Below are 142,234 nucleotides of genomic sequence, written 5' to 3' on the forward strand. Positions count from 1 at the left end.
GCAGTTCGAAAGCACGTCAAAGTGCAAGTAGATAAGTAGGCATCTCTCCAGCGGGAAGGTAAATGGCGTTTCTGTGCGCTGCTCTGTTTCACCAGAATCGGCTTAGGCATGCTGGGCGCATGGCCCAGAAGCTGTACGCCGGCTCCCTTGGCCAATAAAGCGAGATGAGCACCGCAACCCCAGAGTCGGCCACGACTGGACCAAATGGTCAGGGGTCCCTTTACCTTTACTCACTGGTACAAAGTCAAGTCCCCTCTTTTTCTTCCGCAAATGGCAGCCATTTTGTATTGGCACCCATAGTATTTATCTCCATTCGTTATAGACGAGCACCAAAACAACAACAGAAAGGACTTGAGCGATTTACTACGCGTTTTTGGAAAGCAGCACGCTTGGACATCTCTTAAAATGCCACCACCAAACCTGGCGAGAGGCGGGGGAACGGACGGCAGTTCTCATCGATGTTTGGATGGGTTGACAGCTGCCGTTTCAAATCAAGGTGGTCACCCAAAACATGTCTTGGATGCGACTTGCGTTTGATTTTTGGCACAACGGGTCCAAATTGCGCCCATTTCGAACTCTGCAGGAGGCTTCCTCGTGGAATTTGTGTTGACGTTGGTCCAGGGGCCGCCATTTTGAATCAAGATGGTGGACCAAAACCTGGGCTTGGGTGTGAATTTCACATGTTCTTGGCATGACAGGCCCCAACTGTGCCAACATGTAGGCCTCTAAAGATATCCCCGCACATTTTGACATCACCCCACCCATTTTAGGTCCAAACTGCGGCGATTTGGAGGATTCTGAAGGCATGGTTTGCCCAGTTTGACACGATGGGTCGCAATCGTGTCGTTTTTGGATGCTTCCTAAGATATTGTTGCCCACGTCGCCACAACGGTTCCCAAGATGGAGGCAATGGTTTTTGTCTTTGGATGCCATTTTGAATCAAGATGGTGGACCTAGACATGACTTTGGCCCAGCTTGGCGTGACAAGCTATTTGTGTTCTGCCCTGTAGCATAGAAGTTCTCTGGTTGGCTTAAGGGAAGTAAAGCTATTTAAATAGCCAATTAAAAACTCTCCACACTCACAATGCAGCAAACGTTTCATTTTTTTAAAAAAGGCCCTAACAACTTACCGTATTTTTCGCTCTATAAGACGCACCAGACCACAAGACGCACCTAGTTTTTGGAGGAGGAAAGCAAGAAAAAAAATATTCTGAATCTCAGAAGCCAGAACAGCAAGAGGGATCGCTGCGCAGTGAAAGCAGCAATCCCTCTTGCTGTTCTGGCTTCTGGGATAGCTGCGCAGCCTGCATTCGCTCCATAAGACGCACACACATTTCCCCTTACTTTTTAGGAGGGAAATAGTGAGTCTTATAGAGCAAAAAAGTCCAAGGTGTTTGCCTACTAAGAAGCAGTATCCTTTAAAACCGGAGAACACACACCAAGGAGCAGTATTATTTAGGAGAAGAACGAAAGGGAAAAACAAAGGCCAAGACTTGAGATATTCAGAAATTTTATTAAACGCTCATTCCAACAGGGCAGGAGAGGTGTACATAAACCTTGGCTCATAGCAAACATTGTCTTTTTTTGAGGGGGTACAAAAGGACCCTCTGCCGCCCCGCTAATTTAACCCCAATACATTCAATTGCAAACATGATTTAACCACAACACCAACTACCCAGTGCCATTTACATTCCGGAAGTATTTTCTTTGGACGTCAACAGCTCCTCGCTTTATCCCCAAATACCTCCCTCTATCCCTGCACGGGCAAAACTCTCTCTCTAAAAAAACGAAACAAAACAAAACCCAAACACCCTACAACAATACCCCCATAGGCTATTATTTCTCAACTCTGCAGCACACCAGAACATATTGTGTCTCTCCAAGACGAGGTTTAACAGCTTCAGCATAAACAAGAGGCATTGGGGAGCAAATATCTCCCCGAATTATTTTGCTGTGGGTAGGGTCTTACATCTGTATTCAAGGTAGCAAGTACAGGCAAAAAGGAGAAGGGAGGAAAATTATAAAATAACAGGAACCAGCCCCAGAAAGCTACACGGATGTTCAACCTGGCAACGCTTGTGGCATGATTGAATGGGCACAACTTTCAGATAAGAGTTCGAGAGTCTCTTCTTGCATGCCAGGGTGTCCCATGTGCTCATTTCCCCCGGAGGGCAAAAAGCATGTTCACAGGCAAGGATTTTCCAAGAGCCCACCACCTTCCAACGTTTTCCTTGGTGGCACAGGAGGAACCGCTAAAATCTGGTTGCCAGGAGGACAGGGGGAACATTCGTAAGAGTCGCTGCCGCCTGTGTTTCTGCGGAAAAGGCTCCACGCGAACGGGTGCTACAGCCGAGCCTCACCAAGTGAACAGACTCCAAAATATAAATAATAATAAGGATTTTCGTGAGTGCACCGGATTTCCTTTTATCCACACGTGAAAGACATCTGTGGTTGTTTCTCGGTGGGTCGTGGGTCTCTGTGGGAGAGGGTGGGGGAAAACTCACACAAATTATAAAGTTGTGCCGCGTTTCACCAACGAAGAAAGGAAGTCGGTTCAGTGGGGAGATGGTTTCACTGCCAGCCGCTTGCTAGAATAGAATTCTGTTTAGACCGTGGGGACAGGCGATGCTGCCGTTATCTGCACGTCTAAACCGCAGGGTTTCTCCCCCCCTGCAAGGCACAGTTAGGGGACGAAAACCACACTTTCTGTACATTCAATTTCAAGAAAGGGCGAGGGTGGGTTGTGAAAGACACAGAGGTGGCACAGAAAAGGCGAGGGACGTTGCCCGGGTGCAAAGCCACAAGAGCAGGCTGGAGCCCTGTGCCAAAATGGGGTTCCAAAACAAAGCCCGGGGGGCGGGGAGAGAGAAAGAAAGGCAGCAAAGGTCACTGGTGTTTTGCAGCCGAAATACTTGGCTTTGGAAGGGGTGGGTGGGACGGGGAACAACTGGCGAGGAGAGAAACCAAGCTGAATTTGGGGGGCTGCCTTTATTGAAACCTCGTTTCTCAATAAGGGTAGAGGAAAGAGGAGCGAGAGACGGTGGCACCTCTCTTTCCATATGAAGACGGTCCGTGCAGCGAAGATTGGACTTCTGATAGAGGCAGACAGGCCGGCGGGTATGCAGTCCTCCGGCGATCGTTAGGTGCTCGTTTAGTTCGCGTAAAGCTGGTCTATTTGCTGTTTGTACATCTTGGCAACCACGGGCCTCTTTAGTTTCATCGTGGGGCCTGGAAACAAGAGAAAGAGTGTTAGGATATGTCGAGGAAGGCTGGAGAAAACACGAGGCTTCCCTGCAGGAAATCCAGGTTTGATTCCTGGCACCGTCTCCAAGGAGCTTCCTGGATAGCGCAGGTGGTTCAAATTGTTGCTGATAAGGCCAAAGGGACACGGATGGCACTGTGGGTTAAACCACAGAGCCTAGGACTTTCCGATCAGAAGGTCGGCGGTTCGAATCCCCGCAATGACAGGGTGAGCTCCCGTTGCTTGGTCCCTGCTCCTGCCAACCTAGCAGCTCAAAAGCACGTCAAAGTGCAAGTAGATAAATAGGTACCGCTCTGGCGGGAAGGTAAACGGCGTTTCCGTGCGCTGCTCTGGTTCGCCAGAAGCGGTGTAGTCCTGCTGGCCACATGACCCGGAAGCTGTACGCCCGCTCCCTCGGCCAATAAAGTGAGATGAGCGCCGCAACCCCAGAGTCAGCCACGACTAGACCTAATGGTCAGGGGTCCCTCTACCTTTTTTAAGGCCAAGGTTGCAGGTTCGATCCCCGGAAGGGACAAGCTTGCATATTTATGGGGGTTGGACTGGATGATCCTGAGGGTCCCGTTTTAAACCCTGGGCAGCGGCTGCTACTCAGTGCAGACCAGGGGCTGCAAACCCCCCTCCACTGAAAAAACTACTACCATTCCTTCATTTACCCATTGCAGAATTTTTAACCTTCTGTATGGTTTTTTTTCATAGTATCACGGCACTGGGAACCCCGAGGGTAATCCAATCCAGCCCGTTGCAAAGCAAAATGGCAACTAAAAATTTATTTACGCATGCAACGACAGCAGCCAGAACCCTGCAGAACTGGAAAGAAGAGAAAACACCAACAAAAGAAGAATGGATTTTAAAGCAAAAACTAAGAGCATAAAAATGGACGCGGGTGGCGCTGTGGTTTAAACCACAGAGCCTAGGACTTGCCGATCAGAAGGTTGGCGGTTTGAATCCCCGCAATGACGGGGTGAGCTCCCATTGCTAGGTCCCTGCTCCTGCCAACCTAGCAGTTCGAAAGCACGTCAAAGTGCAAGTAGATTAATAGGTACCGCTCCGGCGGGAAGGTAAACGGCGTTTCCGTGCGCTGCTCTGGTTCGCCAGAAGTGGCTTAGTCATGCTGGCCACATGACCCGGAAGCTGTACAGCGGCTCCCTTGGCCAATAAAGCGAGATGAGCGCCGCAACCCCAGAGTCAGCCACGACTAGACCTAATGGTCAGGGGTCCCTTTACCTTTAAGAAAACTACAGAGCATAAATAAGAAACCAACATGATGGACTACGCATGGAAGAATGAAAGCCCCTTTTGGAATATCTGAAAAAATGCCGTAATCAGATGAAATCACGAGCAGGATTTGAAATACTGATAACATATGAAATAGAGGGATAAACATTAGGAAGAACTTCCTGACAGGAAGAGCTGTTGGACAGTGGAATTTGCTGCCAAGGAGTGTGGTGGAGTCTCCTTCTTTGGAGGTCTTTAAAGCAGAGGCTTGACAACCATATGTCAGGAGTGCTCTGATGGTGTTTCCTGCTTGGCAGGGAGTTGGACTCGATGGCCCTTGTGGTCTCTTCCAACTCTATGATTCTATGATTCTTGGGGGAAATGTTTACAAGAAGGCAGGATGTAAATGGGTTGAGAGGTAAAAGGTAAAGGACCCCGGATGGTTAAGTCCAGTCCAAGGCGACTCTGGGGTTGTGGTGCTCATCTCACTTTCAGGCCGAGGGAGCCGGCGTTTGTTCACAGACAGCTTTCCGGGTCATGTGGCCAGCAGGACTAAACCACTTCTGGTGCAACGGGACACCAGGACGGAAACCAGAGCAGCGCATGGAAACGCCGTTTACCTTCCTGTCACAGCGGTACCTATTTATCTACTTGCACTGGCGCGCTTTCAAACTGCTCAGGGCTCAGCAAACTTTTTCAGCAGGGGGCCAGTCCACTGTCCCTCAGACCTTGTGGGGGGCCGGACTATATTTTTTGGGGGGAAATGAACAAATTCCTATGCCCCACAAATAACCCAGAGATGCATTTTAAATAAAAACCACACATTCTACTCATGTAAAAACACCAGGCAGGCCCCACAAATAACCCAGAGAGGCATTTTAGATCAAAGGACACATTCTACTCATGTAAAAACACGCTGATTCCCGGACCATCTGCGGGCCGGATTCAGAAGGCTATTGGGCCAGATCCGGCCCCCAGGCCTTAGTTTGCCTACCCCTGTGCTAGGTTGGCAGGAGCTAGAACAGAGTAATGGGAGCTCTCTCCGTTGCGGGGACTCGAACCACCGACCTTCTGATCGGCAAGCCCAAGAGGCTCGGTGGTTTAGACCACAGCGCCACCTGTGTCAGGGATGGGAAGTAAGAACAGCCTGGAATGCTGTTCTTAAGTTTAAATAGAAACATATAACAATTTTGGAATCTGGAATACGTATGGTAAGATTTTAGAGTTCAATAAAAACACGACTACTGAAGGAAAAAGATACCAGTTTCACCCACTCACCCAGTTCTCCGCCTGCGATGGAAAAATCCTTGTCTAGAAGCACCCACTTTTGGATTTTCTGAGCGTTCGAAGTGGCTCGGTCGTTGACGGACGTGACCCCTTTCTGAATGGCGCTGTACACCGCCGGGTCTTTGCTGTTCACAATGTCGGACACTTTGGTGGCCTTGCTGCCCAGTTTATGGCAAAACTCGATGGCTTGAGGCGTCAGCGCATCTTCCGGCTCTCCGGTTTCTAGGTTCACCATGCACTGGAACGGGATAATTCAAAAGGAGGGGCGCAGGTGCGTCAGCCAACACAGGAGGCCGCAACGTGGACCAAGATCCTTTCCACACATCTTTCCAACCCAAAAAGGGGTAAAGGGTACCCCTGCCCGTACGGGCCAGTCTTGACAGACTCTAGGGTTGTGCGCCCATCTCACTCAAGAGGCCGGGGGCCAGCGCTGTCCGCAGACACTTCCGTGTCATGTGGCCAGCGTGACATTGCTGCTCTAGCGAGCCAGAGCTGCACACGGAAACGCCGTTTACCTTCCCGCTAGTAAGCGGCCCCTATTTATCTACTTGCACCCGGGAGTGCTTTCGAACTGCTAGGTTGGCAGGCGCTGGGACCGAACAACGGGAGCGCACCCCGCCACGGGGATTTGAACCGCCGACCTTTCGATCGGCAAGCCCTAGGCGCTGAGGCTTTTACCCACAGCGCCACCCGTGTCCATTTCCAACCCAAGTTCTGCTGAATTACTGGACTGAAGAAGTTAGGCCACATTCGCCCCCTCTCAGAGGGAGAAGACAAGGGAGAAGAATGAGGAGGAGGAAAGAGCGACAGGGCTTTGGGAGAAGGGAGAGTCTGTGCCAGAGAGCAGTGCAGAAATCAGGTTGGAGGAAAGGGAAGACAGGAGACAAGAGATGAAAGCCCGGCTGGCAAAGGAGCCAGGTGGTCTCCCCCTCCTGCTAGTCTCCCAGAACCAGAAGAGGTGTGAAGAGGGTGTAGGACAGACAGACACGCTGGCAGAATCTCAGATCGCTTGGGAAGGACCCAGGAAAAGCACAGCCAGTTGTGGGAAGACACAGTCCCTGCAATTTGTTAGGATTCCTGCTCTATGATTGCAGTCATGGGATTGTTGTCTTTCACATGACGGTGTGTGTTTTGACTCCACAGCGTGGGAAGTGACGGAGACAGGATGTTTGTGTTCCTGTGTTCCGTGAAGCGGGACTCTTGTCCTTTGTCCTTTTTCTCTTTGCTGTCTGATGCTAGAGAGAGAGGGAGCCATGTTGCAGTGCTCCGTGTGTGTTGATATGTAAATAAAGTAGATTAGCCAAAATGCTGAGTTGCTGAGGTCTGTTACGCAAACTCTGCGGATCTCTAAGTGTGCCGGTGTCGGTTGGCATCGGTCGCTGTGATGTTCGGGCTGAAGAAAGCTTATGAACCTCCTGAACGATCGACCAGGAGGGAGAGAACATGCCAGTCGGGCACGTGTCTCTGCCAGGGTCCTACTCGAGTGTAGGCTGAACTCCTGACACAACGGCTTTGGGGAGAGGAGAGGCACGATCTACAGGAAAGAGTTGCTGTGCTCTCTATGTCTGCGCTGTGCTGAATAAAGAGTCAACTTCATGAACAGCTTGCTCTAAGAATTTTAAGGTCTCAAATATAGAATAAGTATTCATAAATGCACACACATATCTAAATATATGAACCATGTGTCTGAAATAGTACAGGAGAGCCATCCTGAAGCCATTTTGACTCTCCCACTGACCTCAAAAATTCCTCTGCAGAAAGGGAGGCAAATGGGGAAAGCCTTCCCATTGCCTTTTTGCTTGCAAATCCTGTCTTAAGGGCATATTTCTGTAAGAATAGGGTGAGCTTGTGACCTGGACTCAGGAGCCAAAAAAAGAATGGCCGGGCTGCCCAGTTAATGCCATCAGTGACCATTATCAGGTATCCTGGCAGGCAGGATTTCTGTAGACCGCTCCCTTCTGTGATGTATGTATGATGTGTGTGTTTTCTTGGGGGGTGGTCTTGGGTGAACAATTTCAAGAGTCTATATAAGGGCTTGCGCACCATTGTTCTGAGTTCCTCCTCCCTCCTGCGTGTGGTGAGTGGGGACCTTATTGCAAAAGCTTTAATAAAGATCAGGCTTACTAGCTGCTTTGCTTCTCAATATTCTCTGGTTGGCCTCTGTTATTTCCTCCTACTGATAGGGAATCCACTTGCGGACTCTATACGGGCTCCGGAATACCCCGTAAGGCAGACATGTCCAAAGTCAGTTTCGGGGGCCTGATCTGGCCCACCGGTCAGTTTAATCTGGCCATAATAATAATAATAATAATAATAATAATAATAATAATAATAATTTATTATTTATACTCCGCCCATCTGGCTGAGTTTCCCCAGCCACTCTGGGCAGCTCCCAATCAAGTATTAAACAGTACAGTGTTAAATATTAACTTCCCTGAACAGGGCTGCCTTCAGATGTCTTTTAAAGATAGGATAGCTGCTTATTTCCTTCACATCTGAAGGGAGGGTGTTCCACAGGGAGGGCGCCACTACCAAGAAGGCCCTCTGTCTGGTTCCCTGTAACCTCACTTCTCGCAATGAGGGAACCGCCAGAAGGCCCTCGGAGCTGGATCTCAGTGGCTGAACGATGGGGATGGAGACGCTCCTTCAGGTATACTGGAGCAGGACTTACCTTCAGAGTCATGAGCATGGCAAGGAATTTGGCCTTGTCCCCTATCAACATAACGTTGCTGAGGATGGGGATGGCCTCTTTGATGGCGTCCTCGATAGGGACCGGAGGGATGTTTTCGCCACCGGCTGTGATGATTAGCTCTGGAAGGAGACGACACGGCATAAGCCATCAGGAACCTAAACACACACACTCTTCAACATACATTTAATAGTACAGTGGTACCTCGAGTTAGGGACGTGGGTGGCGCTGTGGGTTAAACCACGGAGCCTAGGACTTGCCGATCGGAAGGTCGGCGGTTCGAATCCCCGCAACGGGGTGAGCTCCTGTTGCTCGGTCCCTGCTCCTGCCAACCTAGCAGTTTGAAAGCACGTCAAAGAGCAAGTAGATAAATAGGTACAGCTCTGGCAGGAAGGTAAACAGGGTTTCCGTGTGCTGCTCTGGTTTGCCAGAAGCGGCTTAGTCCTGCTGGCCACATGACCCGGAAGCTGTACGCCGGCTCCCTCGGCCAGTAAAGCGAGATGAGCGCCGCAACCCCAGAGTTGGTCATGACTGGACCTAATGGTCAAGGGTCCCTTTACCTTTTACCTCGAGTTAAGTACTTACAGTGGTACCTCAGGTTACAGACTCCACTAACCCAGAAATACCTTGGGTTAAGAACTTTGCTTCAGGAGGAGAACAGAAATCGTGCTCCGGCGGCAGCAGGAGGCCCCATTAGCTAAAGTGGTGCTTCAGGTTAAGAACAGTTTCAGGTTAAGAACGAACCTCTGGAATGCATTAAGTTCTTAACCCGAGGTACCACTGTACTTAGAACCAAAGGGTCTTTAGTTTGTGGGTGGGATTTAGGTTGTTTTCAATTAATTTTGTTTATTTGTTATAGTAGTTCTGTTTATATTTGTTTACTGACTGAGGGAAGCATAATTATATCTCCTTACTTCCAACGATAACTCACTCTGCTTTATGTATTTGAAAACCTAATGAAAAATATTTAATCGTAACAATATAAATGTATTATTATTGCTAATTGCTAGGAATTAAGTACTTAACCCGAGGTACCACTGTAATTCGTTCCGGAGGTCCGTTCTTAACCTGAAACTGTTCTTAACCTGAAGCACCACTCCTGCTGCTGCCACGCTGCCGCGTGATTTCTGTTCTCATCCTGAAGCAAAGTTCTTAAGCTGAAGCACTATTTCTGGGTTAGCGGAGTCTGTAACCTGAAGCACCTGTAACCTGAAGCGTATGTAACCTGAGGTACCACTGTATATAAAATTTGTATATAATTTTTGTATACATGTTGGAAATTATATTAGAGTAAGTCCTGTAATGTAATATGACAACGTTTACCGATGTAATATAAGAATGTGAACAAATAAATAAAATCCAAATATATATATATATATATATATATATATATATATATATATATATAGATATAGATGTTGATGGGAAGATAAGGTTAAAATGAAGCAGTGAAAGATGGAAAGAATTTGCTGACTTAATTATTAACTGGAATACAAAAAAGGGAGGTGGGAGGAAGTCGAGGAAATAAGTCATTGAAGGATAGAATTGTGAAAAAATGGAAGGGTTTTAAAATGTTTTTGTTCTTTTTCTAGTGGGGTGGAGGTGTTGTATGTATTTTTTAATTTTTTTATTTTTTCTCTTTTTTATTGTACCTATTCTCTTCTTTCTTTCTTCTGTAACTATTAAACTTTTAATAAATATTATTTTTTAGATTAGGACTGGGATAAATTGTGTTCACTGAGCCAGTATTTTATACAGTCTATATATATGATGTTTGTATGTTAATGTGCGGTGTGCTATGCCTAATAAAGGATTTTGAATTGAATTGAATAAATATTTTTTTTTTTAAAAAAAGGATTCTGGTTCTTCCAAGGACCGTGAGAAGGGGGCCTTTTTTACCTTTGATTCTTCCCGTGATATAGAGGAACCCATCTGCGTCGTGTTTCCCAAGGTCTCCCGAATGAAGCCAGCCCTCATCATCTATGGCCTCTTTGGTCTTTTCTTCCATGTTCAGGTAACCCATAAAGACATGGCGCCCAGCGAAGCAAATTTCGCCGACGCCGTCGACGTCCGGCTTGAAGAGCATCGTTCTGCAGCCCGTGATCTCTTTGCCGGAACTGGGGGAAATGCAGAAAAAGCGGCTTGTGAGCAGTCGAGACTTTCCCCTTTCCCCAAAGGAAAACAGCTCGCATAGAATCCTAGAGTTGGAAGAGACCACAAGGGCCATCGAGTCCAACCCCCTGCCAAGCAGGAAACACCATCAGAGCACTCCTGACATATGGTTGTCAAGCCTCTGCTTAAAGACCTCCAAAGAAGGAGACTCCACCACACTCCTTGGCAGCAAATTCCACTGTCAAACAGCTCTTACTGTCAGGAAGTTCTTCCTAATGTTTAGGTGGAATCTTCTTTCTTGTAGTTTGGATCCATTGCTCCGTGTCCGCTTCTCTGGAGCAGCAGAAAACAACCTTTCTCCCTCCTCTATGTGACATCCTTTTATATATTTGAACATGGCTATCATATCACCCCTTAACCTCCTCTTCTCCAGGCTAAACATGCCCAGCTCCCTTAGCCGTTCCTCAGAAGGCATCGTTTCCAGGCCTTTGACCATTTTGGTTGCCCTCCTCTGGACACGTTCCAGTTTGTCAGTGTCCTTCTTGAACTGTGGTGCCCAGAACTGGACACAGTACTCCAGGTGAGGTCTGACCAGAGCAGAAGACAGTGGCACTATTACTTCCCTTGATCTAGATGCTATACTCCTATTGATGCAGCCCAGAATTGGATTGGCTTTTTTAGCTGCCACGCCACACTGTTGGCTCCTAGATCCTTTTCACATGTACTGCTCTCAAGCCAGGTGTCACCCATCTTGTATTTGTGCCTCTCATTTTTTTTGCCCAAGTGCAATACTTTACATTTCTCTCTGTTATGTCCCCATTTTCCAGGGACAGTCCCGGAATCACAGGAGCCGTCCTGGTTTCTGATTTCATCTCCCCAGCGCCCCAAGCCAGGTGACAGAAAAGGCGGCAAGGTTCTTAGCTGGGGCAATGAGAATAACACCCACTATTTGACTATTGATTCCAACAAAGGTTGCAGCATCACCCCCTCTCCCAAAATAAATACAAATTACGCCCCTACCTTCCCAGTTTGTACGAACTCGGGAACGAAGCCGTGTGAGGTCCAGAGCTCTCGCTCATGCCGTATAGCTCATATATACAAATGTCGAGGCTCAGGAAATATTCCAGCGTGTCTCTTGTGATGGGAGCGGCCCCTGTGTAGCATTTGGTGCAGCGGTCTAGGCCCAACTGTTTACGCACTTTCTTGAAGACAAAGCTCCTGGCCAGGCGGAAATTCAGGGGGAGCTCGTCGGACCTACGGAAATTAGACAGACAGCAATTTACAGAAAAGAACCTACGTTCAGTCCATGGCTAGCACTCTCAGTGTCAACAATTCATTCTGCTTGCTTGGTTGTGTCGCGCCGGTTGAGACTTTTGATCTCAGGGTCTAGGGTTCGAGCCCCACATCGGGTAAAAATATTCCTGCATTGCAGGTAGTTGGACTTAAGATGCCCCACAGAGCCTAGGAACTGCCGATCAGAAGGTCGGCGGTTCGAATCCCCGCAATGACGGGGTGAGCTCCCGTTGCTCGGTCCCTGCTCCTGCCCACCTAGCAGTTCGAAAGCACGTCAGAGTGCAAGTAGATAAATAGGTACCACTCCGGCGGGAAGGTAAACGGCGTTTCCGTGCACTGCTCTGGTTCGCCAGAAGTAACTTAATCATGCTGGCCACATGACTGGGAAAAGCTGTCTGCGGACAAACACCGGCTCCCTCGGCCAGTAAAGCGAGATGAGCGCTGCAACCCCAGAGTCGGCCATGACTGGACCTAATGGTCAGGGGTCCCTTTACCTTTTACCAATGCTACAATTATATGATGGGAGATCAACCGCTCCCATTATATTATTACTGTTTCATTTATTTTTTATGGGGTTTTTTGAACAACATTTCAGATTTAGCAATCCATCATTCCACCTACGACTCCCCCTTCCATGGTTCCCTCAAAATTTCAGTTTCTGCTGCATATTAGAGTTACGCTATGCCTTCACCTAATCTCACAGGAAAAACAAAGATTTCACTCCCCGCTGCTGCTCTCACTTCAAATCCGATTTGAGCCCTAACATTTTGACACTGAGTTTTTAAGTAAGGGTTGCAAAATGTTCGGAGTTTCCCAAGACATAGCTGGGATTTGGCTGTCAGGGAGGAAATCACTAATATAATCGCTTGGGTGGGGGGGGAACCAAACCAATATCCTGCAAACAATTTCTTCTTTAAAATCAGTATTTATTTCAATTGTTGAGTTTGTCTCTTGTGCCCTTCCTCCCAGACTACACCAGGGCAGCAACCAGCAAGTAGTGGAATAATCAGAAGAATTTGATCGTTGCAGGTTCGATCGACAACTGTACAGTCCAGCATTGCAGGGGGTTGGACTAGATGATTTTCAGGGTCCCCTTTCCAACTCTATTCTATGATTCTATATTAAAAACAGTTACAGCCTTTTACAGCAGGGCTTCAAACTCCTGTCGATAAAGAGGCACAACCACAACAAAACTGGGGTGTGTGTTTGTGTGCTTCTCAACAGTGCAGGTTTAACCGTACAAACTTATTTAAAGTTATACCTGTCTTCTTCCCTTGAGCGTTGTGAGCCTCCAGTTTTAAGTCTGAATGGGGGGAAGAGAGAAGAAAAGGCCCCCTCATCTTAATAGGAGTTTCACAAGTTTGTGAAGCTCTTGAGTTTTGCAGGGTCCAAGCGGAACGCTGCCATACTATAATAATAATGGTAGCTGCTATACTATAATAATAATAATGGTAATAATGGTAATGGTAATGGATAATGATAATAATCTATTTATACCCCGCCCATCTGGCTGGTGGCTTCCAAAAAAAGATTAAAAATACATTAAAACATCAGTCATTAAAAACTTCCCTAAACAGGGCTGCCTTCAGGTGTCTTCTAAACATCAGATAGTTGTTTATTTCTTTGACATCTGATGGGAGGGCGTTCCACAGGGTGGGCGCCACCACCGAGAAGGCCCCCTGCCTGGTTCCCTGTAACCTCACTTCTCGCAGGGGAAGACTGGTGACTGGGATCAGCCGCTGAGACCACCCTATCTGCATTACCTAACAATTCTGAAATATAGAAGTGCCTGGACTAAAATTGTCTATCAAAAACTTCACTCTTGTGGCTTATCACCATGGCAGCTACTGAGTTTGTGTTTTAGCAAAGAAAACAGACTAATCTGTCAGCTCCTAAATGATATCGAGCGTCGGAACAACTTGGCCACAATAAGGAGGTTTTGCCCACGGCATGTCTATTTTCCACCTTCCCATTTCGACTCTCTGGCACCCTATCTGCATAACCTAGCAATTCTAAAATGTAGACACGCTTTTACTCTTGTAAGATTGAATATCTTGCCCTCAGCTGGACTTGAGGGACGATTCCAACAGATTCCACACGAAAAGCGTTTATGTCCCTGTGGAGATGGCAGCACCGAATCGGTGGCACATGCCCTTCTGGCTTGCCCTCTTTATAAAGACTTGAGGAATGAGATTATCACCCCTCTTTTATTGTCCATTCCGGGTCGCCCAACCACTGCCCCAGTGTCCTTTCTCTTGGCAGATCAAGATGAGCAGGCGACAGCAAAGGTAGCAAGGTTTTTCGCTGGGGCAATCAGAATCAGATCCACTATTTGACTATTGATTCAAAACCCTAAAATTTATATAATTGACTTTTTATTTCTATTCTTTGTATATCGTATTGTTGTTTTATTGCTATGACCAATGGCTGACGCAAATAAAGATTCATTCATTCATTCAGCAATGATACGTGGAGGAGGAGGAGGAGAAGTTTGGACTTGATACTCACCCTAAGGAGTCTCAAAGTAGCCAACATTCTCCTTTCCCTTCCTCCCCCACAACAAACACTCTGTGAGGTGAGTGAGGCTGAGAGACTTCAGAGAAGTCTGACTAGTCCAAGGTCACCCAGCAGCTGCAGGTGGAGGAGCAGGGAAGCGAACCCGGTTCACCAGATTACGAGTCCACCGCTCTTAACCACTACACCACGCTATAGGTCATAATACTGAAATGGCAGCTTGGGAGAAATTATGGATCACAGATATGAAATTTAAAGCACGCTATACATTAGATCATGGGACGTGGGTGGCGCTGTGGGTTAAACCACAGAGCCTAGGACTTGCCGATTAGAAGGTCGGTGGTTCGAATCCCCACGACAGGGTGAGCTCCCGTTGCTCGCTCCCTGCTCCTGCCAACCTAGTAGTTCAAAAGCACGTCAAAGTGCAAGTAGATAAATAGGTACCACTCCGGCGGGAAGGTAAACGGCGTTTCCGTGCGCTGCTCTGGTTCGCCAGAAGCGGCTTAGTCCTGCTGGACACATGACTCGGAAGCTGTACGCCGGCTCCCTCGGCCAGTAAAGCGAGATGAGCGCCGCAACCCCAGAGTCGGCCACGACTGGACCTAATGGTCAGGGGTCCCTTTACGTTTATACATTAGGTCCCTGCTGTTCTACCCCCAGGACCCAATACACCACCACCACGTTCTTCCTACCCATTGATTCGTCTCAGGTTGGTCTCCAGCCCGACGACTTTTGCCCAGGCAGCGATCCGCTTCTTCAGGGCGGAGAACTTCATCCCGGCGGCTTTCATCCTCTCCTGCATCTTCTCCCAGACGCGAGGGACCCCCAGGAACGCCGTGGGCCGCACTTCCTTCAGGGTCTCCACCAAAGTGCCCTGGCGGGAGATAAAATTTCGAGAGAGGGAGTCGAAGGTCAGGTGGGAGGAAAGGGTTACCAGGTTCATTCCGCAGGGGGAGACCTGGAGTTTAGATGAGTAAAAATGTATGTGCTGTAAACAGGACGCGGGTGGCGCTGTGGGTTAAACCACAGAGCCTAGGGCTTGCCGATCAGAAGGTCAGCGGTTCGAATCCCCGCAATGACGGGGTGAGCTCCCGTTGCTCGGTCCCTGCTCCTGCCATCCTAGCAGTTCGAAAGCATGTCAAAGTGCAAGTAGATAAATAGGTACCCACTCCAGCGGGAAGGTAAACGGCATTTCCGTGCGCTGCTAACGCTCCTGTTAACTGCTAACGCGTTGGTCCGCAGACAGCTTCCGGGTCATGTGGCCAGCATGACTAAGCCGCTTCTGGCGAACCAGAGCAGCGCACAGAAACGCCGTTTACCTTCCCACTGGAGCGGTACCTATTTATCTACTTGCACTTTGAGGTGCTTTCGAACTGCTAGGTTGGCAGGAGCAGGGACCGAGCAACGGGAGCTCACCCCGTCGCAGGGATTCAAACTGCCGACCTTCTGATCAGCAAGACCTAGGCTCTGTGGTTTAACCCACAGCGCCACCCGCGTCCCTTCGTGTATAGGTTAAGAATGTGTAAAAAGCACAGTAAGATGATTCGGAAGTCAAAAGTGTGTGTGAAGTTAGAAGATTTGTTGTTAGTGTGTGTGCAGTTGTTACTGATGAACTGTTGTTTTATGTAAATTGTTCTGCAATAAAAAATTATTTAAAAAAGAAGAAGAAACTGTGTGTGTGTGTTTTAAAAAAGAAGTTGTGTATGATGATTAATTTTTTGGGAATCTTTTTGGAGATTTAATAAAAATGACATGAGGAATGGGAAAAAAACACTCAAGTGCTTCTGTGTGTTCTTGCAGGGCTGTGGGTTCTGGGTTTGTTTTTAAATTTTCCCGAATGTCACCTTCAAAGCATCCGGTTGCGCAAAGCAGATGTGGACTCCAAAAGTGATTGGCAGCCAGATGTCAATCATCTGCGCAGCCACGTGGCTGAGAGGCAGGTAGCTGACCACCACCTCCTGACGCTCCGTCGCTTTGCTCAAGCCGACGTAGTTGCCTCCTGCCCGGGCAGTCCAGGTGATCTGCAAAGGCACAACACTTCAGCGACAACTCAACACACACACATTATTATTATTATTTATTATTCATACCCCGCCCATCTGGCTGGGTTTCCCCAGGCAGTCCGGGCGCCTTCCAGCAAAATATTGCGTTGGATACCTGTGCCCCTGAAGGACCAGGAGCGCAGCCTGGGAGTCATTTTGGACTCACAGCTGTCCATGGAGGCGCAGGTCAATTCTGTGTCCAGGGCAGCTGTCTACCAGCTCCATCTGGTATGCAGGATGAGACCCTCCCTGTCCGCAGACTGTCTGGCCAGAGTGGTGCATGCTCTGTTTATCTCCCGCTTGGACTACTGAAGGTGACCCGGAAACTGCAATTAATCCAGAGTGAGGCAGCTAGACTGGGGACTGGGGCGGCCGCCGGGACCACATAACACCGGTCCTGAGAGATCTGCATTGGCTCCCAGTACGTTTCTGAGCACAATTCAAAGTGTAGGTGCTGACCTTTAAAACCCTAAACGGCCTCGGTCCTGTATACCTGAAGGAGCGTCTCCACCCCCATTGTTCTGCCTAGACGCTGAGGTCCAGCGCCGAGAGGTTCCCTCACTGTGAGATGCAAAGCTACAGGGAACCAGGCAGAGGGCCTTCTCGGTGGTGGTGCCTGGCCTGTGGAACGCCCTCCCATCAGATGTCAAAGAGATAAACAACTACCTGACATTTAGGAGACATCTGAAGGCAGACATGTTTAGGGAAGCTTTTGATGACTGATGTTTTAATGTATTTTTAATCTTGTTGGAAGCTGCCCACAGTGGCTGGGGAAACCCAGCCAGATAGGCGGGGTACAAACAAACTATTAATTATTATTATTATTATTATTATTATTATTATTATTATTATTATTATTATTATTTTGCCCTAGAATCATAGAATCATAGAGTTGGAAGAGACCACAAGGGCCATCGAGTCCAACCCCCTGCCAAGCAGGAAACACCATCAGAGCACGCCTGACATATGGTTGTCAAGCCTCTGCTTAAAGACCTCCAAAGAAGGAGACTCCACCACATTCCTTGGCAGCAAATTCCACTGTCGAACAGCTCTTACTGTCAGGAAGTTCTTCCTAATGTTTAGGTGGAATCTTCTTTCTTGTAGTTTGGATCCATTGCTCCATGTCCGCTTCTCTGGAGCAGCAGAAAACAACCTTTCTCCCTCTTCTATGCGACATCCTTTTATATATTTGAACATGGCTATCATATCCCCCCTTAACCTCCTCTTCTCCAGACTAAACATGCCCAGCTCCCTTAGCCGTTCCTCATAAGGCATCGTTTCCAGGCCTTTGACCATTTGGGTTGCCCTCCTCTGGACACGTTCCAGTTTGTCAGTGTCCTTCTTGAACTGTGGTGCCCAGAACTGGACACAGTATTCCAGGTGAGGTCTGACCAGAGCAGAATACAGTGGCCCTTCCCCACCAGAGGCACCCATATGCCCCCAGTTTCAAAATGGGCTTAATTATAACTGCATTCCTCCTTTTTCACCCATGGCGATTTCTTGCACAACTCAAGTGGCCGGTATCTGATACGGGAGACCAGTTTGAGAGAGATAAGATTTCATCCCCAGGGCTGCGACTCTCCTGAAAGCTTCCCAAAGCGGCGAATCTCACTCACGTTGTCGTGGCTCAACATGACTCCTTTGGGCTGACCCGTCGTCCCCGAGGTATAGATCAGGGTGCAACATTGGTTGGGCTTCTGGGACGCAATGATTTTGTCAAGCTGGTCATCTGAGACGCTGGCCCCAAGCGCCATGAACTCGCTCCACTGCATGAACGAAAGAGACACAAGGGTAAAGGTAAAGGACTCCTGGACGGTTCAGTCCAGTCCAAGGCGACTATGGGGTTGCGACACTCATCTCACTTTCAGGCCGAGGGAGCCAGTGTTTGTCCACAGACAGCTTTCCGGGTCATGTGGCCAACAGGACTAAACCGCTTCTGGCGCAACGGGACACCGTGACGGAAACCAGAGCGCACAGAAACGCTGTTTACCTTCCCGTCACAGTGGTACCTATTTATCTGCTTGCGCCTGTGTGCTTTCGATCTGCTAGGTTGGCAAGAGCTGGGACAGAGCAACGGGAGCTCATTCCCTTGTGGAGATTCGAACCACCGACCTTCCGATCGGCAAGCCCAAGAGGCTCGGTGGTTTAGACCACAGCACTACCCATCCCCTTTCCTTTACCAAAAGAAGAACTTGGTTAAGTAGGGTCTACATTTCTATTTATTCTATTTATTTAAACAAGATTTAAACAAGGTAACACCAATTCCAGCCGAACTGTACTGGCTGCCAGCGAGTTTCTGGGTCCAGTCCGAAGTGCTGGTGTTGACCCCATAAAGTCTTACACGGCTCAGGACCCCATGAGGGCTGGGTGATATATTGATATATCATCCCATACCAGTTTGAAGTCCATAACATGATCTTGGTTTCTTAATTTTTGACCTGGCAGTATACCATATTGGCCTGAATATAAGCCTCACTTTTTTTTCTTCCAAATTCCAACCGTGAAAGGTTAAAAGCGTTGCTTAAATTCACGACCTGACAAAAATTGGCTTTTTTGTGATCACTGCAACGCAGGGGATTGGGGTCCCTTCCAACTCAAACTCAATGAAGCATTCAGGGGAGGTTTAGAGAAGGTGGAATGGAAGGAAAAGAGGAGACACTCACCGTGTACAGATTTGGCCTTTTCTCCTTGAGCTCTTCGCCATACTGGATGATTGCCTTCACAAGAGGCAGCTGGCTCTTAACCTAGAGCAAGAAAGACCACAGAACTGAGTGGGGGAACCTCAGAGGTCATCCATCCCAGCCCCCTAACTCCCACAGCTTTGCAGTCATTTCCACGAGGAAATCCCTGTGCTCTGATGGCTTAATACACTACAGTGGTACCTTGGTTCTCAAACGCCTTGGTTCTCAAACGCCAAAAACCAGGAAGTAAGTGTTCCGGTTTTCAAACGTTTTTCGGAAGCCGAACATCCGATGCGGCTGTGGGCTATTGTTTCTGGGGTGCCAGCGGCAATCAGAAGCCGCACCTTGGTTTTTGAACATTTTGGAAGTCAAACGGACTTCCGGAAAGGATTAAGTTGGGCGGTTTTGTTTCTGATATTTTGCGTTTTTGAGGCTTTTTCGCTTCATTTGTTTTTGTGACCGTGTGGAACCCAGTTCAGCTAATGATTGTGCGACTGTGGAAATGGATAAAAGCCCCCCCATCGAAACCATGACTATCATCAGCGCAGGTAAGAAAAAAAATAATTTTTATTTTTATCATCTACAATACTGCCTTATTTATTTTATAATACAGGACATTGATTATTGCTTTCATTTTATGGATCAATGGTCTCGTTAGATAGCAAAATTCATGTTAAATTGCAATTTTAGGGGTGGTTTTCTAAAGTCTGGAACGGATCAATCAGTTTTGCATTGCTTTCTATGGGAAAGCGCGCCTTGGTTTTGGAACGGACTTCCGGAACAGATTAAGTTCAAGAACCAAGGTACCACTACAAATGCAACTTAATGTTGTGATCGCAGTTTCCTTTTGACACAGTAGGGTCCTAGGAGTCTGATTTCGGGCAAATGATAGATTTTTGCAAGCTTGCCCGATAATAAATGCTGGAAATGTAATCAGACTGAAGGTACATTCTTTCACCTTTGGTGGACGTGCCCAAGGATTAAGAACTTCTGGGAGATGATTTATAATGAAATGAAAAAGGTATTTAAATATACCTTCTTGAAGAAACCAGAGGCCTTTCTCCTGGGCATGGTCGGCCAATTGGTGCCAAAGAAGGACAGAACTTTTTTTATGTATGCCACAACAGCAGCAAGAATACTCATCGCAAAGAATTGGAAGACACAAGATCTACCCACCCGGGAAGAATGGCAGATGAAGCTGATGGACTACATGGAAATGGCGGAAATGACTGGCAGAATCCGAGACCAGGGAGAAGAGTCGGTGGAAGAAGATTGGAAAAAAATCAAAGTATATTTACAGAAATATTGCAAAATTAATGAATGTTAGAAGAATGCTGGAATGAAGTTAGATGGTTTTAGCAGAAATGTTATAAAGAATTAAGCAAAAACTGATTGTTAATGGGCCAAAGTGGAAAATTTAAAGTTACATTGTGTTAAGATAAATTATAGAACAACAAATTGAGAAAGATGGAAAGGATTTGCTGGAATAGCTAAATGAACTAGAATACAAAAAAGGGAGGTGTGAGGAGATCGATGAAACAAGGAAATGAAAGGTAAAGATTTGGAAATATTGGATGTGTTTTAAAATGTTTTTGTTTTTCTTGTTGTTTTGATGTATTGTTCCCCCCCCCCTTTGTTTTACTTTTTATTTTTGAGGTATTGTTTGTTAAATTTTTTCCTTTTTTCCTGTAATTATTAAACTTTTAATAAATATTATTTTAAAAAAAAGGAGTCTGATTTCAACCTGGATTACCGAATCTGGGTTTTGCGCCCCCTTTACAGCCCTAAAAGTCAGTGGCGTAGCGTGGGTTGTCAGCACCCGGGGCAAGGCAAGTAATTTGCACCCCCCCCCGCTGCACTGTCCCTCCCCCAGATAGTCCCTCGCTCTCTCTCCGCACCGCACGCCTGGCACCCTCCCCTCCACAGTGGGCGGCGACCCGGCGGCTCGGATCGGATTCGCACAGCCAGCACTGCAGTGAGAGAGAGAGAGAGTGAGCCAGGTAGGGGCAGAGAGCTGCGAGTGCGAGCGCCCCCCCCCCCAGATGTTGCGCCCGGTGCGGCCGGCCCCCCCTGCACCCCCCACGCTACGCCACTGCTAAAAGTATAATTCCGCAAGCTAGCGTATACCCGAACACTCAAATGCCCGCAGGATTGCAGCAAGGCCAAGCATGCCCAAGCTACAGCCCACGACCCCACCTCACCTCCAAGATTTTCTGAAGTTGCCGGTCGTTCTCCACCACGATGATATTGGCTCCGCAATTCTCTGCGACGTACTGGCAGGCCTCCGGGGAGTTGGTTGTGTAAATGCCAACAGCAAAACCTCTGCGTGTGTGGGGAAAAAAAGAGAGATCCTGTAATCCGGGAGCAACAGACATCTGAGATGTGGTTTGAACACAGAGGAACCAGGCTGCAAACTTTGCCACAGACCAAAGCCCTCCCAGCCCTCCAAATGACGAGCAACAGGCGGTTTTGAACATTTTTGGGGGTGCACAATTCAAAAGCTCCCTTCTGAGGTTGTTCTGGAGTGCTGCAAGCAGTGCTGAATTTACGCATAAGCTAAACAAGCTATGTGGGATGCGGGTGGCGCTGTGGGTTAAACCACAGAGCCTAGGACTTGCCGATCAAAAGGTCGGTGGTTCGAATCCCAGTGACGGGGTGAGCTCCCGTTGCTCGGTCCCTGCTCCTGCCAACCTAGCAGTTCGAAAGCACGTCAAAGTGCAAGTAGATAAATAGGTACCGCTCCGGCGGGAAGGTAAATGGCGTTTCCGTGCGCTGCTCTGGTTTGCCAGAAGCGGCTTAGTCCTGCTGGCCACAGGACCCGGAAGCTGTACGCCGGCTCCCTCGGCCAATAAAGCAAGATGAGCTCCGCAACCCCAGAGTCGTCCGCGACTGGACCTAATGGTCAGGGGTCCCTTTACCTTTACTTCAAACAAGCTATAGCTTAGGGCCCCCCAAAAATGTAAAGGGGGGGAAACTGGATGTATGTTTCCAAAATGTAAGATAAAAAACAATTATCATTTCATGTTATTGCAAGTTTCTAGACTGAGACTAGACTATGAGTCTTTGTAAATTGTGTTTCTAAAGGAACTTTTCTTATTGCCAAATGCCAATGCGTTTGCATTATTAAGTTTGTTACGAATAAAAAATCATTTAAAGTTAGAGCTTAATTATTTCACTATTCATGTACTACTTAAATGTATTTCATTATTAATATACTTCTTAATTGTGTTTCAGTTCAACAATTCCTTTGATTAAATACATATTCTGTTATGTGCAAATGGCTCTAGATATTATTAGGTCCATAAATTGTTGTTGTTGTTTTGTCGTTTAGTTGTGTCCGACTCTTCGTGACCCCCTGGACCACAGAGCGCCAGGCACTCCTGTCTTCCACTGCCTCCCGCAGTTTGGTCAGACTCATGCTGGTAGCTTCGAGAACACTGTCCCACCATCTCGTCCTCCGTCGTCCCCTTCTCCTTGTGCCCTCCATCTTTCCCAACATCAGGGTCTTTTCCAGGGAGTCTTCTCTTCTCATGAGGTGGCCAAAGTCTTGGAGCCTCAGCTTCAGGGTCTGTCCTTCCAGTGAGCACTCAGGGCTGATTTCCTTCAGAATGGAGAGCTTTGATCTTCTTGCAGTCCATGGGACTCTCAAGAGTCTCCTCCAGCACCATAATTCAAAAGCATCCATTCTTCGGCGACCAGAATAGAGACTTTGTGAGGATTTAAATGGAGACTCCTGCTTTGCACGCAGGTGCCAGGTTCAATTTCAGATGCCTCCAGGTAAGGCTGGAAAAGGCATTGATCCTTCCTTACTCTGAAACCCCCAGAGCACTGCTGCAAGTCGGAGTAGGCAGCAATGATGGACAGGGGGACCACTGTGGTCTGGGCTCAGCGCAAGGCTTGTTATTTCAGTGAACTGCCCTGAAATCTGGCCTTCCCAAAGGGAATGCTACAAATTTAGTTGCGCATCCCAAGTGGCCCATCTTAAGGCAGCGGGCATCCTTCGACAGGCCAAGGGATTAGAAGTGAGCAAGTTTCTCAAGTTGATGGGACCATGCCATCAAATGGCAACAATGACCGGACAAATCAGAAATCAGGAAGACCCAAACTTTAATAAGGAATGGGGGGGGGGATTATAATCCAGGCATAGGCAAACTCGGTTGTCCAGATGTTTTGGGACTACAACTCCCATCATCCCTGACCACTGGTCCAGTTAGCTAGGGATGATGGGAGTTGTAGTCCCAAAACATCTGGAGGGCCGAATTTGCCTGTGCCTGTCTTAAAAACCACTGTAAACAGCTAAAACCGTTCATAGGATTGGAATAGGTTTAATGGTGAATTTTGGGTATCATGGAGATGTAAAAGATTTGGATTGTATTATAAGAGGTCCGTATACTTCAAGCTATGGTTTTCCCAGTAGTGATGTATGGAAGTGAGAGCTGGACCATAAAGAAGGCTGATCGCCGAAGAATGGATGCTTTTGAATTCTGGTGCTGGAGGAGACTCTTGAGAGTCCCATGGACTGCAAGAAGATCCAACCTCTCCATTCTGAAGGAAATCAGCCCTGAGTGCTCACTGGAAGGACAGATCCTGAAGCTGAGGCTCCAAGAGTTTGGCCTCCTCGTGAGAAGAGAAGACTCCCTGGAAAAGACCCTGATGTTGGGAAAGATGGAGGGCACAAGGAGAAGGGGACGACGGAGGACGAGATGGTGGGACAGTGTTCTCGAAGCGACCAGCATGAGTTTGACCAAACTGCGGGAGGCAGTGGAAGACAGGAGGGCCTGGCGTGCTCTGGTCGAGGGGGTCACGAAGAGGCGGACACGACTAAACGACTAAACAACAACAACGAAAGACGCAGGAGGAAGTGATTAACAACAGGACCCACAAAGGGGAAGAGGGAAGCCCTGGAGATTCTATGGTACCTTGTTTTTTTATTGTATGTTGATACGTGACTTTCATAGTTTAATTTGAAAAACCAAATACAGTGGTACCTCGGGTTAAGTACTGAATTCGTTCTGGAGGTCTGTTCTTAACCTGAAACTGTTCTTAACCTGAAGCACCACTTTAGCTCATGGGGCCTCCTGCTGCCGCCGCTGCACAATTTCTGTTCTCATCCTGAAGCAAAGTTTTCAACCCAAGGCAGTGGCGTAGCGTGGGTTGTCAGCACCCGGGGCAAGGCAAGTAATTTGCGCCCCCTAACCCTAACCCCCAGATGTTGTGCCCGGTGCGGCCGGCCCCCCCTGCACCCCCCACGCTCCGCACTGACCCAAGGTAATATTTCTGGGTTAGCGGAGTCTGTAACCTGAAGTGTATGTAACCTGAGGTACCACTGTAAATAAATTTACAACAAAAGAAAAGAAACTGTCAGTGGGTTCCGGTCCCGTTCAGAGTCACGCTTCCTTTTTCGGAACGGTTAAACTCACCCAGCCAGAATCGCTCCGATGTCCGCTATGAACCATTCGGCAGAATTGAATCCCAGGATGCCAACTCCGTGAAAGCGTTCCAAGCCCAACTGCAACACAAAGAGGAGAGACTTGGGTACGAATGCAAAATGCACCCATTTTGGGGGCAAAGATGTTTAGGAAGGAAAATAACAGTTGCTGGAGATGTAAGGAAAAGGAAGGAACATTTTATCATGTGTGGTGGGAATGCAAACGCATTAAAAAACCTTGGGAAATGATATACAATGAATTGAAAAAAATGTTTAAAATGAATTTTGTTAAACAGCCTGAAGCCTTTTTGTTAGGTATCTCAAATCAAGAGTTACCAAAATGAAAACGGACATTATTTATGTTGCAACAGCGGCAAGACTCTTGATTGCACAATACTGGAAGACGGAAGAAATACCATCAAAGGAACAATGGGAAGAAAAATAGATGAACTATGCAGAACTGGCTAAGCTAACAAACTACGAGAGAAGGACAAAAACGACTAAACAACAACAACAACAATAGTCCAAAGGCTATTCATCAGGAAATAAGGATTTGTTTTAAGTTTTCATGTGTGCTAAAACTCAGTCTAAGGTTTTTTGTTTTTTTAAAACCGCATCAAACGTTAACATTTGGACTATAATGTTTTCCCCAACAAATCCGAGACTGGGAAGCTCTCGGTCCCGAATTCCCAGAGAGTTGGGCAAGCCGGGGGACCAAGTATCTATCTATCTCTTGGCCAGGCCTACTTCGCAGGGTCCCTGTGAAGGTAAGGGGAAGAAGATGGGGGTCAAAAAAGAGATGCCTTGCCCCCACAAACCCCCGAACCTTTAGAAAGCTCTTGGCGGCTGCCCGGCACTCCTGGTAGTACTCCTTGAAGGTGAGTTTGGTCCACCTGCCGTCTTTCTTGGAGGACAGCGCCGGATAGTCGCCGAATTGACTGACGGAGTTGAGGAGAAGTTCGTGAACGGTGATGGGGGGCTCACTCCCAATTCCGCTTTCATCCATCCTCAGTAAGACCTCCCCATCCCTCTTCGAGGTCCATAGTCCTACAGAAGGGGGAGCTGGGGGGTCCATGGGAGAGAGAAGAAGGGGCCATGAAAAAGTCTTAAACAGGCAGCCTAAATAAGTCCTTCAAGCATTAAAACGGGCATCGTAGGAATACCGGCCAACGGATCATCAACTGTTCTCACTTGCGGATTTTTATATACAGTGGTACCTCGGTTCTCAAACTTACCGTATTTTTTGCTCTGTAAGACTCACTTTTCCCTTCCTAAAAAGTAAGGGGAAATGTGTGGGCGTGCTATGGAACGAATGAAGGCTGCGCAGCTATCCCAGAAGCCAGAACAGCAAGAGGGATCGCTGCTTTCGCTGCACAGCGATCCCTCTTGTTGTTCAGGCTTCTGAAATTCAGAATATATTTTTTCTTGTTCTCCTCCTCCAAAAACTAGGTGCGTCTTGCGGTCTGGTGCGTCTTATAGAGCGAAAAATACGGTAGTCCGTCCGGAAGTCCGCTCCAAAATCAAAGCCTTCGAAAACAGAGGCACGCTTTCCCATAGAAAGGAATGCAAAACGGATTAATCCGTGCCAGACTTTTAAAAAGAACCCCTAAAGTAGCAATTTGACATGAATTTTGCTATCTAACGAGACCACTGATCCCTAAAATGAAAGCAATAAACAATGTGCTGCAGCCACACAATCAGTCAGTAGCTGAACTGGGTTCCACACAGTCACAAAGAGAGAGCGCTGCAAAAACAAAAACGCAAAATAAATAGCAAAAACAGACAGACGTCAGCATGACACTCAAAGCAGAGCATGTTCGGCTTCTGAAAAACATTTGCAAACCGGAACACTTACTTCCGGGTTTGCAGTGTTTGGGTTCCAAGTTGTTGAGTACCAAGGCATTTGAGAACCAAGGTAAAAAGGTAAAGGTAAAGGGACCCCTGACTATTAGGTCCAGTCGTGACCGACTCTGGGGTTGCGGCGCTCATCTCGCTTTACTGACCGAGGGACAGCTTCCGGGTCATGTGGCCAGCAGGACTAAGCCGCTTCTGGCGAACCAGAGCAGCACACGGAAACACCGTTTACCTTCCCGCCAGAGCGGTACCTATTTATCTACTTGCACTTTGACGTGCCTTCGAACTGCTAGGTGGGCAGGAGCAGGGACCGAGCAACGGGAGCTCACCCAGTCGTGGGGATTCGAACCGCCAACCTTCTGATTGGCAAGTCCTAGGCTCTGTGGTTTAACCCACAGCGCCACCCGTGTCCAAGGTACCCCTGTATTATTATTATTATTATTATTATTATTATCAATTTCATTTCTATGCCACTTTGTTTTTTAGGTGGAAAAAAAAATCTCAAAGCGGTTTGCATCCTACAGGAAGAGATCAAATGAAACATTCCGAAATAAAACATGACAGGAGGAAACCAGGTATACTACGCAAAGCGACGTAACCAACAGGAAACTATCAAGGTGTTATCTTAAAGGTTTCAAAACGAATCATTACTAAAGGAGGTCAAATACGGAGCGTGCATTTTACAGGCCTAGTTCTGGAGTTGCTTCTTATTACCTGTTTCATTATTTTGGAAATGTTCCTGGAGCACTGATTCGCAACGGTCCCAAATATTACAGGACAAATCTCAAAGACCCCACGCGCCTTCTGAAAGGGCTACCGCCACCCCTGGGTTAAGTGTTGGGCTTCTTCAACGTCTTGTTGCTCAGGGACCTCAAGGACGCCAGTGCGAATCCTGACGGTGTGAGGATTTGCCCTTTCAGATCTCTCTCTCTCTCTCACTCACACATCAGTGACGTAGCGAGGGTTGCTGGTGCCCGGGGAGGGGAAAGGGTTTCGGTCCCCTGGTGGACTGGGCAGCTGGGCTGGAGCTGCACGCTGGGGGGCGGGGGCATGTAGCATGTACAACATGGCGGGTGTGGGGGACTCCCTGGTCCTGAATGGGGTAACTGTCCCCCTGAAGGACCAGGTGCGCAGCCTGGGAGTCATTTTGGACTCACAGCTGTCAATGGAGGCGCAGGTTAATTCTGTGTCCAGGGCGGCTGTCTACCAGCTCCATCTGGTATGCAGGATGAGACCCTCCCTGCCCGCAGACTGCCTCACCAGAGTGGTGCATCCTCTAGTTATCTCCCGCTTGGACTGCTGCAATGCGCTCTACGTGGGGCTACCTTTGAAGGTGACCTGGAAACTGCAATTAATCCAGAATGTGGCAGGTAGACTGGTGACTGGGAGCAGCTGCTGGGACCACATAACTCCAATCCTGAGAGATCTGCATTGGCTCCCAGGACGTTTCCGAGCACAATTCAAAGTGTTGGTGCTGACTTTTAAAGCCCTAAACGGCCTCGGTCCTGTATACCCGAAGGAGCATCTCCACCCCCATCGTTCAGCCCGGACACTGAGATTCAGCTCCAAGGGCCTTCTGGCGGTTCCCTCATTGCGAGAAGTGAGGTTACAGGGAACCAGGCATAGGGCCTTCTCGGTGGTGGCACCCGCCCTGTGGAACACTCTCCCTTCAGATGTGAAGGAAATAAGCAGTTATTCTATCTTTAAAAGACATCTGAAAGCAGCCCTGTTCAGGGAAGTTTTTAATATTTAATGCTGTACTGTTTTTCACATTTGATTGGGAGCTGCCCAGAGTGGCTGGAGAGACTCAGCCGGATGGGCGGGGTATAAATAATAAATTATTATTATTATTATGGTGCTTGAATGTCCCCCTGGATGCCGGAACTCAGCCCCGCAGCCTCGATAAGGGAGCCTGTTATGGGGGTGCCTGGGGGTGCCCCTCTCAGAATTCTGCACCCACGTCACTGTCTCAAACGCCCCCCTCAAAATATGCAAGAGACACACCAGAAACGTTTGCTTACCTTTGGACCGGAACATCTCTGCCGCCGGCGAATCTGCTTCTTCCGCTGGCTCTGGGTGGTGGTTTTCAACGCTGCGGAGGGGACGAAACAAGACAGATCACTGCAGCAATGCGACCTAAAGCAGATTACTGCTTGAGAGCAGTACATGTGAAAAGGATCTAGGAGTCTTGGTTGACCACAAACTTGACATGAGCCAACAGTGTGACGCGGCAGCTAAAAAAGCCAATGCAATTCTGGGCTGCATCAATAGGAGTATAACATCTAGATCAAGGGAAGTAATAGTGCCACTGTATTCTGCTCTGGTCAGACCTCACCTGGAGTACTGTGTCCAGTTCTGGGCACCACAGTTCAAGAAGGACACTGACAAACTGGAACGTGTCCAGAGGAGGGCAACCAAAATGGTCAAAGGCCTGGAAACGATGCCTTATGAGGAACGGCTAAGGGAGCTGGGCATGTTTAGCCTGGAGAAGAGGAGGTTAAGGGGTGATACGATAGCCATGTTCAAATATATAAAAGGATGTCACATAGAGGAGGGAGAAAGGTTGTTTTCTGCTGCTCCAGACAAGCGGACACGGAGCAATGGATCCAAACAACAAGAAAGAAGATTCCACCTAAACATTAGGAAGAACTTCCTGACAGTAAGAGCTGCTCGACAGTGGAATTTGCTGCCAGGGAGTGTGGTGGAGTCTCCTTCTCTGGAGGTCTTTAAGCAGAGGCTTGACAACCATGTCAGGAGTGCTCTGATGGTGTTTCCTGCTTGGCAGGGGGTTGGACTCGATGGTCCTTGTGGTCTCTTCCAACTCTATGATTCTAAGTTGTTTTTCACCACAACCCCCGGATGGTATCCCCCCCCCCCAACCAACCCCAGGGCACTCTATTTAATCTTTTGCGGAAGAAGGATTTCAGGCACTGTCCTCTGTGTCGGAGGGTGCCTTTCTGCAAAAAAATGCAAAGCAGAGAGATTTGATCTAATTCACTGATAGGGAGCAGGATCCACAACCTAGTTTCTAGAAGCAAAACAGCAATATAAACAAGCCTGGCAAATCTTCAATAAGGTGTGTGTGTTTTTTTAAGTCAAAGGAACCAATACATTTCCTTTAATACTGTTTGGTTTTTTTAAAAGCCAGGCTGCATCCAAGAGGCTGCATCCCCCAACCGCCTTCAACATTAAAATAATAATAATAATAATAATAATAAATTTATTGGTTGCCATTAATTTGATTTAAACTGATTTTATAATGAATTGATTTTAGAATGCTGTATTATTTTATTGTTGTTAGCCGCTCTGAGCTGGGCTTCGGCTAGGGAGGGCAGGATCTAAATAAATTATTAATTATTATTATTATTATTATTATTATTATTTATTATTAATACCCTACCGCTGGGCGGCTTCCAACAAAATATTAAAATACAATAGTCTATTAAACATTAAAAGCTTCCCTAAACAGGGCTGCCTTCAGATGTCTTCTAAAAGTCTGGTAGTTGTTGTTCTCTTTGACATCTGGCGGGAGGGCGTTCCACAGGGCGGGCGCCACTACCGAGAAGGCCCTCTGCCTAGTAACTTGGCCTCTCGCAGTGAGGGAACCGCCAGAAGGCCCTTGGAGCTGGACCTCAGTGTCCGGGCAGAACGATGGAGGTGGAGACGCTCCTCCAGGTAAATTAAATAAATAAGTAGATTAAATAAATAATAAAAATAAAATAAAAATAAAAATATTATTTTATCTGGCTAGGCCTCCCCAGCCACTCTGGGCGGCTTCCAACAGGTTATTAGTAAAGGTAAAGGGATCCCTGACAATTAGGTCCAGTCGTGGCCGACTCTGGGGTTGTGGCGCTCATCTCGCTTTATTGGCCGAGGGAGCCGGCGTCCAGCTTCCAGGTCATGTGGCCAGCATGACTAAGCCGCTTCTGGCAAACCAGAGCAGCACACAGAAATGCCATTTACCTTCCCGCCAGTGCAGTACCTATTTATCTACGTGCACTTCGACGTGCTTTCGAACTGCTAGGTAGGCAGGAGCAGGGACCGAGCAACGGGAGCTCACCCCGTCATTGCGGGGATTCAAACCGCCAACCTTCTGATCGGCAAGAAGAACAAGAGTTTGGATTTGATACCCCGCCTTTCACTCCCCTTCAGGAGTCTCAAAGCGGCTAACATTCTCCTTTCCCTTCTTCCCCCACAACATACACTCTGTGAGGTGAGTGGGGCTGAGAGACTTCAGAGAAGTGTGACTGGCCCAAGGTCACCCAGCAGCTGCATGTGGAGGAGCGGAGACGCGAACCCGGTTCCCCAGATTACGAGACTACCGCTCTTCATCACAAGGCCCTAGGCTTTGTGGTTTAACCCACAGCGCCACCTGCGTCCCCTAAACACACAATAGACCATCATTAAAAACACAATAAAACATCATTTGCATACATTGCAAAGCTACAGCGAATGGCCGCCACGCAGCTCAGGTTTTGCAAAGCCACCCCTTTTGCATGACCTGAGGCGCACGTGTTGCAAAAGAAAAGCATCTTGCACAGACAATGATGCCTCAAACTGTGCAAGCAAAAGAAACCGGGGCGGGGGGAGACAGAGAGAGACTGAGCACCCCGGTGTTTAGCCACAGACGTACCCTGCCTCTTCGCTGCTCCCGAGTCTCCAAAATGGAAGCTGGGCGATGTTCTGCCTTCAAGCGCCTTCTTCCCATGTCAATGTGGCATTTTAATTTTTTCTCTTTCAGGCTACGGGGAGGGAACAAGTGCCGCAGGGATATTTCCTCCCTCTGTTCTGTCCCGGCACCGGCCTTTGCAAAACTTGTCCCCTCCCCCTGCCCGCTACCCCCAGGGTGTTTCTCCGGCAGAGGTCTTCCTGCCACTGGAGGCCAAAGGGGAGACCCCCCCCCTCCTTCTAGAACGCCGCGCTTGTGATGTCGCCGCCACAAACTACATGCGCGTCCCAGCATTCCAGACTTCGCGGGTCCTGCGGCAAAGGCGACCTAGCGGCGTGGTCCGAAGCCGCAAGGCGACGCATTCGAGAGCAGGGACCGATCGGCGAAACGGGAGCATTCATCGCCGGAGAGAAGATACCAGAAAACGTAAGGTAGTCGTGTCCTGACATAGCTCACGTCGGTAAAGCACAAGCCTGTTATGTACTGAAGTTCTCACCCTGGGCCAGCAGGGGGATACTGTAGATAGTTATGCAAATAAGGGATTGAAAGCGACGTTCAGTGATTGGATAGTTTTAGAAAATTGTTACAGTTACGTTGTACTGGAGCTCTATATAAGCAGGCTGGCTGAACCCTTCAGTTCAGTTCTGTCCTGGCCTATGAATAAACAAGAGCTGTTGAAGAATCGCTTGTCGTCTCTGATATGTTCACCCACAACTTAACAGAGCCACCCTCTGTCCGGGGCGAGGGTTCAAGACCCACGTTGTGCGAGTGTCTGAAGGTGGTTGGGGGATGGATGGTGGCTAACAGATTGAGGTTGAATCCTGTCAAGACCAGGGGCCAGCAACCTTTTCAGCCCTGTGCCGGTCCACCGTCCCTCAGACCACGTGGGGGCCCAGACTATATTTTGGGGGTGGGGGAAATGAACAAATTCCTATGCCCCACAAATAACCCAGAGATGCATTTTAAATGAAATTCTACTCTTGTAAAAACACGCTGATTCCCAGACCGTCTGCGGGCCGGATTCAGAAGGCGAATGGGCCGGATCTGGCCCCCAGGCCTTAGGTTGCCTACCCCTGGTCAAGACTGAAGTATAGCGGATGCTTGAGTTGTGAACATGATGCACACGCATGGGTTGCGATTCGGTTCTTCTGCGCATGTGCAAAGCATGATTTAGTGCTTCTGCCGAAGCCAAAACCCAGAAGTAACCTTTTCCAGTACTTCCGGGTTTTAGAATCATAGAATCATAGAGCTGGAAGAGACCACAAGGGCCATCGAGTCCAACCCCCTGCCAAGCAGGAAACACCATCAGAGCACTCCTGACATATGGTTGTCAAGCCTCTGCTTAAAGACCTCCAAAGAAGGAGACTCCACCACACTCCTTGGCAGCAAATTCCACTGTCAAACAGCTCTTACTGTCAGGAAGTTCTTCCTAATGTTTAGGTGGAATTTTCTTTCTTGTAGTTTGGATCCATTGCTCCGTGTCCGCTTCTCTGGAGCAGCAGAAAACAACCTTTCTCCCTCCTCTATGTGACATCCTTTGATATATTTCAACATGGCTATCATATCACCCCTTAACCTCCTCGTCTCCAGGCTAAACATGCCCAGCTCCCTTAGCCGTTCCTCAGAAGGCATCGTTTCCAGGCCTTTGAGCATTTTGGTTGCCCTCCTCTGGACACGTTCCAGTTTGTCAGTGTCCTTCTTGAACTGTGGTGCCCAGAACTGGACACAGTACTCCAGGTGAGGTCTGACCAGAGCAGAATACAGTGGCACTATTACTTCCCTTGATCTAGATGCTATACTCCTATTGATGCAGCCCAGAATTTGGTGGTCCGTAACCTGCAAAACCGCAACCTGAAGCATCTGTAACCCGAGGTATGACTGTACTGTTTTTGGGGGTTGGAGTGGGCAGGTGGAGGGGACTCCCTGGTCCTGAATGGGGTAACCGTGCCCCTGAAGGACCAGGTGCGCAGCCTGGGGGTAATTCTGGACTCACAGCTGTCTACGGAGGCGCAGGTCAATTCTGCATCCAGGGCAGCTGTCTACCAGCTCCATCTGGTACGCAGGATGAGACCCTCCCTGCCTGCGTACTGCCTGGCCAGATTGGTGCATGCTCTGGTTATCTCCCGCTTGGACTACTGCAATGCACTCTACGTGGGGCTACCTTTGAAGGTGACTTGGAAATGACAACGAATCCAGAATGCGGCAGTAGTCCCAGGAAGAATGTATACAAAAACGTACGGAATATGCAGAAATGGCGAAACGTACCGGAAGAATAAGAAATCAATGTAAACTTTTTATAAAAGAATGGAAATGTTTTTTTTTTTGAGTATTTAGAGATAAATTGTAAGCAGATGAGAACATTGGCAGATTCACTGCAATAGCCTGCAGTTTCATAAGAGTATATATTTAAAGAAGATGAATAAAGGAGCAAATTAAGGTAACCTGGATATGCAGAAGATATTGAAAATAAACTTAAGGAACCGCAGAAAGAGGGGGAAGGACGTCAATTTTGAAATGTCAAAACGATTGTAGAATTAGTGAAACGTATAAACCAGAAAATCAAAAAATTATACATGTAAAAAAAGCGCTGGAGAATCAAGTTTGGGAAAATGGCTTGACGTTCCACAAAGCAGCCTTCCTGTGTTCTGAAGTAAAACCATTATTTCCACCCACCCACCCATTCTGTGCCTTTCCACCGTCATCTGACAAATCGACCCGGTCCCACAAATAGCTCAAAGCCACAAAAATGTCGCTGAAGGTTTTCAAGTAGGACAAGATTCCTTTGTTGCCTTCATCAGCCCCTCAGATCTCAAGAGAAGGGAACATTGAGAAATTGAGCGGATTTATGATGCGTTGAAGAGAAGAAAAGCTGGCCAACTTTTTCCAAGATGGCGCAGACACCAAGAGCACGCAAGCTTCCTGGAAAACGTTGATTGAACCCTAGCGGCACAAGAACGCGGTTAAGTCTTGCTTCTTGGGATTGAAAGAATAATCTCTCTTCTTAAAAAGATGAATGGACCGTGTCACCATTAAGAAAAAGAGATCGGAACAGGCCAGTATGTCCTTCGATCAAGGGACTTTTCTTCTTTAAGTTTTCAAAGCTCTTAACCAATCTCAAGGTTGTCCTCTGAATGAGCCAGACGTTTAACTGAGAATCGATCACCATCAGTCCATCCTTTGAAAAATAAGACTTTAGAGCCATCTTGCCCAGAAATGGCAACTAGGCATTCCTTTTTGGCAACTGTAACCTTGGTTTGGAAGGGACGTGGGTGGCGCCGTGGGTTAAACCACAAAGCTTAGGACTTGCCGATCAGAAGGTTGGTGGTTTGAATCCCTGCCACGGGGTGAGCTCCCGTTGCTCGGTCCCAGCTTCTGCCAACCTAGCAGTTCAAAAGGACATCAAAGTGCAAGTAGATAAATAGGTACCACTCCGGCGGGAAGGTAAACAGCGTTTCCGTGCGCTGCTCTGGTTCGCCAGAAGCGGCTTAGTCCTGCTGGCCACATGACCAGGAAGCTGTACGCCGGCTCCCTCGGCCAATAAAGCGAGATGAGCGCCGCAACCCCAGAGTCGGCCACGACTGGACCTAATGGTCAGGGGTCCCTTTACCTTTAACCTTGGTTTAAGGAGACATTTGGTGTCTAGCTCATATATATATATGAGTTTATTGATTGAATAAATTGATATATGAGTTTCTAATAGTAATAGTAATTTATAATTCATACCCCACCCATCTGGCTGGGCTTCCCCAGCCACTCTGGGCGGCTCCCAAAAAAATATTAAAAATACAATATAACATCAAACATTAAAAGCTTGCCTAAGCAGGGTTGCTTCAGATGTCTTCTAAAAGTCAGATAGTTGTTTATTTCCTTGACATCTGATGGGAGGGCGTTCCACAGGGCGGGCGCCACCACCGAGAAGGCCCTCTGCCTGGTTCCCGGTAACCTCGCTTATCGCAGGGAGGGAACCGCCAGAAGGCCCTCAGTGCTGGACCTCAATGTCCGGGATGGATGATGGGGGTGGAGACGCTCCTTCAGGTCTACTGGGCCATTTGGGGCTTTAAAGGTCAGCACCAGCACTCTGAATTGTGCTTGGAAACGTCCTGAGAGGCAATGTAGGTCTTTCAGGACTGGTGTTATGTGGTCTCAGGATCCGTCCCCAGTCTAGCTGCCACATTCTGGATTAGTTGCAGTTTCTGGGTCACCTTCCAAGGTAGTCCCACTTAGAGTGCATGGCAGTAGTCCAAGCGGGAGATAACCAGAGCATGCACCACTCTGGCGAGACGGTCTGCGGGCAGGGAGGGTCTCATCCTGCGTACCAGATGGAGCTGGTAGACAGCTGCCCTGGACACAGAATTGACCTGCGCCTCCATGGACAGCTGTGAGTCCAAAATGACTCCCAGGCTGCGCTCCTGGTCCTTCAGGGGGACAGTTACCCCATTCAGGACCAGGGAGTCCCCCACACCTGCCATGTTGTGCATGCTACATGCCCCTGCCCCCCAGCGTGCAGCTCCAGCCCAGCTGCCCAGTCCATCAGGGGACCGAAACCCTTTCCCCGCCCCAGGCACCAGCAACCCTCGCTACGTCACTGATGTGTGAGACAGTCTGCAGGCAGGGAGGGTCTCAGCCTGTGTACCAGATGGAGCTAACACTGGTTCCAGGGTCCATGTCTCCTTTTGGGAATGAGGCACAATGGAGAGTGTCTTGTCTTTAGTATATATGGTTTCTTGACACATATATACAACCTGGGTCTAAGATAGAGGTGCTCACAGCACTAGCACCCCAAGAAGGTATTGTTTCTCCCATAGTCACGGCTGGGATTCCCACCAAAAATCAGGCATGGCTCGGTTTCTCTGCTTCAACTCTGGCTTTTGTTTTTCCAAACACCTGCTAGCCATTGGATGCGGGGTCGCCCATTTGTTTTCTGGCACAGAGCCAGTTCCTTTGTTATCTTAACGACCCATACTTAGGCCATTCCCAATTAACTTGTCTGATCGCTCCAGCGATTGGATCATTGTTGTTTCCGGAAATTAAAAGGCACTCAGGCGTACAGCCTAACCGCAACCCCCACCCAGCAAACGTACAACAATATTTAAGATTCCTCGTTTGGAAACCCAACTTCAGTAATCCGAGTACCGGGAGTTTGTCCTGATTCCGCTACGGACTTAGAAGAAATGTGATCATAGAATCACAGACTTGGAGGGTCGCGTAGTCCAACGGCCTGCAATGCAGAAACTCCTCAGCTAAAGCATCCATGATAGGTGTCCGTCTAAACCTCTGCTTAAAAATCTCCAGGGAAGAAGAATCCACAGCCTCCTGAGGAGACTGTTCCACTGTGATCGTGGAGGGTGTGTGCGCGCCAAAAATCACACAAACCTGAGCTACGTAAGCCAAGGGGGAAGACATCTCAAAAACGAGAACCAAGCATGCTGAATTGTTCGTTTATAGCTAAAGCCTCTCTAGATCACCTTCAAGGGCAGCCAAACTCTGGTAACCTCAAGGTTAGATTACTGCAATGCGTTACACGTAGGGCTGCCTCGGAAGACAATTCGGAAACTTCAGTCGGTGCAGAATTCAGCGGCCGGGTTGCTCACCGGACGGCAAGGTGGTTTCAGCATATTGCACCGATCCCGGTCCGACTGCACTGGCTACGAATTTGTTTCCGGGCCCAATTCAAAGTGCTGGTTCTGACCTATAAAGCCTTAAATGGACCACAATACCTCAAGGACCGCCTCTTTCTGTATGAACCTACCCGGACCCTGAGATCACCTTCTGAGGCCCTCCTTCATGTGCCTCCTCCTTGAGAGGTCCGGAGGGTGGCAACACGAGAACGGGGCCTTTTCTGTGGTGGCTCCCCATCTTTGGAAAGCTCTCCCCAGGGAAGTTCGCCTGGTGCCTTCATTACACACCTTTAGGCACCAGGCAAATTGTTCCTTTTAAACTTAACTTTGGTTGATCCAATTTACATCCTATGCCCTTTTAAAATGTGGTGGTTTTTTAGGATAAAAGATTCTCCAACTTGTTGATATCAGACAGAAGCAGGATCTCATTAGCTGCTGGAGAGGTGTTAAAAAACCTTGGAGGGTTCCCTAGAATCTACCGTATTTTTTGCTCCATAAGACTCACCTTTTCCCTCCTAAAAAGTAAGGGGAAATGTGTGTGCGTCTTATGGAGCGAATGCAGGCTGCGCAGCTATCCCAGAAGCCAGAACAGCAAGAGGGATCGCTGCTTTCACTGCACAGCGATCCCTCTTGCTGTTCTGGCTTCTGAGATTCAGAATATTTTTTTCCTTGTTTTCCTCCTCCAAAAACTAGGTGCGTCTTGTGGTCTGGTGCGTCTTATAGAGCGAAAAATACGGTATGTGGGCGCTGTGTTGCACTTTTAATTTGGAAATCCACCATGATGGAAGTCAAGACCAGGCTGCAGAACTACAAGAATTTGGCCACCTGATGAAAAGAGAGGACTCCCTGGAAAAGACCCTGATGTTGGGAAAGATGGAGGGCACAAGGAGAAGGGGACGACAGAGGACGAGATGGTTGGACACTGTTCTCGAAGCTACAAACATGAGTTTGACCAAACTGCGGGAGGCAGTGGAAGACAGGAGTGCCTGGCGTGCTCTGGTCCATGGGGTCACGAAGAGTCGGACACGACTGAACTACTAAACAACAACAACAACAAATATTTGTATTTCCTGATTGATTTACCAAATCTCCCCTGGAAAGGCTAATATTTGATGCAACCGGTCTGGGAAAATTACTGAGCAGGCGCTTAGACTTGATTTCATCAGAACTGAGAGAAGATGGCAGCTGCCAGCAGCAAAAAGACCTTTGGATTGATTCGGCAGAAACACCAGCGTGTGAGGAGATGCTGCAAACTTATAGAGGGGAATCATATATACCTCCAGGTATATAAAACTCATGGCCACTGGTCCCATCACCTCCTGGCAAATTGAAGAAGAAATGGAGGCAGTGAGAGATTTTACTTTCTTGGGCTCCATGATCACTGCAGATGGTGAGAGAAGCCACGAAATTAAGAGACGCCTGCTTCTTGGGAGAAAAGCAATGACAAACCTGGACAGCATCTTAAAAAGCAGAGACATCACCTTGCCAACAAAGGTCCGTATAGTTAAAGCTATGGTTTTCCCAGTAGTGATGTATGGAAGTGAGAGCTGGACCATAAAGAAGGCTGATCTCTGAAGAATTGACGCTTTTGAATTCTGGTGCTGGAGGAGACTCTTGAGAGTCCCATGGACTGCAAGAAGATCAAACCTATCCATTCTAAAGGAAATCAGCCCTGAGAGCTCACTGGAAGGACAGATCGTGAAGCTGAGACTCCAAGACTTTGGCCACCTCATGAGAAGAGAAGACTCCCTGGAAAAGACCCTGATGTTGGGAAAGATGGAGGGCACAAGGAGAAGGGGATGAGAGAGGACGAGATGGTTGGATAGTGTCTTCGAAGCTACCAGCATGAGTTTGACCAAACTGCGGAGGCAGTGGAAGACAGGAGGGCCTGGCGTGCTCTGGTCCAGGGGGTCATGAAGAGTCGGACATGACTAAACTACAACAATAATATAAAACTCAACAAACAAAACAAAACAAAACTTGCATGCACAGACACGCAAGGGAGAGAAAGGGTTAACCAACCTGGGGGAAGTGGCCACACAGATATCATCGATGGACACCCTGCAGGGCTGTTGGACAGGAGACTGCATGGAGACCCCAAGAGAGCCATTCGCCATCGCCACTTGAGCTGCCATCTTGCACAGCACCTCCCTGTAAGGAAAGTCACCCATTTAGATTAAGGAGGACTCTTGTGGAACTGCAAGGGACGCGGGTGGCGCTGTGGGTTAAACCACAGAGCCTAGGACTGGCCAATCAGAAGGTAGGCAGTTCAAATCCCCGCAATGACAGGGTGAGCTCCTGTCGCTCGGTCCCTGCTCCTGCCCACCTAGCAGTTCGAAAGCACGTCAAAGTGCAAGTAGATACATAGGTACCACTCCAGCGGGAAGGTAAACGGTGTTTCCGTGCGCTGCTCTGGTTCGCCAGAAGCAGCTTAGTCCTGCTGGCCACAGGACCCGGAAGCTGTACGCCGGCTCCCTCGGCCAATAAAGCGAGATGAGCGCCGCAACCCCAGAGTCGGCCACGACTGGACCTAATGGTCAGGGGTCCCTTTACCTTTACTTGTGGAACTGCAACGGTGCCCCACCAGGGAGAGATGGCAGAAACTGGCTTCCACATGCGCCTTGCCGCCCTTGGCCCACCCTCCTCTAGTCTCGCCCCAGCTTTTATGGATGCTGAACTGCCCCCCCCCCAGCTAATTTCATCTCCCAGCTCAGCATTCAATGGAAGCAATTTCCATTTATGCAAAGAGCTGCAACACCAGAGAACCTGCTCTATCTGTTTGTGGAAAGTTGCGTCTGAGAAACTTCCCAGGCGGAACATGATGCAAAAATCCATACAAATTAAACTCTCTTTGCATATCGGGTCTGAGCAAAAAGAGAGACAGACAGATCGGACATACAGTGGTACCTCGGGTTACATAAGCTTCAGGTTACATACTCCGCTAAGCCAGAAATAGTGCTTCGGGTTAAGAACTTTGCTTCAGGATGAGAACAGAAATCGTGCTCCGGCGGTGCGGCAGCAGCAAGAGACCCCATTAGCGAAAGTGGTGCTTCAGGTTAAGAACAGTTTCAGGTTAAGAACAGACCTCCGGAACGAATTAAGTACCGTATTTTTCGCCCTATAGGACGCACTTTTCCCCCTCCAAAAATGTGTGTGCGTCCTATGGGGCGAATGCAGGCTTTCGCTGAAGCCTGGAGAGCGAGAGGGGTCGGTGCGCACTGACCCCTCTGGCTCTCCAGGCTTCAGGAAGCTATCAGCAAGCCAAGGCCGGGCTCAGGGCAGCTAACAAGCAATAATAAAAACAAGTTGAATGATTGCAACTGTTCAGCGCTCCCCGGGCTTCGGGCAGTTCTCCGCAAGCCGTGGGAACCCAGCGTGACTTCCTGCCGGCCTCCCTAGGCTTGCGGATAGCAGCCTGTTCTGGGGGCTGGGGTCGGGGGAAGCTTGGGCCCTGCGTCTGGGGGGGGGAAATAATTCCCCCCCCCCTTTATTTCCCCCCAAAAAAAACTAGGTGCGCCCTATGGGGCGAAAAATACGGTACTTAACCCAATGTACCACTGTATTCAAGAAGGAACATCAGAGTTTACACAGCAGTCTCAGGAAGGCATGCAGTTTCAACAGTCCTGTTTGTCTAATTTGCTCACTTGTCTGATTAAAAATTAAGGAGCACTTCCAGAGTTTGGGCAAGAGGTGGGTTGTGAGGGGGAGCCTGTCAGAACCCAAAATGCACAGACCCAAGTCACAACAAGGTTCCGTTTTAAGATTTTGCAACCCATGCAATGCCAGCGCAAGAGATTTGCCCCCCCCCCCGCCCCCGGTCACAGTGAACCGTAGCTTTGGAAAGAAAGGGTTCGGATTAGCAATGCTCCCTTTCGCATCAGCAGACTTTGGGAAACTCCCCGAGGCTTGCAGAAGTACAACAAAAATAACTTGAGAAGAAGAAACGGAAACATTACGTATGGGGAAATCCCCCAAAACAGCCCAATAAAGGGACCGCTTGTGCTTTGTGGCCACAAAATGGTCTATTTCAGGGAACTGGAATGGAGTAACCTGGGACAGGGCACCCCGAGCGAGGATCACTGCGCACTGCAACTTGGCCCATGTTTTTGTCTCATTTCCGCGATGAGGATAAGAGCTGGCCAGTTAATGGACTACGCCGAAATGGTGGAAACTAACTGTGGAAAGCTCAGAAATCAAGATGACAAGATTTTTTTTTTTTTAAAAAAAGGGAAATGTTTATTATGTATTTGCAAAAGTATAGTTAATAACATTGGCAGGATTTTAAGAGCACTTGTAATTTTAGAAACGGCCCAGGAAACTTGAGGTTAAAAATAATTTGGAGTAGAAACGATATGGAGATGAAAAAGGAAATTTAAGGGAGGGAAGTCACGGGATTCGGAATATCCCATTTTATGGATTTGATATTGGGATTTTTTGTATCCTTTGTTGTTTATTTGTGTTACTTTTGTTGAAAATGCAATTTAAAAATATTATAAAAAAAGGAGGAAACAAAGAGCTGGCTGCTTATTCGCAATTTATTAGCTTCTCAATCTTCCGTTGAGAAGATTCCAGCTGGAAATGCAAAGCTCTTTCCTAATGAACTGCAGTATATAGAGTTTTTCTCCTTCCTTCCTAGCTGACACTACGAGAGAGAGAGAGAGAGAGAGAGAGAGAGAGAGAGAGAGAGAGGGAGACAGAGAGAGAGACAGAGAGAGAGAGAGAGACAGAGAGAGAGAGAGAGATGGAGAGACAGAGAGAGATGGAGAGAGAGAGAGACAGACAGACAGACAGACAGACAGAGAGAGAGAGAGAGAGAGAGAGACACAGACAGACAGACAGACAGAGAGAAAGAGGGAGAGAGAGAGAGAGAGAGAGAGACAGACAGACAGACAGACAGAGAGAGAGAGAGATGGAGAGAGAGAGAGAGAGAGAGAGAGGGAAGAGCGTGTTGCTCAACACAGACTTCGCAGCACCTGCTGCCTCACTTCCAGCCGCCCTACGGCAGCCAAAATCATCCAAGCCGTTTCAGCCAATGGGAGGGCTGCATAGCATCATCCCAGCTCCCGTCATGTGAAGCCGGGTCCCCAGACGCAGCAACAAGCTAGGGTTACTACAGCGCATTCACCTACTAGCAGCGGTGAGCTCAGCAGCCGTGACTCCCCCGCCCGAGCCACAGTCAGCAGATCTGACTCATTTTTGCACTTTGCAGTTGTTGCTGGTTTTGGTGCAGGCATGCAAAACAGCACCTTCCCAAAACACATATACAGTGGTACCTCTGGTTGCAGATGCTTCAGGTTTCAGACTCTGCTAACCCAGAAATAGTACCTCGGGTTAAGAACTTCAGGGTGAGAACAGAAATCGCGTGGCGGCCGTGCGAGGCCCCATTAGCTAAAGTGGTGCTTCAGGTTAAGAACAGTTTCAGGTTAAGAACGGACCTCCGGAACGAATTAAGTACTTAACCTGAGGTACCACTTGAAGCAGGTGCATTCCCACATTTTAAGGTAAAGGTAAATTGACCCCTGACCATTAGGTCCAGTCATGACTGACTCTGGAGTTGCGGCGCTCATCTCGCTTTATTGGCCGAGGGAGCCGGCATACAGCTTCCGGGTCATGTGGCCAGCAGGACTAAGCCACTTCTGGTGAACCAGAGCAGCGCACGGAAACGCCGTTTACCTCCCCGCCGGAGCGTCCCACATTATAAGTGCACATAAAAACCTCAGCACGTCACAACTGTGGAAATAAAACGTGCATATGCTTCTCCACACAATGAGGACTACCCGCTTGCTTTGTCAGCCTGCTAGCCTACCTGGAATTCTTGTCACCTACAGCTAGCAGGTGGGCCAGTATGGAGCACCTGAATGCTGGAAGCTTCCCAAACCCCTTAAAAGCTGAGGAGACCTGGGACCCCGATGTTGTCGATACAGACAGCTCTGACCCAGGGTTCAAGATGCAGGTTCTGGGTTGCCCTCCACCAGGCCTGACTCAGAACAGACCCATCCATGTCGCCACCAAGGGAGTCCTGCCAACCAGTTTCAGTGGGTTTACTCGGAGTAGGACCAGCACTGGCTATGAGCCATTTTTTATTATTTATTAACTTCACAGGGACGCGGGTGACGCTGTGGGTTAAACCACAGAGCCTAGGACTTGCCGATCAGAAGGTCGGCGGTTCAAATCCCCGTGACGGGGTGCGCTCTCGTTGCTCGGTCCCTGCTCCTGCCAACCGAGCAGTTCGAAAGCACACCAGCGAAAGTAGATCAATAGGTACCCCTCCGGCAGGAAGGTAAATGTCATTTCCGTGCGCTGCTCTGGTTCGCCAGAAGCGGCTTAGTCCTGCTGGCCACATGACCCGGAAGCTGTACGCCGGGTCCCTCGGCCAATAAAGCGAGATGAGCGCCGCAACCCCAGAGTCGGCCACGACTGGACCTAATGGTCAGGGGTCCCTTTACCTATTAACTTCACATGCCACCCTTTCATTCAGAGATCACAGGACAGTTTACAACATAAAAACACAGAACATAATGAATGAAGCAATAATCCTCCACTTCTTGGAATAACCAACAGAATGTTCCGTCTCCCTTTCAGTGACTATTGCGGTGGCAAGGGAATTTGCTGCAATCCAATGACACATCAGAGATGAAAGCTCTGAAATTGTACATTAAACGCATGCTACCGTGTAATGGATTTAGATTAAGCCCATGTTAGCCGGGCTGCCTTTCTTCCAAATAATTAGCTGCTTTTTCCTCTCAGCCTTAAATACCTCGCAGGGCTGTGCTGAGAGGGCAAAAAGGGCAGAGGAAGGCGACGGGCGAGGCTTGCCACCCTGAGCTACTCGGAGGAATACAAAGGTGGTGAACGAAAAGTCTACAGTGCCATAAAACACACCAATAATATAATGCATCTCTCAAGGGAGGGAATCCAGATTGGATGCTCCTTGGGGCAGAGTAGTAATAATAGTAATTTATTATTTATACCAGCCCATCTGGCTGGGTTTCCCCAGCCACTCTGGGCAGCTTCCAACAGAATACTAAAATACAATAACCTATTAAACATTAAAAGCTTCCGTGAACAGGGCTGCCTTCAGATGTCTTCTAAAAGTTTGGTACAGTGGTGCCCCGCAAGACGAATGCCTCGCAAGACAGAAAACCCGCTAGATGAAAGGGTTTTCCGTTTTGGAGGTGCTTCGCAGGACGAATTTCTCTATGGGCTTGCTTCGCAAGACGAAAATGTCTTGCGATTCCTGGGGTTTTTTTCCCCGCTGCCCACCCCCTTTTTCTAAGGCACTAAGCTGCTAATAGCCTTTTAGCAGCTAATCCGCTAATCCCTTAAGCCTTTAATAGCCGCTAATAGCCGCTAAACCGCTAATAGCGCTAATCCGCTAATGGGGTTGCTTCGCAAGACAAAAAAACCGCTAGACGAAGAGACTCACGGAACGGATTCTTTTCGTCTTGCGAGGCACCACTGTACAGTGGTACCTCGGGTTACATAGGCTTCAGGTTACAGGCTCCGCTAACCCAGAAATAGTACCTCGGGTTAAGAACTTTGCTTCAGGATGAGAGCAGAAATCGCGCAGTGGCGGCAGCGATGAGGCCCCATTAGCTAAAGCGGTACCTCAGGTTAAGAACAGGTTCAGGTTAAGAACGGACCTCCAGAACGAATTAAGTTCTTAACCCGAGATACCACTGTAAACATAATCATAAGCTCCATTGCAAAAAAAAAAAAAACCCCACAAAAATTAACAACCAGTTTCATTGGGGGTGGAAATGGCGAGTAGACAGTCTGTTGTGGCGACTACCACCCAGACTGGAGATTACCATATTTTTTGCTCGATGAGACTCACTTTTTCCCTCCTAAAAAGTAAGGGGAAATGTGTGTGCGTCTTATGGAGCAAATGCAGGCTGCGCAGCTATCCCAGAAGCCAGAACAGCAAGAGGGATTGCTGCTTTCGCTGCGCAGCGATCCCTCTTGCTGTTCTGGCTTCTGAGATTCAGAATATTTTTTTCTTGTTTTCCTCCTCCAAAAACTAGGTGCGTCTTGTGGTCTGGTGCGTCTTATAGAGCGAAAAATACGGTAGTTGTATTTCTGAGTTTCTAGCACTGCTCCTTGCTAGCCCGACTTGGGCGGAGGGTGCCAAATATTGCATTTTCCAAAGTAGATGTTTGACTACTGAGCTAATGGTTTATTTTTTTGGGAAGGGGTGGGGGAATTGCTCCAGCTTCTGCGTTTCCGCTTCCTTATGCAAATACTCAAACAATGCCGCAATTTGTCAACAGAGATGGCTTACGCAACTGCGGTCGGTTGCTAGGGTGTTTTGGAGAGTTTTCACCTGCAGTTGGGGGGTGGAATGCTATGGGGGCACAAGAGCCCACGCTGCCCTTGTCAAACAGGTTAAAATAACAGATCTTTTGTCACGGAGCAAGACCGCTACAACCTCCCATTGTTCCGAACAGCTTGCTCGAGGCCAACCAATCAGCATCAGAAACTCAGAAAATAACGGCACCTTAAACTTAGGTTATGGTCACCGCAACAGAACGCTTGGGGGCCTTTCCTCCCCACAAGAAAATTTATTTTTAATCTCATTTCTATACCGCTTTATATTTTAAAGAAAAATATCCAAGTGGTTTACAACACATTGAAACGTCAAACAAATTCAAGCTTCCGGGTAAATAATTAACATCCTTCTCTAAGGGGCATTTTGCTTTCCCCAGACCGATTTGTCTACTCGATTTATAGAAATGCCGCATAGCAGGACAGGCTGGTGTAAAATGCATTTCTGGGTTATTTGTTAGGCGTAGAAATTCATTGATTTCCCTCCCAAAAATATAGTCCGGTCCCCCACAAGGTTTCAGGGACAGTGGACTGGCCCCTGCTTGAAAGAGTTTGCTGACCCCTGGGTTGGAGCATCATCGCGGGGATTCGAACCGCCGACCTTCCGATCGGCAAGTCCTAGGCTCAGTGGTTTAACCCACAGCGCCACCCGCGTCCCCTTTTAGTGTTACAAAGCTGTTAATTGAAATCAGCTGCGCAGAGCAAATTAAGCTACAGGCACTGGGCACCAAAGATGAGCGATAGCCTGACCAAAACCCACCAACCTTCAGATTAAATTTTTTTTTTAAGAATATGCTGTGCCTTTGGAGTTCACCTTGTTCACCACTGATCAAAACAATCTTTCCACAAGCATCTACTTGGCCATAGTGAGGACAGAATGCGGGACTACATGGGCCGCTGGCAAGCTTCTTATGCTAACCGACGAGTAACAAGGAATTACTAGGAGATGAGCATGGGACGCAGGTGGCGCTGTGGGTTAAACCACAGAGCCTAGGGCTTGCCGATCAGAAGGTTGGCGGTTCGAATCCCCGCGGTGGGGTGAGCTCCCGTTGCTCGGTCCCTGCTCCTGCCAACCTAGCAGTTCGAAAGCACACAGTACAAGTAGATAAATAGGTACCACTCCAGTGGGAAGGTAAACAGCGTTTCCATGTGCTGCTCTGGTTTCGCCAGAAGCAGCTTAGTCCTGCTGGCCACATGACCCGGAAGCTGTACACCGGCTCCCTCGGCCAGTAAAGCAAGATGAGCGCTGCAACCCCAGAGTTGTCCGCAACTGGACTTAACGGTCAGGGGTCCCTTTGCCTTTTAACTAGCAGATGAATTGAGAAAAAGGAAGGCTGCTCTAGATCTGCATTTTTGTCTGCAAGAAAGCCAGTTCCCGAGAGAGGAAGAGAATTTTTTTTTTGCATCGACACCAGCGACTTCTGCTTTGGAGACTAAAGCCTGCAACAGAAGTCACAGAAGAGACACCCCCCCCACACCTCTCCCGGAGTTAAAAATGACAACAGTTCCGGCCCTCTCGCAGGAAATGTGCTGAAGCAAAAGTAATTTTTCAAAATCCGGATGTCACACCTAAATGGCCCCTTCTTTAGCAAGGATTGCTTCAAAATGTGGTACATCAACTCAGGGCTGCCCCTGTTCCTCTTCCCAAAACACCCCGGCTGATTCTGCTGAAGGGAGACCTCAGCCCCCAAACCTGACCCCCCCCCCAAATCAGGATGACCTCATAGAGGAAAGGGGCACGAAAAACGCTTTGCAAAAAGCGACCTCCTTTCTCAAAATAAGACGCCTAGCTCATCTCTCTCAGCAGCCTTCTTTTTAAAAGGAGGATCAGAGGTTTACGATAAGAGCATTCTATTCTGCGGAAGAGATAAAGACACATACCAAATACACATACAGTGGTACCTCGGGTTACATACGCTTCAGGTTACAGACTCCGCTAACCCAGAAATAGTGCTTCAGGTTAAGAACTTTGCTTCAGGATGAGAACAGAAATCGGGCTCCGGCGGCACGGCAGCGGCAGGAGGCCCCATTAGCTAAAGTGGTGCTTCAGGTTAAGAAGAGTTTCAGGTTAAGAAGGGACCTCCGGAACGAATTAAGTCCTTAACCCGAGGTACCACTGTACAGCAAGAGATAGTGGATGGCGCAAGGGAGAACGGGAGCCCAGAATTTCAGCTTGCACCCTGCACTCTGGACCCTTCAAATGTGACTGAACAATCTCACCTCCCTTAAAATAAATGGTAATACGACACAGTAAAAACGGTAAGTGTGACAGATAAAAATGTATACGGACACAGGAAAAATAAATAAAATAAAACCGCATTCAACTATTGCATATGAAAAGAAAGAAAGAGGGAGAGTCAATTAATTCCGTTCTCAATAAAGCCCATCGTTCCTTGACGATTGATCGTGTTGGTTGCTGGGAACTGGAGTTCAATAACATGGGTGTGTGTGGGGGGCACAGTTCTGCCATCCTACAATGCTCAGGGGATAACTAATCTCCATCTGTCTAAGCCTACCTCACAGGGTTGATAAAATTGGGAGGTTTAGCAGGGGCGGGGTAGAGCGCTGCAAGCCCACGTAGCTGAACTCCTGCAAACCTGAACACATTTCAGGGCATTATTTAATTCCCTGCAGCTGCTTACAGTTCAGTTTCCAGCTGTTCCCCCCTTTAAGCTTTTAGGGTACAAATGTCTATCAGGGCTGAACATCTGCCACCAGCCACCCCCCCTTCCCACCCATTTCTCACAAAGCTCACCCCCACCCAACCCAAAAAGCCCACCCACCCAAAGTAACACTAGACCTGTGTGGACCCCTTTTCCTTTTCTCTATTAGGGACCCTTACGGAACAGGCGCAGCAGCCCCTACAAGCTTGTTTCCTCAAGGAGGGGTTTTTCAAGCCCACCCCCCCCCAAAAAAATCCTGGAGCTCTTGAAAAAAGTAGCTGTAAACCACGGCACACAGCCCCCCCTCCCCACCCAGAAACTAGTTTAAAAGCAAGAGCCCCCAGGCAAGCCAAGCTTCACATGCACCCAATTTAAATGCAATGTGCTCTTCATTTTCAGCAGCTATGTTATCCTATATATCATTAACTCATATACCTTCACACCTGAGGTCCAAGGGCGGGTTAATATTAAAACGCCCATCTTTAAAAAGCGGTTTATAATTAACCAAAAGTTGAGAGGTGGGGGGGAAACGACACGTTTTACAACCCTCTTTTCCCTACAATAAAACCCCCAGGGCTGTTTCCTCAAGTTATCAAGGAATGTACAATAAAGCTGAATTGCAACCATTCATATTGATGATGATGATGATTATTTTATAAATAATGTTTACGGAATGATTTTATGTGACAAAAAACAACACAGCCATACTACCACTAAATATAATTAAATAAAATAAATACATACATTAAATAAAAATTACATGCATCAATATTTAGTTTATTTGTTCTTTACAGTCTTATTTCCTCCCAAACATTTATGATTATGAATTGAATTGGTCTGTATTTTTAACCCCTCCTCCCACTGAAGCACACAAAATTGTCCCCAGCTCCAAAAAGGACAAATTCCACTCCACAAACCTCCCCCACCCGCAAAAAAAGGAGGAAAAACTGAGCCAAATCTCCATACCTCGCTTACCTGCCGGGTTGAGAAGAGCTTCTGCCGCAGAACAAGCGGCGTGCGCGGCCCCTTTAAAGGCTGGAGGCGTGGCCTGCAAAACGGGGGGCGTGGTCTCCGCCCGCCCGCTCCCCATCTGTCGCTGCCTTTGCCATTGGCTGGAGGACGGGCGCGCGAGGCGGGCGGCGCCATCTTGGGAGCTGGCGAGAGGCTTCAGCTGCGCTTCATTCACCAGCCGGCTGCCACGCCCTGCTTCTGCGCACGCGCGAGCGCCTCTTTATGTATCGCTGCCGAGTAACCCGCGGTCATTGACCTCCCCGGTTAGTTGAATGAATGGATGAATGAATGGGCGAGCGGCTGGCGGCGAATGAATGGGAAGCCCGCCGCCACGTGTCTCTGGATTGTGGCTCCTGGACGAAGGGGGCGGGGGAATGAAGGGAGAGGAAAACCGGAGGCGGGAGAGCAGTTTTAAGTATAAGGCGAGTGGCCCGCGGAACTCCTGGCCGCGTGATGCGGCGGCAGTGGTTGCTGCAAGCCAATTATTATTATTATTAATTAATTAATACCCCGCCCATCTGGCTGGGCTTCCCCAGCCACTCCGGGCGGCTTCCAACAAAATATTAAAATACATAATGCACAAAACATTAAAAGCTTCCCTGTATGCTACAAGTTGTTTATTTTGTGAGGTCTTTCTTTAAATTGTATTTTAATCAACTGGTTTTTATTATTGGTTGTTAGCCGCCCTGAGCCCGGTCTTGGCTGGAGAGGGCGGGGTATAAATAAAAATTTGTTATTATTTAGTATGATTACAAGACTCTTTAACAAAACGCCCGGAAATAACTACAAAACAAACGAAAGCAGTAGCAGCTGAAGTTTTATTTGTTTTTTTCCAAGTGCAGCGCGGTTCCTCCCCACCCGCCCTCCATGCTAAATGGTCTCATCCTTGGGCGTAGCGGGGGGGGGGGGGGCAATAGAAATACTTAATATTTAAATACTTAACTGACCAGTCACGTCGGTTCTGCCTCCCCCCCCCCCCAAAAAAAAATTCCTGGCTATGCCCATGGTCTCATTTACTATATGATATCCGTATTCAAACGATTGTTTAAGGTGGGAGGCGGCACCCGTTATGATGATTATTTTCCACAGAAATACCTGTCATCTTCCAGCGAAATGATCGTAATAGGCAACCCACACTCCCCCAAGAAAAACAATGTTATGGGCACGGTAAGAGTCCCTGTTGTATCCTGCAGTGATTCCTGAATGCAAGGGCAATATAATAATATAATGGGAGTTTTCTCCCGGAAATATTTACTGCACTGTATTTAATCACCTGCTGCTTTTAAAAACAAGGTAAAAGGTAAAGGGACCCCTGACCATTAGGTCCAGTCGTGGCTGACTCTGGGGTTGCGGCGCTCATCTCGCTTTATTGGCCGAGGGAGCCGGCGTACAGCTTCTGGGTCATGTGGCCAGCATGGCTAACCCGCTTCTGGCAAACCAGAGCAGCGCATGGAAACGCCGTTTACCTTCCCGCCGGAGCGGGACCTATTTATCTACTTGCACTTTGACATGCTTTCGAACTGCTAGGTTGGCAGGAGCAGGGACCGAGCAACAGGAGCTCACCCCGTCGCGGGGATTCGAACCGCCAACCTTCTGATCGGCAAGTCCTAGGCTTTGTGGTTAAAAACAAAGCCCTTACTAAATGGTTTATTATTTTAAAAAAAGCAAAACCATTTTGCAATTGTTATTTTAAAATATTTAACAATGTTGCTGTTTTAAAGAGCAGAATACAGACTTTGGTTATCATCATTAACAGGCTACTTTGTGGATTAGCTGGAGCAAAACACCCACAAAGCCCCTTGTGGCTCATTGCGTTAGGCAGGCAGGCTTCTGGGAATCGCCAGCAGACAGTAGAAGATGAAGAAATCTCCATTGAAGGTTGCCTGGCTGATTGTTTTGGTCTTCCTGTCCACACTCTTCTGTGATCCATGCGACGGTCACCTCCAGGCTTGACTACTGTAATTCGCTCTACGCGGGGCTGCCCTTGAAGCTGTCCCAGAAACTCCAGCGGGTGCAGAATGCTGCAGCGAGGCTCCTCACGGGGTCTCTGCCATGGGAGCATATTCACCCAGTGCTTTTCCAGCTGCACTGGCTCCCGGTAGAGTACAGGGTCAGATTTAAGGTGCTGCTTTTCACCTTTAAAGCCCTTCGCGGCCTAGGACCCTCGTACCTACGGGACCGCCTCTCCTGGTATGCCCCACGGAGAGCCTCAAGGTCCATAAATAACAACACCCTAGTGGTCCCAGGCCCTAAGGAAGTTAGATTAGCCTCAACCAGAGCCAGGGCCTTTTCAACTCTGGCCCCGGCCTGGTGGAACGCTCTGCCTCCTGAGACCAGGGCGCTGCAGGATCTGATTTCTTTCCGCAGGGCCTGTAAAACAGAGTTGTTCCACCTGGCCTTTGGCTTGGAGCCAATTTGATTCCCTCCCTCCCTCTCTTTCTTTTTACCTTTTCCTTTCTCCTCCTGCGATGAGGCTACATTTTAATATTTGAATGTTTCAATATTTTAATGTTGTATTTTAATTTTGTTTTTAAGTTGCATTCATTCAACTTGTTTTTATTATTGGTTGTTAGCCGCCCTGAGCCCGACCTTGGCTGGGGAGGGTGGGGTATAAATAAAAATTATTATTATTATTATGGCCCAGGTCTCACAGCTGTGGGCAATTGCATCCACATTGCACATATAACAGTTTCAAAGCACATGGTTTTCGTCCCAGTATCGAGAACTGTTTACCCCTCACGGAACTACAATTCCCAGAATCTTCCGCAAACTAAAATAGCCCAGTGTGCTTTAATTGTGTATTAAATATGAAAAGGTTTGAGCAGAAACACTTTGGAAGTTGGGGTGGGGAGTCAACTCATGAAACAATGTGAAGATTATAGTGAAAATGTTTGAAAATTTAAATTTAAAAAAAATACAAAAAAATAAAAATGTGTATTAAATGCATGACATCGATGATGTTTGTTTCTGGGCTGCACTGCAAGCCCCAACCAGGTGGGTGGGTGGGAGATAGACTTTGGGATTTTAGCATTTATGAGTAATATTTGGATAGCCTTTCAGGAAAGGCTAAATTTAGCCAGAACCAGTTTATAAACCATTAAAACTTGCTGGAGGTTTATTTTATTTTCCACCTTCATTTTGAAACTTCAAGGCAATTGTACTTCTTGATTAAAAAAAAAAAAAAAAGTTGGGAAATTTGGGAAGAACATTCCCACAAACTGTTCTGCAACTTGATTTTTCTGTGTTGTGATTTTTGTGTGTGTAAACTGCCCTGAAATCTACAGGTATAGGGCGGTATACAAGTTTAATAAAAATAAATAAAATCTGCTGCCCCATTGAATCCTGCCGCCCGAGGCAGTTGCCTCACCTTGCCTCATGGGCGGGAACTCGGATGAATTTTATGCTCAGGTTTTAATGGCAGAGTCAAACGCTGAGATGCAGTTCAAAACCAGGGCACAACTGTTACAGGGAAGATGAGTTGAGTCACAGTTATTTGTATCTTCCAACTATCTCTGATTATTCATGGAGTTTGTCATGCTCTTAACTTAAAAGGCACAATATCTCTTTGTGTGTTTGTGTGTATACAATATATATATATATATATATATATATATATTTGCTTTCGTAGATTTTATATATATATTCTCTCTGCTATGGTTGATAGCACTCTGCTGTCTCTGATTTATGAAATGGAACCTCCATATATCAAGGGAGTCTACCGCTGTATTCCATTCCGTAGAGGGTGGGCGAGAAACCACCGCTACTGTACGTTCTGCCTGGGCTCTGCTTAGGTCCCATTTCTCACACAACCAAGATGGCTGCCTTCCATTCCAAGTTACGGGACGTTGTTAGTAGAGGCAGGAAGCCTAGGTATCCCCAACACCCCACCCCTTTTCGGGTTTTGCATCCTCCACAATGCCACAGACCTACAGGCATTTTTCCGGGGCAGCGTGTGCGTTTGTGTAGAGAGTGGGAGAGAGACAAGATGGTGGCAGAGGTGGTTTTCAGACGTGGCCACCTTCGTAACATTTCTAAGAAAAATGTACTCCAAGAAATTTGGAACCCACAGGAAGAGATGGGTGGGAACTTATGGGGGAAGGAGAATCCAAAGTAAACAAGCTCCAGCTGAACCTCTAGGTCATGAGTAGGCAAACTAAGGCCCGGGGGGCCAGATCCGGCCCAATTGCCTTCTAAATCTGGCCCATGGATGGTCCAGGAATCGGTGTGTTTTTACATGAGTAGAATGTGTGCTTGCATCTCTGGGTTATTTGTGGGGCGTAGGAATTTGTTCATTTCCCCCCCTTCAAAATACAGTGGTGCCTTGCAAGACGAAAAGAATCCGTTCCGCGGGTCTTTTCGTCTTGCGGTTTTTTCGTCTTGCGAAGCAAGCCCATTGACAGATTAGCGCTATTAGCGCTATTGACAATTTAAGGGCTAAAAACGGCTTTTTAAGGCTTGGGGGATTAGCGGTTTTGCTGCTAAAATGCTTTTAGCAGCTTAGCGCTGCAGGAAAAGGGGTTTTGGAGCGGACAAAAAATTCAAATTTTTTCGCCATTTTTCGTCTTGCGAAGCAAGCCCATAGGGAAATTCGTCTTGCGAAGCGCCTCTGCAGACGGAAAACCCTTTCGTCTTGCGGGTTTTCCGTCTTGCGAGGCATTCGTCTTGCGGGGCACCACTGTATAGTCCAGCCCCCCACAAGGTCTGAGGGGCCCTGCTGAAAAAGTTTGCTGACCCCTGCTCTAGGTGGTGGTGGTGGAAATGGAGACCATCAAGAGAAACATCACAAAAAATGCCGCCGCTTGTGACTCTCTCACCTTTATTTCATGTTTTCTTTTTCCTATAAAACTCCTCCATAAATTTCACAAATTTAACAAAAAAAAAGGCGTAAAAGTCAGGACAAAAAAACCCCAATCCCTTAACTTATTACAAACATTCCCGCCCACCCCTCCCGCCTTTCCAGGTTTCATTTCGGAATAATGGGCTAGGCTCATTTATTACACCAGAGCAAAGAACTTCCCTTCCCCGCCCGCCCCAGACCCAAAGTACTTTTAATATCCTCTGTACATAGACCAGGTATTTAATACCTTTGCTTCCAGCAGAAGACAGCCTTAAAAAAATTACACACCAGCGAGAGGATCAAGTACTCAGTCGCTTCCTTCAAGAGTGCAAAACTCCCACCTCTCTTTTTTTTTGTTCTCAAGGCCTTTACACACTCATGACACCCCCACCCCCAGCCAATTAAAATTAGATATGTGTTATGACTATTCAAGGAGCATGGTTAGGGATATGCGCACTTTACAATAAAAAGGGAGGGGGGAATCTGAATACAGCAACCTGTATACATTATATGCAATTTTTCTTAATTTGCATACTCTTCTGGTATTGCTAATCATGGGGGGGTGGCAAAGAGATATGAAAAGCCCCTCCCGAAACCACAGGAAACCTTAGCCCTCACCAGACATTTCCCCACCTACTGGTAAGAATACGAACTGGAATCTTGCCGATTTTAACTATTTTTTTTGGAAAAAAGGAAAGTCCTGAGCTTCTCAGGAAGATTAATTCCGGAACCGACAGCACCTTTCATACTCAGTTCTGTTCTAGCAGGAAATGGCAGTGGACACACAACTTTTAACACGACGGACAGATTTTTCCTAGGGTGCTTCCAAGACCAGAAGCATCTCTGATTGCACCCGGGGAGCGCAGATCTGGCCATAATTAAAAACACTTTTAAAATCCTATTTCTTTCCATGGGTGGGCACACCTCCCCTGTCGAAGTAGCAGCGGTGCTTCCAAAAAAAATCACCAAAGTGGAAACAGACTGGAGAGCGCTTTGGGCTTGCTGTTTGGACAGAACATGGGGGTGGGGGACAAACTTCACGGAGGGCAGAACTTTTTTTTGGAGACGGGTCCCACTTTGAGTGATGAACTCAGACCCCCATCTCTTCCCAACGGCTGCTCAGGGGGGAAGAAGACGCAGCAGCTGAAATGGGTAACGGAACAGCTGCGTCTCTCTCAGCGGGTTCCAAGGTTCTTGTGGCTAAAACGCTTCCTGTAAGTCATGGGTACAGCAGATGGAAGCCTTCTAAATCTCTGCTGGCTACCAGGAATGGACACCAGACCTGCGGGGAAACCCAAACGAATTTGGAGCACAAATCTTTCCTTCTGCCTGGCACATTTAAAAAGGGGAAGTCTGGGGGGAAGGAAGCAAACACTTTTGAAATATTTGTTCTGAGCAATAGCTAAAATTAGCATTGGTTGCATTAAAAAGGGTGTTCCCCCACTAGAAACAAAACATTCCTTCCATTTCGACTGTTCCTCAGCTCAAGCAGAACTTGCATTCTGGCTGAATTGCACCGTCAGTTTGTTCCTATTTTCATCTTCAATCCTATTTGCTAAGTGGCAAAAAAAGAGACCAGGCTTAAAAAACAATCTGGTAGATGAAGGCAAGCTGCGAGAACAGCCCACCAATTTCGTAAGTTAGCCTTGGGAGGCAGCCAGCTGAAATGGCACAGCTACTGGGGCCTGACATAAGGCCAGGTTGCTCCCCCCTCAAATCACATACGGCCGGGATCTCATCTGACATGGCAGAGAGTCTCAAAGGCCAAACTTCACCTACCGTATTTTTCGCTCTATAAGACGCACTTTTTCTCCTTAAAAAATTAAGGGGAAATGTGTGTGCGTCTTATGGAGCGAATGCAGGCTCCTTGGCTTCAGCGATAGCAACGCGAAGCCTCCGGAGCGCAGAGGGAGAGCTCCCCCCGCGCTCCGGAGGCTTCGCGTTGCTTTCGCTGAAGCCGCCTGAAGCCCCCGGAGCGCAGCGGGAACTCCCACTGCGCTCCGGAGGCTTCAGGCGGCTATCCGCAAGCCTTCGGAGCGCAGCAGGAGTTCCCGCTGCGCTCTGAAGGCTTGCAGATAGCTGCCTGAAACCTGGAGAGCGAGAGGGGTCGGTGCACACCGATCCCTCTTGCTCTCCAGGATTCGCTTCGCTGGAGAGGTGCTGCACAGTTTTCCCTCTCTGCGCAGGGCCCCTTCTGCGAAGCAGGAGGAGAAATGGAAGGGGCTCCGTTTCTCTTGCCGCTTCGCTGAAGGGGCGCTGAGCAGAGAGGGGGAGAATCCCCCCCCCGTTCTCCCCCTCCTATGGTCCTATAGAGCAAAAAATACGGTATTTCCTATTATCTGAGCGCCTCCAAAGCTCCGCATGACTGTAGGGGCTGCCTCCTTTTTTCCGTGCCACACTTGTCAGAATATTATACATGTGCTTAGCGTTGCCATGCGCATTTATTCATTTCATAAAATTGTGTACACCGCTCGAGTGTAAAAACCTCAGAGTGGTTTGAGGACCCTTGAAGCAAGCCTTTAAGTTGCCACTCCGCAGTGTTGCATTTCTGCTTTTAAAAGAGAGCCCTTTATCGCCCCAGACCTACCCGTTAAATCTTAGCAGCGCGCAGATGGCTTAAGAACCTCCAGATTGTAACACTGCCACAGGGAATCATACAAGCAGCCGTTTAAATGCCTGAATCAGGTACTGTGCAGCTGTTAACACTGAAACGTATCTATAATAATTATTTGAATGGAAAACGGAAAGAGCCCATGCTTATAGCTGTAGGATTTTGTGCTCTGAGATGTATAGAATTCATTCCAGACTCTTTTTAAAGTGGCAGCATTGCATATATTTTGCTTTCCCCCAAATTTCTCTTAAAAACAAAACAAACAGGGGGGAAATAGCTTTCAAGTCTCTAAAATTTCCACATCTACTGAAAACACTTCCTTCCCCCCTCCCCACCCATCCCACAGCTTTAAAACTCCTAACATCTCACATCTACTTAACACCATTGGGCCAAAATGAAGAGGAAAAGCGGTATACGAAGATTTAGGCGGAGAGAGAGAGAGAGATCGGGTTTGCCCAACCAAAAACACAATCCATTTTAACCACCCCCTGAAATAGGCCCTTTAATACAAAAACCGAAAGACAGGCAACAGACTTAAAGCGCTGTCAGTTTCAAGGAACGGAAGAGGAAGGGGAGGAGAGAAAGATCATAAAGAAGACACCCATTTGGAAAGACCCCCCCCCATTCCTCACTACGCTTCCCTTTGGGGTGATTTATCAGACGTCAGAGATAGGTAAAACCATCCAATCTCCCCCATCTCTGTTACAGCTACCCATGGACGCTCTCACTCAAGACACACACACACACACACAAGAACACCACAATGGACCCACAAACACAGCAGCCATTCTAAGAGAAAGAATCTACAACGGAAAGGAGGAAGAGGAGGAGAATGGAACCCCAGTATCATAAAACCCCAAGACTGCGCAACCGGCATTTGGGCTCCAGGCCCAGCTGTAAAGCCCCAAAGGCTTTTGGAAATAAAGAGGAGGAGGTTGGGGTGGGGGAGAAAAGGAAGGGGGGTGGGGAAATCAGATCACAAGGAAGTCCTTTGGTGACCAAAACAGCTACAAGGGGCACCAACGGGGTGAGAGGAAGTGGGGGTCGTTCTTTAAAAAAACCAAAACCTATAAAATACATTTTTTAATAGTGGAAGAAAACACCCTCCCCAGCTTCTTACAAACGCTCATTCTGCACCCCCCCTGAGCGATTAATACTTAAGTTTTGGGCGAGGCTGCCCTGACCAAAGAGACAGCCCCCACCTCGTCTCGCTCACCCGAGAACGCAGCTGCCTGGCGGGGAGGGCAACATCCAGGAGGAAGCAGGGAGGGGAGAGGCTTCTCCGCCACCCCCCCCCTCGGGTGCCGTTTGTTCTCAAGGCAACTTCCAAACGCAAAGACACAGCAACATCTGGAATGAATGGATACTGGCAAAAGCGGAGTGTTTGGGGAGGCGGAGAGAGCTGTGCGGGGGGTTGACAAGAAATGCCTGTTCTTGCTTTGGAAAGGAGGAGGCCTCGCAGTACCCAGGGCTGGAAGCAGGCCTCATCCGGAGGCTGCACGGCATCCATGTTGCCTGCTAACCCCCAGCCTAGAAAGGCAGCGTTGCTGAGCTCCAGGGGTGCTGCAAGGTCCTCGTAACAAAACCGGGGGCACAAATGTGTGTTGGGTGTATATCTATACGTATACATACACATGCTCAGACATATGTATACACACAAATTTAGAGGCGAGCCCCAGATAAATTAATTCAGTTAAATTGCATCCCATCCCAAATCATTCTCTCTTCAATTCCTTCAACCCCAATTCCATTTCCCCCAGCAGGTGCTGCTCAAAGTGAATTTGCTTCCTCAATTACGTCCCCCGTTCATTAACCTCAAATCGTCTCTAGGTAAGGGTTATGTTTAAAGTTGTTTAGACTCTTCGATCATCCGGCCCGGTGTGGTAAGAACTGGTTCTGTGTTTTATTTAAGAGTAGGTCCCCTACCTGGGTAACAAACAGAGTGGTGTAGAAGTAAATTTTTGCCACACTGGGAACCCCTTTCAGACCAATTCATTAGGCACCCAGAAACCCTGGGGAACTTTGAGAAAGAAATAGGGGCTCATGCCACTAGCAGCGCCCCCATCAAAGTGGAAGCACCTCCAAAACACAGAAACCTCTCCTACTATTTTCTGTTTCTTTTCTGTTGGCACAGCAGAGTCTTCTCTGGAATTCCCCAAATTCTGAGGCTCAGAACGACTGGCCAGATGTGAGACGCAGCTGAGTCATTGCAACAGAGCAGCTCTGGAAGTTGGCATTTTATAAAGACAAACAAGAGACACACGGACGGGAAGTTAAAAAAGGAAAGCTCGAAACAGGATTCGGGGTCAACATGACCTAACGAAGATCAGATTATTGCCGCATAAGAGTTGTCACTTTTGCATGGGGTGGGGGAAGTGGGGAAGAGACTAAGACGAGCAGGTTTAAAAAACACCCGTCCCCCAACACAACTAGCGGGACTCGACACACAAGCCGCAAAGCCCCCCCCCCACCCGAGCACTCATTTTAGGACCCCTAAGAGAGCTCAAAGCGAAATCCCACATCCCACCTGCCGCAACACAAACAGCATCACCACCAGTAGTCCTGTAACATTTGGCAAAAGGTTTAAGACTTGTTTGGAAGGTAAGCTGTGCCTCTAAAATGCTAAAACCGTGTGTGTTTCCGTAAGGGGGGGTGGGGAGTTTCTGCATACTTCAGGGTCTTCCCCCTACCGGATACAGCCCCACGCCAAGCAAGGAATACTGACCAATATTCCAATTAGTGTTGTCCAGCACCTGCCAAAGTTTGTTTCTGAAACCGTGCAGGTGTTTTGAAAGAAAGAGGAGGAGGAAGACAAACTCTCAGAGTTAGTTCGTCTCTTCCCCACCCCTGGGCCAACTGCTTTCACAGAAACCGGCGGGGAGGTGGGGGTGGGTGGGGAATGCTTGTCCGCAAAACGGGCAATGGCGGTAGACGCATTTTGGCAAAAGGTTAATTGAACACTGATGGCAAAGAAGGAAAAGAAGAATGAGCAACGCAGATCGGTCCCTTTTGGGGAACGGAGGGAGGAAAAAGAGAGAGATCTTCAGGATATTTGCTTGGTTTCGATATGCCAAAAATAAAATAAAAATCTGCCCACAGGTATGTTGAAGAAACAGGTCAAGCTGTACTTTAACACCCCCCCCCCAATCTGCCACTGCAACTTTTAAAAAACGAAACGGAAACAGAAATGAAATATCAATGCCCCCCCACGCAAAACCCCTACACAACCCCTTTTGAGACCTTAAGACCCAATTAGGCCCTTCTTACACTTATATATATATATATAAATGACATATATATATATGTATACGTCATTCATATATACATATATATGAATGACAGGACAGGACAGCGTACAGTAACATAGTCCTTACAGTTAAAGCAGATCAAACGGGGGGAAAAGGAACAAGGCTCTTGTATGGGGAACTGGATTCAGCACCACATCGAAAGCCTCAAGTGCGAGATGGCAGGCGCCGTCAGCGGGCGCAAGTACGTTTCGAAAATCGTCCCACGCGCAGAGGAGCAAGTTCAGGCCGGGCGGCGCCGCACCCGGGACGCAGAACCCGCCCCACAATACTCCACTGGCTGTCCTCTGGGCAAGTCATGTGATTCAGCTGCACCAATGCCTGCCCTGATCTGATCGGAACGTCTCTCCATGTGACCTGGGGTGAGAGGCAGCGGGAAGAGGCAAAGGGGGGGGGGGGGCAAGCCTCGCGACGCCTGCAGGCCGGGTTGTTTCCACGTCCGTAGGTCCCGCGCAGAAACGGCAGCTGAGTTTTATCCCGAGCTTAAAAAGAGGATGCCTCAAACGTGCATTCTTTTCCTTAAAAACACACACACATAAGAGAATCTCGTTCTAAAATTTAAAAAGCCGGAATTAAAAAAACAGCAACAACCAAACAACCAAGGAGAGCGCGGTGTCGCGGCTAGGGCCAGCGCAGCTTTTACTCTACCAGTTCCAAGCAAAGCTTCTGAAGCGAAGGAGGGCGGGCCCGCCGAGGGCGAGCGCTCGGCTGAAGCCCAAGAGGAGGAGCGTGGCTGGTGGCGGCGGCAGCGGCAGAAGCGGCGGCAGCAGCAGCGTGTTCCTAGAGCGTGGCTGATCCCTAAGGCAGTGCTTCAGGTGAATCGAGAGGATAAGGCGGCGGCCAAGGTCCACGAGTCCATTTCCTGGTACCGAAGAGACGGGGATTCTGGTTTCAAAAAAAAGCGTCCAGCTTCCGGAGCCAAGGGTCACGTAGCCACGGCCTCCAGGTAGCTCTGCAGCTTGCGGACGGTTGTTTCGTCCAAGGAGAACAAGTCAAAGTCGAAGGTTGTGTTGGTGACATTGAAATGTCCGGTTTCCTCAATGAGATTTACAATCTAGGCCGGGGAGGAAAAGGATCGGAGTGAGACACAAATATTCTTTTCCCCCCTTATAATTTTTTATTAAATTTCCTGTTTTACATTTTAGAATATATGTAGTTATTAGGGCGGGGGGGGGGGGGAGAGAAGCATTTCAGTATTTAGCTTTCAAACTGCTAGCCTATCTAACTTTTGAGACCCGTATTTGCTCCCAGGACAGCTTCTGTTGAATTTGCAAGGCCACAAAACTAATATTAATAATAATAATAATGACAGGTTACAGTTGGATACAGTGGTGCCTCGCAAGACGAAATTAATTCGTTCTGCGAGTTTTTTCGTCTTTTGAATTTTTTCGTCTTGCGAAGCACCGCTGTGCATTGACGGTTTCCCATAGGAATGCATTGACGGTTTTAAGAAAAAGGCGCAAGACGTTTTCATCTTGCGAAGCAAGCCCATAGGGAAATTCGTCTTGCGAAGCAACTCAAAAAACAAAAAACTCTTTCGTCTTGCGAGTTTTTCGTCTTGCGAGGCATTCGCCTTGCGAGGTACCACTGTATATGCATAAGGTGCCTGAACAAGATAATCTGAAAACAGCAAAAGCCGCACCACTCATTGCACTGCAGCAAAAGAGAACGTTTAACATCCCCCCTCTGGCTTCAACTTGCATCCCACACCAAAAAACCACCTAACATGTCCTACCTGCTGAAGCACATTTCGTTCCCGTAAAGCCATCAGCCTCCGATGAAGTTCCACCAACTCATCAGTGTAGGCCTTGGAGAGGGAAGAAGGAACATTAGCAAGGAGAACTCTGTATCTCGAGGTTTTCAGATCTCTCGCCGTCAAAAAGCTGATTAATGCTCACTCCCCCCCCCCCCCCACAGCCTGAAGGGCAAATATGCTGCTGCCAGTTCAGGTGGGCAGTGGGGAAGGTTTTTGTCCTCCTTTGCAAAAAATGGACACGGTGGGTGGGTGGGTGGGTTAGGAGTGATGCCCAGTGAATGAGAACTCCCGTATTGCACATGAGCACATTGTGAAGATCCCAGGCCACACAGAGGTTAGGCTGGCCTCAACTAGAGCCAGGGCCTTCTCGGCTGTGGCACCAATCTGGTGGAACGCTCTGTCCCAAGAGACTAGGGCCCTGCGGGACCTGACATCTTTCCGCAGGGCCTGCAAGACAGAGCTGTTCCACCAGGCCTTTGGCCAGGGCACAGTCTGACACCCTCCTCTGGCAATCTGCACAGAATCTTGCTTAATGGTTGCCATCAATTTGATTTTGATTAATTTTTATAGTGAAATGTTTTTAGAATGTTGGATTGTTTTGATTGTTGTTAGCCGCCCTGAGCCCAGCTCTGGCTGGGGAGGGCGGGGTATAAATAAAATTTATTATTATTATTATTATTATTATTATTATTATTATTATTATTACTACAAAGGGTTGGGGGTTCGAGGGGAAACGGCGACACAAAAACCAGCCTAAAAGAAAAGGGGAAGGCAAGTTTTGTATGCATACAAGCAGTGCAGGAACAATCTCTGGCATCCATTAAAGGAGGTATGGGAGAATCTCTGGGTCTCCAGATGCTGTAGAACTACAGCTCCCACCGGTCCCAGCAAACACGGCCAATGACCAGGGATGATGAGAGTTGTTGTTCCGCAATGTCTGGAGGGCCACGATTGCATTAAAGCGTCTCTGGTAGCAGAGCCTGTGTTGCTGCCAGGGCTGAGCAAGAGGGCTATTTGAAGCTTTGCTCCAGCAGCAGCAACAACAAAAGCAGCAGCAACGCGCCTACTCTGTAAGAGAAAGAGGCTGCTTTAAAGGAGGGTAGCATAGGTTTTTAAATATATACAATATGAAGTTGCAGGTCATGCCCTGGTCGTCTTACACCCTACAATTCAGCAACCTCCTCTTTAAAGGTAAAGGGACCCCTGACCATTAGGTCCAGTCGTGACCGACTCTGGGGTTGTGGCGCTCATCTCGCTTTATTGGCCGAGGGAGCCGGCGTCCAGCTTCCGGGTCATGTGGCCAGCAGGACTGAGCCGCCTCTGGCGAACCAGAGCAGCGCATGGAAACGCCATTTACCTTCCCGCCAGAGCGGTACCTATTTATCTACTTGCACTTTGACGTGCTTTCAAACTGCTAGGTTGGCAGGAGACTCTGTATGAAGTTTCCTTATAAAAAGACCAGATCCTCTTCTTTTGTTTCAAAGGAGAAAAATAAATAAAAAGGAACCCGATTTCCCGCACCCACCATCTAGATTAGGGAAGTCCAACAGGTAGATCTAGATTGTGATCTACTGGTGGTAGATCACTGGACGTCTGTGGTAGATCACTGGCTCCCAAAGCTCAACAACTTTGACCTGAACCTCCCCAAACGGGGTAGATCACTGCCAGTTTGAAACACTCTGATCACAGCCTCTTGGGAGTTGGCCACGCCTGATGACAGAAAGGGAATAAATGGGACCCCTCCGAAATCAAGTAAAAAAGAATCAGTATATCCACTTCCTGAGGCCCAGGGAGAAGCTTGGGTGTGGGAGGAGAAAGAATTGGGAGCTCTCAAATCTAGCAGGGCTAGGAAAGGCAGCCAGGGAGCTGCTGCCTGCCAGAGGAGACAATGTTGGTTATGAACTATTGGCCCGGCTCTGCAGGAGACAGCTTTGCACATTTCAAAAGAGGTGGCTGGAGCCTTGTTAGGGCTGGCTTGGTTTGTCCTGAGCAGGAAAGGGCTCTCTCTGCCAACAGATGGCTTCTCCTTCCCTCCCTTCCCTCCTACAATTTAAATGCCCCTCTCCAGGGAGGTACCTTGTCATAGGTCCCTTTCTTCAGAATCTTTTCTGGTTTGCTGCAGGACTCTGGACTCTTCCTCCCAGTTACCTGAAAGCAGTTAAAGAGGGGGAACGTGCTCACAAGCCAGTTCAGAGGGGACAAAAGGCAATGATAAGGTGGCAAAGACTGCGCTCCTTCAAACGGCAAACCAGGCGCAATCTAGAAAACAGGTTCTCTCCCCTTCTCGTAACAACTCTGCCCCCCATGAGGAATTTCCCCACCACCAGCCAGAGCTCCCCAAACGAGATCGATTCATCGTGGGAGTAGGGGCAAGGAAACAAGGAAAGGGCCTCATTCAAATCTCTACTCAGGTATGATCTCAACGGATGTCCTCATGCCAGCCAGCAGCCTTCTTGAACCCAGTGTCCTCCATGGACGTTCAATCCCAAGAACTGCATCCAGAATGGTCGCTGGGCAGGGATGATGGGAGCTGTAGTCTAGTAATACCTGGAGGAAGCCAGTTTGGAGAAGGCGGCAAAATGGGGATAGTGGTTTCTCCTACAGGGCTCTGTACTCTGTCTCTGCCGAAAGGGGAGGTCATCAATTGTCCGGGTGTCTTGCGCCCCTATTTACAAACCCAGCACTGAACTATGTGACCAAGCCTTTGGCTTGTGGGTGGCTGCAAGGAAGACATTGGGAACATCCTCTGCCTGCCTTAAAACTAACAGCAGCTTATGACCGAACCCGAACTGCAGTTAGTTAAACGATTTGTTGAAACAAGCTAGCAATGCACCCTGATTTCTGTTCCTGCCTTGTTTCAACACCCCCGCACAGGCATAGGCAAACTCGGCCCTCCAGATGTTTTGGGACTACAACTCCCATCATCCCTAGAGCTTACAGGACCAGTGGGCAGGGGTGATGGGAATTGTAGTCCCCAAACACCTGAAGGACCGGGTTTGGCTATGCCTGCCCTCACTGGCGTTCATAATCCCCTCGAGAGGACAGGACCAAAGAGCTCCAACTCCTTCCCTGCTTCCTCCGATAAATACAGTGGTGCCCTGCAAGACGAATGCCTCGCAAGACGGAAAACCCGCAGGACGAAAGGGTTTTCCGTTTGCAGAGGCGCTTCGCAGGACGAATTTCCCTATGGGCTTGCTTCGCAAGACGAAAAATGACGAAAAAATGTGAATATTTTTTTTTGCTCCAAAACCCCTTATTTTGAATCGCTAAGCTGCTAAAAGCATTTTAGCAGCAAAACCGCTAATCCCCCACCCCTTAAAAAGCCGTTTTTAGCCCTTAAATCGCCAATAGCGCTACTCCGTCAATGGGCTTGCTTCGCAAGACTAAAAAACCGCAAGACGAAAAGACCCACGGAACGGATTCTTTTCGTCTTGCGAGGCACCACTGTAATAATAATAATAATAAATGAACTTCTTCCAATCTTCCCTTGCTATTACTATCTGCAACCTTTCTACCTTTGGTCCTTTCTCCTTCTGTTTCCTCTTCCCAACTTTCTCCGCTGCTTACGAAACAAAAAGCAGCCACTCCTACAACTGTGTTCCCCGCCCCTGCACCCCAGCCTTGCGCTCCTTTAGTATACCTGGGCCAAATTTCCAGACAGCTGGGGTGAGTAGGAAGCCAAACTGGCTTTGCTGCACAATTACCTTATTGTTAGAAGGGGGTAGTTTCTGGTTGGGCGGAGGCTCCCGACTTGGAAGGCAGGAGTCCTCACTGTTGTCACTGTCGCTATCGCTGTGGCTGAGCCTGAAGAGGTAATAATAATAATAATAATAATAATAATACAATGCCCATCTGACTGGGTTGCTCCCAACAAAATATTAAAAACACAACAAACATCAAAAACTTCCCAATACAGGGCTACCTTCAGATGTCTTCTAAAAGTCAAACATAGTTCTTAATTTCCTTGACATCTAATGGGAGGCTGTTCCGCAGGGCGGGCGCCACCACCGAGAAGACCCTGTGTCTGGTCCCCTGTAACCTCACCGTGAGGGAACCGCCAGAAGACCCTCGGAGCTGGACCTCAGTGTCCGGACTGGACGATGGGGGCAGCCTTCCAGGACAGGTTGCCCCTCCAGATGTTGCTGAGATATAATTTTCATCCTCATCCGTGGCCACTGGGGCTGGTGGGAGTTGTAGTTCAGTAACACCTGGAGGGCTACAGGTTTCCCACATTTGTCCTGGAAGGCTGCAGGGTTCAGCAGGAGGCTCTGATCCCACGTCCTGGACAGGCCCCTCTCTGTCTCCAGTAGCTCAGTGGCTACAGCCAATGCTTTGTAAGCAAGCAGCTTCAGGATGAATGCCCAGAATGCAGCAAGCAGTCAGTGCAGAGCTGAGGTTAGCCTCCGGAAGCTACTGGACAAACGTTGCCATCACCTCTGACCGCTGGGCCATGCTGGCTGTGGCTGATGGGAGCTGGAAGGGGCTGACGCCGTCTGGAGGGCACCACGTTGGCTAATGCTGGGTGCACCAGATCCTGAGCTTGATGGGGTGACGGCAAAAGGCTGCCTGCTCTGCTGCTTGTCTTCCATCCCCTCCACAGGCAGCAAAGGGTTGCATCCACTGCCGGTTCTACTCAGAGCACTCCCAGATATGAATGGGCCCAATTTCATCATATTCATTCATTTCTGAGTAGAACTAGAACTGGCTAAAACTCGACCCGCTCTGATGAAAACCCTGAACAATCTGTTCAGGTCAAATAAGTCACGGAAGCTTGACCCCCATGTCTTTTGTTTGCTTTAGGCAACAGCTACACAAAAGACAGCCAATTGCATCCGACTGTTGTGCTGGAAAGGCAGAAACGAAGGGCAGTGAACTCTGGCTTCTGCCGCTGGCTAAGCGAACCAAACTGCCAGGGGCTGCTCCCCCTCTTGCCTGGAAGGCCACCCTAGCCCCAACCACCAGCCAGAAAACAAGAAGGCTGCAGGGAAGAGACTCCATTGACTCCCTCCTTGCCAGAGAGAGTAGTGTGTGCCAACAGACAGCTACTCTGGGGCTGCAGAAGGGAGGGGGAAAGGACACCCTGACCCCATTCATCAGCCAAATGTACAAGAACTAACAACTGCTGTTCAAACAAAACCACTGGAAGGTCAGGTGGCCCCAAGAGTTCTGGCCTTGATTAAACTCCCTTCTCTACCTGCCCCCCCCCCCCCACCTTTCATTCTGTGTTTCTGTAAGCCGGACTGTGAACTCCTTTGGGGGACCATGATTGCCTTAAAGGTAAAGGGACCCCTGCCCGACAGGGCCGGTCGTGACCGACTCTAGGGTTGCGCGCTCAACTCGCTCAAGAGGCCGGGAACCGGCGCTGTCCGAAGACACTTCCGGGTCACGTGGCCAGCGTGACGAAGCTGCATCTGGCGAGCCAGCGCAGCACTGCACAAGGAAACGCCGTTTACCTTCCCGCTAGAAAGCGGTTCCTATTTATCTACTTGCACTTAGGGGTGCTTTCGAACTGCTAGGTGGGTAGGAGCTGGGGCCGAACGACGGGAGCTCACCCTGCCGTGGGGATTCAAACCGCCGACCTGGGGTTGCAGCGCTCATCTTGCTTTACTGGCCGAGGGAGCCGGCATACGGCTTCCAGGTCATGTGGCCAGCAGGACTAAACTGCTTCTGGCGAAACCAGAGCAGCACATGGAAACGCTGTTTACCTTCCCACTGGAGTGGTACCTATTTATCTACTTGTACTTCATGCTTTCAAACTGCTAGGTGGGCAAGAGCAGGGACCAAGCAACGGGAGCTCACCCCATCATGGGGATTCGAACCGCCGACCTTCTGATCGGCAAGTCCTAGGCACTGAGGTTTTACCCACAGCGCCACCCGCGTCCCTGATTGCCTTAAACACAGGCAAAAACAGCACATAAATAAACCCGGGCTGCTCTCACCTCGCATCCCTGCTGATGGGAGCTGCCTTGACCGCCGGCTCTTCCCCAGAAGAACTGTCATCATCGTCAGACTCTTCTGACTGCAAGTCCTCGACCATGGAGCGTAGAGGCCCTGGGGTTTAGAAGCCAGGAAAGCCAGTTTAAAAATGGGCACAGGACAGGGAAACTCAGGTTCAACGCTAAGCGGAGTTGTGCTGGGCTGCTAACCAGGCACTGTCCATCTGGGCTCTTTTCAGTTCCCACTGGGCCACCCCAGGAACAACTGGGCTGGCCTGTACACAGGGTGGCACAGCTTGAGAGCTCCCCATGCCAAACACAGCCTGATCGCAAGACAGGGAGAGTGGCCCACCACAAGGCCTGTTTAGCTCGTTGTTCTACCTGTCTAGAACAGTAAACAGGGTGGCTGTTGAGCCACGGGACAGAATTCGGAGGAAAAGGGGCATTCATACAGCATAGAGGGCCACCGGTGGTTTGGGTCTGCCCCACAGGCAAGCAGACATTCTGCGACTCTCCCAAGCCCCCCTCCCATCTCTCCGGTTTGACGGCAAAATCAGTGTGTTACCATCAGACATTTCAGAACAAAAAGAAACGGGTTTAGAAACCTTCTACAGTGGAACCTCGGTTGTTGAACGTAATCCGTTCCAGAAGATCATTCGGCTTCTGAAACATTCAATGACTGAGGCGCAATGGACGGTAGGCAATTTCAATGGAGAAAACTGAGAAACGCGCTTCGTTTGGCTTCCAAGGCGCGTTCGAAAATGGAAGCAATTACTTCCGGGTTTTCAGGGTTCGGAAACTGAAATGTTCGGCTTCCGAGACGCTCGAAAACCGAGGTTCCACTGTAACAACAAGTTCCCTGCCTCCAAAATACTTGTCCACAGAGTTTTAAACACCATTGGGAAGCCTGTAATAAATAAACCTTGTTTACATCTGTGGAGGCTCTTTTACGTATGGACAGTTGCTCTGTTTGATGCACCTGCAATGGTGGTGGAAGTTAAGTGTGATACAAGGAGCTGAGTACAGCAGGAGTGGGGAATCTTTAGCTCTCCAGACACTCAACTACAACCCTCACAAGTCCTAGCAAGAATGACCAATGGCCAGAGATGACTGGTGGGAGCAGTAGTTTAGAGACATAAAGGTAAAGGACCCCTGACCATTAGGTCCAGTCGTGGCCGACTCTGGGGTTGCGGTGCTCATCTCGCTTTATTGGCCGAGGGAGCCGGCGTACAGGTCATATGGCCAGCAGGACTAAGCCACTTCTGGTGAACCAGAGCAGCGCACGGAAATGCCGTTTACCTTCCCGCTGGAGCGGTACCTATTTATCTACTTGCACTTTGACGCGCTTTCGAACTGCTAGGTGGGCAGGAGCTGGGACCGAGCAACGGGAGCTCACCCCGTCATTGCGGGGATTCGAACCGCCAACCTTCTGATCGGCAAGTCCTAGGGTCTGTGGTTTAACCCACAGCGCCACCCGTGTCCCAGTTTAGAGTCATATGGAGAGCCAAAGGTCTCCCACCCAAGCAGTAGAAGCTTGGAAGACTGTCTTCAGGATTCCAGGAAGAGAGAAGGTTGCAAACATTTGACTATTTGAAGCTGTCCGCTCCAAGACTGGTGATCACATGGCTCTGCCTTCTCCCTTGGGTGCCCCCACCTGCACGCCAGTTAACCCATCCGTCAGCTTGTGACCTGAATTCATTTTTAAGGGGGGTGGGAGAGAGAAGAAGAAGAGGCAAGAGGCAAGCACATGTGTCAGAGAGGTGATTTGACATAGCAGCGGAGAGATGGCGCTGTGATTCAGGAAGTCCTCATTTCAAATCTTGCATCTGCCACAGACTTGTGGCAAAGGCAGACTTAGGCAAGACATTTTCTCTCAGACTCAAACCCCACCCTGCAAACCATCCGGGGATCACACTGACCTACCTTGCAAGTTCGTTGTAGGGATTACAGCAAGATAATGTAAAACACTTTAGAGAAGCACTTGACAAATACTAAGTATTATTGTTTAGTACCAAAAAATGGCAGAATTAATACGAACGATTTGTTTTTATCAGTCAGGACTATCACCTTTACAGCCTCAAATGCTAGAAACTTAGCACTTATCACCACTGCTGCTCCTGACGTAGACCCACATTTGCTTCCGTTTGTTGATAACCCCCCCACCCAGAAGAGCAGCCATGTTATGGCTCCCACCAGGGGTGGGGTGAACACGCAACTATCTGCTTCCCAAGTAACCAGAGATGAACAATTTGAGGAGCTCGACAACTGCAACATCTGGCCAAAGCAGAATATTCTCCCCCCCACACCTAACTGTGGTGAAATTGTGCCAGGTGGAAAGGATACAGGTGAAGCGAGTCAAGCTAACTTTGCAAATCAGTTCCTCCTGCCCTGGCAGTCTATTGCTAGCCTAACATGGCCTTTTTTGCGAAGGGAGGTGGAAAAAGCAGCAACTTTTCTAAAGATTCCCTCAGGCGAGCAGTTATTTTTGCAACTCTTCGATGACCGGCCATGCTGACTGAAACACCGGGAGCCTAAAGGGTTGGAGGAGGCTGATCTCTGCTGGCAGACAGCAGCTGTCTGGGGTTTTCGGGGAACTGGTGAGGCTGTTGCGTTTATGTCTAGCCAAGTGGCACGACTTTCTACAGCGGCGGTATTTTAAAAAAGGAAGCTACTTCACTGAAGGCACAGGAAAACCTTGACAAGGGCTGATGTAAGTCAAGAGATTGAGCTGGAAAACTGGAAGCGCTCAGTTGAGGCCCCCTTAGGTGGCCCAGGGCAAGTGACTCTCTCTCTCAGCCTCAGTTGGTGCTGAACTACCTCGCAGCGTTGTGCTAAAAGATGGCTGATGTAGGTGGATTTAGTTCAGCACCAATTGAGGCTGAGAGAGAATGACTTGCCCTGGACCACCTGTTGTTGTTTAGTTGTGTCTGACTCTTCGTGACCCCCTGGACCAGAGGACGCCAGGCCCTCCTGTCTTCCACTGCCTCCCGCAGTTTGGTCAAACTCATGCTGGTAGCTTCGAGAACACTGTCCCACCATCTCGTCCTCTGTCGTCCCCTTCTCCTTGTGCCCTCCATCTTTCCCAACATCAGGGTCTTTTCCAGGGAGTCTTCTCTTCTCATGAGGGGGCCAAAGTCTTGGAGCCTCAGCTTCACGATCTGTCCTTCCAGTGAGCACTCAGGGCTGATTTCCTTAAGAATGGATGTGTTTGATCTTCTTGCAGTCCATGGGACTCTCAAGAGTCTCCTCCAGCACCAGAATTCAAAAGCATCAATTCTTCGGCAATCAGTCTTCTTTATGGTCCACTGGACCACCTAAGGGGGCCTACACTGGACGCTTCCAGTTTTCCAGCTCAGTCACTAGACTTACATCAGCCCTTGTCAAGCTTTTCTGTGCCTTTAGCTAAGTGCTTTCAAACATTCAGGAAGCACAATGTTGAGTGCCGGGTTTTATAAACCGGTGGCTATTATTGGGCCAGCATGACAAACAAAAACCTCACACTTGGGGGGGAGGCATCGTAGGCTTAATTGACACCAAGACTCACGTGAGATTTCCAAACAGCAACGCACCTTGGCTGTGGTTCTGAGATGGCTCGAAATCAGAGTCGGAGCTGGAGTCGGAGCTGGAGCTGGAGTTAGAAGGGCTGGATGGGGCAGACTTCAGTCGGCACAGAGAAAGGAAGAAGGAAGAGAGAGAATTAATTTCAACCCTTTGGTCCATACAGCGGAATGGCAGAGAGAGAGAGAGATGGCAGCCCAGCCCAATTACTTGTATTTCCCATGGAAGGTTCTTCAGTTTTGTCCTTTAGTAACCAAGAGGATTACATCACAGACTTGGAAGTCTGGTCAAGCTTCTTCTCAGGACTTAAGAAAGACAGGGATAAGTTGGATCCTCATGTTGTTGGGGGGGGGGGACACAGCTGTAATAGGCGCTGTGGGTTAAACCACAGAGCCTGGGACTTGCCGATCAGAAGGTCAGCGGTTCGAATCCCCGCGACGGGGTGAGCTCCGGTTGCTCGGTCCCTGCTCCTGCCAACCTAGCAGTTCGAAAGCACGTCAAAGTGCAAGTAGATAAATAGGTACCGCTCCGGGGGAAGGTAAACGGTGTTTCCGTGCGCTGCTCTGGTTTGCCAGAAGCGGCTTAGTCCTGCTGCCCACATGACCCGGAAGCTGTATGCCGGCTCCCTTAGCCTATAAAGCGAGATGAGCACAGCAAGACTGGACCTAATGGTCAGGGGTCCCTTTACCTTTCATTGCTAATAAGTTTTTTTCTCTCCCCCCCCCCCCGTCAGGTTGTCCTCCTCTCACTCTTTTTTCTTTATTCATTTCCTTACTTTGGAAGCATTCCTATCTCTCTTTCCTTTTTTGTGCATGGGTGACTTAAGGTGTAAGAGCCAGAGTAGAGTGGAGAAAAATCAATGAAAAATAAAAAAAAGTATTTTTAAAATTTTAAATCAGGTTTTTTAAAAATTTAAACTGGATTTTTAAAATAAAATGCTTTTGGAGGAAGAAAAATCTTTCTAAAGATAGTTTTCCATTTAAGTTACATTATAGTCCAAAGGCTATTCATCAGGAAATAAGGATTTGTTTTCCAAGTTTTTCATGTGTGCTAAAACCCAGTCTTTTTTTTAAAGTTTAACCACATCAGTTAACAAACATGGATACAAATGCTATAATGTTACAGTTTTTAGTTAAATGGATAGTTTAAATTGTTACTAAGGAAATGATTGTTTTTCTCCTTCCAATAAAGTACAGCAGGAAAGTTGTCCAAATATAAACAGTTGACTTATTAAACCTCACAATAATAATATAGTATTTCTAATAGTATAACCGAATCAGTAATTTTTTTATATAACTGTAACAGCTACTCTGAAATTTTGTTATTCCAAAAATGAAACCTTCGTCTGGTTGTAAATAATAAGATTATACCAGCAAGAATGAGTCTTTCCGTAAAAGGAAAATGTAAATCAAGTCTTACTGACCAGTGATTTAAATCGATTACAGTGGTACCTCAGTTTACATACGCTTCAGGTTACAGACTCCGCTAACCCAGAAATAGTACCTCGGGTTAAGAACTTTGCTTCAGGATGAGAACAGAAATCGTGCTCCGGCGGCGCGGCAGCAGCGGGAGGCCCCATTAGCTAAAGTGGTGCTTCAGGTTAAGAACAGTTTCAGGTTAAGAACGGACCTCCAGAACAAATTAAGTACTTAACCAGAGGTACCACTGTAATTTAAATTAAATCCACCCTGAGCCCGATGCTGGTGTGTGGGCGGCTTGACTGGAGCCAAGGTTTCCCAGGGTGGAACGCCAGACCTTCTTGCATGACCCAGTTCTGGAACATGTTGTAAGAATGATGGAGAGTACGGGGTGGCACTATGGACCAAGGGGCCCCTACTAACAATTACAATTTATTACCCAGCCTTCACCCTAAGGTCCCAGGGCAGGTTACAAGCTAAAGTGACCAGGGTCTAGTCCAGAGGTAGGCAACCTAAGGCCCATGGGCCACAAGCGGCCCACGGGGGTCGTTTAACCAGCCCACGAGCTGCCCCCCCCAACAGAGCTGCCCGCTTGACGAGACCCCGCCCGCTGCGCTAAACTGGCACAGCGCGGCACGGGGGCTTGCTTCTGCGGTGCTGGAAATGGTGTCTACGCAGACGCCAGAAATCATGGCCCACGGAGGGCTCTCCGCTGGAGTGAACCGGCCTAGGCGAGGTAAACCTTGCTGACTCCTGGTCTAGAATCATAGAATCATAGAGCTGGAAGAGACCCCAAGGGCCATTGAGTCCAACCCCCTGCCAAGCAGGAAACACCATCAGAGCACTCCTGACATATGGTTGTCAAGCCTCTGCTTAAAGACTTCCAAAGAAGGAGACTCCACCACACTCCTTGGCAGCAAATTCCACTGTCAAACAGCTCTTCCTGTCAGGAAGTTCTTCCTCATGTTTAGGTGGAATCTTCTTTCTTGTAGTTTGGATCCTGTCTAGTCAGTGCTTGGGCTGCCTGGGACAGCCAATGCAGTGGCTGCAATCATTTTTAATGTCCTAAGTTTCATTGCATTTTTAATATTTGTTGAGCGGCTGGGGCAAGCCAGTCAGACGGTCGGCATAGGAATAATAAAAATATTAAAATTATGAAAGGGGTGGGGAGGAGCCATGCATGTCCTGAGCACGTTGGAGAAAAGAGTGGCTTAACCATTTTTGTTTTTAAATACGGTTAAAGAACAAGTTTTGCAAAACCATTCAGCTCCCCAGGAGCCCTCTCAGGCTGGAATCTTAGAGGGGGGAAACTGGCAATTTCTTAAGTACAGTGGTGCCCCGCAAGACGAATGCCTCGCAAGACGGAAAACCCGCTAGACGAAAGGGTTTTCCGTTTTGGAGGTGCTTCGCAAAACGAATTTGCTATGGGCTTGCTTCACAAGACGAAAATGTCTTGCGATTCCTGGGGGTTTTTTCCGCTCCTCACCTCCTTTTTCTAAGGCACTAAGCTGCTAATAGCCTTTTAGCAGCTAATCCGCTAATCCCTTAAGCCTTTAGTAAAGGTACCCCTGCCCGTACGGGCCAGTCTTGACAGACTCTAGGGTTGTGCGCCCATCTCACTTAAGAGGCCAAGGGCCAGCGTTGTCCGGAGACACTTCCGGGTCACGTGGCCAGTGTGACAAAGCTGCATCTGGCGAGCCAGCACAGCACACAGAAACGCCGTTTACCTTCCCGCCAGTAAGCGGTCCCTATTTATCTACTTGAACCCAAGGGTGCTTTTGAACTGCTAGGTTGGCAGGCGCTGGGACCGAACGACGGGAGCGCACCCCGCCGCAGGGATTCGAACCGCCGACCTTTCGATCGGCAAGCCCTAGGCGCTGAGGCTTTTACCCACAGCGCCACCTGGGTCCACTAATAGCCGCTAAACCGCTAATAGCGCTAATCCGCTAATGGGCTTGCTTCGCAAGACGAAAAAACCGCTAGACGAAGAGACTCACGGAACGGATTCTTTTCGTCTTGCGAGGCACCACTGTATTTTAGGATGGTATTGAGGGAAACCACCATTGTACCTCACCTCCAGGGTTTCCCAGCATTCTGAAAAACCTTTACGAATCCTAAGAAGAAATATCAGCAGGACCTAGAGGGCAGAGAAGGAAGGTGCAGGACTGAAACTCAACAAGAGCTCCAGGTCCAAACAGGTCTGTCTTCAGCATGGGTTGCATTTACCGTATTTTTCGCTCTATAAGACGCACCAGACCACAAGGCGCACCTGGTTTTTGGAGGAGGAAAACAAGGGAAAAAATATTCTGAATCTCAGAAGCCAGAACAGCAAGAGGGATCGCTGCGCAGTGAAAGCAGCAATCCCTCTCGCTGTTCTGGCTTCTGGGATAGCTGCGCAGCCTGCATTCGCTCCATAAGACGCACACACATTTCCCCTTACTTTTTAGGAGGGGAAAAGTGAGTCCTATAGAGGAAAAAATACAGTACAGTGGTGCCTCGCAAGACGAAAAGAATCCGTTCCGTGAGTCTCTTCGTCTAGCGGTTTTTTCGTCTTGCGAAGCAAGACCATTAGCGGATTAGCGGCTATTAAAGGCTTAAGGGATTAGCGGATTAGCTGCTAAAAGGCTATTAGCAGCTTAGTGCCTTAGAAAAACCCCCCCCAGGAATCGCAAGACATTTTCATCTTGCGAAGCAAGCCCATAGCAAATTCGTCCTGCGAAGCACCTCCAAAACGGAAAACCCTTTCGTCTAGCGGGTTTTCCGTCTTGCGAGGCATTCGTCTTGCGGGGCACCACTGTAATTGCCTACACTCAGTAGACACCATACAGCGCAGCCCTGCCTGGCCTTGCAGGGAAGAGAGCAGGCCCCTCACCTCTGACTTCAGAGAAGCTTCATCCTCAGAATTGGAGTCCTCTGCCACCGCCACCTCCATGGGTTTTTTTATCGCCTTAGTCTCAGTCTCCGTTTTCATCTTCTCCACTTTGGCGCTCGGCTTCTCCTTGGCTGGCTTCTTCTCGGCGTAAGACGAGGTCCGAGGGGACGTTGCCGGGACGGTCTTGGCTCCTTTGGAGCTGCTCTTCTTCGGCTTCTTAGCGCTGGGTTTGGGAGACTCCACCGCAGAGGGCCTTTTGCTGGAAGGCTTCATGTCCGGCGGTGGAGGACCACCCTTTGGCGACGTGTTCTCCAGCTTCGGCTCCTTCAGAGCCAGCTTGGGCTCTTTGAAAGCAGCTTTCGGGAGGGTCTTCTCCTCCTTGGGCACCTTGTTCTCAGTGGGTTTCCTGGAGGAGTCCTTCGCGGGTTTACCAGGCTCCCTTTCAAGGTCTCTGGAGGAGTTTTTGCTCTCAGAGTCTTTCCTGGGCCTCTCGCGATGCTCTCGGGTGACCTTGTGTGGCTTGGAAGCTTTGCTGCCATCTTTGTTGGCCTCCTAAGCACCGGTGGAGAAATGAAAAGACCAGCAAAGTTTAGGCACAAGATGTGGGTCACAACATAATGTTGGCTGACTGGGAACGGTTATGGACTATATTATGAAAATGATATATAGATGGTACATGACACCAGTCAAGTCAGCTAAAATCTATCATTTGCCCGATAATAAATGTTGGAAATGTAAAGAAATTGAAGGTACATTCTTCCACCTTTGGTGGACATGCCCAAGGATTAAGACCTTCTGGGAAATGATCTATAATGAATTGAAGAAGGTGTTTAAATACACCTTCCCGAAGAAACCAGAGGCCTTTCTCCTGGGCATGGTCGGCCAAGAGGTGAAAAAGAAGGACAGAATCTTTTTTATGTATGCCACAACAGCAGCAAAAATACTCATTGCACAACACTGGAAGACACAAGAGTTACCCACTCTGGAAGAATGGCAGATGAAAGTGATGGGCTATATGGAATTGGCTGAAATGACCGGCAGAATCAGAGACCAGGGAGAAGAGACGGTGGAAGAAGATTGGAAGAAATTCAAAGACTATTTACAGAAACATTATAAGATTAATAAATGTTAGTTTGACATCAGATGGAATGCAAAAGGTTATTAGTAAAAAAGTTGTAAAGTTAAAAGACTCAACATTTAAGACATCAAGGAGATTAAGTTATACTAAGATATTAAAATTAAGATAAGGACCAATTAAGGTAGAGGGAAGGGATTTGCTGATTAAATATAAGATCTGGAATACAGTGAAGGGAGGTATGGGGAAGTCGGTGAAATAAGTGAATGCTAGAAATATCATGAAAATGGAATTGTTTTTATTGTTGCTTTTTTTTTATTTGATGTTTTGTGCTTTTGTGACTTTGTATTTTTCTGTTTTTTCTGTTTCTGTTTCACTTCTTGTGTTAAAACTTAATAAAAATATTTTTCAAAAAATAAAAAAATAAATAAAAGACCAGCCAAGTTTAATTATCCCGTCCTGTAAGAAAGGATTGGGTTCTGCGGAGAAAATGGAATCTTCCTCCAAAGGGAAAGCCACCATGCAGGAAGCATTCAGATAATCAGTTACCGCATTTTGCGCTCTATAAGACGCACCTGACCATAAGACGCACCTAGTTTTTGAAGGAGGAAAACAAGGAAAAAAAATTCTGAATCTGTGTGGCGCTTCTCCAGCAAAGCGGAAGGAGAAACGGAAGGGGCTCCATTTCTCCTCCCGCTTCGCTGAAGGGGCGCTGTGCACCACGCCAGTGTGGTGTAGTGGTTAAGAGCGGTAGTCTTGTAATCTGGGGAACCGGGTTCGCGTCTCCCTTCCTCCACATGCAGCTGCTGGGTGACCTTGGGCTAGTCACACTTCTCTGAAGTCTCTCAGCCCCACTCACCTCACAGAGTGTTTGTTGTGGGGGAGGAAGGGAAAGGAGAATGTGAGCCGCTTTGAGACTCCTGAAGGGGAGTGAAAGGCGGGATATCAAATCCAAACTCTTCTTCTTCTTCTTCCCTCTCTGCGCAGCGCCTCTCCAGTGAAGCGAAGCATTCCTCCCGTTGCCCTGAAGAGGCTTCGCGCGGCTGTCCCAGAAGCCAGAACAGCAAGAGGGATCACTGCTTTCGCTGCGCAGCTCTCCCTCTTGCTGTTCTGGCTTCCGGGATAGCTGCGCAGCCTGCAATTCGCTCCATAAGACGCACACACATTTCCCCTTACTTTTTAGGAGGGGAAAAGTGCCTCTTATACAGCGAAAAATACAGTAAGTCGCATCTCACTATGGCCGTGTTCTTTCGAATTCAGAAGAAAGCAAAATGGTAAACAGACAGAAACTAGCAGAAAATAAAACAATGGAACAAAGGAATAAAAGGGGCTGCAGCACCCATTCATCCAGGAAGGCCCCTCCTTCCTCCATAGATTTACCGTATTTTTTGCTCTATAGGACTCACTTTTTCCCTCCTAAAAAGTAAGGGGAAATGTGTGCGCGTCTTATGGAGCGAATGCAGGCTGCGCAGCTATCCCAGAAGCCAGAACAGCAAGAGAGATTCCTGCTTTCACTGCGCAGCGATCCCTCTTGCTGTTCTGGCTTCTGAGATTCAGAATATTTTTTTTCTTGTTTTCTTCCTCCAAAAACTAGGTGCGTCTTGTGGTCTGGTGCGTCTTATAGAGTGAAAAATACGGTACACTGGTCCAAAACAGTACTAGCACCCCACATTTTCCTAGTTGGGCAACTCACAAGTTCCAGCGGGACCCCCCTTTTCACTACACATTCTCAGAAATCATCTCTACGGCTTCACTGGACCACAGACCGAGAAATGTGTGTCAGAGGTGCTGTAGCCTTGATTGTATAGGACGCTAATGAAGCAAGCTGAAGTCTCACAGGCAAGGCAGTTTTCCAACCCCTGACTTGTGCTCGGCTTGCTTCAGGACAGCCATTCCCTCAGTTATTCAAGAATAATCAATACAGGCCAGTTACCCGCCCCTTGTATACTTGCAATCAGTGCTGTTAAAGTAGACTCTTCATATTCTTTCCAATTTATACTAATGCAAAGATTGAGGGTTTTGCAATAACGATCACAAGTGCAGGATCACCTAGGCTCTCCTCTCTGGCCTAGAGTATCTTTCCCCTACTTCTGTTCTCTGCTACAGATGCAACGTATCAAATAATTAGAAGTCGTAAGTCCAACCTGCTACTATTGCATCCCTGACAGATGGCTGCCCAGTCTTTACTTCAACATCTCCCACCACCTCCTAAAGCAGCCTGACCCACTCTTGAATGGCCTTGACTAGTGGAGGTTTGCTTAAAGTTTACCTGAAACCCAATTCCCTGTTATTCCCAGCCACTAGTTCAACTCAACCATAATACAATGCCGAAGCCAAAGGGAATACCGTATTTTTCGCTCTGTAAGATGAACCAGACCACAAGGCGCACCTGGTTTTGGAGGAGGAAAGCAAGAAAAAAAAATATTCTGAATCTCAGAAGCCAGAACAGCAAGAAGGATCGCTGCGCAGTGAAAGCAGCGATCCCTCTTGCTGTTCTGGCTTCTGGGATAGCTGCGCAGCCTGCATTCGCTCTGTAAGACGCACACACATTTCCCCTTACTTTTTAGGAGGGAAAAAGTGAGTCTTATAGAGCAAAAAAATACGGTATATATAGTGTGCACATAATTCTATGCCTCTTCGGAGGGCTTTAGTGTCTCTGCAGAATGGGAACGACGAAAGATTCTAGACCTCATCATTTTGGAAGGACATTCTCACACACTCTTCCCAAGCGACTCACCTTTGACCCATGGGGCGGTTTGGTCTTTTTCGGATCAGAGAAGGCAGAGAGCGGTATTGTGGGTAACATGGGGTAGTCAGGGCTTGGCCTGGACACTGTTTCGGCACCTTCTGGCATGACCACCACCTAAGGAGAGACAACTTGGAAATTAACGCTGTTCCACACCTTTGTGCCAGCAAATTCCAGAAATCCCCTATCCAGTCATTTTCTTTTTTTAAAAAATAATATTTTTATCAAGTACAAATTAGAAAACATACATATTCACAACAAAAGAAAATACAAAATAAAAAGAAAATACATCTAACCAAGGAAAAAGAATTAGAGAATATTTTGTCTCTTATCATATTTACAGTTATTTATACCTCTGTAAAATGCTATTCACAATAAAGCAGTGAAATGAAAGATATCAGAAAAAAGAAAAAAGAGCAAAGAAAGAATAAAGAAGTAAAAGAAAAAGATCATAAGTGAAAATTTTTAAAAGCTGATAAGTACTCACAATACATAGCTGTTTCCCATCTATATTTATATTCAATTGTATAATTTCATCTTGTCCTTATCTACCTTAGTTTTTTTTTATAAAAAGACTTCCACCAATTACCTCACACGTTTTTAATAATCCGTTCGTCAGAACCTCTGTTCTTCATATTTTCCAGTCATTTTATCATATTATCCAGTCATTTTCTCTGCACCACACAACAAACCTCTATCACCCTCACCCTGTTTCCCAGCCTAGAAATAAAAAGCGTAACAGCACTTCACAAAACCCATTCTGCTATGAACCTTTGGCTAGAGCGATCCAAAGAACAGCAAATAGTCATTACACTGAGCATGCAAAGACCAGGGCGCATCTTGTCTTGGCTACTCACCCCACCAGCCCTGATTAGTTTTCGGCGGAATTCCTTGGTGGGGTTGTTGAAGGTCAGCTTCTCACAGCGCAGGTGGTTGACGGGCGGATTCCCCTCCAGGTTCAAGAAAAGATCGTAGGTGAAGCAAACTTTCTTCGGTTCCTCCTGAAAGCAAAGGAGGAAAAGCCTCATGAAGGGGTTTTAACAACTATATATATATATATGAACGCAGGGAGATGCCTTATATTGAGTCAGACATTTGGCACTTCTAGCTCAGGGTTGCCTATACAGTGGTACCTCGGGTTAAGTACTTAATTCGTTCCGGAGGTCCGTTCTTAACCTGAAACTGTTCTTAACCTGAAGCACCACTTTAGCTAATGGGGTCTCCTGCTGCTGCTGTGCCGCCGGAGCACGATTTCTGTTCTCATCCTGAAGCAAAGTTCTTAACCTGAAGCACTATTTCTGGGTTAGCGGAGTCTGTAACCTGAAGCGTATGTAACCCGAGGTACCACTGTACCGACATTCAGCAATGTCTAGGCCAGGGGTGTCAAACTCAAATTCATCGGGGGCCGCATCAGCAGTTTGATCACCCTCAAAGGGCCGGTTGTATCTGTAGGACTATGTGTCCGCTCAATATAAAAACAAGTGGAGGTTTCCTGAATGCATGTAAAGTGAAGTTTTCCTGTGTAGAACAGCCGGTGTTGCTAGAGGGCAGACGTTCTCTGGCTTGTAGGCTGCCGCGCATGCGCTCAAGAGACGGCTTTCTTGTGTCAAAAAAAAAAAAAAAGCGAGAATAAAAAGTGAAGGCTGGCGGCCGGCGGCGGCTACACGGGCCACATGACGAGGTCTGGCGGGCCGGATTCAGCCTGCGGGCCTTGTGTTTGACACCCATGGTCTAGGCCAGTGTTCCCCAACCTTGGGCCTCCAGCTGTTTTTGGACTACAACTCCCATCATCCCTCGCTAGCAAGACCAGTGGTCAAGGATGATGGGAATTGTAGTCCAAAAACAGCTGGAAGCCCAAGGTTGGGGAACACTGGTCTAGGCAACACGATGACCATGTACATATGGAACAGACAATATTTATAGAATTCCTTCAAACCATAACAAGTACAAAATAATCTATAGTCTCAAAGTTTCTGAAAATCTTTAAATGAAGCGAGGTACCAAACTTTGTACAATGGAAGACAAGCTGTGAAGCTTTGTGTATTCAGCAAATATGATGTCCAACACTGAACAGTGATTCTGGATACTGACTGTTTTGTAGAATTCTTCGTCAGCGGGGTGGGAGGATATAGAATTGCTTCGTAAACCCACCTTATTTCGAAGGAATGTATGTAAATGAAAATATCAAATGCTGTGGAACAGTGCTCATGTAATAATGCGGTCGCTGTTCAGTGCTGGACATCATATTTGCTGAATACACAAAGCTTCACAGCTTGTCTTTCATCATACAAAGTCTGGTGCCCCGCTTCATTTAAAGATTTTCAGAGACTTTGAGACTAAAGATTATTTTGTACTTGTTATGGTTTAAAGGAATTCTATACAGATTGTCTATTGCGTATGGTCATCGTGTTGCCTAGACATTGCTGACGTTCTCTTTGCAACACAGGGGTTTGTTTGGTTACTTATTGCTATACCGACATTCAGACATGGCTCTCTTTTCGCCCTGGTCCCTTGTTATGGCTTAGAACAATCCTGAAACACACAAGGAAGATAGGCAACAAACACAGAACAAAACACAGCAGACATAGAGGGCAACCCAGCGGAAACTTCAAACACAGGCAGGCTTGTATGGGAACAGCCTATCCCGGGCCGAAAAGCTTTTGGCTGCGTAGGTCAAAATATGCACTCTGAAGTGCACCTTCCAGGCACAGAGGTGGGCAGGCAGGATCCTGGAGGGCTGGCAAGAACACAGCTCCATTCTGCAGGTTCCAGTTTGCAGCCTGACTGCAGTACTCTGAGCCAAAAGGTTTTCCAGATGGGCATTAGGGGCAGCCCTCACAGCAATCGGGCCTGGACTTTTATCTCATCATGGATAACGGTGCAAAGATCAGGTACCAACCAAAGTCAGGGGAAGGTTACATATTCTAGGGTGCTGGTTTGGAGCCAACACAATCTATCCACTGTTCTACCTGCTTTTAAAACAGGCATCCCCAAACTCAGCCCTCCAGATGTTTTGGGACTACAATTCCCATCATCCCTGACCACTGGTCCTGTTAGCTAGGGATGATGGGAGTTGTAGCCCCAAAACATCCAGAGGGCTGAGTTCGGGGTGCCTGCTTTAAAATCTGAATACCAAGGCAGGGATCCCAACTTTTTGGGGCCCAGGACACATTTGGAATTCTAATAATCTGTTGCGGGCACCGCAGAATATCTATTTAGCAGAAGAAAAACTGGCAATGCTCAGAACCAGCCCCAACAAAGTCAAAATACCAACACTTAAGTTACACGGCACATCACTTCAGTGGCTCTATGCTGCAAAGTGATTGATACATTTAAGAAATGAAACAAACAGAAAAAACTGAACACTCCCATCAACAAAAACTAATTTAATTTAAAAAAAAAAGAATTTGGGAGGGACAGGGGGTCTTGGGAGGTGTCTGAAGCTGCTGTCACGCCCACGGGCAGCACACTGGAGACCTCCCCACAAAGAGATGTAGAGATGCGAAAGACAAGGAGAAAAAAGGCAGATCAGGGAGGTCCTTTGCTTATCCGGAGATCCCATGATAGATCAACGCATGAAAATGTGCATGAAATGCACAGACCGTCTCATTGCCTCAAAACGAGCAGGTTAAATGATAACTGGACCTGGATAAAAACTTGGGTTGGGCCAATGCGGCTCAGCTACATTGCTTTAGGGGCTGGCCAGCCCGCTGAGTTTGCCGTGTGTTTTAAGGGAACGCAAGAAGGGAGCCCGGGGGTGGCAGGGAGGAGAGATTGAAATGATACCTTGTTTTTGAAGTGGACTTCAATGGGCATAATGAAGCCAGCATAGCCAGACTCCTCCACTTTATAAGGAGGTTCTTTGCAAACTGAGAAGAAAAGCAGAAATTAAGTATTAAAACTTCAGGGCTGTTGGATTGCAGAAGAAACATACAGGTTGGCTAGCTTCTACGCTATGTAGCCTCAGGCAAGCTTCTCTTTCTTTGCCAATCTGAGCATCTCCACACCTACCTAGAGAATGGGGATAGCAATACACATAGCAATTACAGGTCTGCTGTAAGGATTACAAGATCATGTTTGCAGTGGCGTAGCGTGGGGGGTACAGGGGGGGGGGCCAGCCGCACCGGGCGCAACATCTGGGGGTTAGGGTTAGGGGGCGCAAATCCATGGGTTAGGGGGTGCAAATCCATGGGTTAGGGGGTCCAAATTACTTGCCTTGCCCCGGGTGCTGACAACCCACGCTACGCCACTGCATGTTTGTGAAACACTCCAGAGTGATACACTATTGGAAACAATAACCTATTACAGGAACATAGGAAGCTGCCTTGAACCTTAGTATCTTGTTGGACCTCTGGCCCACCTAGTTCAGTACTGTCTACACGGGCCGGCAGCGGCTCTCCAGGGTTTCAGACAGCGGTCTCTCGCAGTCCAATATGGAGATGATAATGCATCAAGCATAGCGTCCTTGTGTTAGGCCACGGGCCAGCAAACTTTTTCAGGAGGGGGCCGGTCCACTGACCCTCAGACCTTGTGGGGGGGCCGGACTATATTTTGAAAAAATAAATGAACAAATTCCTATGCCCCACAAATAACCCAGAGATGCATTTTCAATAAAAGCACACATTCTGTCCTTGTAAAAACATGCTGATTCCTGGACCGTCCGTGGGCTGGATTTAGAAGGTGACTGGGCCGGATCCAGCCCCCGGGCCTTAGGTTGCCTACCCACGTGTTCGGCCAACAATTGTTCTCACTCAAGGAGCAGGACTGCAGTGAGAAAGGAGCCGTTCACTTCTGGCCTGCAGGTACTTCTGGCTCACTGACAGTTCAGGCATTTGTCAAAACCTGTGAATTCTGTGGGCTGCTAAATCTAGCTAAATCCGACTCGGAGCACAGTCACTGAAATGAATAGACCCAAGCAGGCCATGTACATCCTTTCAACAGACTTACTCTGAGTAGGACAAGCGCTGGATCCGACCCTGCATATGCGGATGGGTGGTGCAGGGATTCTCAAGCAAGCCACGCACCCCAAAGCCCTCCCATGAACAGCCGACAACAACCCCTGTGCTGACTGGGGAAGGTCTACAGGGGGTTTCTACTCCTGTTCATCTGATGAAGAGCAGGGCAGCCTTCACTGTTCTGTGGCTGAGGATTCCCCAACCACAAGAGGCATTTTGGCTGTGTTCAAGCAAACACAAGGAGAAGCCCCTGGCAGATTCCATTCAACATGGAGGTTGTCAGGGACTGAGCATATCTTGGTGTTAGCAGTGGGGTATTGGGGGGGATGAGGGCTTGCATGTGTACTCTGCCCCCAATGGGAGCGCTTGTGTGCTTTGAAGTATGGCAGAACACACCTACAGAGAAAGCTACCGTATTTTTTGCTCTATAAGACCCACTTTTTCCCTCCTAAAAAGTAATGGGAAATGTGTGTGCTTCTTATGGAGCGAATGCAAGGCTGCGCAGCTATCCCAGAAGCCAGAACAGCAAGAGGGATTGCTGCTTTCGCTGCGCAGCGATCCCTCTTGCTGTTCTGGCTTCTGAGATTCAGAATATTTTTCTTCTTGTTTTCCTCCTCCAAAAACTAGGTGCGTCTTGTGGTCTGGTGCGCTTACAGAGCGAAAAATACGGCACACACAGACATGAACTCACCACGTTTCGGTTTAGGGAAGCTCTGATGCAACCGGAAGACCACCCTCTCCACAAAGTGCTGGATCTCGAATTGTTCTGGGCCTCGCACAAACACCATCCAGTCATGGGTGAACCCCTCGGTGGTGGGCTTCTTCCGTAGCTGGGCGCGGTGCCCCAGCTCCAACTTCACCTGGACCGTGCACTAGGGAGGCAAAGGGAGTTACGGAATGAGGAAGGAGACAGGCAACATCTAGGAATGTCAAAGTCGGCGCAGCAGCGACAAGAAGAAATACAGTACCCCTGATACGGTATGGCTCATGGTGAAAGGTTGAATGCTGCCTCGGAGCACAGGACTATGGATGGAAGTTACAGAAGAACAGAGTTCTGTTGAACAGTGGGAGCTTCTTGATGGAAAGAGTTTGACAAGAGGACCATTGGCCCTACCTCTTTTTGAGTTCATGGCAAAAGGCAGTGCTCAAACAAGGACCTTCACAGCTTTTAGTCATAGCATTCCCCCATGGCCTGCATGCCCATGTTGCGCAGACAGGCCTTTGCTGATAATGTGCACCCACCTCCTGTCTATATAGCCGATTATATACTGGATCACCATTAATGTGTATCAGTATATACCTGGCTATAAGAACAGCTTTGTGTATTTGAAATGCAATTATTTAGATAGCAACTACTGTATGTGTCATATATGTATATATTCAGCAAGAATGGGCATGTGTGTCTGTATACACATGTTATATTTTATGTTTTTTGAATATCTTTAAATTTTCAAATCAACAAACACAAGGCTACATGGGCAGCACGTTCCACACACACGCTGAAATATGCATTATATTGAATACACATTATATAAACACACAAGCACATACAGCTGGCTACAATGTGAATACTTCTGTGTTCATGTAAGCCTGTATCTAATTTATCTAAAACGTTTTGTAGCATGTAGCAAGGGGTACATGATGTTTATATAAATGTCTATTTGATACAGTTTGCAGTGGAAGATGCATCTTTGGGGGGGGGGGTGCAAGAGGCCGGACTTGGTCATGTCTGCGAAACCTTTGACCCTCTGTATGTTGCTTGAACAGCCACTTCTGTCATCCCTGACTACTGGTTAAGGCGTCTGGGGCTGACAGACGTTATAGTTTAGCAACATCCTGAGGACCAAGGGTGTCCTACGCCTGAATTAGATGGTCTGAAAGTCACCCACCAATTCTACGATTGAATGCAGATATGGATAAGGTGCCTATCCAAAGGTGGTGCATGTTTGGAACTAGCCAGCATCTCCTCTCCCCCCAAAAAGAATGGGTCTCTTGAGCTCCCACTGCAAGCAGTCAAAAGAGCAGCATTGGACAGGGGCACATGCTGGACATGCACACAGCTGTCAACTTTCAGATTTGAAAATAAGGGATCGGCAGCCTCGAAAATAAGGAATCAGCAGCCTCACCTGTCCCGGGGACAGTCTACACGATATCTAACAATCCGGGATAGCAGCGGGAAGCAGTGCTGGAATAAGGGAATTTCCCGCAAAAGAAGGGAAGGTTGACAGCTATGGACATGCACCCAAAACATGTGCATCTTGCAGTGCACAGATACTTTGGGGGCATTAAGGTGGACACACATGATGGCAAAACATGAGGCACTGACATATTTATTTTACTTTCAGAAGACTTTCTCTCTCTTGCTACTGGCTTCATAGTGCAGACCTCTCACTCAACATCCTATTGTGCTTGAGTGTTGTCCTACTTCCGTATCAGTCATGCTGAGCGTCCTCAACCGAAACACAAGCACCCAGCAAGGTCTGTGGCAGAGCAGGGAAGTGAGCCTGGGTCACTTCCTAGTAAGTAAATCCCAAAAATATGTAAGAAGGAAGGGTAAAGGTTGGTCTTCCCTTTACTTGTATTGTTGAAATACAGTCCCTGAGAATGAAAGGGCTAATATTTGTGCAGGTCTCAACAAATCTGGGCTCCCCTTGGTAACCTGCTCTTGTCAAGATGCTCCCCTTAAAGGGGATAAGAGTCTTCTGACATGGTATGAGCTCAAGGGCGAGCCCAGGTGTGTGTGTGAGCCCCTTGCCTTCCTCCACAGCCGAGGATAGGAATGGAAACTAACCCCCAAGGCAGCTAAGCTTCATATATTCAGCAGGAAGCTCTCTCACGGCTCTCCCAAGCATCTTCCATGTTCAACACAACACCAGGGACAGTCCTTGCATTGCTTCCATGCTTCTTAAGTTGGCCTGGCATCACAGAGAGTCCTCATGTTTCTCCAGGAACAGAAGAAAGGCAGAGAGACTCTCTTTTCGTGCTTGTGCCAGAACAAAAAATGTATTTACCAGTGGATCCTTATATATGTGCAGTGATGCATCCAGAACATCAGTGTGTGTTTTAGAGAGGTCACATAAATGTACATAAATATGAACATTATTTGAAGAGTGCAAACAGGGGGATGTCCTGGTTGCCTTTACGGCAGTGGTTTCCAAACCTTTACTCGCCATGGACCACTTGAAAACTGCTGGGGGTCTTGGCGAAACACTTAATGGTTTTCTTTCCTACTGTAGCAATTGCAATGTGCTGCATGATATTTAATTGTGTTTCTAATTGTTTCTTTTTCTTTTATGGTATATAGTTGAATTCTACAAAATGCAAACTGCAATGCAATAGAATACAATATAAGCAATAAAACTGCAGCTAAAATCAATATGATTTATTGCAGAAATGCCACAGACCACATGAATGAAATCTGTGGGCCGCAGACCAGAGTTTGAGAACCGCTCTAGAGGACACAGACATGGTTATTGTTTGGTAACTGCAATATCCACAAGTAACTTGCGTGTGTGGATGGGCTATTGCAGATAAAACATTGCAAGGAGAATTCCACGCATCTCCTCAAAACACAGGGCTTTGCAGTGGAGTCTATTCACCTTTCAGCTACCAGTGATTCAGGAGGCAAGAAATCAAGAATGAATCAGACCTCTATGTCTGGGAAGTGCTGACACACACAGCCTTCGAGGAGATATGAAAAATGGGCCTCTGGTGTTAGAACTGTAATGACTACTTCACAGTTAAGATATCAAGTGGTGGAACAGCCATGTAGCAACCAGTTCATTGATAACCAAGAAGAGTAAGTCTGCCTCCTTATCTTACATCCAATATGCAAACTGTATCAAATATACATTTATATAAACATCATGTACTCCTTGCTACATGCAACAAAACATTTTAGATAAATTAGATACTTACAGAAGTATTCACATGTAGCCAGCTGTATGTGCTTGTGTGTTTATATAATGTGTATTCAATATAACGCATATTTCAGCGTGTGCGTGGAACGTGCTGCCCATGCAGCCTGTGTTTGTTGATTTGAAAATTTAAAGATATTCAAAAAACATAAAATATAACATGTGTATACAGACACACATGCCCATTCTTGCTGAATATATATATATGAGACATACAGTAGTTGCTATCTAAATAACTGCATTTCAAATACACAAAGCTGTTCTTATAGCCAGGCATATACTGATACACATTAATGGTGATCCGGTATATAATCGGCTATATAGACAGGAGGTGGGTGCACATTATCAGCAAAGGCCTATCTGCGCAACATGGGCATGCAGGCCTAGGGGGAATGCTATGACTAAAAGCTGTGAAGGTCCTTGTTTGAGCACTGCCTTTTGCCATGAACTCAAAAAGAGTAGGGTTAGGCCAGCCATGCCCTGGGCAACCTTGAGAAGTATGAAAACAATACTAGTAGGTCTACTGTACAAAGCTGCTGCATAGACTACAACAAGACAATAAAAAAGGTAAAGGTACCCCTGCCCGTACGGGCCAGTCTTGACAGACTCTAGGGTTGTGCGCCCATCTCACTCAAGAGGCCGGGGGCCAGCGCTGTCCGGAGACACTTCCGGGTCACGTGGCCAGCGTGACATCGCTGCTCTGGCGAGCCAGAGCCGCACACGGAAACGCCGTTTACCTTCCCGCTACTAAGCGGTCCCTATTTATCTACTTGCCCCCAGGGGTGCTAGGTTGGCAGGCGCTGGGACCGAGCAACGGGAGCGCACCCCACCGCGGGGATTCGAACCGCTGACCTTTCGATCGGCAAGCCCTAGGCGCTGAGGCTTTTACCCACAGCGCCACCCGCGTCCCTCCAACAAGACAATACGTGCAAGCAAAGCTCTCTTTCCTCATCTTATTTCTGAGGTGTACGTGCAGATATATATGCTAGTGTATATACACACAGAGATATACTTACATGTACGGTGGACGCTCGGGTTGTGAACGTGATCCGTGCAGGAAGCACGTTCGCAACCCGCAATGCCACGTCTGGGCATGTGCGGGTTGCAATTCGGTATTTCTGCGCACGTGCAAAGCGCAATTTAGCGCTTCGGTACATACGCAAGCGCCGAAACCCGGAAGTAACCCGTTCCGGTACTTCTGGGATCGGTGTGGTGCGCAACCCGAAATTGCACAACCTGAAGCATCTGTACATGAAAGGGGAGGGGGCTGTCTGCCCTCCTTCTCCAAGCATCCTCCACCCCCACTGAGAAAGAGCCGGGTTCCAAGCACTCAAAACTCCCCCAAGTCTCTCTGACTTACCCTAATTTTGAGTTGCAAGCTCCTCCCCTTCTCAGGGAGACACACCCACTTCCAAGAGTGGAAACACCTCTTTTCCCAGCTAATAGGATGGAGGGGTGAGCAAAGAACAGAACAATGGAGCTCCACAAAACAGAACTGTGCCTTTGGGCAGCAGAACCAAAATCTACTCCCTCAGATATGGGCTGGGAAGGAGGAGGAGCCACTCTTTTTTTGGGGGGGGGGGCCTCCCAGCCTTTGGATGGAGCAAAGCCACACCCCCTTCCTGGATCGTGGCAGCTCCTCTTTCCATACTCTGGAGGAGAGGGGCCTGTTTCCTCCCCATTTCAGTAACTGGAGGAGGGAACTATACTGTTGGGCAAATAATAATAATAATAATAATAATAATAATAATAATTTGTTATTTGTGCCTCGCCCATCTGGCTGGGTTTCCCCAGCCACTCTGGGCGGCTTCCAACAAAACACTAAAATACAATAACCTATTAAACGTTAAAAGCTTCCCTAAACAGGGCTGCCTTCAGATGTCTTCTAAAAATTTGGTAGTTATTTTTCTCTTTGACATCTGGTGGGAGGGCGCTCCACAGGGCGGGCGCCACCACCGAGAAGGCCCTCTGCCTGGTTCCCTGTAACTTGGCTTCTCGCAATGAGGAAACCGCCAGAAGGCCCTCGGCGCTGGACCTCAGCGTCCAGGCAGAACGATGGGGGTGGAGATGCTCCTTCAGGTATACTGGACTGAGGCCGTTTAGGGCTTTAAAGGTCAGCAGCAACACTTTTAATTGTGCTCGGAAACATCCTGAGAGTCAATGTAGGTCTTTCAGGACCGGAGCTATATGGTCTCGGCGGCCGCTCCCGGTCACCAGTCTAGCTGCCGCGTTCTGGATTAGTTGTAGTTTCCGGGTCACCTTCAAAGGCAGCCCCACGTAGAGCGCATTGCAGTAGTCCAAGCGGGAGATAACCAGAGCATGCACCACTCTGGCGAGCGACTCCATACTAATTGTGCTCGGAAACGTATGGAAATAATAATAATAATCCCTGCATCCCGAGGGCGGGTCAGACTAGATGACCCTGGTGGTCCCCTTCCCAACTCCACAAACCCAAGGGTGACAAGCCACGCCCCTTTGGCAGCCCACCCGAGGCAGAGCCACGCCCCCTTCCGTGTGTGTGATGGGAGGGGCGTAGCCACGAGGGTGAAAAAGGCCAGCAGGTAAGAAGGCCCCGCCCACCAAGGGGAGGAGCCAGGGCTCTGCGGCACCGCCAAGCCGCGCCACGCCCCCTCTCCCCCTCAGGGCCGCCAAAGCCCCGCCCCCTTTCCAGCAGGCGGGGGGCGGGGCCTGCAAGGGCAGCCAATGCAGCCAAGCCACGCCCCCCTCTTGTGGAGCGGGAGGGCGGGGCGAGAGCGGCCCCTCCCCCCCCCTCGCCTCACCTGATTGTCCATGGCTGGGCCCGGCCTGCCCGCCCGCCTCTTTCTCTTCCCGTCCTGCTGGGCTTTCGGGCCTAGCCTGGCTTCCCCTCAGGGCTGCTGTTTCCGCTGCTGCTCCGCCTCCTCCTCAGGCCGCCGCCGCCGCCTCATGGTTCGGGGCCTGCTGCGCCTCTCCCGCTGCGCTCTCGCCCGGCCCTCCCCCCCCCGCCCGCCACAGTCTCCTTTTCCTTTCCCTCCTGCGCTACAACCGCCGCCGCCGCCGCCGCCACGCCGGAACCGGAAACCCCTCTCCCGCCGCTGCTCCGGCAACGGGCAGCCGCCTCGGCCAATGGCGGCGCGGGATGGCCTCGGCCAATGGAGAGATGCCGATGGCGGGAGGAGGGGGGAGGAGGAGGGGACCAATGGGGAGCCGAGGGGGAGGCGGGTGTCGCGTCGCCAAGGAGACCGCGCGGAGAGGAAGAGCGCGAGCCGTTGCCCTGTAACGGACGCTCAGGAGGGAGGCGGGCCAGGCGGGGCGCTAGTCCTCATGGAGGTGGCGCTAGAGCGCCGCTTTAGGGACGTGAGGAATGGGGGGGGGGGCGGGGAAGTTGGAGTTCCTTATCCTTTATCTTCATTAATTTGTGTTATTTTATTTTCATTCATTTATTATCATGACTATTTATATATTTATTATTTAATCCCTGCGACTATAATTTATTATAGTCGTTCATTTATTACTATGTATTAATTTACTATGTTATTATTATTGTATGTTTGTGTGTGTTATTTTATTTATTTGTGTTATTTTATGAATTTGTGTTATTTTATTTTCATTCATTTATTATTATGACTATTTATATATTTATTATTTAATATATTTAATATATATTTATTATTATTTTATATATATATAATATAATATATATATATATATATAATATTATATTTTTTATATATATATATATAATAATTTATTATAGTTGTTCATTTATTATTATGTATTAATTTACTATGTTATTATTATTGTGTGTGTGTGTGTGTGTGTGTGTGTGCGCGCGCCTCAGGTTACATATTCTTCAGGTTACAGACTGCTAACCCAGAAATAGTGCTTCAGGTTAAGAACTTTGCTTCAGGATGAGAACAGAAAACGTTCTCTGGCGGCGTGGCGGCAGCAGGAGGCCCCATTAGCTAAAGTGGTGCTTCAGGTTAAAACAGTTACAGGTTAAGAACGGACCTCCAACTAAGTACTTAACCTGAGGTGCCACTGTATTATTTTTATTATTAATAATTTCACATATATATATATATATATGTGTGTGTGTGTGTGTGTGTATACACACACACACACACACAGTGGTACCTCAGGTTACATACGCTTCAGGTTACAGACTCCACTAACCCAGAAATAGTGCTTTGGGTTAAGAACTTTGCTTCAGGATGAGAACAGAAATCGGGCTCTGGTGGCGCGGCGGCAGCAGCAGAAGGCCCCATTACCTAAAGTGGTGCTTCAGGTTAAGAACAGTTTCAGGTTAAGAACGGACCTCCGGAACGAATTAAGTACTTAACCCGAGGTACCACTGTATACATATATCGATTGAGTATTGAAAACCTTCAAAGAGGTATATGAAAAGACCAAATAACAATAACCGCAGCCATACTTTAATAAGAAAAGTCAAAAGGCTATAAAACAGATTAAAACCACCTCAACTTTCTAGAGCTGTCTAAGCAGGAGTGAGGGTTTTTTTTTAAGCAAGCGTACAGAGAAAGCTTTTGCCTGCAATGATATATACCAGCCGACATTTCAATTTTATTATTTATGCCCCGCCCGTCGGATTGGCTTGCCCCAGCCACTCTGAGCAGCTTCCAACATATATACAATCAAACCTCCGTTGCTGAACTTAATCCGTTCTGAAAGCCTGTTTGGCTTCTGAAATGTTTGACAACCGAGGTTCGGCTTCCAATGGCTGCAGGAGCTTTCTGCACTCAGTCGGAATCTGGTAGCGGAAACATATGGTAACGGAGGCATTCGGGAGCCAAGGATTGACTTTAAAAGCCATAATGAAACATTAAACATTTTAAAACTTCCCTCCAGGTGTCTTCCAAAGGTTTTATAGCAAGCATGTCCAAAGTTCGTTTTGGGGGCATAATCCGGTTTTATTCAGCCCCTGTGGCAGTTTATTTCTTGGGGTCAAATACTACAAAAAGCTCAACAACTTCAATCCTAAAAAGACTCAAGAACTATGGGATAAAATCGTAAATAAAGTTCAACAACTTTGGTCGGCCCCCACGCATGTTCACTTCATCAAATCTGGCCTTCTTTGAAAAAAGTTTGGGCACCCCTGTTTATAGTGACTTATCTCCTTGGCTCGGGGGTCAGATAACTCATGGAATCCTAGAGTTGGAAGAGACCACAAGGGCCATCGAGTCCAACCCCCTGCCAAGCAGGAAACACCATCAGAGCACTCCTGACCTATGGTTGTCAAGCCTCTGCTTAAAGACCTCCAAAGAAGGAGACTCCACCACACTCCTTGGCAGCAAATTCCACTGTCAAACAGCTCTTACTGTCAGGAAGTTCTTCCTCATGTTTAGGTGGAATCTTCTTTCTTGTAGTTTGGATCCATTGCTCCGTGTCCGCTTCTCTGGAGCAGCAGAAAACAACCTTTCTCCCTCCTCTATGTGACATCCTTTGATATATTTGAACATGGCTATCATCTCACCCCTTAACCTCCTCTTCTCCAGTCTAAACATGCCCAGCTCCCTTAGCCGTTCCTCATAAGGCATCGTTTCCAGGCCTTTGACCATTTTGGTTGCCCTCCTCTGGACACGTTCCAGTTTGTCACTGTCCTTCTTGAACTGTGGTGCCCAGAACTGGACACAGTACTCCAGGTGAGGTCTGACCAGAGCAGAATACAGTGGCACTATTACTTCCCTTGATCTAGATGCTATACTCCTATTGATGCAGCCCAACTCCATCCCCTCCAACATTTCTGCCATGAAAATACGAGGCGTCCCAAGAAAAAGCAAGACACCCCAGGATTAAATCAGAAACCGGGATGGCTTCTGTAAATCCAGGACTGTCCCTGGAAAATAAGGAGACTTGGAAGGTCTAAATAATACTATGCTGCAATAATATTATTTCTGCTACCCACCTTTTCCTTTCAGCTGCTGAAGATGGGCATATTTATCCTCCCCATTTTATCCATAACACCACCCTGTGAGGTAGGTTCAGCTGACAGAGGTGGCGACTGGCCCCCAAGAGTTTTTATAACTTAAGGGGTTAATCATTCTCCACCTAAGGGAGGGGCGGGGTGTTGCTGCTTAACAACCAGTCGAGAGTGGCATGATGCTGAGGCCTGCTCTAATTGGCTGCGGGATTCTGTGGGAGTTTTCCTCCTGTATGTTTCGCTGGACGTCTTTCTGCAATGCATAAAGGTAAAGGTACCCCTGCCCGTACGGGCCAGTCTTGACAGACTCTAGGGTTGTGCGCCCATCTCACTCAAGAGGCCGGGGGCCAGCGCTGTCCGGAGACACTTCCGGGTCACGTGGCCAGCGTGACATCGCTGCTCTGGCGAGCCAGAGCCGCACACGGAAACGCCGTTTACCTTCCGGCTAGTAAGCGGTCCCTATTTATCCACTTGCACCCGGGGGTGCTTTCGAACTGCTAGGTTGGCAGGCGCTGGGACCGAACAACGGGAGCGCACCCCGCCGCGGGGATTCGAACCGCTGACCTTTCGATCGGCAAGCCCTAGGCGCTGAGGCTTTTACCCACAGCGCCACCCACGTCCCAATGCACAAGGCAGGGCAAAACCTCTTTGTCCCTTTCCCCAGTTGAAACCATTGTTAAGACTTTCCCTCTGGACTCCATATGTGATATTTAACAGCTAACAGCTGCCCTTCACTCTGGATCAGACAATGAAATGCATGTATTGGCAATTAAAAGCAACTGGATCGGTGCCGTCTTGAAATGTCCAGGAGAGGTTGTCGGGGTAAATCATCCTTGAGGCAGACTACACACAGCAGCCAAATCAAAAATAGAACTTTTTTTATTATTATTCAAAACCAAGAGATACGTAAGATGTGTATTGGAGACAGCGCTTCCCCCTATCTTGCCTCAACGACGACGGTCCTCCTACTTGTAAGAATTTGCCTTGTGTTTTGGAAGGAAAGTGAAGCTGTCCGGAACAGGACCCAGAAGCATCTCACTGCAAGGAGGAGAAATTGAGAAAACTGCAGACACGTCTCTAGATTCTTCCAACAGCACACATACCTGCGATGATACTTTGTGCATGACAGGCTAAAAAGGTAAAGGGACCCCTGACCATTAGGTCCAGTTGTGGCCGACTCTGGGGTTGCGGCACTTATCTCGCTTTATTGGCCGAGTACAGCTTCCGGGTCATGTGGCCAGCAGGACTAAGCCGCTTCTGGCGAACCAGAGGAGCACACGGAAACGCCGTTTACCTTCCCGCCGGAGTGGTACCTATTGATCTACTTGCACTTTGACGTGCTTTTGAACTGCTAGGTTGGCAGGAACAGGGACAGAGCAACGGGAGCTCACCCCGTCGCGGGGATTCGATCCGCCGACCTTCTGATCGGCAAGTCCTAGGCTCTGTGGTTTAACCCACTGTAGCGACAGGCAACTGAACTCTTATTATGAGATGAAAACCCCATAGGGCGCAAAAATGCCGTGACAGAAATCTCAGAGGTGCACTTTTTAGACAGCTGCACGCCATTCCCCCAATTTCTATAAGGAACTATGGAAAGAATGACAGAGAGGAAGGCAATTCAGCTGGGGTGTTGGGAGAGAATTTGCATTGCCCTTTTCGTACTTCTCCTTGTTCCTCGGAAGAGCTCAGAGTGAGATTTGCGCCTCGCAACAAGCTCGTGAGGCAAGTTAGGCGGGGGGATCAGGACTAGCCCTAGGTCATCTGAGCGAGATTCGCAGCCGAGTGATCTGAGCTTCTCGTCCCACACAGCTGGGCTAGAAGAGTTTTGTCCTGGTTTGGGACAGAAAAGTTGTTCCCTTCCCACTGGCCGTCTTATGGATTTGGGAGATAGGAAGCAACAGGGTCCAGTTCTGGCTTTAACTAGTCACTCCCTTCTAGGGCCAAAACCCACATTTCTGGCCTGGTTCTACATCAGCCTTCGTAGCAGCTGAAATAATCTTCTCTCCCACTCTCTTCCTCCTCACTGCACACATGCAGTTGTGTGCTTAACATGCACAGAAAACTGTCAACTGCAAAAGTTAAAACGCTTTTTACCTGATCTTAACCCAGTCACCCACGTTCTGGCTGGCCATTAAGGTCTCCAAATAGTCCCGGCCCATGTAGTAAGGGGGTCTTTCATTAATCCTCTGAGGCAGGCGCTCCAGTAAGCCAGCTGGAATGTACCTGCCAAAGTAAAAAAGTAAAGGTAAAGGACCCCTGGACAGTTAAGTCCAGTTAAAGGCGGCTCAGGGGTTGCGGTGCTCATCTCGCTTTCAGGCCGAGGGAGCCGGCGTTTGTCCGCAGACAGCTTTCCGGGTCATGTGGCCAGCAGGACTCAACCACTTCTGGCACAACGGGACACCGTGATGGAAACCAGAGCGCACGGAAATGCCATTTACCTTCCCGCCGCAGCCGTACCTACTTATCTACTTGCACTGGCGTGCTTTCGAACTGCTAGGTTGGCAGGAGCTGGGACAGAGCAACAGCTCACCCCGTTGTGCGGATTCGAACTGCCGACCATCTGATCGGCAAGCCCAAGAGATTCAGTGGTTTAGACCACAGCGCCACCCGCATTCCAGGCTGCCAAAGTGCCAAAGAAGGAAGAAAGGAAGACTTATTTTCCATGATAGTAGGAGAACGGCCTCACCTTGGTTGCTCTTCCCACTCACCCCAGAAGTTAGGCTTATTCAAACCCAGCTGCTGCTATAAGCATGGGAGATACAGGGCAGAATCAAAACAAGGCTGTTCCGAAGCCCTGCCTTTTTGAGTAAGTGGGAGGAGAAAACACCACTGAGGAATAAAGAAAGAAGAAGCAGCAGCTATCTCTCTTGATGCTGCCCCAATTTGAATTGCAGTGATATTATGAACTCACACTTAGCAGGCATATATAAAGGTAAAGGTACCCCTGCCCGTACGGGCCAGTCTTGACAGACTCTAGGGTTGTGCGCTCATCTCACTCTAGAGGCCGGGAGCCAGCGCTGTCCGCAGACACTTCCGGGTCACGTGGCCAGCGTGACGAAGCTGCTCCGGCGAACCAGCACCAGAGCAGCACACGGAAACGCCGTTTACCTTCCCGCTACTAAGCGGTCCCTATTTATCTACTTGCACCCGGGAGTGCTTTCGAACTGGTAGGTCGGCAGGTGCTGGGACCGAACAACGGGAGCGCACCCCGCTGCGGGGATTCGAACCGCCGACCTTTTGATCGGCAAGCCCCAGGCGCTGAGGCTTTTACCCACAGCGCCACCCGCGTCCCAGCAGGCATATATACAGTGCTTTAAAAAACATCCACCGTATCTGGTCGTCTTTAGCAGCAAGCTTCTAGCTTTCCCCGGTGTCAAGCTAGGCTTTTAAAATACACGGACTTGTTTCTCAAAATCTCCAAAGCCTGAGAAGCAGCTGATGAGTAGGATGTCCCTGCAGTGTGTCACACACAGCAGAAACCTAGTGGTGTGTTAAGATGTTTGTTGCAGGATCAAAGTCTTGCCTACCTTACAAAAAAAAAGTTTCGCACCTGAACTGACCTAAGCTCCTTACAAGAACCCAAGGCCAGCTGTTATTAATACCTGGATAGAAAAGCAAAATGCAATGACTTAGTAAGGGCTGAGGAGGAGCTTCTACCTGCAGAGAAAGGACAGCCACTCCAGTAGAAATTTCCTGGTTTTCTCCACTCCCTGCGTGTCTGATCCCCAATGCTCCAAGCCGTAGTTGGTGAAGTCCTTGAGGATGTCGAGCCTCTCTCCCGACGAGATGTCCCAGTGCCGCTGCTCTTTGATTTCAGTGAAGATCCAGGGCTTGATCAGCGCCCCCCTGTGACCCGGAGGAACGGCGGCCGTGAGAAAACATCAGCAGAATCTACACGTACACACACGCGGAAATGCTCAAGTTCTAGAGCCAAGTCCCCGAGCGGCAGTGGCGTAGTGCGGGGGGTGCAGGGGGGGCCGGCCGCACCGGGCGCAACATCTGGGGGGGCGCGCTCGCACTCGCAGCTCTCTGCCCCTACCTGGCTCACTCACTCTCTCTCACTGCAGTGCTGGCTGTGCGAATCCGATCCGAGCCGCCGGGTCGCCGCCCACTGTGGAGGGGAGGGTGCCAGGCGTGCGGTGCGGTGCGGAGGGAGAGCGAGGGACTATCTGGGGGAGGGACAGTGCAGCGGGGGGGGGGGGGGCGCAAATTACTTGCCTTGCCCCGGGTGCTGACAACCCACGCTACGCCACTGCCGAGCGGTATGCCTGCCGCCCTGGCAGAACGTAAGTGTGCGAGGAGAAACACAAGCACGTCACCGAATATTTTTGCAATCTAGATTGCATAGCAAGAATCCACTAGGGCAACTACCGGGATTCAAAGGTAATACATCATTATGGTTTTATACCCCCAGGCGATTCCATGTTCAAACAGCCCCACCACCAGCAAAATCTAAGGGAACGGGAGAGGACAATTTGCCAGTCGGTGATCCCCTCGGAGCCTTTTCCCAGATGAAGAAGAAGAAGAAGAGTTTGGATTTGATATCCCGCCTTTCACTCCCTTTAAGGAGTCTCAAAGCGGCTAACAATCTCCTTTCCCTTCCTCCCGCACAACAAACACTCTGTGAGGTGAGTGGGGCTGAGAGACTTCAGGGAAGTGTGACTGGCCCAAGGTCACCCAGCAGCTGCAGGTGGAGGAGCGGAGACGCGAACCCGGTTCCCCAGATTACGAGACTAGATGCCGGGGACCGAACTGGAACCTTCTCCTTGCAGACAGATACATGACCACTAAGCCATAGCAAAAGATGGAGCCAGAACCAGCAATTGTGTGCAGGGGTAGTAACAGCGGCTATGGCAGATATCTGGCCCGTGCCCTTTAGACAGATGTGGCTATAATGTGGTCGTAGGCTACCGTATGATCGACCACATGAATCTTAAGCAAGTCTCTCCTCACCCCCCGACCATTACTGTCTAGTGTTATGTTCAGCAAGGACCAGGATTATTCTGTTTCTTTCTGTTTAAAGGTAAAGGTAAAGGGACCCCTGACTATTAGGTCCAGTCGTGACCGACTCTGGGGTTGCGGCGCTCATCTCGCTTTACTGGCCGAGGGAGCCGGCGTACAGCTTCTGGGTATGTGGCCAACAGGACTAAGCTGCTTCTGGCGAACCAGAGCAGCGCACGGAAACGCCGTTTACCTTCCCGCTGGAGCAGTACCTATTTATCTACTTGCACTTTGACGTGCTTTTGAACTGCTAGGTTGGCAGGAGCAGGGACCGAGCAACGGGAGCTCACCCTGTGGCGGGGATTCGAACCGCCGACCTTCTGATCGGCAAGCCCTAGGCTCAGTGGTTTAGACCACAGCGCCACCCACGTCCCTTCTTTCTGTTTCTTTCTGTTTAGCTCCATGTATTATTTCGAAATGAGGATCCACGCCTCCTGTCTTCTGTGACAGCCACGCCTGCTTCTGCTATTACGGCTGGAAATGATTTTGTAATGGCAATCTTAACCTTAGTCCTTTGGGGCTGGGAAATGAAGTTGTGAACCTGCCTTCGTACACTGGTACGTTTCTAGCCTTGGAACTGAGCGATGCGAACCGCCCAGTGAACTCTGTGCCAGACCATCTAAGTTACTACAGTCGTACCTTGGAAGTCGACCGGAATCTGTTCTGGAAGTCCCTTCAACTTCCAAAATGGTTGCAAACCCAAGCGTGGCTTCTGATTGGCTGCAGGAAGCTCCGTCGGACATTTGACTTCCAAAAAGAGTTTGCAAACCAAACCATCACTTCCAGGTTTGCGGTATTCAGGAGCCAAAACATTTGGGAACTAAGCTGTTTGAAAACCAAGGCACGACCCTACTGTCTTCAATGGCTGAGCTTTAACACAACCCCTAAGCCAGTGTGATGTAGTGGTTAAGAGCGATAGACTCGTAATCTGGGGAACCGGGTTCGCTTCCCCGCTCCTCCACCTGCAGCTGCTGGGTGACCTTGGGCCAGTCACACTTCTCTGAAGTCTCTCAGCCTCACTCACCTCACAGAGTGTTTGTTGTGGGGGAGGAAGGGAAAGGAGAATGTTAGCCGCTTTGAGACTCCTTAGGGTAGTGATAAAACGGGATATCAAATCCAAACGCTTCTAAGCCACAAAGCACCTTACGTCTGTGAATGAGCTGCATGCTAACGTGTGCTGCAGTTTGGAGTAACAAGCTACACAACTGTAAGCCAACTGCTCTGCAGCTTGTTTCCTTGCAAAGCAGGATAACTTGGGCTGCATGCACTAGCAGAGATCACACACAGACTAAAGGCTGACCCAACAGTTGTGTCTGAACCCAGCCACTGACTGGCTTTCCAGGGTTTTAGGCGCGAGTTTTTGCCAACCATAGCTGGAGAAGCCAGAGAGTGAACCGGAACCTTCTGCTTGGAAAAAACCCACGAGGGTAACGAAGGGTGCTTTCTCCTCCAGACCACCCAAAACGAAGGGAAGACACTTGCCGAGCGATCATAATTCCCGAGACTCCACTCTGCATGGCTTGATTAGCATCTTCGAAAGACAATATATCTCCGTTCCCTGCGCCAAAAGGAAAAAATAATAGTTCAGGGGTCACCCAAGCAATCCCCAATGCTTCAGATGCTGTTTTGCCAGACAGAGGGCCTTCTCGGTGGTGGCGCCCGCCCTGTGGAACACCCTCCCATCTGATGTCAAGGAAATAAACAACTACCTGACTTTTAGAAGACATCTGAAGGCAGCCCTGTTTAGGGAAGTTTTTAATGTTTGATGTTTTATCGGATTTTTAATATTCTGTTGGGAGCCGCCCAGAGCAGCTGAGGAAACCCAGCCAGATGGGCAGGGTATATAAATTCTTCTTCTTCTTCCTCTTCTTCTTCTTCTTCTTCTTCTTCTTCTTCTTCTTCTTCTTCTTCTTCTTCTTCACTGTTTCTCTTAATAGTTCCAAGCACTTATTTATAGCTCTTTCAACTGCCCCTGGTCACAGCGATGCCTTTTGCAAGTACAGTGTTACCTTGGAAGTTAAACTGAATTTGTTCCGGAAGTCCGTTCGACATTCGGGAACCAAGGCACGGCTTCCAGTTGGTTGCAGGAAGCTGCTGCGGCCAACTGGAAGCCGTGGAAGTCATGTTGGACATTTGAGTCCCAAAGAGTTGGCAGACCTCTCTTCCTCCTCCATAGAGATTTCTGATCATCTTAATTCATCCCACAAGTTAGGGGTCTTTTGCCTGTCCTGAACTTACTTCATTGAGCTCTTGCGCTGTGGGAAGGTGGGACAGGGCGGTAGCGCAAATATGGGAAGGTTAACTGTATGGCAAGAGAAAAGGTGGGTTTTCCAAAGATCGCAGAAGCAGAATTCTGTGCGACCGCCATAAAACTCAGGGAACAAGCTGTACTACCAAAACGACTGAGGTTTTAAATGGCAATTTTAGGTTATATTTTAATGATCAAGATTTAATATATATTTTTAACTGCCGCTATATCTGAACTGTCTCTGTTATACCCAATTGCAATTCAATGTACAGTGGTACCCCACAAGACGAATGCCTCGCAAGACGGAAAACCCGCTTGACGAAAGGGTTTTCCGTTTTTCGATGCGCTTCGCAGGACGAATTTCCCTACGGGCTTGCTTCGCAAGACGAAAATGTCTTGCGAGTCTTGAGATTTTTTCCCGCTCCCCACCCCCTTTTTCTAAGCCGCTAAACCGCTAATAGCCTTTTAGCAGCTAATCCGCTAACCCCTTAAGCCTTTAATAGCCGCTAATAGCCGCTAAACCGCTAATAGCGCTAATCCGCTAATAGGGTTGCTTCGCAAGACGAAAAAACCGCTAGACGAAGAGACTCGCGGAACGAATTAATTTCGTCTTGCGAGGCACCACTGTATTCCTGTTGCGTTTTATGATTTTCCTGATATTGTAAGTGAGCCGGAACTGGTCTGTGACCGTAATAATAAAATTCATTCATTCAGAAGCAGGAGGAGGAAAAGGCGGCTTGATGGAGAGGGAGGCAAACCCAGCCCAAACAATCCAAGCCCAAAAACTTCAGCAAAGCATTACCTCCAAGCCCAAAATATGTTGCAGTGACGGATTCAACGCAAAGGAAGCAAAACCAGCGTGAGGAAAGAACGGAACTACCTACCAAAAAGAGGCATCGGACTGGCAATTTTTGCGCACTCTGCTATGTACTCCCAGTTTGCCGCCTTTGTGTACCGCTGCTCCCTCGACCGGCCGTGAAGCTAACAGGGTCAGAAAAGGGACAGTTGACGCCTCCGTCACAGATTCAAATGACAATACATTTTGAAATGTTTAGGTAAGAACAGAGATGTGGTCTACCAACCACTATAACCTTTGCACCATAGAACCTTCACATGCAGAGACAGCCTACTTTAGGATATTGGTTGCCAAAGGGCAAGAGCAGGGGAAGACTGACGCCTTTGTGTCTCGTGTAGGGGCTTCTCAAAGGCAGCATTTTAAGGCGTGTGTGAGATCTCTCCGCGCCGGTCTCCCCAGGCTTGCGGATATTTGCCCCAGGCTTCAGGATGCAGGCAGCTCTCCGCAAGCCCGAAGCCTGCAGGCAGCTCTCCGCAAGCTGTGGGAGAGCTGCGCAACTTTGCACCGGGCTCCCATGGCTTGCGGATAGCTTCCTGAAGCCTGGAGAGCGAGAGGGGTCGGTGCGCACCGCCCCCTCTCCCTCTCCAGGCGTCAGCGAAAGCCTGCATCCGCCCCATAGGACGCACACACATTTCCCCTTCATTTTTGGAGGGGAAAAAGTGTGTCCTATAGGGCAAAAAATATGGTAATCAATAATACAATCATATGATGATAAATAAAATAAAATTAAAATCTGTTGCTGGAGACAACAGAATATTGGCATAGATCAGGGATAAAGTAAAGGTAAAGGGACCCCTGACCATTAGGTCCAGTCGTAGACTACTCTGGGGTTGTGGCGCTCATCTCACTTTACTGGCCAAGGGAGCCGGCGTTTGTCCGCAGACAGCGGACAATAATAATAGTAGGGTGTGTGCATTTTTGTTTTTATTAAAATGAAGTTACTGCTCATCTGAATCTGGCTTAAGGAAGGCTACCGTACCGTGACCAGAGAGGCACCCCATTCCCGGATGCTGGGAATTAGCTTGTGAGCCAGGTTGGTTTTCTCCTGCACCCCGGTCCGGATCTTCACGGTCAAGGGAACATCTAGCACCTGCCGAGGAAAAGAGGAACGATGAGCCAAGCGAAGTGTGCCCCGGAAGCCGAACCTGAGACCGACGAAGCTGGACTCTGGAGATTCCTTTGCCGAAAGCTTTCACCAACAGCTGCTCCGAGAATGCGCAGAGGGGGCCACAGAGTAGAGTAATCCCTTTTTGAGACCAGCGACTTCTGTACCAGGTGGGAAACTCAAAAGCCAGCCCCCCACGACTGAGAGTGGTTTGGGAGCTGCACAGTCAGGGAAAACACAATGCTGTCCAGGGTTGTAAAGACTGCGGAGAGAATAATTGGGTGCACTCTTTCCACCTTAGATCAAATCTACGCTTCCAGGTGCCATAAGAAAGTTGCAGAGATAGCGCAGGACAGTGCGCACCCCGGAAATGATCTCTTTCAGCTTCTGCCTTCTGGAAGAAGGTACAGGGTTATAAAGACTAGGACTAGCCGCCTGAGAAACAGTTTCTGTTTAAATGCGATTTTGGTTTAAACGCAGTGCAAGGTAGTCTCTATGGGAGTATATTGTGTTATGGGGTATCAGAGTTTTTAGGGGGATAACCAGGCTGGGATAGCAGGCTTGTTGGCTTCTGAATGTCTTATGTAGATTCCCCCCCCCCCCAATTTTGTTGTTCTGTATGGGACAATGACAATAAAGATTATCGTATCGTATCGATTATCGTATCGAAGAACCCCATGCTCCACCACAAGGGCCTTGTAATCATAATCATGTGATGATTATGATACCCCACCCATCTTGCTAGTCTGCCCTGGGCCCTGGACACATTCGCCACAAAGCAGGGGCCAATAAACGGGTCAAAGCTTGCAGATTACGTGACGCTGTGCAAAGCTGATACGAAGAGGATGACTGTGGTTGCAAGAAGGAGCAACGCCGGGGAACAGAAGCACGAATGAAATCCAGGACTGCTAGGAGCCAGCCAAGGGAAAAAACCACACACCAACTTACGTAGTTCATGCCTCGGACAATCTGCTCAAACTTGTTGGGACGGCTCATTAAGCCGCATCCTCCCCCCTGGGAAGAGAAAGGAGAGGAGAGTGAAGCATGTTCTGAAAGATCACTGGGGGGCGGGAGAGTGAAGGTTAGAATCTCAGAACTGATTTCGGTCCTTGATGGTCTGGGCTTCCCAGAGGTTTTGCCACAGCTCCATCAGCTTGAAGGAGGGAGAGGTGTCAACTTGGCAGAACTTTTACTTAAAAAAGGGAAAAAAAGGAGGGCTGCAATTTTGTAAGACTTGGAGAAGTTCCTTTGAGGCTCCCCATCGCTTCCAAGCTAAGTAACGGGCTGAGTTGAATTGTGAAGGGAAACGCAAAGGTAAGGGACCCCTGACAGTTCAGTCCATCCGCGGACGACTTTGGGGTTGTGGCGCTCATCTCGCTTTACAGGCCGAGGGAGCCGGCGTTTGTCCACAGACAGTTTTTCCAGGTCATGTGGCCAGCAGGACTAAGCCGCTTCTGGTGAACCAGAGCCAATCAGAAGGTCGGCGGTTCGGATCCCTGCGACGGGGTGAGCTCCCGTTGCTTGGTCCCTGCTCCTGCCAACCTAGCAGTTTGAAAGCAAGTCAAAGTGCAAGTAGATAAATAGGTACCACTCCGGCGGGAAGGGAAACGGCGTTTCTGTGCGCTGCTCTGGTTCGCCAGAAGTGGCTTAGTCATGCTGGCCACGAGGGACAAACGCCGGCTCCCTCGGCCAATAAAGCGAGATGAGCGCCGCAACCCCAGAATCGTTCGCTACTGGACTTAATTGTCAGGGGTCCTTTACCTTTACCCTATTAGTGCTTGAAAGCACTAGCGTGCTTGAAGAGCTTAATGGGCTACCTTGTTATAGATGAGGTCGATAGGGCAGCCCACATTGATGTCCACAAAATCCACTTCGATGGTCCGGTTGAGAAGCTCTGCGCACTTGGTCATGGTGTCTGGGAACGCTCCTTCCAGCTGCAGAGGCGTGGGGTGAAAGAGGGTGAAAGGGGTGCCCCAACTCACGAGAGCAGCTTATAGGCGTTGCACGTGTGCCAAACTATTTATCCGCAAGAATTCCCCAACTTGCCTTTTGAGGTTTGCACCCCACTCAGCACGAATTACATAAATCAAAACAGAGCGTATCAAAAGAATACAGTAAAAAGACAGGCGTGGCAGACTTAAGACTATGGTTTAGTGCAAAACGCAGGAGCGTCATGGCTGATCTCCACCACTCCTCCCTCCAGTGCTGCAAGGAGTTTGGGCGCTCCTGCCTCGGCCCCAGCCTGCTATGTCTAAATGCAACCAACTATGGCCAGTGCCAACCGTCGTTTAGGAGAACAAGGCAACTCCAAAAGAGGGTTTATAATACCCAGAACAAGGAGACAGTATTAAAAACAACCCCCAACAAAAGTGTATCATCTCCTTCCACCTTTACTTCTGTTACCAAATAGAGCTGGCAATGGCTTTTGGTTAAAGATGGCCTTAAAAGGGAATTCCTGGAGGGGAGGGTTATCGGGACCTATTAGCGTCTCATAGGGGAGCATCTATCAGCCAGAGGAATAATAATAATAATAATAATAATAATAATAATAATAATAATAATAATAAAAATACCGTATTTTTCGTCCCATAGGACGCACCTAATTTTTTTGGGGGGAAATAAAGGAAAAAAAATTTCCCTTTATTTCCCCCCCAAAACCAGGTCGGGGAACAGCGGGATGGCGGCGCTGCGCCTCCCCGCTGTCCCCCGAGCTTGTGGGGCTGGCCGATGTCTGCCCAGCGTGCTGGGCGCTCTGCTACAGGGCACCTTGCGCGCCGGGGGGCAGGCTGCTATCTGCAGCCTAGGGAGCCCTGCGGGAACTCCCACGGGCTCCCCAGGCTTGCTGATAGCTTCCTGAAGCCTGGAGAGCGAGAGGGGTTGGTGCGCACCGTCCCCTCTCGCTCTCCAGGCTTCAGCGAAAGCCTGCATTCACCCCATAGGACGCACACAGATTTCCCCTTCATTTTTGGAGGGGAAAAAGTGCGTCCTATAGGGCGAAAAATACGGTATATTTATACCCCGCCCATATGGCTGGGTTTCCCCTGCCACATTCCAGCAGAATACTAAAATACAGTGGTGCCTCGCAAGACGAAAAGAATCCGTTCCGCGAGTCTCTTCGTCTTGCGGTTTTTTTCGTCTTGCGAAGCAAGCCCATTAGCGGCTTAGCGGATCAGCTGTTAAGCGACTTAGTGGATCAGCTGTTAAGCGGCTTAGCAGCTTGGGAAAAGGGGGGGGGGGAGAGGAAAAAACCCCGCAGGAACTCGCAAGACATTTTCGTCTTGCAAAGCAAGCCCATAGCAAATTCATTTTGCGAAGCACCTCCAAAACGGAAAACCCTTTCGTCTAGTGGGTTTTCCGTCTTGCGAGGCATTCGTCTTGTGGGGCACCACTGTACTAAAATACAATAATTCATCAAATATTAAAAGCTTTCTTAAACAGGGCTGCCTTCAGATGTCTTCTAAAAGTCTGATAGTTGTTTATTTCTTTGACATCTGACGGGAGGACGTTCCACAGGGTGGGTGCCACTACCGAGAAGGCCCTCTGCCGGGTTCCCTGCAACTTCGCTTCTTGCAGTGAGGGAACCGCTAGGAGGCCTTCGGAGCTGGACCTCAGTGTCTGGGCTGAGCGATAGGGGTGGAGACGCTCCTTCAGGAGCAGCAGACAGCTTTCTCTCCCCCTCTCTTCCCACCAGGAAGAGCTCTCTTCTCCAAGCTCCAGTGGCTGTGGGAAGTCAGAGGTGAAAGGAAGCACAGTTCAGCCTCTGCCACCAGCCACGTGGAACTGGGACCACTTTGAGCATCATGTCAGCCAGGCAGAAGACCAGCAAGGCCATCTCCACTAGCCGCAGAAGAAGCGGCTTGCTCCTGTTCTCTCTCCCCCGCTGTATTGCGAGTCTCCCTTCAATCTACCTGAATGCCAAAGAGATCCTCTGTGTTGTGTCTCTTCAGCAAAGCCCACTCGGACGACTGCCCCTGGAGCAGGTTCGTGCAAACGGCCATCTCGCCGCAGGTGACGTCCGCCCCAAACCGCTTGCATATTCTTCGGAAAGGAAGGTTGCCGCACTGGAATCCCCAGAAGAAATCAGGAGAATGGAGTGTTAGATTTTAGCTCGGCATTTAATACCATTCTACCACAACGTCTGATGTCTAAACTGGAAGATCTGGGGCTTCCGTTATCACTTTGTGGGTGGATATTGGAGACCGCTCCCAGAGGGTTCGGTTGGGCCCTTATACCTCTAATATGCTTAAGACTAACACAGGAACACCACAGGGATGCGTACTCAGTCCACTCCTTTATATTCTTTACACGTACAATTGTGTCGCTACTCACCCTAGTAATAGGGTTGTCAAATTTGCAGATGACACAACCGTGATTGGGCTCATCTCTGAGAGGGAGGGTGAAACGGATTATAGAGATGAGGTGGAGCGGCTGACAGAGTGGTGCAGAGCTAACAATTTGCTCATAAATACAAGGAAGACAAAGGAACTTGTGGTGGACTTCAGGAGACAGAAGAGCAATGTCCAGCCACTTTTGATTGATGGGGTCTGTGTGGAGAGGGTAACAACGTTCAGATTTTTGGGCATTGAATTACAAGAGGATCTGTCCTTGAGTGTCAACACAAGGGGGCTTGTGAAGAAGGCGCAGCAGAGACTGTACTTTTTGAGAATACTAAGGAAAAACCATCTTCCGCAGAAACTGCTGCTTGCCTTCTATCACTGTGCCATTGAGAGCGTGCTCACTTACGGCTTATGTGTGTGGTACGGAAGCTGTACTACCCAGGACAGGATGGGGTTGTGCAGGGTTGTTAAGGCAGCAGAGAGCATTGTTGGCTGCCCACTCTCCACCTTAGAGCAGATTTATGCCACAAGGTGCCATAGGAAGGCACTGGACATAGTAAAAGATCCATCGCATCCTGGTCACTGTCTCTTCGAGCTCTTGCCGTCGGGACGGAGATACAGGATGATGAAGACAAGAATGAGCCGTCTTAAGAACAGCTTCTTCTCCAGAGCGATCTCGGCCCTGAATGGGAAGCCTGGACTTTGAAAGTCATCTAATCTCCCTTGCTGTATTATACTGTATTGTTTAATTAGTGTTTTTATGGAGCAGCCAAGTAATTTCGTTGTCCCCGAAGGGGGCAATGACAATAAAGATATTATTATTATTATTATTATTATTATTATTATTATTACGGTTGCCTCGGGGCAGGTCTCGAGCCAGCACAAGCAAGACACCACGTCTAAACAAAGACACGGTCCGATCTCACAACATGAAGCGTGTGAGGGCTGAATGGGAATAGCTGCTGGCGCTGCAGCTAAGTGCCAGGCCTCTTTCCATCCATTTCAACCAATTCAGAATTCCAGCTTTTCACCTGTTCCTAACCAAACCGCAGCCAAATGTTCCAATACAGTGGTAACTTGATTCTCGAACTTAATCCGTTCCGGAAGTCCGTTCCAAAACCAAAGTGTTCCAAAACCAAGGTGCGCTTTCCCATAGGTCCAGAGTGGGGCAACACGAGAACAGGGCCTTTTCTGCAGTGGCTCCCTGCTTGTGGAATGCTTTCCACAGCCTTTTAAATGTTTTTGTGGGAGCAGGGGCTATTATTTCGGTTTTTTTGTTTTAACTATTTGTCTGTGCTTTTCTCTTGTTTTTTTAGGTTGTGAAGCACCCTGAGATTTTGTGATGAAGGAAGGTTTATAAAACAAACAAACACACAATCTACCTACCGTTGTTAAAGGAGCTAAATAAAGCTTCTCGCGGAGATCTAGCTGTAAGACAAAATCATGAAAATGCAAGTCAGGGGTCAGGAAGGGTGAGGTTATTACTGCTACGAATTCATGTACTGCTAAGAATGATACTTTGGCCACCTCATGCAATGCATTTCTCGCTGGAAACTCCCTGGAAAAGACCCTGATGTTGGGAAAGATGGAGGGTGCAAGGAGAAGGGGACGACAGAGGACGAGATGGTGGGACAGTGTTCTCGAAGAGACCAGCATGAGTTTGACCAAACTGTGGGAGGCAGTGGAAGACAGGAGGGCCTGGCGTGCTCTGGTCCAGGGGGTCACGAAGAGTCGGCCACGACTAAACGACAACACGAATGAGTTCTGAAAGCAAAAGGACTAAACCCTCTCTTGGGCTCAAGGGCGAGAAATGCACTGCATTGGCCTTCATATATATGAATGATGCAAACTGCTCAATTGTTGCCATCCTGACAAGTACAGTGGTACCTCGGGTTAAGTACTTAATTCGTTCCGGAGGTCCGTTCTTAACCTGAAACTGTTCTTAACCTGAAGCACCACTTTAGCTAATGGGGCCTCCTGCTGCTGCCGTGCCGCCGGAGCCCGATTTCTGTTCTTAACCTGAAGCAAAGTTCTTAACCTGAAGCAGTATTTCTGGGTTAGCAGAGTATGTAACCTGAAGCGTATGTAACCCGAGGTACCACTGTAATGCAAACTGCTCAATTCTTGCCATCCTGACAAGTAAAGATTCATCTTCAAGTCCTGTGTGTGGAGTCTAATTCATCCCTGAGGTTTGAGGGTGAAACCTCTGCATCGCTCTGAATAACTAAAAAAATATATACAGTGGACGCTCAGGTTGCGAACGTGTTTCGTGCGGGAGGCACGTTCGCAAACCGCAGTGTCGCATCTGCGTACGCATTGGTTGCCATCTGGCACTTCTGTGCAAAGCACGATTTAGCGCTTCTGCGCATGCGCGACAGCCGAAACCCGGAAGTACCGCATTTTTCGCTCTATAAGACGCACCAGACCACAAGACGCACCTAGTTTTTGGAGGAGGAAAACAAGAAAACAAATATTCTGAATCTCAGAAGCCAGAATAGCAAGAGGGATCGCTGCGCAGTGAAAGCAGCAATCCCTCTTGCTGTTCTGGCTTCTGGGATAGCTGCGCAGCCTGCATTCGCTTCATAAGACGCACACACATTTCCCCTTACTTTTTAGGAGAGAAAAAGTGAGTCTTATAGAGCAAAAAATACGGTAACCCGTTCTGGTACTTCCGGGTTTCGGCGTGTCCGTAACCCACAAAAACGCAACCTGAAGCATCAGGGCAGATTTGAGGGTAAACCATACACAACACGGGTCTGTCCTTGTGGCTCGTTGGAAGTTGAAACTGCTTCACATGTACTATGACGTTGTCGTCTCTATGAGGATATACGTTTGACTTTTATTACACCCGTTTTGCAAAAGTTTAGGAAAGAATCGGAATACCATAGTCTAAAACTACTGCTAGAGGACAAGAAGCCCAAGATTACATTAAATGTAGCTAAATTCTGTGCGTCTGCAATCAATCGCAGGAAGCAAGTGGTATCCCACAATGCCCAATCCCCTAAATGTTACTTACAGGGGGCATGTTAACAATTAATTTTAATTTTTATATTTAAATCCTTGTCATTGTCATATAGTCCCTTGCATTTCTGATATTTTTATGATTTGTGATATTGTGTGTGTTGAAGCTGGTCTGTGACCGTATTAATAAATTCATTCATTCATTCAACCTGAAGCGTCTGTAACCCGAGGTATGACTGCATATGGTAACACAAACAGCCCTTACCTTTCTCTTCTCACACGGTCGGAGTTTCACAAGATCTTCATCTGTCACAACCCCAGACGTTTTGTGTGCGGATTCCAGTGCAGCCCGTGGCTGGCTTGGACTCTCTGGTTCATCCACCGTGGGACCTTCTTTTGGCGAAGAAGGAGCAACCTTTGCCTCCTCTTCTGTAGCTCTGAGATCCACGCTTCCTGGGGAGGCAGAAAAGTCTGCGGCCTCTCTCCCCACGGCGGGGTATGGGACCGCGGCTTGGCTCCCAGCCGCCTTCGCGTGGTTGGGCTTAGCTAAGCGGCAGAGGTACTGGTTGGACTTGTCGAAAGGGAACTTCTTTTTGCGCAGCTGCTGCTGGAGGTCTTTGCAGAGGCTGTTCTTCACGGCTGGCGGCTTCCCCTCCCGCTGCTTCAAGAGGCCTTCATCGACGACGTTCTCGTAGTCCGCGCCCAGGTGGGCTGCAGCAAACCGGCAGGTGACCCCATACATGCACCTGCCGAACATCTTGAAGAGTATGCAGCTGTCTCCCAGGTCCGGCGGCTTGGTGGCCATATATTCTTTGACGCTGTGTAGGAAACGGCAGCGTGAGCCGAAGAAGCACTTATCAGCCCGTTCCTTCAACAAGAGAAAGAGGCTGCTTTAAAGGAGGGTAGCATAGGTTTTTAAATATAGACAGTATGAAGTCGCAGGTCATGCCCTGCTCATCTTACACCCTACAATTCAGCAACCTCCTCTTTAAAAGGTAAAGGGACCCCTGATCGTTAGGTCCAGTCGTGACCGACTCTGGGGTTGCGGCGCTCATCTCGCTTTACTGGCCGAGGGAGCCGGCGTACAGCTTCTGGGTCATGTGGCCAGCAGGACTAAGCTGTTTCTGGCGAACCAGAGCATGGAAACGCCGTTTACCTTCCCGCCAGAGTGGTACCTATTTATCTACTTGCACTTTACGTGCTTTTGAACTGCTAGGTTGGCAGGAGCTGGGACCGAGCAACGGGAGCTCACCCCGTCGCGGGGATTCGAACCACCGACCTTCTGATTGGCAAGTCCTAGGCTCTGTGGTTTAACCCACAGTGCCACCCGCGTCTCCTAACCTCCTCTTTAGTCCCACCTTAATCCCCTCACATCCAACAAGTGACCCCTTTAAAAAATAAATCTTTATTTACACATTAAAAATTACACATAATGAAAATACAATGTTCTGTTATAATGAAAAGATCTACAACAAAGAAATAGAAAAGGAAAGGAAAAAGATAAAGAAGAAAAGAAAGAATAGAGTTAAAACAAAAATCTTATCAAGAACATACAATTTTTATGAAATACAAACCATCATCGATGTTGTTATATACATATATTCCCAGTAAGAATCTTTATTTTCACCTTTTCAATTTTTATTCATCACTCTTACTTTCTTATCTATCCCTGATCTCTGGCTTTCCGTGATGGAAACCAGAGCGCACGGAAACGCAGTTTACCTTCCCCCTGGAGTGGTACCTATTTATCTACTTGCGCTGGCGAGCTTTCAAACTGCTAGGTTGGCAGGAGCTGGAACGGAGCAATGGGAGCTCGCCCCGTCATTGCGGGGATTCGAACCACCAACCTTCCGATCGGCAAGGTTTAGACCACAGCGCCACCCGAAACCCCATGCCATTAAAAGGGCTAGGAGCTCTCAAATTTTGTCAATCTGTTCATCAAGTCCTAATCATCGTCACACATAGTTTACCTGGACGACTGATGGGCAGAGGCGGTTCTTCTCATAGTGAGTCGGCTTCATGCAAGGGCGGCCCTTATTCTGTCCCCGGGCCCTCTTTTGGCCCTGAGGATCCTTTGCAGTTCTGTTTTCCTCTTCTGGCGGGCTCTTTTCTTCTGCATTGCTTCCATCTTTTTCCAGCTTCTGCAGTTTGGCAGGAGGCTCATTCAGGTCTCCACCGGTATTACTCTCTGCACTGTCCTCTGCAGCTAGCACTTCGCCATCTTTCTCATTCGTCACCTCCCCTTCCCGATCAAGGTACGTGTGGAACTTTTCTTTTGTAGAGAGGTACCTATAGGGGAGAAGAGTTGTGAAGCTCCGTTTCCACACATCACCTACGAGTGATAGTTCATACAGACAGTGAGGGGGGTTAAGTCAGTAGAGGGCTACATTTTTGCAATTTACCGATCGCCAAGACCACATAACACCGGTCTTGAAAGACCTACATTGGCTCCCAGTACGTTTCCGAGCACAATTCAAAGTGTTGGTGTTGACCTTTAAAGCCCTAAACGGCCTCGGCCCAGTATACCTGAAGGAGCGTCTCCACCCCCATCGTTCAGCCTGGACACTGAGGTCCAGCGCCGAGGGCTTCTGGCAGTTCCCTCCCTGCGAGAAGCAAAGCTGCAGGGAACCCAGGCAGAGGGCCTTCTCGGTGGTGGCGCCCGCCCTGTGGAACGCCGTCCCATCAGATGTCAAAGCGATAAACAACTACCTGACATTCAGAAGACATCTTAAGGCAGCCCTGTTCAGGGAAGTTTTTAATGTGTGACATTTTAGTGTATTTTTGGTCTCTGTGGAAGCCGCCCAGAATGGCTGGGGAAACCCAGCCAGATGGGCAGGGTACAAATAATAAATTATTATCATTATTATTTTAAATCAGAACTGTGGTACCTTGGTTCCCAAACGGCTTAGTTCTCGAACAAATTGGCTCCTGAACGCTGCAAACCTGGAACTAAGTGTTCCGGTTTGTGAACGTTTCTCAGAAGCCAAACATCCGACACGGCTTCCAATTGAGTGCAGGAAGCTCCTGCAGCCAATCGGAAGCCATGCCTTGGTTTTCAAATGGTTTCGGGAGTCAAACGGACTCCCGGAACGGATTAAGTTCAAGAACCAAGGTACCATTGTATAAGGGTTCTGTTTTACCACAGGGTGACAAAAATATTTCCCATCAGAAGAATCGGCACCCCAACCTCCAATAACTTTTTTTATAGTTTTTTTATTATTGCATTTACCGTATTTTTTGCTCTATAAGACTCACTTTTCCCCTCCTAAAAAGTAAGGGGAAATGTGTGTGCATCTTATGGGGCGAATGCAGGCTGCGCAGCTATCCCAGAAGCCAGAACAGCAAGAGGGATTGCTGCTTTCACTGCGCAGCTGTTCTGGCTTCTGAGATTCAGAATATTTTTTTTCTTGTTTTCCTCCTCCAAAAACTAGGTGCGTCTTGTGGTCTGGTGCGTCTTATAGAGCGAAAAATACTGTATTTCCCATCTTTTCTCCAGTGGTCCCAGGATTGCATACGTGTTGCTCTGCCTCCTCCCCATTTTATCCTTCCCACAATCCTGTGAAGGCTGAGAGACTGTGACTGACTCCAAGGTCACCCACTGAGCTTCATGGCTGAGAGGGGATTTGAACCCAGGTCTCCCAGATCCTAGGGACGCGGGTGATGCTGTGGGTTAAACCACAGAGCCTAGGGCTTGCCGATCAGAAGGTCGGCGGTTCGAATCCCCGTGACGGGGTGAGCTCCCGTTGTTCGGTCCCTGCTCCTGCCAACCTAGCAGTTCAAAAGCACGTCAAAGTGCAAGTAGATAAATAGGTACCGCTCCGGCGGGAAGGTAAACGGCGTTTCTGTGCACTGCTCTGGTTCGCCAGAAGCGGCTTAGTCCTGCTGGCCACATGACCCGGAAGCTGTACGCCGGCTCCCTCGGCCAATAAAGCGAGATGAGCGCCGCAACCCCAGAGTCGGTCACGACTGGACCTAATGGTCAGGGGCCCCTTTACCTCCCAGGTCCTAGTTTAATACTCTAGTCACTACACCACCCTGTGGGCTCTGAAATAAAAATGAAAACCCCACACACATGCTCCAAGAAGTTCCATGCATACGTGTTTGTCTTTTTAAAAGAGAAAATGACCCATCAGAGATTTGTGTCATGAACGAAAGTTATGGGTTTAGGAAACATGCAGACAGTAAGAGCTGTTCGACGGTGGAATTTGCTGCCCAGGAGTGTGGTGGAGTCTCCTTCTTTGGAGGTCTTTAAGCAGAGGCTTGACAACCATATGTAAGGAGTGCTCTGGTGGTGTTTCCTGCTTGGCAGGGGGTTGGACTCGATGGCCCTTGTGGTTTCTTCCAACTCTATGATTCTATGATTCCCTGTTTTGCGTTAGACCATGGCAAACTCCCTCCGACAGAAATGTGCTCCAACTGGGCATGAGGCAGCTTTTTCTAGGCAAAGAACTCTGTTGGGGGATATACATGGTCTGTTTCGCAAAGTGACTGAGAGTTTAACCCTCCACACCTTCCCACTTTTTAAAGCCGGCCAATTGCTATTTTTATCTGATGAGAAACTTGTTTAAAAAAACAAACCACCACCACCGTTCAGAGGCTTTCAACCAGTTAAAAAAGGTAAAGGTACCCCTGCCCGTTCGGGCCAGTCTTGCCAGACTCTAGGGTTGTGCGCTCATCTCACTCTAAAGGCCGGGAGCCAGCGCTGTCCGCAGACACTTCCGGGTCACGTGGCCAGCGTGACAAGCTGCATCTGGCGAACCAGAGCAGCACACGGAACGCCGTTTACCTTCCCGCTAGTGAGCGGTCCCTATTTATCTACTTGCACCTGGGAGTGCTTTCGAACTGCTAGGTTGGCAGGTGCTGGGACCGAACGACAGGAGCGCACCCCGCCGCGGGGATTCGAACCGCCAACCATGCGATCGGCAAGTCCTAGGCACTGAGGCTTTAACCCACAGCGCCACCCGCGTCCCTAAACCAGTTATATTCCTATAAAAAACCAAAAACCCAGCGCCGATCTGCTGCTCTGCGTTGTTGCTTTTAACGGCTTCCTACTAGGGTGGGGGTTGAGAGGGGAAGCAGAATCCAGCAGGAGCCAGGTTCAGCAGCCTGAAATTGGGGGTGGTGGTGTTTAAGGGGAAAATGAAGGTGGTTGGTTTTCTTTTTTTGGGGGGGGGTTACTGTCAGTGGAGAGGAGGGCTCCCTGCTTTGCATGCAGAAGGCCTTGGGTTCAAACCCCCCAGTTGGTGGACTTTGAAAGCCCTAAACGGCCTTGGCCTAGTATACCCGAAGGAGTGTCTGCACCCCCATTGTCCAGCCCGGACCCTGAGGTCCAGCTCCGAGGGCCTTCTGGCGGTTCCCTCTCTGCGAGAAGTGAGGTTACAGGGAACCAGGCAAAGGGCCTTTTCGGTGGTGGCTCCTGCCCTGTGGAACACCCTCCCATCTGACTTTTAAAAGACATCTGAAGGCAGCCCTGTTTAGGGAAGTTTTTAATGTTTGATGTATTTACCGTGTGTATAATATTCTGCTGGGAGGCACCAAGAGTGGCTGGGGGAACCCAGCCAGATGGGCGGGGTATAAATAATAAATTATTATTATTATTATTATTTGGGCATCAGCCAAGGACTGGGCAGGCCCATGGTAATATTCTAATGGGAGCTGCCCAGATGGGCAGGGTATAAATAATAAATTATTACTATTATTTGGGCATCAGCCTAGGACTGGGCAGGCCCAAGGTAATACTCTAGTGGGAGGTGCCCAGAGTGGCTGAGGAAACCCAGCCAAATGGGTGTGGTATAAAATAATAATAATAATAATAATAATAATAATTTGGGCATCAGCCTAGGACTGGGCAGGCCCATGGTAATATTCTAATGGGAGCTGCCCAGAGCGGCTGGGGAAACCCAGCCAGATGGGCAGGGTATAGAAAATAAATTATAATTATAATTATTATTAACATTCCAAGGTCACACGCCCCCCACCCCCACGGAAGACGCTGCCTGTCAGTGCAGGAGATATGAGCAAGAGCGACCAATGGGTTCAGTCTAGGGCGGCTTCCTATGTTCCCTGGGGTGCAAAACCTGGGCAGGGAAGGAGGGAGGGGGGTCTAGGGAAGGTTTGGGGTGCGGAGGGGGGCACCCTAATACTCACTGGGCTCTGATAGGGGCCACCCCAGCAGCCTCCATTGGGGCGGGGGCGAGGGCCGCTCCCCCACAGCCCCCCCCCAGGCCCACACCCTCCGCCTGACGAGCAACTCAGACAGGGAGCGCGACTCCCCCTGCAGCCGCACAGCGTGGCTTCCACCGCTTCCGGTCCCGAACCGGAAGCTCCCCGGCCGCTTCCGCTTCCTCTCGCTCCAGCGCGGAGGCCGAGGTTCCTAGAGCGACGCCTAGAGGAAGAAGGGCGACGGATTCTAGCGCCCCCTGCCGCAAGTTCCGTCTAACCTCCCGCCGCTGTTTTTTTCCTTGCAAGGGAGAGAAGGTTGGGAAGGAGGGAGAGGCGGGGCTTAGGGAAAAAAGCGGGTTGGGATTGGGGGAAAGCGGGAGGGCGGAGCCTCGGGGGCGCGGCTTAATTGGAAGCCCAGCCAGATGGGCGGGGTATAAATAAATTATTATTATTATTATTATTATTATTATTATTATTAACGGGAGAGAGAATAAAAATGGCATTGATTTTGTGTTTGGGAAGCAGCAATCCTCGAAGTGGTTTATGGAAAAAGATTAAAAAACAACAAAATTCAATAAAACTATTTTATTTTATTTTATTTTATTTTATTTATTTTATTTTATGCACTCATTTACTCAGTCATTCATTTAAAAAACCTCAATAAGACCACCACTAGCAAAATGTTGCAGAAGCAATTTTAAAAGGTACAAAATGTCAAAGCCGCAATGGGATATAGGCTAAAGGCTCGAACTCGTGCAAAGGAAAATTATGTCCTTAAAAAATTGCTTGCATGCAATTTGGTGTCACTACCTGAAGAGGACAGCACATGCCTTTTCTGTTCCTATGCTTAGTTTGGGGAAAGAGATGGATGGGATTTTTTGCAGCCTTCTGGTTCATCGTCTAACCAACGAGATCCTTACATACCGGTAAGTCTGTAGGATGTCTCCCACGTCCATAGTACCAGCTGCAATCTGTGCAAACGTCCTCGCTCCCCGCAAATCCTGCCTCAAGGAAATTCAGATTTCTGCATTTGGAATAAAATTGCACTCTTAAAAACAAACAAACAAAAAATAATCAATTTTGTTCCAGGGGTTCCTGAAAAACTCAGCTATACATCTGCAAATAACCCTCCAACATTTCCCTGATGAAAAAAGGGACGTCCTCTTCCATGCCATCCAACATTTCTCCCATGAAAATAGGGACGTCCTATTCCATCCCCTCCAACATTTCCCTGATGAAAATAGGGAGGTCCTATGCATTAACAACAACAATAAAAAAGAACAAAAATCCTGGACAGCATCTTAAAAATAAAGACATCACCTAGCCGACAAAGCCCCGTATAGTAAAAGCTATGGTTTTCCAAGTAGTGATGTATGGAAGTGAGAGCTGGACCATAAAGAAGGCTGATCGCCAAAGAATGGATGCTTTTGAATTCTGGTGCTGGAGGAGACTCTTGAGAGTCCCATGGACTGCAAGAAGATCCAACCTCTCCATTCGGAAGGAAATCAGCCCTGAGTGCTCACTGGAAGGACAGATCCTGAAGCTGAGGCTCCAATACTTTGGCCACTTCATGAGAAGAGAAGATTCCCTGGAAAAGACCCTGATATTGGGAAGATGGAGGGCACAAGGAGAAAGGGACAACAGAGGACGAGATGGTGGGACAGTGTTCTCGAAGCTACTAACATGAGTTTGACCAAGCTGCAGGGGGCAGTGGAAGACAGGAGTGCCTGGCGTGCTCTGGTCCAGGGGGTCACGAAGAGTCGGACACGACTAAACGACCAAACAACAACAACACACCCATGGATCGAGGGATGTGTGGGATATCGAAGCACCTGACTTGTGCAACAACTGGAATGTAGGGGTTTGCACAAAGGCAAGAACCACATACATTGCTCCTCACAGTTTTGACTCTCTTCCTCCCCACTCCTGGTCTGTCCCACCCACAACTTGGCAAACAGCCCCCCCGGGAATGTTGTTCCCTTGGAAATATCCTCTGGACTGAAAACTTTCCTCACTCCTGAAGGATGGGAACATTTAAAAAACCAGCTCGGACAGCAAAACTCTCCTGTGCTAAAATGTTTTTGTGTTTTGTGTCGTTGAGAGCTCTCCATACGGGCAAGGAAGGGAGGTTATTATCCGGACGTGGCTTCAAGTATGGGATATATGTTAAGAATATCAGTTACTCCCTTTGCTTGTGTGTGTTCAGGGGCCCAGATCTTTTGAAGCTAATTGGGGATTGGACCCCCAGCCTTTAGCACATTGCGGGAGGGATATAATTTCAAGGAGCAGGAAAGCCTCATTAGCGATGGCCTCTTAATCCCCTTTCGGCTTTGCCCTTGAACAAGAGCCCTGTGTAGTTTATGCAACTGTTAGGCTCGGTTTGCCCAATTTGTTTTAACAAATGGCTCTCGTTTGCCTCTGCCTGTCAGAAAATCACACGCGCAAACCGCCTTAAGGCCAAGGCTGTCGAAGCAATAACTGTGTTTAACTTAGGAAACAAAACAAAAAAGTGCAGTGAACAAGCCATTTCAGCTGCCACCTTAGATCAAGAACAGGACGTTAGACTAGATGGGTCTTTGGCCTAATCCTGCAAATCTTCCTTATATCCTTATGGATACTGTGGATGCCAATTGGAGCGATTGCAGGCCAGTGTTTCCCGGTTGTCAGTGTTTACACTACATTTTTTTTAGATTTGCCTTGAGAGAGTCTTTGAACCTCTGTTGTTGGCCACCAGCATTGTGCTTCCCATTTTAAAGTTCGGAATAGAGTAGTTGCTTTGGAAGAAGATAGTCAGGCATCCGCACAACATGGCCAGTCCTACGAAGTTGATGTTGAAGAATCAATGCTTCAACATCTTTGCTTCTTCCAGTACACTGGCATGAGTTCACCTGTCTTCATAGAATAGAGTTGGAAGAGACCACAAGGGCCATCGAGTCCAACCCCCTGCCAAGCAGGAAACACCATCAGAGCACTCCTGACATATGGTTGTCAAGCCTCTGCTTAAAGACCTCCAAAGAAGGAGACTCCACCACACTCCTTGGCAGCAAATTCCACTGTCAAACAGCTCTTACTGTCAGGAAGTTCTTCCTAATGTTGAGGTGGAATCTTCTTTCTTGTAGTTTGGATCCATTGCTCCCTGTCTGCTTCTCTGGAGCAGCAGAAAACAACCTTTCTCCCTCCTCCATGTGACATCCCTTCATATATTTGAACATGGCTATCATATCACCCCTTAACCTCCTCTTCTCCAGGCTAAACATGCCCAGCTCCCTTAGACGTTCCTCATAAGGCATCGTTTCCAGGCCTTTGACCATTTTGGTTGCCCTCCTCTGGACACATTTCAGTTTGTCAGTGTCCTTCTTGAACTGTGGTGCCCAGAACTGGACACAGTCTTCCCAGGTGATGTGTAGAATTTTTTGGAGACACCGATGATGGAATCTTTCGAGGAGTTGGAGGTGGCGTTTATAAGAAATGCGCTAAGAGGAAGGCATGTTTGGCAAACCCTCACCGGGATCAACTCCCACCCGGAAACCTATGTCCCAACTGTGGAAGGACGTGTGGATCCAGAATTGGCCCCCACAGTCACTTACAGACTCACTGTTAAGACCGTGTTTATGGAAGACAATCTTACTCAACTATGAGTGATCACCAAAGAAGAAGAAGAGGAAGAAGAAGGTTTTCATTTTCCTACAATAAGCAGGGTCTAGGCTAGACAACATATAGGTCCCCTTCCAGCTCAATGAACCCAATATGATTGTATGAATCTTTGGGGGTCATCAGAAAGTTACCAGGCATTTCCCAGTGAATTGCCTCGTCGTCCAACCCAGTGTGATGGCCTGGGAGGAGTTGTCCAGAGGAGGGCAACCAAAATGGTCAAAGGCCTGGAAATGATGCCTTATGAGGAACGGCTAAGGGAGCTGGGCATGTTTAGCCTGGAGAAGAGGAGGTTAAGGGGTGATATGATAGCCATGTTCAAATATAGAAAAGGATGTCACATAGAGGAGGGAGAAAGGTTGTTTTCTGCTGCTCCAGAGAAGCGGACACGGAGCAATGGATCCAAACTACAAGAAAGAAGATTCCACCTCAACATTAGGAAGAACTTCCTGACAGTAAGAGCTGTTCGACAGTGGAATTTGCTGCCAAGGAGTGTGGTGGAGTCTCCTTCTGTGGAGGTCTTTAAGCAGAGGCTTGACAAACATATGTCAGGAGTGCTCTGATGGTGTTTCCTGCTTGGCAGGGGGTTGAACTCGATGGCCCTTGTGGTCTCTTCCAACTCTAGGATTCTATGATTCTATGACTCAGGTTCGGACTTGGAACCAGGGGAGTCTCAGTCTGCACTGGATTCTTTGCCTCAGGCATCATCTGAACCAAGCCTGGGGCCTGATACTGAAGAGCCCCAGTCTGCACAGGTTCCCCTGCAACAAGCACCAGCTGGGCCGAGTCAGGGGCCTGAGCCTGCCCTGGCTCCAGATGCGGGGATGACCTCGTTGCCTCCAGCTGGGCCATCACTTACAGCTGCTCCACTACCAGTTGGGTCAGGAGAGGCTGAGGCGGCCCCTGGGTCTGGTAACCCACCGACGTCTCCCAAGCTGCAGAGACTAAGGTCTGAGAGAAGGAGAGACCTGAGTACTTGCAAGAGGAGTGCTTGGCTTCGGGCAAGACAGGGTGGTGAGTCGCTGGGGGATCAGGACTGGCCTTTACCCCGACAAAGATAAAAGGCTGTCGGACCCTGCCCCAGGTTGCGGGAGCAACATTGCTGTATGCCAGACCCTGCCTGAGATCCTGTACCTGTCCTTGCCTGGTTTCCTGCCTCATGACCTGCCTTGGCCCTGTCAGACTGACTCCTAGCTGAACCTACAGATTCTGGATTGGATCTGGACCATAGTTCTTGGGTTACCCCCAGGCCCAGCACACCCATCTTCTTCCAAGCATTTGCACATCCCGGCTCCCTGCTTCCTCCTCCTGCATCCAAGCACCAAAAAAGGCCGTGGGGCTTGGATGGAGCCGAAAGGGCAGGGGGATCAGATGCCGGGGTGCGTGCAAAATCCAGGGTTTGCAGAAGTACAAAAGTTATTTTGAAAGGGAAGTGTAAAAGAGCCTCTGCCCACAGACAACAACCCAATGAAAAATCTGCATGTTCAGTAGTCCAATACAGTAGTACTTTGGTTCTCAAACTTGATCCGTTCCAGAAGTCCGTTCCAAAACCAAAGCGTTCCAAAACCAAGGCGTGCTTTCCCATAGAAAGTAATGCAAAATGGATTAATCTGTTCCAGACTTTTAAAAACAACCCCCAGGAACAGCAATTGAACATGAATTTTAGTATCTAAACGAGACCATTGATCCATTAAATGAAAGCAATAAACAATGTACTGTGGTACCTCAGGTTACAGATGCTTCAGGTTACATACGCTTCAGGTTACAGACTTCGCTAACCCAGAAATAGTACCTCAGGTTAAGAACTTTGCTTCAGAATGAGAACAGAAATTGCGGTGTGGCGGCAGCAGGAGGCCCTATTAGCTAAAGTGGTGCCTCAGGTTAAGAACGGTTTCAGGTTAAGAACAGACCTCCAGAACAAATTAAGTACGTAACCAGAGGTATCACTGTGCTGCAGTAACACAATCAATCAACCAGTAGCTGAACTGGGTTCCACGCAGTCACAAAAAGGAAATGAAAAGGAGCCGCAGAAACAAAAACGCAAAATAGCGAAAACAGACAAACCTCAGCGTAACACTCAAAATGCAGCATGTTCGGCTTCCGAAAAATGTTTGCAAACCGGAACACTTACTTCCGGGTTTGCAGTGTTTGTGTTATGTATTAAGATTAGTAGCAGTTCTCACTCAGGGCCACCAGTATGTAAATGAAGGATTGACAACTGTCGCTCCTGATTGGATAGCCAGTTGTGAGTTGTTACTGTTTCACTGTACTTGTTGTTGTTGTTGTTTAGTCGTTTAGTTGTGTCCGACCCTTCGTGACCCCATGGACCAGAGCACGCCAGGCAGTTCTGTCCTCCACTGCCTCCCGCAGTTTGATCAAACTCATGCTGGTAGCTTCAAGAACACTGTCCCACCATCTCGTCCTCCGTCGTCCCCTTCTCCTTGTGCCCTCCATCTTTCCCAACATCAGGGTCTTTTCCAGGGAGTCTTCTCTTCTCATGAGGTGGCCAAAGTCTTGGAGCCTCAGCTTCACGATCTGTCCTTCCAGTGAGAACTCAGGGCTGATTTCCTTAAGAATGGAGAGGTTTGATCTTCTTGCAGTCCAGGGACTCTCAAGAGTCTCCTCCAGCACCATAACTCAAAAGCATCAATCCTTCGGCGATCAGCCTTCCTTATGGTCCAGCTCTCACTTCCATACATCACTGCTGGGAAAACCATAGCTTTAACTATATGGACCTTTGTCTGCAAGGTGATGTCTCTACTTTTTAAGATGCAGCCAGCTAGGTTGCAATCAGTCTGATTCCAGGAGAAGTTCTAACCGCTGCAATAAAGAGCTAAGAATCCAACAGAGCTGTGCCCTTAGCCCACCTTTTCCACTATTCAACAGTTTGGGTTCTAAGTTGTTTGAGTACCAAGGCGTTTGAGAACCAAGGTAGTAGGAGAGGAGGGGGGAATGTTATGTTGTGGGTGAACATATCGGACGACACAGCGATTCTTCAAACAGCTCTTGTTTATTCACAGGCCAGAACAGAACTGAACTGAAGGGTTCAGCCAGCCTGCTTATATAGAGCTCCAGTACAATGTAACTGTAACAATTTTCTAAAACTGTCCAATCATTGAACGTCACTTTCGATCCCTTATTTGCATAACTATCTACAGTATCCCCCTGCTGGCCCAGGGTGAGAACTTCAGTACATAACAGGGAATGGGAAACCAGGGGACAGACGGAATGGAGTACAGTGGTGCCCCGCAAGACGAATGCCTCGCAAGACGGGAAACCCGCTAGACGAAAAGGTTTTTCGTTTTGGAGGTGCTTCGCAGGACGAATTTGCTATGGGCTTGCTTTGCAAGACGAAAATGCCTTGCGATTCCTGGGTTTTTTCCCCCTCCCCCCCTTTTCCCCAAGCCCCTAAGCCGCTTAACAGCTGTTCGCTAAGCCGCTTAACAGCTGATCTAAGCCGCTTATCAGCTGATCCAAGCCGCTAATAGCCTTTTAGCAGCTAATCCGCTAATGCCTTAAGCCTTTAATAGCCGCTAATAGCCTTTTAGCAGCTAATCCGCTAATCCCCTAAGCCTTTAATAGCCACTAATAGCCGCTAAACCGCTAATAGCGCTAATCCGCTAATGGGCTTGCTTCGCAAGACGAAAAAAACCGCAACACGAAGAGACTCGTGGAACGGATTCTTTTCGTCTTGCGAGGCACCACTGTACTTTGGATGGAGGACATGGCCGGCTGACGCTCTGAACAGAAAGATGCCTTTTGGACCTCCCTTCTTGCCTCTGAAGAGAGAGGCTCCTGTCCACATTGCTTGTGCAACAGTCCATCAACTCTGCCTTCCCAGGGGCCAGGGGGTTTTGCTGCACAACATCCCAGCTGGTCCTCTGGGAGCTGTTACTCCGTTGTCGTGTCAACTCTTTGCCAGATCCACCCTTCTTCCTTAGCCAGGACTGGCTTTGCAATTCTTGCTTCCCTAGAATACACTTAAGGGCTTTCGCCTGTTTGGAACAGCCTACTTAATCTCCTCTTCTGTGGTCCTTTCCACCTCTGCTGCTGAAACGGCCTCCGCTTCTTTTCCCACACTTTGGACTCATCCATTCCTCAAAATGTTTACAGTCTTAAAAGCCTGCTTCTGCTCGCTTGCTTACTCTATCTTCGGCCTCCCCGCCTGACCCATCGTGGCTTCCATTGATCCCTAGCTGCCAACGTTTCCCTTTTTTTAAAGGGAAATTCCCTTATTCCGAATAGGCTTCCTCGCAAGAAGAGGGAAAAGTTGACAGCTACGCATTCATCATTGAATTCTGGCGCTGGAGGAGACTCTTGAGAGTCCCATGGACTGCAAGAAGATCAAAGCTCTCCATTCTGAAGGAAATCAGCCCTGAGTGCTCACTGGAAGGACAGATCCTGAAGCTGAGGCTCCAGTACTTTGGCCACCTCATGAGAAGAGAAGACTCCCTGGAAAAGACCCTGATGTTGGGAAAGATGGAGGGCACAAGGAGAAGTGGACGACGGAGGACGAGATGGTTGGACAGTGTTCTCGAAGCTACCAACGTGAGTTTGACCAAACTGCGGGAGGCAGTGGAAGACAGGAGTGCCTGGCATGCTCTGGTCCAGGGGGTCACGAAGAGGCGGACACAACTAAACGACTTAACAACAACAACATTCATTGATCTCCCCTCTCTTCTGGCTCATCAGGTACAAACCACACCCTCATCCCCAATTTCCCAGCTGGTTTGGTCAGTGCTCCCCGCACTCTTCGTTCCAGGTCTTTGAAGCCACTGGTTCGAGTCCTACCCTCTGGTGGCAATTTTTCACTGCGGACTCAGCAGCAGGGACACGAAGCTACAAGCGAAATAAAGGAGCTGAAATATGGAGCCAGCTGTGTTCATCCTCCGAGTCTGGAGCTGATATTAATTAGCTGTTTTAATTTTAATGTTTTTACGCTGCTGCCTTCTGCGTTTGATTTTTGGGATAGTATCGGAATTTATTGCTTTGGATTTTAGACTGGGTGTCTCATATGTTCTGGTTTTATCTGATGCAGGCCACGTCCAGCTTACATTTTTTGTGCTTAGAAGATCAGCAACTTGCCTTCTAGGACAATGTCCAGTTTAGAAAGGAAAGCAGGGTGCGGATGATTATTAAAGTTCTTATCTCGGTTGAATCAGGATTCAGGCAGGGCTGAGATGCAGAGGCAAAAAACTAACTCTGTTTAACAAATTTCACTCGGTAAGTTCAAAAACCTCTGGAAAAACCCAGAAGCAGTTCCCATAAAGCCTTGACACAGTCGTTCATGTGCTGCTTGCTTTATGGATAGACTACTGCAATGCCCTTCATGTGGGGCTTCCCTCGCCGTTGACCCAGAACTGGCAGAATGCTGCAGCACAATTGCTGACAGAAGTGAGCCCTTGTTAGAATGCAATGCCTGTGCTCATAGATCTACACTGCTTGCTGATTTGCTGCTGGACCAGGTTTGTGGTTTTGCTAGTAGCATATAAAGCCCTTAACAACTTGAGACCAGTTTACTTACGAGATCTGGGCACCACAGTTCAAGAAGGACACTGACAAACTGGAACGTGTCCAGAGGAGGGCAACCAAAATGGTCAAAGGCCTGGAAATGATGCCTTCTGAGGAACGGCTAAGGGAGCTGGGCATGTTTAGCCTGGAGAAGAGGAGGTTAAGGGGGGATATGATAGCCATGTTCAAATATATAAAAGGATGTCACATAGAGGAGGGAGAAAGGTTGTTTTCTGCTGCTCCAGAGAAGCGGACACGGAGCAAGGGATCCAAACTACAAGAAAGAAGATTCCACCTAAACATTAGGAAGAACTTCCTGACAGTAAGAGCTGTTTGACCGTGGGATTTGCTGCCAAGGAGTGTGGTGGAGTCTCCTTCTTTGGAGGTCTTTAAGCAGAGGCTTGACAACCATATGTCAGGAGTGCTCTGATGGTGTTTCCTGCTTGGCAGGGGGTTGGACTCGATGGCCCTTGGGGTCTCTTCCAACTCTATGATTCTATGTTCATAGAATCATAGAATTGTAGAGGGACCCCAAGGGCCATCTAGTCCAACCCCCTGCAATGCAGGGAACTCAGCTAAAGCATCCAGCCCAGATGTGGCTGTTTAAAGTAGGACAAGACTGCTTTAAATATTAGGGATGCTACTGGAATACACCCCTAGAGGGCAGCATTTCTCAATCGGGTTCAAAACAGGTGAGATCACTCCATCCCCTAAATTCACCTTTTAACAACAACAACAACGGTTTTATTATTTATACCCCACCTTTCGCGTCTTTGTCTTTATCCCCTGGGGGACGAGGAGTCAGGGATAGTGGCAGTGGGGAATTGGTTAAATCTGCATTTAAACAATGCGGGTGGCACTGTGGGTTAAACCACAGAGCCTTGGGCTTGCCGATCAGAAGGTCGGCGGTTCGAATCCCTGCAACAGGCCGAGCTCCCGTTGCTCGGTCCCTGCTCCTGCCAACCTAGCAGTTCGAAAGCACGTCAATGTGCAAGTAGATCAATAGGTACCACTCTAGTGGGAAGGTAAATGGCATTTCTGTGTGCTGCTCTGGTTTCACCAGAAGCAGCTTCGTCCGGCTGGCCACATGACCCAGAAGCTGTATGCCAGCTCCCTCGGCCAATAAAGCGAGATGAGCACCGCAACCCCAGAGTCGGCCACGACTGGACTTAATGGTCAGGGGTTTGCCTTGTACATTTATACAGTGGTACCTCGGGTTAAGGACTTAATTCGTTCCGGAGGTCTGTTCTTAACCTGAAACTGTTCTTAACCTGAAGCACCACTTTAGCTAATGGGGCCTCCTGCTGCCGCTGCACTGCCGGAGCATGATTTCTGTTCTCATCCTAAAGCAGAGTTCTTAACCTGAAGCACTATTTCTGGGTTAGTGGAGTCTGTAACCTGAAGCGTATGTAACCTGAGGTACCACTGTGGTACCTCACAGTGTATACACCCACACCCACACACATATATATATGAAATTATTAATAATAAAAATAATACAGTGGCACCTCAGGTTAAGTACTTAGTTGGAGGTCCATTCTTAACCTGAAACTGTTCTTAACCTGAGAACAGTTTACTTTAGGTACTTACTTTAGGTAATGGGGCCTCCTGCTGCCGCCGCGCCGCCGGAGCACAACTTCTGTTCTCATCCTGAAGCAAAGTTCTTAAATCGAGGTACTATTTCTGGGTTAGCAGACTCTGTAACCTGAAGCGTATGTAACCCGAGGTACCACTGTATAAGAAGACCTTAGGATTCCTATAACAGTTTCCAACAGAGGCATGACGGAAAGCACTTTTGGCCCATTCGTCAGTCGAACCCTCCACAGCTGCCCTTTCCTTTCCGGCCGGCGTTGGGAGATAAGCGCCCGGCTTTGCTGAAGTGGAAGCTGGATGGAACAAGCATGTGGCCCGGCTGCCTCTCACCCGTCACCCGCCTGCTCCAGCTACCAGGCCTGTCGCTTCATCACCTTGCAAATGTCAGCAACTCCCTCACGTGTGCTTTCGTTATTTCTCTCTCGGTGTGTGTATATTGGGGGGTGGGGGTGTTTAACTTTCCAAAATAGGCCTTGCTGCTCTGAGAGCAGAGATAGATGTGCGAAAGCCCAGTCTGGGCCGGAACGTGGCAAAGAAATTCCGGCCGCTGCCCAGCCGCATCGCGGGTCAAGGTTTGGATCCAAGCTTTGTTGCTCTTCGGTAAGCTCCCAGATGACCCAGGTGGAATCTACATGCCTATTGAAAAAAACACTGTGAAAATGGGTTGGTTTATTTTTTTTTTAAGTTTTGAAAATTACATCGAATTTTGCGTAGCTCACTGCCGCCATCTAGTGCCAAATTTGTATATTGCACACCACATTTAAAACATTTTACTGGCTGCTGTATTGCTGAGTCCCCATTTACTGAGCATGTGTCTTCACCTGTTTCATACCATCCAACATTTCTCCAATGAAAATAGGGACATCCTATTCTATTAATGTATTAATAAATTAATATATCAATATATCAATATTAATATATTGATATATTGGTATTAATATTATACCCCACCCATCTGACTGGGTTGGCCCAGCCACTCTGGGCAGCTTCCAACATAGATAAAAACATAATGAAACATAAAGCATTAAAAATATTTCTCTGTACCTGGCTGCCTCCAGGTGTCTTTTATAGTCTTTGTATAGTTACTTATCTCCTTGGCTTGGGGGTTGCATAATTCAAGGGCTTTTTTTCAGCCGGAAGTCACCAGAACCCAGTTCTGGCACCTCTCTATGCCCTCCAACATTTATGTGATGAAAATAGGGACGTGCTAAGGAATAGGGGTCACGGGTGGCGCTGTGGGTTAAACCACAGAGCCTAGGACTTGCCGATCAGAAGGTCAGTGGTTCGAATCCCCGCGACGGGGTGAGCTCCCGTTGCTCGGTCCCTGCTCCTGCCAACCTAGCAGTTTGAAAGCACATCAAAGTGCAAGTAGATAAATAGGTACCGCTCCGGCGGGAAGGTAAACGGCGTTTCTGTGCGCTGCTCTGGTTCGCCAGAAGCGGCTTAGTGCTGCTGGCCACATGACCCGGAAGCTGTACGCCTGCTCCCTCGGCCAGTAAAGCAAGATGAGCGCCACAACCACAGAGTCGGTCACGACTGGACCAAATGGTCAGGGGTCCCTTTACCTTTAAGGGAAAGCAGGACATTCCAAGATCAAATCGGAAACCAGGACAGCTTCTGTAAATCTGGGACTGTCGCTGGCTAGATCCAGCTGCCCAAATTCACCCTGTGGAATCCATAGACAGCGATCAGTTCTGAGGCTGAGCTAGATGGATACAACCCACATATACAGTGGTACCTCGGGTTACAGACGCTTCAGGTTACATCTGCTTCAGGTTACAGACTCCGCTAACCCAGAAATATTACCTCAGGTTAAGAACTTTGCTTCAGGATGAGAACAGAAATTGTGCTCCGGCTGCGCGGCAGCAGCAGGAGGTCCCATTAGCTAAAGTGGTGCTTCAGGTTAAGAACAGTTTCAGGTTAAGAACGGACCTCCAGAACGATTTAAGTTCTTAACCCGAGGTACCACTGTATTGTCTGTTTGGCACTCCTTCCAGACAGATGTTGCGAAAAAGTGAAGTAAGAGAGTTTTCGGCCGCTGCCCTGCCATCAACACCCTGAATTATTAAATCGGCCCTTTTGAAATACGGAGTTTGAATTGCGATGGTTATTGCCTTAGAACTGGGCCACAACGGAAACATTTGCTCATTCGTACCGTTGACTCACACACTTCTGATGTCATAATTGTCTCTCTCTTTCTCTCTCCCCGCCGAACGACAAGATGGCAACCAGAGCAGTTCTAAAAATAGACACATCTAATTTTAATGGAGGGTGTTACAAACGTCCTTCATAGTGAATGACGGGCCGACGACACCACACACATCTACCAAGAGTTTGGGGGCAGAGTTATTCCTTAAACATTAAAAAGAATCATACAATCTCAACGGGAAGGGATTGATGCTTTTGAATTCTGGTGCTGGAGGAGACACTTGAGAGTCCCATGGACTGCAAGAAGATCCAACCTCTCCATTCTGAAGGAAATCAGCCCTGAGATCCTGAAGCTGAGACTCCAATACTTTGCCCACCTCATGAGAAGAGAAGACTCCCTGGAAAAGGGAGAAAAGCTACAGGGAACCAGGCAGAGGGCCTTCTCGGTAGTGGCACCCGCCCTGTGGAAAGCCCTCCCATCAGATGTCAAGGAAATAAACAACTATCTGACTTTTAGAAGACATCTGAAGGCAGCCCTGTTCAGGGAAGTTTTTAATGTGTGACATTTTCTTGTATTTTTAATCTTTGTTGGAAGCTGCCCAGAGTGGCTGGGGAAACCCAGCCAGATGGGCGGGGTACAAATAATAAATTATTATTATTATTATTATTATTATTACTGCCAGCGCAGCACACGGAACGCCGTTTACCTTCCCGCTGGTAAGCGGTCCCTATTTATCTACTTGCACCCGGGGGTGCTTTCGAACTGCTAGGTTGGCAGGCGCTGGGACCGAGCGACAGGAGCGCACCCCTCCGCGGGGATTCGAACCGCCGACCTTTCGATCAGCAAGTCCTAGGCGCTGAGGCATTTACCCACAGCGCCACCGGCGTCCCTATGATTCTAATAGTAATAGTAATAACTGCTTTCAACATTTTCTGCCACTACCGCCCAAGGCAGCTCCCTTGTTCCTGCCCTGTCTCCACACTGGTCAAAGAAAGCATGGCTTTGCTCCGATGTTGACGTTATCTAATCAGGCCTTGTGCTGAACATGGGTCCTGGTGCTTGGGAGGCCACACACAGTGCGGATTCGATGTACCGGGGAAGCCTCCCTCGATCTCCAGCCAGACTTCAGTCATCACCTTGTCAAGATAAGCCTTGGAGGTCACACAAGGAGAAAAGCTCATTGCAGCAGCCGTTGGGATGGAAGATCTCAGAGGAGCGTCTAATGGAAATCTTTGACCACCGTCGCATTAAGGGTCACATGACTTCTTCCCCATTCCCCCCTCTACGTGCTGATGGAGATAAGCGTTGATGAATGAAGCTTCTTTGATTCTCAAGTGCCCTGTCTGCTTTCTGTCTTGTCCTGTCACTGAGACCCAGGACACGATAACGCCGGCCTTTCCCAGCTGTCTTCAACCAGCGCTGACCCATAGCTGAAACCGACGTGGGTGGAGAGCTTTGTTTGTGGGCTTCTAATCTGGAAAGCGAAACCTTAGTTCTGAGCCTTGAAACGGGGAAATCCATTAACCAGAGCGAGATGATGAAGGGGCCAGCAGGTCTGCCAAGTGGCAGCAGTTGTTGAGGGCCCTGTGGGAGGCCTGGACACCAGAGTCCGCTCCCAGGGGAAAGTGGCTGGACTGCACGTTCTGCCAGCTCCTAACAGGAAACCATAACATAAAAGGAACATTTGGGGACACGGGCAGCTGCGTTCTTCTTGTTGGAAATCCGGCAAGCCAAGGCCCACGTTTGGGGCAAGTTTGAACCCCTTGACCGGAATTAAGATTGCCGGAAGAAATATCAACAACCTCAGATATGCAGATGACACAACCTTGATGGCAAAAAGTGAGGAGGAATTAAAGAACCTTTTAATGTTGGTGAAAGAGGAGAGCGCAAAATATGGTCTGAAGCTCAACATCAAAAAAACGAAGATCATGGCCACTGGTCCCATCACCTCCTGGCAAATAGAAGGGGAAGAAATGGAGGCAGTGAGAGATTTTACTTTCTTGGGCTCCATGATCACTGCAGATGGTGACAGCAGCCACGAAATTAAAAGACGCCTGCTCCTTGGGAGAAAAGCGATGACAGACCAAGACAGCATCTTAAAAAGCAGAGACATCATCTTGGCAACAAAGGTCCGTATAGTAAAAGCTATGGTTTTCCCAGTAGTGATGTATGGAAGTGAAAGCTGGACCATCAAGAAGGCTGATGGCCGAAGAATTGATGCTTTTGAATTCTGGTGCTGGAGGAGACTCTTGAGAGTCCCATGGACTGCAAAAAGAACAAACCTCTCCATTCTGAAGGAAATCAGCCCTGAGTGCTTACTGGAAGGACAGATCCTGAAGCCGAGGCTCCAAGACTTTGACCACCTCATGAGAAGAGAAGACTCCCTGGAAAAGACCCTGCTGTTGGGAAAGATGGAGGGCACAAGGAGAAGGGGACGACAGAGGACGAGATGGTGGGACAGTGTTCTCGAAGCTACCAGCATGAGTTTGACCAAACTGCGGGAGGCAGTGGAAGACAGGAGTGTCCAAGACAGATCTTGGAGCCTCAGCTTCAGGATCTGTCCTTCCAGTGAGCACTCAGGGCTGATTTCATGAATTAAGTAGACATTAAGTAGACTCAAACATGCTGGTTATATGAGGCTCGTTACCCTATACTTCCAAGTCTGACCATTAATCTGCCTGGCTCAGTACTGTCTACTTTTACTGTCTGTGACTCTTTCCGAGGCTTCAGGCAGGGAGTCTTTTCCCGGTCCTACCTGGAGATGCCTGGACTGGAACCAGAGACATTCTTCAGGCAAGACACATGTTCTTCTATTGAGCGATAGCCCTCCCTAAATAGTATGGTGTACCAGAAGCTGCCTGGCACTATGGGGGCTACACTGTTCAGTAATAATAACATAATAATAATAATAATAATAATAATAATAATAATAATAATAATTTATTATTTGTACCCCGCCCATCTGGCTGGGTTTCCCCAGCCACTCTGGGCAGCTTCCAACAAAGATTAAAAATACATCAAAATGTCACACATTAAAAACTTCCCTGAACTTCTAAAAGTCTTCTAAATATCTTCTAAATGTCTTCTAAAAGTCAGATAGTTGTTTATTTCCTTGACATCTGATGGGAGGGCCTTTCACAGGGCGGGTGCCACTACCAAGAAGGCCCTTTGCCTGGTTCCCTGTAGCTTTGCTTCTCGCAGTGAGGGAACCACCAGAAGGCCCTCAGAGCTGGACCTCAGGGTTCGGGCAGAACGATGGGGGTGGAGACGCTCCTTCAGGTATACTGGGCCGAGGCCGTTAAGGGCTTTAAAGGTCAGCACCAACACTTTGAATTGTGCTCGGAAACGTCCTGGGAGCCAATGTAGGTCTTTCAAGTCTCGTCGGTGGCTCCCAGTCACCCATCTAGCTGCCGCATTCTGGATTAGTTGTAGTTTCTGGGTCACCTTCAAAGGTAGCCCCACGTAGAGCACATGGCAGTAGTCTAAGCAGGAGATAACCAGAGCATGCACCACTCTGGCCAGACAGTCCACGGAAGCCCAGCCAGATGGGCGGGGTATAAATAATAAATTATTATTATTATTGGCCCTAAGAAGGATGGTAGGGAAAGACCGGGGGGGGGGGGGCTGGCATTTAACTCTGAGAAGATTTAGGTGGGAACTGGGAATACCAGCCACAGTCTCCCAGATAGCTGAATGGCTCTCATGCAGAAGGCTTGTTCTCAGCTGCAAAGCACCAGTTTCCAGCTGAGCATGAAAAGATGAATGCCCTGATGATATGAGCTGTTTGACCGTGGAACAATCTGCCTGAGTTGGTGGCGTGCTCTCCTCTGCTAAAAGACCATCTGTCAGGGAAAATTTGATTGCATCCTGCACAGCCCACATTGCACCACCGGGGCTAGCTGGCTAAATTAGTCCTATTTGGGCCAGCAAGGAGACCAGGGGAAAATTAGCTGTGGGATCCCAGAGCGGGTAATCTTCATAAAAAGGGAAGGAAGGGGAATGAAAGATCAGGCTAAGTTCAAATTGAAAGCCAGGTGGAATAGCTCTGTCTTACAGGCCCTGCGGAAGGAATGGGGTGTCCCTGTTTTCATCGGAGAAATGTTGGAGGGTACGATCTCCTGGTGTAATTTACGGGCCTTGCAGGGTTGAGGGTGGGGGAAGCAGCAGGGGGATTGACGTGGCGGTGGGGTGGGGGTGTTACACTCCCAGTTGCGAATCTTGACATCTGCTGTCCAGATGGGCGAGGGACCAGCTGAGCCGAGAGGCATTTTGCAGAAAGCGAAGGCCACTCAGCCTTCTGGTGAAGGCAGTGATGCCCTGGTCATCTGTTCAGCTCATTGCATGCCAGTGGCATTGAGCAGTAGCACAGAGGTGGGGGTTGGGGGTGGGCTGTCTCAACCGTCAGGCCAGTTTTGGCCCAACAGGGCTATTGGCAAAACCTATTTGGTGTTTCGCAACTTTCTGACTAGTTGCAGGAACTTAGCCGGACCTAGCAGAGTAAACGCAGAATCCACGGAAGCAATTGGCGACTTGACAGGATAGATGAAGCAGGAACCAGGAACTTGTAGTTAGGTGTTTATTATATATAGTGGACTATCTACAGGAACAGGAAGTGGGTGGCGCTGTGGGTAAAAGCCTCAGTGCCTAGGGCTTGCCGATCGAAAGGTCGGCGGTTCGAATCCCCGCGGCGGGGTGCACTCCCGTCGCTCGGTCCCAGCGCCTGCCAACTTAGCAGTTCGAAAGCACCCTCGGGTGCAAGTAGATAAATAGGGACCGCTTACTGGCGGGAAGGTAAACGGCGTTTCCGTGTGCGGCTCTGGCTACTCTCCAACCTGGGTTTGAGGCTGGCGGGGGGGAAAGCAGCGCTTCCCCCATGGCCAGCCCCAGAGGATGGGGGGCAGCGGGAAGGCGTGCGAAGCCATCCCCCTTCTCTCCAACCCTCCTGTGGGCTTTTGCGGGAGATGGGGGATTTCCCCCACCTCCCGCAAAAGCAGGCAAAAGCCGCACGCTCTTTACAGGGGCTCCGCGGCTTCTGCTGCCTTTTCTAGGAGGTGGGGGAATTCCCCCACCTCGTAGAAAAGCCCGCAGGAGCCGTGAACCCTTTGAAGAGCGTGCCGCTCTTGGGGGCTTTTCCCCGAGGAGGGCGAAGGGACGGACTGGCTGAGTCCGTCCCTTCTCCCTCCTGTGGGCTTTTGCGGGAGATGGGGGAATTCCCCCACCTCCCGCAAAAGGAGGCAAAAGCCGCACACTCTTTAAAGGGGCTCCCTGGCTTCTGCTGCCTTTTCTAGGAGGTGGGGGAATTCCCCCACCTCGTAGAAAAGGCAGCAGGAGCCACGAACCCTTTGGAGAGCGCGCCGCTCTTGGGGGCTTTTCCCCAAGGAGGGAGAAGGGACTGACTGGCCATTTCAGTCCCTTTTCCCTCCTGGTCAAAAAGCCCTTAGGAGTCGCGCACGGCTCCTGTGGGCTTTTGCGGGAGGTGGGGGAATTCCCCCACCTCCCACAAAAGCAGGGAGAAGGTCTTGGAGTAGCGCACGGGCTGCGTGAAGCCTGTCCGCTGCTCCCAGAGCTGCGGGGGGGAAATAATATTTTTTCCCCTGATTTCCCCCCCTGAAAACTAGGTGCGTCCTATGGGCCGGTGCGTCCAATAGGGCGAAAAATACGGTAGATTGGCTTCAACCAGAGCCAGGGCCTTTTCAACACTGGCCCCGGCCTGGTGGAACGCTCTGCCTCATGAGACCAGGGCCCTGCAGGATCTGATTTCTTTCCGCAGGGCCTGTAAGACAGAGTTGTTCTGCCTGGCCTTTGGCTTGGAGCCAATTTGATTTCCTCCCTCTCTTTCTTTTTCCCCCTTTCCTTCTCCTCCTGCGATGAGGCTACATTTTAACATTTTAATGTTTCCCTATTTTAATGTTGTATTTAAGTTGTAATCATTCAACTTGTTTTTATTATTGCTTGTAAGCCGCTCTGAGCCCGGCCTTGGCTGGGGAGGGCGGGGTATAAATAAAAATTATTATTATTATTATTATTATTATTAAGGGATCTCCATTGTCATTCCAGACTGTGGATCTCCGCTGCCTTACCGCGAGATCAGTTTTGTACGTAAGATCCCTGTTGCAGAGACGCCAGGGCAGATGGTAGCTTGAGAGAGAAGACCTGTCATTCAGTTGCTGGGGACTTTTCTTCCCCCCCTTTCCACCCCTGTCCTCCTCTCCTGGCTCTTTTCCTCTTCAGCCGCAGATTCATCCAATTACCAAAAAATAAACACCCCGTTATAGCTCCTTCGTGCTCCCTCGCAGCTGGCTTTCATCTGTGTAATCTAAACAGTTGCTGGAGCATAAGCACACAGATAGACCAGGGCTTATTTTGAGAACCCACAGTGAGAGCCAGCCCTCTGGCCTCTGCAGCGTACGGGTCCCATCTCAAGCCTCCGATGTCTAAATTGCTAAACGGTCTGAGCAGGGAAGCTCCCCATCTAAGTTTCTCCCTGGATTTCAGTTGATTTCCCCTCTCCGCTGCTCATTCCGAGCGAAGGTGCGTTTCTCTGGTTGCTAGCTAGCTGCCACCAGCCATCAAGGGCCGTCGATGCCCGTTGATTGCGCTGTTGGGCATTGCCCTAAAGTGGAGCCGACGAACTGCGATCCCTCTGTTGTTCTGCGAAAAGCAAAAAAGGAGGTCAGGCGGAAGGCTGTCTTCTGTTTTCGCAAGAACTGGCTGCTTGCGAGCAGCTGTTGCGAAGCGGAAAAACAACGGCCCTTCCAGAACGTTCCAGGAGGGCCTCCCCAAGAAAATGCCATCGTGTTGCTTGCGGGGAAAACAACTGTTTGGAGCTGTTCTTTTGCTGTTCCAAAACCAGGAGAAATTAGACATGTGCTGGGTGGAGGAAGGGCCCAGCGTAGGAAAAGGGCTACTGAGGGTGGTCTTGGCAGAGCTGTGGCCCACAGCCAGTGGCAATCCCAGTTCTGGGGTCCTCTTGATTGACGTGGGTCCTTTGGCTCAAGGATAAGAAGCCTTTTCACCTCCTCTTCTTACGCAGCATGTCACACCCTTCGATTTGCTGCCTGCCTCAGAGCCAGCGTGGTGTAGTGGTTAAGAGCGGTGGACTCGTAATCTGGTGAACCGGGTTCGCTTCCCCGCTCCTCCACGTGCAGCTGCTGGGTGACCTTGGACTAGTCAGACTTCTCTGAAGTCTCTCAGCCTCACTCACCTCACAGAGTGTTTGTTGTGGGGGAGGAAGGGAAAGGAGAATGTTAGCCGCTTTGAGACTCCTTCGGGTAGTGATAAAGCGGGGTATCAAATCCAAACTCCAACTCCTCCTCCTCCTCCTCCTCCTCCTCCTCTTCTTCTTCTTAACTCCCTGGTGTTGATTTGGTAAGTGTTAGTGACAACACAACCATCTTTGCATTGCCCTACAGCAGGGCAAGAATCTATTGCCTCTGTTCAGACCTTAATGAAGAGTACTGAATAAATAGTAAAGGTAAAGGGACCCCTGACCTTAGGTCCAGTCGTGATCGACTCTGGGGTTGCGGCGCTCATCTCGCTTTATTGGCCGAGGGAGCCGGCGTACAGCCTCCGGGTCATGTGGCCAGCAGGACTAAGCCGCTTCTGGCGAACCAGAGCAGCGCATGGAAACGCCGTTTACCTTCCTGCTGGAGTGGTACCTATTTATCTACTTGCACTTTGAGGTGCTTTTGAACTGCTAGGTTGGCAGGAGCAGGGACCGAGTAACGGAAGCTCACTCCATTGCGGGGATTCGAACCGCCGACCTTCTGATTGGCAAATCCTAGGCTCTGTGGTTTAGACTACAGCGCCACCCGCATCCCTACCAAATAAATAGTGTTCAATAAATGTATAAAAAGCTCTGAACAACTTGGAACCTGGTTACCTGGATGACCACCTGGCTCTGCACATACTTGTATGATCACTTAGATCATTTGGGGGGGCCCAGCCCCCAAAACAGACATTTTCTGCTGCTGCTCCTATACCACAGAATGCCCTCACCTCTGCCACACAATATACAGTAATCACTTTTGTTTTACAGTGGTACCTCGGGTTACATACGCTTCAAGTTACATACGCTTCAGGTTACAGACTCCGCTAACCCAGAAATATTACCTCGGGTTAAGAACTTTGCTTCAGGATGAGAACAGAAATCGTGCTCCGGGGGCGCGGCAGCAGCGGGAGGCCCCATTAGCTAAAATGGTGCTTCAGGTTAAGAACAGTTTCAGGTTAAGTACGGACCTCCGGAACAAATTAAGTACTTAACTTGAGGTACCACTGTATATATTTTCACATGTTATTATGCTTTTGTTTTATTTTTCTTGGGTTCTTTTTTTGTTTTAATTCAACTGAGTGATTGTGTGTGTGTGATATACGACTTGGAAGGTATATTTATTTTTAAATGGTTTAATATTTTAATCTTCTAAGAAAAGACCTGCCACTCATTGATTTCTTAGTACCTGTTGCCTACAAATAAATTCTCATCTGAGTCTAAAAAGAAAAAAGAAAGAGAGAGTTTTGCTTACCATTTTAAAATGGGGTTTCAGAGTTTTTAGGGGTTGTTGAATGTTTTATGTAGTTTTTATGTAGTTTTATGTAGTTTTTGGGACTACCCCGCTGCGGGGATTCGAACCGCCGACCATGCGATCGGCAAGCCCTAGGCACTGAGGTTTTACCCACAGCGCCACCCACGTCCCTTTGCGCTCACAGAGCTCAGGCAATACTGGATTTCAGCATCAGTGTCGGCCCTTGTGGAAAGTAACTGCCCAGGTAAAAGAAGTGATCGACATTTTCCAACGTTACACCATTGAGTTGGTTTTGTGACACTGCAGAGGGGTTATTTTGTGCTTGTTGGTGCAGCACTTTGCATGCTCTAACCATTGCACCACCCCACCGCTAGGCACCTGCCCTCCCAGCCCCTCCTCCCTTTATTGGAGAGCAACTCCTCCAGCCCAAATGCTTCGACTCCATTCCTCCGTTTGTGCGCTCCGAAAATAAATACAAGGGCCTGTTATCCGAGACCCTTCGAGTTGCTTTTGGCAGCAGCTCTGCGCGTGAGAGAGAGCATGTGAGCCAAAGCAAGCGTTTCTCTGCGTAATTATATCTTATTACCGCTGTGCAAATAAACAATCAAGGTTTGCGGCGGGTTGAATGACACGTGGGGTTTTTCTGGAGCGCTTGTGTGTGTTTTGCCGTCTCTGGAGATCTGTCAGCCTGAGTGGGGCAGGAAAATACCCTCCAACATTTCTCTGATGAAGACAGGGACGTCCTATTCCACAACAACGGCAATAATAATTGAATTATTTCTACGCCGCCCATCTGAATGGGTTGCCCCAGCCAGTCTGGGTGGCTACCAAAATAATGAAACATTAAATTATTATTATTATTAAAAGTTAAAGGTACCCCTGCCCGTACGGGACAGTCTTGCCAGACTCTAGGGTTGTGCGCCCATCTCACTCTATAGGCCGGGAGCCAGCGCTGTCCGCAGACACTTCCGGGTCACGTGGCCAGCGTGACAAGCTGCATCTGGCGAGCCAGCGCAGCACACGGAACGCCGTTTATCTTTCCGCTGGTAAGCGGTCCCTATTTCTCTACTTGCACCCGGAGGTGCTTTCGAACTGCTAGGTTGGCAGGCGCTGGGACCGAACGACGGGAGCGCACCCCGCCGCGGGGATTCGAACCGCCAACCTTGCGATCGGCAAGTCCTAGGCGCTGAGGTTTTACCCACAGCGCCACCCGCGTCCCCATCATCATCATCATCATCATCATCATTATTATTAATACCCCGCCCATCTGGCTGGGCTTCCCCAGCCACTCTGGGCGGCTTCCAAAAAAATATTAAAATACTGTAATACATCAAACATTAAAAGCTTCCCTAAACAGGGCTGCCTTCAGAAGTCTTCTAAAAGTCTGGTAGTTGTTGTTCTCTTTGACATCTGGTGGGAGGGCGTTCCACAGGGAGGGTGCCACTACCGAGAAGGCCCTCTGCCTGGTTCCCTGTAACTTGACTTCTCGCAGTGAGGGTTTTAAACATTTAAAAACTTCCTTATACAGGGCTGTCTTCTGAAGGTTGTATAATTCTTTATCTCCTTGACCCGGGGAGGGTGGTTTTTTTTGCATAAATCTTTGCTTTATGATTTTCAATTTTATACATTTCAATAGTTTTACAATCGTTTTAACATTTCAAAACTCCACTTCCTCCCCTCCCCCTTTCTGCAGTTCCTTAAATTTATTTTTAACATTTTCTGCATAGCCAAATTAACTTAATTTGCTCGTATATTCATCTGCTTTAAATAAATACTCTTATAAAACTGCAGGTTGTTACAATAACCCTGCCAATGTTCTTATCTGTTTACAGTTTGTTTGCAAATATTTCATAAACCCTTTCCGTTTGCTATCTTGATTTCTTATCTTTCCGGTACGTTTTTCGCCATTTCTTCGTATTCCATGAGTTTTTGTATATATTCTTCTTTCGCTGGGACTTCTTCTTCTATCCATTTTTGGGCAAGTAACATTCTGGGGTTGTGTGTCACACAACTCCATACTCTCCAACATTTCTCCAGTGAAAATAGGGACACCCGAAGGACATTTTTTGGGACGTGGTGGCGCTGTGGGTTAAACCACAGAGCCTAGGACTTGCCGATCAGAAGGTCGGCGGTTCGAATCCCAGTGATGGGGTGAGCTCCCGTTGCTCGGTCCCTGCTCCTGCCAACCTAGCAGTTCGACAGCACCTCAAAGTGCAAGTAGATAAATAGGTACCACTCTGGCGGGAAGGTAAATGGACGGCAATGACTAAATCGCTTCTGGTGCAACGGGACACCATGATGGAAACCAGAGCGCATGGAAATGCTGTTTACCTTCCTGCCATAGCAGTACAGTGGACGCTCGGTCGCGAATGCGATCCGTGCAGGATGCACGTTCGCAACCCACAGCGTTCGCAACCCAGGTCTACGCATCTGCCCATGTGCGGGTTGCGATTCGGCGCTCCTGCGCACGCACAAAGTGCGATTTAGCACTTCTGTGCATGCGTGACTGCTGAAACCCAGAAGTAACCTCCCATCAGATGTCAAAGCGATAAATAACTAACTGACATTTAGAAGACATCTTAAGGCAGCCCTGTTCAGGGAAGTTTTTAATCTGTGATATTTTACTGTATTTTTTGTTTCTATGGAAGCCGCCCAGAGTGGCTGGGGAGGCTCAGCCAGATGGGCGGGGTACAAATAAATTATTATTATTATTATTATTATTATTATTCCGGTACTTTTGGGTTTCAGTGGTCAATAACCCGAAAAAATGCAACCTGAAGCGGCTGTAACCCAAGGTATGACTGTACCTATTTATCTACTTGCACTGGTGTGCTTTTGAACTGCTAAGTTGGCAGGAGCTGGGACAGAGCAACGGGAGCTCACCCCGTCGCGGGGATTCGAACCGCCAACCTTCTGATTGGCAAGCCCAAGAGGCTCAGTTGTTTAGACCATAGCGCCACTCGCATACCTAACATCTTGAGAATGGGATGCTGAACTCAGTGGTCCACTTGCCTGATCCTTCATGGCTGTTTTGATGTTTCGAGGTCACGTCATCCTGGATGTTCCCAACCAACGTTACGACTGTTGGGATACTGCCAGGGAGACAAAGTCCATCATGACTCCACGTCGTCTCCGGACGTCCATCGATCTCCAGTAGACACGCAGTATCAGCAATTAGCGACAGGAGCTCTAGAAATAGCTTCCCACATTCCAGAGCCGATGCACACTCTATCAGCAGATAATGCACAGCGAAAGATGCACTCAGGAGAGCATTATTTACAAGTTTATTTCTACGTTGATCAGAACAAAGAAAAACATGACTGCCTGCTTCAGTGTTCCGGCAGAGAGAGAGAAACAAAAGCAAAGACACAACAGAAGCATCCTGTGAAACAGGAAATGCGCAGGCTGTGACACAAACATCCTGCTCCCTTTTAAGGTGGAACGGAAATATCCTAACAACGACAGCGTTGCATAAAACCATCCTGGTTCTTAAGTCCCCTTCGTAGGAAAATGCCTGGGCTTGTTGTGTCACTCGGGAGCTGCCGTCGGCTCTGAGCAGTCTTAGCTGGCTTGCTTGCAACGCTTTGCAGAAACACCTAGGAGCATTCATCGCGAGCCAAAAAGTTTCCAGGAAACGTTTTTTTTAATTGCTTGGCGATTAAGGGATGCTTAATTTCTTCCTGTCAAATTTAATCCTATTTGTGATGGCTGATGTGTTCTCTCGCCCCCTCCAGACATCATCCTGCTCTTGCCCATCTCTGCCTCTCAATACTTAATTGCTCACCCTTTCCTACAATTATCCATGGGGAATACCGGCTCCCAGTTAACATATTACCTTCTTTTGGCTTCACACTGGATAGGATGAATGGGCGCCGTGGCAACGGTAGCACCCGAAAGGCCCTCAGTCAACATCCCTGGTGGTGGGTTACGACTTCTTAAGACACGTGAGAGCTGGACCGTGGAAGTGAGAGCTGGACCATAAAGAAGGCTGATCGCCAAAGAATGGATGATTTTGAATTCTGGTGCTGGAGGAGACTCTTGAGAGTCCCATGGACTGCAAGAAGATCCAGCCTCTCCATTCTGAAGGAAATCAGCCCTGAGTGCTCACTGGAAGGACAGATCCTGAAGCTGAGGCTCCAAGACTTTGGCCACCTTATGAGAAGAAAAGACCCTGATGCTGGGAAAGATGGAGGGCACAACGAGAAGGGGACGACAGAGGACGAGATGGTGGGACAGTGTTCTCGAAGCTACGAACATGAGTTTGACCAAACTGCGGGAGGCAGTGGAAGACAGGAGGGCCTGGCGTGCTCTGGTCCAGGGGATCACGAAGAGTCAGACACGACTAAACAACAACAAAGACACATTACTCAATTGTTATGGCAATTTTAAGGTCTCAAATATAGAATAAATATTCACAAATGCACACATATCCAAGTATATGAACCATGTGTCTGAAATAGTTTGGGAGAGCAATCCTGAAGCCATTTTGCCTCTCCCAATGACCTCAAATATTCCTCTGCAGTCAGGGAGGCAAATGGGAAAAGCCTTTCCATTGTCTTTTTGCTTTTG

At 48.6% G+C, this 142,234-nt stretch overlaps 3 protein-coding genes and 1 long non-coding RNA gene across 8 annotated transcripts; 1 reads left to right on the forward strand and 3 right to left on the reverse strand.

Annotated features, from left to right (window-relative positions):
• Positions 1 to 1,493: 1,493 nt before the first annotated feature.
• On the reverse strand, positions 1,494 to 38,835 carry ACSBG2 (acyl-CoA synthetase bubblegum family member 2; the record flags this gene model as incomplete). Of its 4 annotated transcripts, none has more annotated exons than XM_083421502.1 (15): positions 1,494 to 3,228; positions 5,756 to 6,002; positions 8,436 to 8,575; positions 10,353 to 10,570; positions 11,586 to 11,819; positions 13,120 to 13,161; positions 15,065 to 15,246; positions 16,217 to 16,393; positions 18,031 to 18,180; positions 19,078 to 19,158; positions 21,297 to 21,417; positions 24,516 to 24,604; positions 25,350 to 25,585; positions 28,399 to 28,469; positions 38,687 to 38,835. In XM_083421502.1, 15 exons carry the CDS (start codon positions 38,833 to 38,835, stop codon positions 3,152 to 3,154), a joined length of 2,214 nt encoding a protein of 737 aa, XP_083277628.1. In that variant the 3' UTR covers positions 1,494 to 3,151. The 4 variants fall into 4 exon arrangements, with proteins under 4 accessions (XP_083277628.1, XP_083277630.1, XP_083277629.1 ...); XM_083421504.1 differs by lacking the exon at positions 38,687 to 38,835 and adding an exon at positions 31,011 to 31,253; XM_083421503.1 differs by lacking the exon at positions 13,120 to 13,161 and having other exon boundaries at positions 38,687 to 38,825.
• Positions 38,836 to 53,394: 14,559 nt separating this feature from the next.
• On the forward strand, positions 53,395 to 56,859 carry LOC310668690. The gene is made up of 2 exons (XR_014506798.1): positions 53,395 to 55,441; positions 55,514 to 56,859. It is a non-coding gene; the product is annotated as an uncharacterized lncRNA (long non-coding RNA).
• On the reverse strand, positions 54,174 to 90,610 carry MLLT1 (MLLT1 super elongation complex subunit). Its single transcript, XM_083421654.1, has 12 exons — positions 90,430 to 90,610; positions 84,424 to 84,604; positions 82,564 to 82,646; positions 79,635 to 79,778; positions 78,769 to 78,894; positions 74,957 to 75,508; positions 70,678 to 70,765; positions 67,112 to 67,223; positions 64,877 to 64,976; positions 63,249 to 63,320; positions 61,152 to 61,223; positions 54,174 to 60,470 (listed from the first exon to the last, which is right to left on the reverse strand). The coding sequence occupies exons 1-12, from the start codon at positions 90,439 to 90,441 to the stop codon at positions 60,342 to 60,344; spliced, it is 1,671 nt and encodes a 556-aa protein (XP_083277780.1). The 5' UTR covers positions 90,442 to 90,610; the 3' UTR covers positions 54,174 to 60,341.
• A 3,822-nt stretch (positions 90,611 to 94,432) lies between these two features.
• On the reverse strand, positions 94,433 to 116,406 carry DUS3L (dihydrouridine synthase 3 like). 2 transcript variants are annotated; one of them, XR_014506683.1, is made up of 13 exons: positions 116,225 to 116,406; positions 112,048 to 112,366; positions 110,343 to 110,945; positions 108,503 to 108,544; positions 106,688 to 106,840; positions 104,597 to 104,713; positions 103,728 to 103,793; positions 102,654 to 102,764; positions 101,703 to 101,799; positions 100,053 to 100,128; positions 97,227 to 97,460; positions 95,664 to 95,792; positions 94,433 to 94,607 (listed from the first exon to the last, which is right to left on the reverse strand). XR_014506683.1 is itself a non-coding variant. In XM_083421570.1 (13 exons), the coding sequence occupies exons 1-13, from the start codon at positions 116,257 to 116,259 to the stop codon at positions 94,535 to 94,537; spliced, it is 2,010 nt and encodes a 669-aa protein (XP_083277696.1). In that variant the 5' UTR covers positions 116,260 to 116,406; the 3' UTR covers positions 94,433 to 94,534. The 2 variants fall into 2 exon arrangements, 1 of the variants encoding a protein (XP_083277696.1); XM_083421570.1 differs by having other exon boundaries at positions 97,227 to 97,415.
• Between the last annotated feature and the right edge of the window lie 25,828 nt (positions 116,407 to 142,234).

Source organism: Podarcis tiliguerta (genome assembly GCF_965153285.1).
Source record: "Podarcis tiliguerta genome assembly, chromosome: 18".
NCBI classification, from domain to species: Eukaryota; Metazoa; Chordata; class Lepidosauria; order Squamata; family Lacertidae; genus Podarcis; species Podarcis tiliguerta.

What these genes read in the sequence shown, in the direction of transcription:
- DUS3L (XM_083421570.1), bottom strand. Translation starts at nt 116,259, where the DNA reads ATGGAGGCTGCTGGGGTGGCCCCTATCAGAGCCCA. An exon ending in ATTTAGCTCCTTTAACAACG is followed by an intron (nt 106,841 to 108,502) that starts GTAGGTAGATTG and finishes TGGGGATTCCAG; the next exon opens with TGCGGCAACCTTCCTTTCCG. An exon ending in CAGTCCGATGCCTCTTTTTG is followed by an intron (nt 100,129 to 101,702) that starts GTAGGTAGTTCC and finishes CTTTTGGCGCAG; the next exon opens with GGAACGGAGATATATTGTCT.
- MLLT1 (XM_083421654.1), bottom strand. An exon ending in AGAAAGGGACCTATGACAAG is followed by an intron (nt 61,224 to 63,248) that starts GTACCTCCCTGG and finishes TCCCTCTCCAAG; the next exon opens with GCCTACACTGATGAGTTGGT. An exon ending in AACGAAATGTGCTTCAGCAG is followed by an intron (nt 60,471 to 61,151) that starts GTAGGACATGTT and finishes TCCCCGGCCTAG; the next exon opens with ATTGTAAATCTCATTGAGGA.